This window comes from Pinus tabuliformis, chromosome 3_2, assembly GCF_031772625.1.
Source record: "Pinus tabuliformis cultivar Carrire ecotype Pingquan chromosome 3_2, CPIR1, whole genome shotgun sequence".
In the NCBI taxonomy this organism is placed as follows: Eukaryota; Viridiplantae; Streptophyta; class Pinopsida; order Pinales; family Pinaceae; genus Pinus; species Pinus tabuliformis.
The window spans coordinates 284,454,190-284,598,368 of NC_142302.1; the positions used below are offsets into that span (position 1 = coordinate 284,454,190).

The 144,179-nt window shown below is 37.2% G+C and overlaps 1 protein-coding gene across 1 annotated transcript; it reads left to right on the forward strand.

The window, feature by feature from the left end:
* Nucleotides 1–9,923: 9,923 nt before the first annotated feature.
* LOC149180731 (immune-associated nucleotide-binding protein 7-like) lies at nucleotides 9,924–84,813 on the forward strand. The gene is made up of 2 exons (XM_089416250.1): nucleotides 9,924–10,236; nucleotides 84,378–84,813. Exons 1-2 carry the CDS (start codon nucleotides 10,029–10,031, stop codon nucleotides 84,449–84,451), a joined length of 282 nt encoding a protein of 93 aa, XP_089272376.1. The 5' UTR covers nucleotides 9,924–10,028; the 3' UTR covers nucleotides 84,452–84,813.
* The last annotated feature ends 59,366 nt before the right edge of the window (nucleotides 84,814–144,179 follow it).

Below are 144,179 nucleotides of genomic sequence, written 5' to 3' on the forward strand. Positions count from 1 at the left end.
ATCTTTGTGAGATATCCAGATGCACTATCATTACCCATCTTAATGTTCTTCAGCTTCTCCTTCAGGACCATCTTCAGGTTCTCATTGGTACTCTGGTAGAAATTGGACAATGTTGTCCACATCTCATGGGCATTGCTCTTTCCTCTCACATGAGGAATGCAATGGTCTTTTATTCCATATAGAATCAGCCTCTTACCCTTATTGTTCTTTTTATTATAAGCTGTCAACTGAGTAGCATCAGTAGGCATAACAACATGGTTCTGTGTGGTATGCACCATGATATCCCAGACTTCTGCCTCCTCAAAGATACTCTGCATTCTCTCCTTCCAAACGCTATAATTTATATGCCCATCCAGCCTATCCTCCACCCTCAATCCCAATGACATCCTGCTGTCCTAAAAATGAAAAATAGCACTGCTGTAGTAAAGATAAAACTGTTGTTTATGAAAAAATCAGCTTGCTGGAATTTTCTGAGTGAAAAATCAGCAACTGTAATTTTTCCTTTTGCTGTCCCAAACTGCCCTTCAGCACTCAAGCTCTGATACCATGTAGAAATTTCTGTTTTCCCACCCTGGTTTTCAGTTTCTCCTTATTTCTCCCATATAGTTAAATGCCCTTTCCCATAACCATACATTTAACAAGCTAAAAAAAAAAAAATTTGCTTAAAACACAAATTCTGGAAATTTTACAGAATGCTGGAAATTGCAGAAATAAAAATCAACAGTAATAAACAGACATTAAAACACATTTAAACACTGATATTTTTGGTCAATGTGACCCTGGAAAAACCCCCTACAACTCTTGGGGAAAACCAGTTTGAGAGCTCTTCTTTATTTCTAAAAATTGCCTTTTACAGTGAGAAATATTCAGCAAAAAATCAGCAAGCAAATTTACAACTTATCTCCTTTCCCGTGCCTCACAGCAATCTGGAAATTATAGCAAACAGGACATCAATAAATGTTGTACGACCTCCATTTTGTGTGCAGAAAAATCAGCGAACTGCTCCTCGATTTTTGTGCAAACCACTCCTAAAAAATTGTGCCAAAATCTGCCTTTCACTGTGTGCTGAATCAACTGTACAAATCTGCTCAACTGCTGCCTTGGAATGTGTGCCAAGCTGCTGTCTCTTTCTCCTCCCTGCTCAGAAATCTCTCTTGCTCTCTTGCTCTCCTTCTCTCCTTCTCCCAATCTGCTCATGAAAGAATTGAATCGAATGTGATCTTTTCCTCCTTTTCCTCCCTTAATATAACTCCAAATGACTTTTGGGTGTCTCAAGTGACTTTTGGGTGATCTCTAAATCCAATGGCTTAAATAGATTTAGATCAATGGCTGAAATTAAATGCTCATTTAAATCTCATTTTTTATTTTTTAATTCACCCCACTTTAATAAAGACCCACTTAGTCATTTATTTCCAAAGTCACTTTTCCTTTCTAATTTTTCATTGACTTTATAAAAGTCACTTTAAAATTAGACTTAGTAACTTTATCATTTAAAGTCACTTTTAAATTAAATTTAACTTTATATAATTATAAAGTCACTTTAGGAGAAAAATTAAATTCTTTTGGACACTTTTCCCTAGGCCAAAGATCAAAGCCTAAGGGAACCACCTGTCCTCCGGTACCAAATTTCAACACTAATGAGGCTTGGAATACCCTTAAGAGGAGTTTTCATGTAATGGGGAATAATCCAGTTGAAGATAAAGAATTTGGTGAATCCCACTATGCTCAGCTAGAAGTTGATGATGTGTGAAGAATTTACAGAAAAAGCAAAGGAGCACACAGATGTTCATGAGCACCACTGTTCACAAGTAGAAGCGAATGAAAATTGGGTGATTCTAGTAACAGATTTGTTGATAACAACTTGGTGATTCTAGCAAAAAAGCTTGTTGATTGAAATTTGGTGAATCTAGCAACAGTGCTTGTTGATGACACTGAAGCTTCCATTAGAACAGTCAATGCTATGGTGAATCCAACAATTAATATTGTTGATGTAAAAATTGTTAAATAATTGTTGGCTAATGATGAATTGTTGCAGATGATGCAACACAAACATGATATCAACATGAGGTTATATGGTGAGAGAATCCCACTAGAGTCTACAAAGCAAGTGGAAGAAATCCACCTTGAAGCAGTAGAAGAAACAGAGGCAAAGAAGGAATCCCACAAAGAGAAAGAAATAGAGACAGAGATAGAGAAAGAGGTAGAGGTAGAGAAGGAAGTTGTCATTGCAGAGTAGAAGGAACAAAACCAATGCGGTTCTGCAAATACTTTTAATTATAACATTGATTTCTAGTGTGTAGGCACACAAAATGATTATGAAGAGTTAAAATTCCTTGAAGCATGACTTGCAACATAATGTCTTGAAAATGTATGCATAGAAGCTGCAGAAATGAATGTTGAAGATAACATAAATGATGAAAACATTAATGATATTTTCATGAAGTGGAGTCATGAACAAATATTTTATTATTATAAACTTATGTTGTAGCAAATTGATGAGGAAGATCACATAACAAAAGATTGCATGTGCCAGCAGTCCACATACAAATGAATTTTTGAAGAAGTCCACGACATGCTTAGACAACCTTGAACAATGGAAGACCTGCACCAAGAAATGAAGAAAGTAGCCAACTCCATATGCATAAGTAATTACAATTTCTAACACTCCTACTTAAGTACGGCCGTATGACTCAACAGAATTCAACCTTGTCTACTAAGCTTACAATAGAAATTGTCTCAATTATCACTCAACCATGAGTGTTGTCTATGTCTCAGGTAGGCTTACAATGACTCAAGACTTTCACAATTTTGCATTTTTTTTCGCTTCTTCCAAATTGTAAATCCTCGAAATTGCTTGATTCTCTGTTAAAATTTCTTGTTGTAGGCTTTATTCACTTGTTGTTGTTGCAATTTTTCTTTGACTTATTTTGAAATTGTTCTGAAAAACAATTGGATCATGTATTCTACAACTCCCTCTTCAAATATTCGTTCAACTATACAGTGTTCCCATAACATTGCATCTTCAAACTTTCTCCTTTGCTTTGCTTCTTGTGCTTTACATTCCTGAGTTTCTTTCTGCCATATTTCTTGATAGCAGAATCTTATCTCTTCAAAAACATCCATATCATTATTTTCACTTTCATCATCAGGTACTATTGCTTTTTTCCTGTAATCTGCACACTCAAGATCATTATTCGCCATTTCATTCAATTATTTTATTCTAGTTGCTATTTTAAGGCTCACATCAATTTGTTCTATTGGTTTCTGAATCCATTCTTCGATGACCTTCAAATATGCATCAAATTTATTAACAACCTTGTTTTCAACTTTTTCACCCATGCTATTTTGAACACCTGTATATTCAAAAACAATTTTAAAAACATCTTTATTACACTCTTCAGTGAGAGCTTCCTGCTCTGCATATGCATTATTTTCAATTGCATGGAGGTTGTCTTCCACTGTTATGTTGTTAGTGGATATTCTCATAAAAAAATATTGAATCATTTTATCATGTTCTTGATCCTCAACCGCTACTAGATGACATACTACTTCATGAGCAGTTCCAATTACTTCATATCTTGCTACTATAGTGGCAACTTCAACCTTCAGTGTTTCATCAAACATTGCGCTTACCATATTGCCAAAATCAATCTCTGTTTCAAAAATAAGCCACACATAACATCAACATAATGTTCATCCACACTATGGTGGGATATTTGAGCATCCATGTGCTCATTGTCAATTTCATTGACAATTTCAACTTCACAAAATCTATCAACTCCGGCTGGATTCACCAATTCACATATAACTTTGCAGTCATCATCAACATGTGTCTCATCATAGTGGGATTCACCATCATTTGCATCATCCACGTTACAGTGGATTCCTTGAGCATTTATATGCTCTTTCTCTGCTTCACACACAGAGCCTCCTGCTTCTCTCTTTATAATCTTTGTTGCATCTTCTTCATCCATATGCATGCTTGCATAATGGGTTTCAATTTTATGGTTTTGACAACCATCATCCACTTTTTAGTGGGATTTTCCAAGCTCTATTTTCCTCTCAGAGTCTCTGTCATCTACTCTCAGATCTGTGGCTGACTTATTTTCTTGCGACATAACCTATTGCTGCATGTCACTCCCACTTGCACCAAATTCTTCTTCGTCTTTTTCTAGACTTCTGAGTTCCTCGGCTTCGGCCTGAACCTCTCTAACCATGACAATGATCTTTTCCTCTTATTTTTTTATTTCCTTTCTTAATATGCTTCAATCACACTTTACAACCCATGATTGTTGTCATTCCTTTTCTTACAGTTTCTTTGCTGATTGCATGAGGTTGTCTTCCATATCACCCCCAAAAAAGAATATATTTTTCGATATGTGCCCCGTAAGGCACAATCTTCACAACAAAAGCTGTGAGTCTCCACAAAACAACATTTTTTTTTTTTACAAGCAAACGAACTTTGACAAAACCGTAAACACGACTTCCAATAAAAAACCTTTTTCCTTTTTTGTGAAAATAAAAAATTACTTTTATGTATGAACCTTATTTTTAATAATGCTCATAAAACATTCACACTTTTGAATGCACTTAAACTTAAATACATATTCCTTCTTAAACTTCAACCAAAATAAACCTTCCAAATTTTGGGCGACTGTTTCAAAATAAAAGCCTGTCAATTAAACCTTGGCTATGCCCATTTTAAAAACTTTGACTCAATCACTCAATCACTAAATTAACTGACTATCTATGTTTAGCCAACTCCACATGCTAAAGTAATTACAATTTCTAACAATGAAAAGAATGTGAATCAAAGTACCTAATCATTTTACTCATGTGAGTGTGTTCTCTCTAATACAAGATGTAATGTTTTCACCCTTATAAACCTTGGCACAGAGTTTTATTCAATATATTTTTTTTTTCAAAAGAAAAAAAAACATGACTTTCATTACCTAAAACAAAAGGAGCATACATTGTAGCTCAAATAAGAGAGTCTCTTTGTACCATGGACAAAATGCTCCATCATTTAACATATCCAACCAAAGAAAAAACAAAGGTCACAACTACCTAAACCAAGACTACACTAAAAAGACAGATTTAGGTCTTAATCACAAAACATAGACTAAATAAATTCCTTAACCTGGAAACAGATGCTTCTGTCTGCCTCATCTATGTGATAGCCAAAACTAACAACCAGAATGGAGATGTGAAGGTCCCCCTTGCCTCTAAAACATGACATTGAGGGAGAAACCAGGCACGCCATGTATAAGAGCTGAGTAACTGATAACATCCAGGTGTGCTAGCCAACCTCTTTTGGAAAGGAGTTCAGCCTCTCTGTTCTATTTCTGATAGAGCACCAGAGCCCGAATTTTAACCATCCAGTGGAAGAGTAAGGGAGCCCCAAAATTAGAGAGACCCTGCTCCCGCTCAATCATAGTTTTAGAATCCTAAACGATGTCAATGTCTTTAAGTTCCACCCATTTGGCACATTGAAGGACACACCACAAAGCAAGCATTTATTCTTTACTATTTTTTCAAGCTCCCCTGGAATAGCTAACGCAATATGATTGTCACAGCTACAGAACAATGTAAGAACCACATCTATATTCTTTTTCAGATGAAGCTCCGTCAAAGAAGCATATCGGATTTATTGATCCAATTTATTTGTAGATACAATTGATGCTTTGTTTTTTAGGCCTCCTAGGTCCAATCTCATGAAAGAGAGCCAATATCTTCAGCCTAGTTTTCATCACATGAGGAGGGGATTGGTCAACTTTTTTTCATTTTGACACCTCCAATTTCCCGAACATATGTATAAAGGGAGAGTACATTAATAAATACATGCATCAATTGAGGAGAAATCTGGGAAAAAATAAATCTTGAGGAAAATTAATACCTCATGTCAAGTAGATACAACGAATGGGCATGGTAAGAAGAGGTGTATTATTGTTCCATTTCCTACACCACATAATGAGCACATACCATGTCCCTCAAAACATTTAAGTTTAAGGGGAACCTCCCATTTCCACATTTTTGTCACCCAATAACAACCAGTGGAGAGTTTAAATCCCTAAGAGATGTAACTATAGGTCTCCTTACCAAATATTTTTCCATCCTTCTCTCTCCCACCCCAGGTAAGAAAATATTCCTCCTTAGACAGCATCATGCCTGCATTGGTCAAGTTATGCCTATAATACTACACTCTACCTCGCGGGACACCGAAAACCCTAAATCATTAGAATTCACCCATCTAGGAACAGAGAGCAAGGTGACACGCTGGTAGGTAAGCTAACTCATGAAATGTAAACCTTTGTGATTTAAAAACTGAATTATAGGCTCACATAATAAATAACAACCTTCCATACCCTTGATGGTGTCGAGACCAACAACAACTTTGTTCCCCCTAACAACCTCCTATCTAATATTGCCACAAATCCATTGCCTAGTCAATAATAGAGTTATCCATATTTGTGAGGCATTTTTATTTTCTGGAGCTCCAACTCTGATCCATTCATGAGGATTGAAGTTACTAAGTTATTTTTCTCATATGATATTCTGCCATAATCCCACTCTTTTAAAATCTCTCCAGAGATTTGTAGTCAACAAGGCTAGTTAAAGGGGTCAGTGTCTCTAATACCCCAACCCCAATCCACCTCACCCCTGGAAATAACCTCGAGGCAGACCAAATGGAATATTTTTATTTTCCTTGTACCATCCCAAGGGAAGTTTCCAATTAAAACATCAATTCTTTTGATTATTGATTAGGGTAGTTTGTACAAGTGCATCCAGTAAATTGAAAATGTCGCGTTGGACTACTTTTACCATGATGAGTCAGCCACCTATAGATAACCATTTGTGTTCTGATAGTACAAACTTCTTTTCAAACTTTTGAAGAAGCCAATCGCAGTCCTATTATTCAATCTATATACCCAATTATTTTACTCTCTCTAACAATTTTTTCTTCCTTATAAATATTGGAACACTTCTTTATTCAATCTATATATCTTCATATTGACATTCTATCCAATTAATATTGGATATTCATATATTGAGTTAATATTAATCTATTTTACTTCATATAAATCGATTGAATAAATTGAGTGGACATTTAAAAATGTTGACATTCTCTTTTTACATTACACTCTTATACTGGATTGTAAAGCATTTAATTTTTTTAATAAATATATGATTTTTTTTCTTACTATATATAATCAATCAATTTTTTTTTTATAATAAGTGAACATTCAATATTTTGTTTATAAAAAAATATAATAAGCTCTACATATACATACATATATATAGAAAAGAAAAAATCAAATACATTTAAAGTTATTTTCTATAACATTTTACACAGAATATAACATTTTACAAAGAATATAATGGAGATATTAAATTCCTTTTAAATATTGATAGACATCAAATTTTCAAAAGTAGGTTAATGCTTTTTTTTTTTCAAAAGTATGTTCATAGAAAAAGAATTATTCTAATGTTGTTTTTCAAGGATTTTTGTTTTAAACATTTTACAAAAAGTATGATTGGCATATTAAATTCTTTTTTAATATAAATAGATAGATGATTTTCAAAAAAATGTTAATTAAAAAAAAATATTTCCATGTGGTTTATAATAAAATATTTGAATGTTGTAATGTTGTTTAAGAGATTTTGGATAGATGGTCATTGGATGAGTGGTTAAGGATCTCTTGGATGTTAAGTCACTTGTTCATTCTTCCACTAATAATAATAATAGATGCACTCTCACTAATATAGAATAATAATTGAGCAAATAAGTTTTTATGGTTAAAATATTTATTTAGTCCTATATATACTTTATATAACATTCAAAAATATAATTTAAACAACCAAAAATTACACATTATAGTATATTATGCACATAAAGAAATTTTATCCCTTCGATTCAAATAAATTTATCTCAATAATAATAATTTGAATATTTATACAAATATAAGTAAAATATATTAGATATCATTTTTTTTGGGATTCAACTGCGTTAAGTAAGTCATTCATGTATGACCATTTCCATGAGAGGTAGTCGTAACTGACTAGTCATTCATGTATGACCATTTCCATGAGAGGTAGTCGTAACTGACTAATTTCTCATGATTTTTGAATAGTTCACTTAGCACTCATTGCATCGGGTGATGCTCACAGGGGTGAAGAAGTGGGATTGAAACTAGTGAAAAGTGGAGAACGAATCACATAGCATCAATCATCACTTCCGGGGCTTGCACCCGGTACCCAGGACTTCCCAGGAGGTCACCCATCCCAAAACTCCTCTGGCTCAAGCGCGCTTAATTGTGGAGTTTTTCCCACAATCAAGCCCACTTAGCTTGCTACCCCATTTGCAAAACCTTAGCAAGTATTGTGCCTCATGAACCATTCAAGTAGAGATCCCTTGACTCTTTTTGAATTTAAGTATGGGGGTTTACGCAGTGCATTATATTAGATATCATTTTTTTGGGATTCAACTGCGTTAAGTAAGTCATTCATGTATGACCATTTCCATGAGAGGTAGTCGTAACTGACTAATTTCTCATGATTTTTGAATAGTTCACTTAGCACTCATTGCATCGGGTGATGCTCACAGGGGTGAAGAAGTGGGATTGAAACTAGTGAAAAGTGGAGAACGAATCACATAGCATCAATCATCACTTCCGAGGCTTGCACCCGGTAACCAGGACTTCCCAGGAGGTCACCCATCCCAGAACTCCTCTGGCTCAAGCGCGCTTAACTGTGGAGTTTTTCCCACAATCAAGCCCACTTAGCTTGCTACCCCATTTGCAAAACCTTAGCAAGTATTGTGCCTCATGAACCATTCAAGTAGAGATCCCTTGACTCTTTTTGAATTTAAGTATGGGGGTTTACGCAGTGCATTATATTAGATATCATTTTTTTGGGATTCAACTGCGTTAAGTGGGAAACTGCGTTAAGTGGGATTGAAACTAGTGAAAAGTGGAGAACGAATCACATAGCATCACTTAACGCAGTTGAATCCCAAAAAAATGATATCTAATATAATGCACTGCGTACACCCCCATACATAAGTAAAATATTTTACATAATAGTAAAAAATAAATTATTTTCTTATTTGCAAGTAATTTTTACAATTCAATGTAAAAATATATATGATTCTTTTAGTATTTAGTAAATCAGTAATTTATCTGTAAGTAATTCCTTTAATATTTAGTAAATAAGTATTTTATTTAGTAATTTTTACAACTCAATGTAAAAAAATATGTAAACTCATAGTATATCAGAAATTTAGAGTGACTCACGGTATATCACAAATTTATGGAGTTCACAGATGATACACGTAAAAAGAAAACCTAAGATGTTTTTGTGAATCTTTTAATTGTATTTTCCCCTTAATTTTTCAACCTCAATTAATGAACTAAGGATGTCAGGTGGACATTAATATGAAGCTGACATTCAGATGAAAATGAAGTTACAATGGTTAACGAAAACAAATCTGGCTAGCTACTCAATATTTTTTAATTTCTTTAACCCGTACTTCATTCAGTTTTTGATATGTGTTTATGGCATTTGTGAATTTAACTTACAAAGTGATTCGCTACGTCGTATTCAGATAAAGAATCCGAGCAAATGGGCTCCAAAGCGATTCGCGACACCGTATTCAGTTAAAGAGTGTGGAATGTTATGAAGATATTTAGTTAAAGAATGGGAATGTTATAAAGGGCGATTCCGCTTCAGAGTGGAGTGATTGGCAACGTCGTATTTAGTTAAAGAATGGGGAATGTTATAAAGGGCGATTCGCTACAGAGTGATTCGCAACGTCGTATTCAGTTAAAGTGATTCGGCACATCATCATATTCCCTACAAAGTGATTCGCTCTCTACGACGTACTCAATCGGAGAACTTGGGAACGTTATAAAGGGCAGTTGGGCTGCAAACTGATTTGCTACCTTGTATTGAGTTAAGGGACACTGCGTTTTGACGTTCACAGTGTCATTGGTTGCTGAAGCAAATATCCAGCACCTTGAAAAGATAGAATGGAAGGAAAGGGAACACCTACCAGTGGGGTGATCAATCTGGTGTTGGTGGGGAAGACGGGCAATGGTAAAAGTGCTACTGCTAATTCCATCCTTGGGCGCAAGGCCTTTAAGTCTCTTTCCAGATCTTCCGCTGTTACAGGCACTTGTCAGTTGGAACAAGTCCAAATGAATGGCGGCAGAAAAGTGAATGTCATCGATACGCCAGGTGGCGAACTTATTTATTTATTTTCATTTTCTTGTTGTTGAATATTTGGTTTGTTATGTATACCATTTGAGTGGGTTTAATGGTTAAGAGTATTTGTTTTCTCTTAAGAGATTATAAGTTCAAAAGAAGAGAGGTAGTATATGTATGTTTTTTTAGATTTAGCAGTTAAATCACTGCCTCGAGGTAAGTCTTTTGTTTTACAAAGAAAGGGGTCTCTAAGGAGTTATTTTCTTTAATGTTACTAGTTTCTAAATTTATCACAAGATTTAAGGTTTGTTGGTGGTCCTATTTGATGCTTCCCTCTTGTGATCTCAACATGGTATTGCATTGGGTGCGAGCATCCCTTATACTTTTCACCACTAGTTAGTGTTTATTTTTACTCCATAATTTTTTCCATCCATTTTATTTTAGGTAAGCCATCCAAAAAAATCTTTTTTAGTGCATCGTTACCTTGGAAAATATTCATAAGTGCTCCTAGCATTATTCTTTCTTAGAGGACATTGTAACATTCGAAGTGCAAATTCGGGAGGTAAGAAGATGTACAACATTTAGTAACATCAACTTTGGAGATATCTTGTGCCACTCTTTATATATTTAGTTGATCAACATGTTTGAATGGATCTTTCTTTTATACCTTTACTTGACACTACCCTCAACAAATTGTGAAATGTTAGTTGGTGTCAAAGATACCACATTTAAGGTAGAATACTTCTTTACTATATGGATTGCATTTAGTATTAAAGGGGTAAACTTTGACGCAATGCCCTCTTTCCAAGGTTCAAATTAAAGAGGGGTGGTATGCATGGGAATAACTTTATTTTGCTATGGGTATTGATAAAACCGATCACATGTATTTGGTGAGCTATATTCAAGTTGGGTATCTATAATTCCACTCACCTTTTGCACATCTTATTTGTCAATCAAATTCGTTGGTTCATTTTCTATTTAGCGAGTACCATCACTTTTCCATGGTGTCGGAATTCAATTCTATATTCCATAGTTGCACTTTGTTTGCACCTATTTAACTAAACAGGTGTGCTTGAAACACCATGAAAGCACCCTATAATTGTGCATAAAGCACACCTATTGAGAAATTTTCTATGCATAGTATTGTCCTCATCAAGGTGAAATTATATTCAAGTTAGATATACACACACTCTCTCATATTTGATTAAGTGAGTTACATTTGAGTTGGGTATCTATATTTGACCCTTAATTGTAGTCCATATTAAAATTTCAAAATTCACTCTCATAATTGAGTTGGGTATTAAAACGACCACTTACTTTTGCATTTTTTCCATAGTCAACTATATTGAATTTGACATTCAAAATCCAACTAGCATTTCTATTTCATCATTTTTCTCTATGCCCCCTATTTAACTTAAGGTGGGTTGTTCAGAATGGTGTAATCCTCCCATTTTTCCAAGACAATCTAAGACTTTTCCATCAGTTAATGTGTTTAGGCATGAGTGTACATTTTATTGTAATAATAGTAGTTTTCGGTTAACACTAACCTAGTTTACTAAAACAAGTGTGTGTAATACCACTTTGAGAGGGTGTACTACCTCTTGATTAGTGTACATATACACAGTTAAAATTCATCTGTAAACAATCCTATTTGGACATTGATCATTCTTTAACCTATGAGAAACATCTCCCTCTATTCCACTTGTGATCAACACTAATGTTTTTCTTTTTGGTTACCTTTTCTATTATAAAAAAAATTCACTATCTTGTGCACTGATAGTAGGCCATCTTTTCTCTTCAACGAGTGTGCTTCCTTAATAGTATTTTCTTTCCATTAATTTGAACTTTTGTTGTTTTATGGTGGTTCCATTTGACCCCCCTCTATTATGATTTCAACAACATGATGAAAGAGCTATAATATGCAATAAATAGTCCAAACCACATCCTTAAACCATCATATAATGCCTACAAAATAGGGCACAATAAAGATTCAAGACAAATTATGTTCCTATCTACTAAGATTTCCTCTTGCCACAAGAAACCTCTCACAATAAGAGTAGGTGGAAAGAGTTTAGGAACAAAGGAAAGAGTGCCACCATGGGCTACATGAAACCCATGCAATTGTGAAGGTTATGAAGTTTATATTACAACATTTAGAATGCCACTAGTACTGATGTTGGTAGTGTATTAGGGTAAAATCTGTGTTGCATGTTTAATTTTATGAGTACCGTAAACCAAAAGTACAATATCCAAGAGCTATAAAGCTATGATTCCATTCTCTAAACTACCCTACAATAGAATGTTCTCATAGGTCATATATGTTCTATTATTCTTCATTTATTCACCATAATAGGACAACGACATGAAGTTGTGGCACATTTAAACCAAGTTGTATGCTTGGTGTTCATTGGAGATGTTTCTCTTCACATTATGGATGGAGTTGTAGGTGATCCAACACCTCTTCATAGAATAAGTTTTCATAACTTGTCAAAGAACCCTCACCTCGAATTTATTCAAATGTGTGATAGAATAGCCATATATATTCCATCATTCTGTAGGATTCATCCTATCTCAATCTTTAGTTACATGAAGATTAGAAAAAAATTAAAGTCCATTTCTTTGGGAGCTCAATTTTCACCATACTTAATCACATTCAACTTCGTCAAGATCCATATTACGTAATGAAATCATATGGACATTCTAATTATTTAGACTGATGTGTTAATATGTCTTAATCCCACCCATACATGTTGGTTGGGCCAACCACAATGTAGAATAATACTTTTGTGTATGACATATAATAAGGAATGGAGTGGAACACTCAATGTTTAGCACACACTCAGATTGGTAGGTTGGAAAGGGTGAATTTGTATAAGAAAATATTCACTTATTCATGAACTGTAAGAAAATAGTCACAAATGAGATATGTTAGTTACACAATGTGGAACACAATATTAACATGGAAACTTTATCCGATATGTACAAGGAATGAAAAGAAAGACAAGAAAGGAAATGAAGCACACACACATAGAAATATAAAAGAAAGCATAATGAGACTGTGAAACCCCAACTTCTATTAATAAATGAAATAGTAGAGTATTTTAGAACACACACTATTTAGAATGGTGGTAGCTATCCTTGAATATAGAGAGATGGTGTCTATGCACATTAGCAAAACCTTCTACAATAGGGAAACTTAATGAGATTTTAACATAAAGAAAGAAAACTAGAGGTCCAAAACTCTAACCCTAAAAGATGAAATGCCAAAAGGTTTATGAACATTGAGCTGGTTAATTGCAACATCAAATTCCCGTGAATGCAACTTTTTCATATGAAATCTATATTAGGCACACAATAGCTAATTGGAAATAAATATTTGAGGAATACAAATTTTGGACAAGGCTAGGACATGTCATGGCAACCCTTAGCCACTAAAATTTCCAAAAAAATTGTTTAGGGCCTCAAAACAACCTTAGAAGTTTGGGACCTAAAAGTCATAGACAAACTGCCAAGAATCTAAAGAACTATTGAGATACTGGAAGAGGTTGGTGTTCACCAATATCAACCTAGATCAATCCTCTAACAATACGAAGAAATGGTCTCCATTGCATTAATTTCCCTCATTAGATGGGGTAAATAATTCTAAATTTGGCTACTAGTGAGCCACTTACCTTGGTGAATAAGATTACCTACTTGCATAACCCATTTGAGTTTTATGTGTGGCCGACAAGTATTATTTACCTTGGTTTCCATGATCCGATCCATTGTAGCATATTCAATGTAGTTAGGATTGATTTCTATGGGAGGCAATTTCGTAGTTACCTCTAAGGTGTCTAACAAACATGGGAAATATGGTTGAAGAAACTCCACATTAAATTCTAGGTGCAAGCCAAGGAAAGGAGGAATACTCAATTCTAAAGAAAATTCCTTGGAAACCCTTACAATTGAGTGAGGTCATATTGAAGTGGTCTCAACTTCCTATGGGTCCTTGTGCAATGCTCTCCATGTAAATGTAACCACACCTTATCACCAACATGAAACTTGTGTGGAGCCATATGCTACTCATGTCATTGCTTGAACATAGAGAAGGATTTTATCCGATGGATTCAAATGCTTAGAGTTATACATGCACAAGATATTCACAATATCCTTATTGAACACTTTTTTTTCCATTTATTTAGTAATTAAAGGAGGTTAATTTGGTCGACTTGGTATCTACCAAAGACCGTAGGTTGGACCAAATGGTGCTAATAAGCCTTCTATCCCTATCTAAAATAATGTTCCTAGGTAGCCCAAAATGAACCCAAATATGCTCAAAAAAGATTTTAGTAATCAATTTAGCTATGATATGCTTCTTGCATGGTGAAAAAATGGGTATCTTAGGGAATAGGTCAAAAACCACAACCACACAATCATTACCATTCTCAGTGGATGGAAAAACTAGAACAGGTCGAAAACCACAAGCACGCAATCAATACCATTCTCAGTGGATGGAAAAACTAACATGTAATCATGGAGACCAACTCCTAGGGCTTATCTTGAGTCGGTATAGGAGTGTACAAGCCCTGTTTATTTATTGTTGGGTTAACAATGGCACATATAGTGCATGATATGACATATCACTAGACATATTGTTGAATTTTTGGGAAGTAGAAATAGTTTTGAAGTAATCCTACTATCTTCTCCACACCAAAGTTTCCTACCAAACGACTGTAATGTGTGTTTGAGATCAACTTGGAATCTTTCTTTAAGGAACACAAAGGTGGCCCATGTAGCACATGAGAAAATCTTGGAGATGGAAGTATCGAACCTTTTTTTCCACAATCAACATATAGTATAGGGAAATGATATCATAGTCATTATTATATAGTTGTGGCTACCTAAAGGACTCATTCCTACAATAGTTCATGCTAGAACTTGGGGCTACTTGAGGTATTTAATGACATGATTGGTGCTAAATTTCTTATATTTGATGTTGAAATGAAAATGTTGTAGACATGTGGACCATTTTTATAGTGTATATTTGGTAACTTCCCTTATCTTTACAATAATTATAGGGCCTTGTTATAAATGTGGATGATTGTATCCTTTCCTATAAGAATATAATGGTTCATTTTCTGGTATTCGTACATGATGTGTCACGTCTCCTTTTCATAGAAGGGGTATCTCTGAATAGTATCAAGGAGTTTTTCACTATGGCAGACCACTAGATGTCTTGGTTGAGAAGGGACCACACTGATAACATAGTAAGACGTATCTATCCCAATCTCAAATAGTTTTTGCATGTCTAGCAGGGCAAGGACTGGTGTATGGGAGAAGTGGTGTGTCATACTCTCAAATGCCTTATATTGTGACTCACAACAATGAAACTTTTCTTTTTCTCCACCCTTGGTCACTTTACTTGAGGGCCAAGTGATATGAGAGAACCCCAACACAAACCTTCGATGTTAGCCAGGCATAAGAGGTTATGGATATCTATTAGAGTTTTCATGGTTTTCCAATATCAAATGAATTAGGTCTTGGTTGGGTTTATGTGCACCCCATGTTCACGCACAATGTATCCAAAATATTGAATTTTGTGCATGGAAATTATCATTTTTTATATTGACATACAACTTTTGTTACCATAAGATGCTCAATACATGCTTAGAATCTACTAAAGGTGATGACATAATCCAAATATATAACCAAAAAGAGTTTGTGAATGACTGCACAATATCATCTATCAACTTATTGAACATTGTTATAGCATTATTCAAGCCAAACAGAATGGAAAACCCCTCAAGAAGGTCTTCCTTAGATTTTAATGTTGTTTTCCATACATTAAGTTGTTCAATTAGAAACTGGTGGCAGCATGAATTCAAATCAATATTACAAAAGGTATTGGCACACTTAAGTTGGTCAAGAATATCATTAAGTTTATGGATCAGGTATCTCTTCTTAACATCAATTTCTTTCATTGCTCTATAATAAATAAGAGGTTTCCATTTCCCATCCTTTTCTACACCAACATATTTGGGCTCCCGCAAGGTGAGGATCTTGGCCAAACTTGGTTGTTTCACAAGGACAAGGACAAGGTCCATTATCTAAAGGAGAATCTATATATTTTCCCCTTAGGTCATAAAAATACATCACAAAGTTCAAGTGTGGAAACATCAGACAATACCTCATGTTTTAAGGGATTAATGCCATAAGCTAAGCAACACTATCGGCTAACATGGATGTCTCATCCATGGATAAATTAACCAATGTTGTATGGTTGGGAGTTTTACATTGCCGATAGCTTCAATATCTTGATGAAACTAATTGATATCAACTTCTTTTCGCTTACATTGTCAACAATAAGATGTAGGGGGGTCCCCTTCACCCACACCTATGAATACAAGAGGTGCTCACCCTCTTCAGACTTCTATGTCTCCTTTAGTTGGATCTTTGTAGTTGTCATCATAACATTAGGTTTTAGATTAATGATCTACTTTCCTTTATGTTGCTCAAAATCAGAATCAAAATGAAAGCATATTTCCTTTTCTTTAAGACCCACCAAAAATGATTACTCAAGCAAAATTCATTAATTTTGTGTTGCGTGCGTTTGTGGAATTCACATAAATTTTTTATGTTTGTTTTAAACTTTCCATTTCCCTTATTTGTTTGTGACTTGGGATGGCTGTATTAAGGTTAGCTCTCCTTTCTTTGTCCCCTTTTATGTGATTTTTTCCCACCTTTTCCAAACTTCTTTTCTAGTTATTTTTTAGAATCAAACTCTCCCTTCTTCTTAAATTTGTTTTTTGTTGAATTTTAACAGTATGTCAATAAGCATCTCCTCGTAAGGATATGTCCAAGAATTCCATATCAGTTTGGACATACGTATGTATACTATTACGGTACCTTACAACCAGGTGCCTTTTAGAGTCTCTATTACCTAGTTTTGAGTGGAAGGTATGGAAAGTATTGGTGTGCTCTAGCACTATCTGATCTCCCTCATATTGCATTGTTTTCCACGTGGATTAGTTATCATAATTTCCTAGAACATATAATTCCTCCTTAAGGGAATCAATAAAATATTAGAACATGGTTATGGAATTTAATATTGTAGACTCATCTTCATTTTTTCTCTCACAATAACCTTCCAACAAATCTTTGCAATGGGGAAGGGATTTTAGGAGTGCAAAGGTGATATTTTCCTTGTTAGAAAAATGTTTGATAGAGTAATATCCCTCAAATATATTTCACTACTTATTCAAATCATGTGCATCTATTTAGTCTTGAAATATGGGGATATCACAATTTAATTTTAAATTAAATGGTTTCACACCTTTGAATTTCCACTAGTGTAATGAGCCTTGGATGCTATTGGAAGCCATTGAAGGAAAAGGGAAAAATTATCCATCATGTAAATATTTTGTCGTGCAAGTGCTACCTTAAGCAACAACTTGATAGGATCTATTTCTCCATCATGTCTCTTTTCTTTTGCAATGGGAGGCCACTTTGGTTGATGTGAGTAGATGTTCCTAGGTGAAACTAGCTTGAGATCCAACTCTTTATACCCTGATCATATTAGGGACATGCACTAAGAAATAACAAAGAGAAGATTTCTCTAGTACCATTGATCTAGAATGTATAAGGAAATGAAATACTTACAAATAAATATATATGGTGAAAACCCAACTTTTATCAATAAATGAAATAGTAGAGTATTGTAGAACTCAAACTAGTTGTAGCGGTATCTATCCATGTATAGAGAGACATGACGAGTATGAGCAATTGCAAAGTGATTGCAAGAGGCCGCAAGAGTGGCCTTTTAACATAAATAAATAACCCTAGTGGTAAAAAACCGTAACCCTAGAAGATGACATGCCAAAAGGTTTGTAGGCCTTGAAGTAGTTAGTTCATACATCAACTTCCAAATGGAACAAATTTTGTAAACAATATCCATTTGGGGAACACGATAACTCACTGAAAATAAATATCTAAGGAATAAAACTTTTATTCAGCGCTAGTAAATTCAATGATAGCCCTTAGCTCCTCGAATTTCCAAAAAAAAACATTTAGGGGCTCGAAAAAACCTTGGAAGTTTGGGACCAAAAAGTCACAGAAAAAATGCCAAGAAGATATGGAACATTTGAGACACTGGAAGACTTCGATGGAAACTTAGTGACCTAGATCATAACCTTTTTGGGAGAAAACCATAAAGCTTTTTTCTATAATTCTTTTGTGGGAATATACCACCCGCTACAAAAATTTGTAGGTATTAATCTACTTGAGACACGAATTGGTAAACTTCGACGATCTTGGAATATGGGATAAAATCTTAGATCACTGATGATACCAAACCAATAATATCAACAAATCTACCCTTTAAAGTGGAATATAAACAACAATAAATCTATTAATGCACAAAATATACACAACTTTTTACAATTTTATACAAGTATGTACAAAAACCCAATTTCGTTATATTAAATCAACTGAATAATACAATAGTCTAGGAGTCCCATACTAGGGATAATGGACCTAAATTATCCATAAGTACAAGACTACAAATATAAGATAATTTGATGGCCTAGCTGATCTAGTGCACCTCACGGCTTGTTTGTCGTACCCTGTAACCTACTAGTCCTTCTGCTCTCAATCTACTCACTAGTTTCTCCTTAGTCCATCAAAGAACAACACATAAAGGCTCCAGGAGGGATGTCTGCTATCACTCTTACAAGTCACTTATGCTATAATGAAAATCTCATCGAATCCACTCCTCTAGGCTGGCCAATGCCTGAGCTACAAACTGCCTCTCGTAGTGGTCACTTTAGTCCATCAAAGTTCCACATATGCCTCCAACAACTTAACCCACCTTTACCATTCAAACCCCCTTTATGACTCCCGATCAAGGGCTACTTTTGAAATCTACACACTTTCCTCCAATAGTCCAAAGATTTCCAATACCTCTGTCAAAACTCACTATAGAATTTACTCCTAGGTTAAGGCTAGTAACCTTCCAAATTTTCCCAACCACTTGGATTCCACTAGTTACCAGATCTGTCCACACTTGAACATCTTCCCTAGAAACAATTTAACATAAAACCATCATCATACATGTACTTTGAGTTGGTGCAATTGTTGTAGGTTGTCAATATTATTAAGGCTTCTTGTATCTCCACGTCAACCCTTTCTAACCCCTTCAACAATAACCTTTTCTAACTTGGCTTGCCTCATTTTCCTCGTTGCCTCCCACACTACTTGTTACTTTGTTTTATACACTAGGGAATAGGCCTTACGACCCCTCCAACAGGCCTAAGAAAGGCCCGTGGTGCCTTTGTAATGGCTATGGGGCATGCGACCTATTGAAACATGGAAGAACCACCCTCAAGCTTGCACCAAACTACCCAGAATGCACTCAGCTTGCTTCTGTTGCACCTCGGCCTTATCAAATACACATAAAAAATCTCAAAACAACCCTTATGCTTGTTGGCCCTCACCTTCTTATGTTGTAGCTACCACAAGATATGATTTCTCAATGAATTGTTGCACATGGATATATCAAATTGTTGTAGCGGCTACAACCACCCTCGAAAATTTAGGCCTGAACCCAATTTCGGAGCCTCCGTTGAGAGTTTCACTTGATGGTTGTGCACACTCGGGTTCACTCCATGAGCTTGTGTGAGTCTTCGCACCCACCTTGCTTGATCATTTCACTCAAAATTTTTGCATGTTGATGTCAATGTCATTCTTGTGACCATGTTCTCGTTGTACTCAAGGTTTTCACTTTGTGTGTACTTGTTGTGTTCGCTATGTAAAACTTCTATCGCACTCACACACGGAGTCACATGCACTGTTGTGAAAGCATCATCACAATCAACCAATGATCATTCACAAGTGTCACGCTTGTCACTTGAAATAAAGCAATAAACTAATAATAAAACACTCACACTCATAAAATAAATATTAGATATATAGAAAAACCAGACATGGTGGAAAATGCCCCAACCTTACATCATTCCTCACATTCTCATTATTAATCAATCCAATGTACAAAGAATGATAATAGTACACATAAATACGTGAGGAAGTTAGTCTCAAGATAGTATGTCTATCTTGGACACTATGGTTGAGACAATTTCTCAACTACACACTAATTTAGGAGAACTAGTTGGAGAGAATCTCTCCTCCTAACTAAACTCCCTAGTTTGAGGAACTAACTCTCATGATTTAATTTAATTAATAATTTAATTTGGATTTATAATTTTTTTTTTTAAGAGAGTAAGGTTAACATTCCCCCCCCAATGATAAATCCAAAAAGAATAAGGAACCATCTTCCAAGTTCTCAAGTTGCTCCTCAAAAATCATTTGCCTGAAAAAATTGCCAAATTTGGATGCTGAAAAAAACTCAAATCTAAAGAGAACATGAATCAACTGTATGTTTGATTCTTCTCTGAATGGCGCTTGACAACTCCATCATGTGCCAAGCTGCAAAAGGATCCAACTGTCCTTTTCTGGAAAACAGCATCCAATGTCCACTGACATAATTTGATGAACGTCCATTGTCGTATCTGCTGATGATGATCACCTATTGGCTGAAGATCTCGAAAAAAAAACTCAATGTTTCTTTTGCTATGATGAAAGTCGCTCATTGCTACTTTTGCTGTCGATCACCCACTGGTGAGTCTGTTGATGCTCACTGCTAATGGAAAAATTCCCATTGGCTGATGAAGATGCCAACTAGCTGCTTCGCCGATGTTGCTGAGACTTTCAGTCTGACAACTGCTTGTCGATTTCATTGACATTTCCCCCCCCTTTTTAGCTGAAAGAAGAGACAATCATCTGCATTTGATATCGGAACTCACCCCCTTCAGGTGTAGGAGAGTTTCACTGTTGTACTCCCCCATTCAATTGCACGAGAGTACCATCTTCATTTGAATGTTGGCTACAATATGTGTGAGTGAATTCAATTGTAAAACTTGTACAATCTTCTGGCTATGGATGACCATTCCCAGGGATCAATCCATGAATAATTTATCTTTAATCTGGTAGGTTGGTCTTGTTTGCAGCGTTTCTCTGATGAATGATTTTGCTTGCCACAATGGTGACAAGGATGAAGATCAAAACACTGATCTTCTAGATGACTGGTTCTTTGACAATGAGAACATTTTGGTTTATCTGCAACTAGAGTTTGCATGAATTTCTGTTTGTTTTCACTTTCAGTTTGTGTGCATTGATGTCTATCTGCAACTTGCAGAGAACTTGCTGAGGTGACATGTTCAAGTAATCCGGCATTGACAAACTGAATGGGCTATGAATAATCAGGGATATGTAAGTTGTCGTCATATGCATGACTTTGCAGTTGGTTACTTCTCACCTCCCAGGACTAAACACAAAATTCCATATCACCACCTTGGCTTCATCCATCCCATCACTCGCCATTTCATGAAAGCAGCCAGACTGATCCCAAACATACAACCTCTTCCATATGCATCAAGGAAGCCAAAAGCCACTCCTACAGGGCTTGTTGTATCATTAGTGGAAGAATCAGTCCTTTCCACACTTGAAGGTCTAGTAGAAGCTATTGAACACGGAGAGGAAACTCTGGTCTTCCGACAAGGGGAACGAGACACTCTGGTGATCTTGGGATTAGATTCTGATATAGGGGGTGGAGGGGAAGGTAGTGGAGGAGGTGGAGGAAGAGATTGTTGAAAATGCAACAAGATGATGGAGCTTAGTGGAAAGGAGTCACCTTCACTAGATGGGCTAACAGGGTTTTTTTGGCGCAAAGTCTATTTTTAGACTATGTCTATTTTTAGACATATGGATCATGGTCTATGAGTTGCAGGATGCTGTTTATGGATGATTGGTCATGTTGGGAAAAATAGATGGACTTCTATTTTTGGTTCAAAGCGGAGTGATCAGAGTCTATTTTTAGATTGCCAGGCTAAAAATAGAAATAGTCAAATATTATTAGCCCTTAGTAATATTTGGACTCTAAACATTATCTTATTCTCTTGGAGCACTTCAGTTTGAGCTACGGATGTGGCACATGCAGCTGAAAAAAGGAATCACGTGGTTTCTTATGTGTTAGTTGAGCTATTGCATGGAGGACTTCAGTTAGAACTCATCCATGTGAGTTCTGTGGAGTTGGATGTGGAGTTGATGGAGTTGTGTTCAGTTTGACTTAGTTGAACTAGTTGTATTTAGTCTAACTAAAGAATACACTAGTGATGAGTTGTGTGAATTGATTGTTAATTAATTCACTAATTATTAACTCATAAAGAAACTAAAGAATACATCATTTAACTCAGTGCATGTCAGTGCATGGATAGTTCAACAGAGACAGGTGTTAGAGGTAAGTGAAAGGGTGAGCTGTGACTATCAGTTGTGCATGAGATTTGTACATGCATGGGATTGATTTTGCCAATGAGGACTGCGTAGTGTGGGCCAATATCAAGGCAATTGTAGCTTGTGCTCACGTGATTTTCACTTGGCATTGTGCAGTGGAGGCAGGCAAAGCAGTAGAGGAGATTTGAACCTGTGACTTGTTTGGATCTAAGCTAGTTTTGTGTGTAACAGGTGGAGATAGTACTGAGTACTTGTGAGGAGTATTGTACTATGTATTGTTACATGTTCTCAATCAATATAATATACAGATAGTTGGGGGTTTTCAGCTGTATGCTTTCCCCGTGATATACTGTATTGATATGTGTGATTGATGCTTCAATGTGTGCATGCAATTGTTTCTAAATACTGCAAATTGATGATCAATAGTATAGGAGGTTATGTATTATGCATGCATTCTTAAAATAATGTATAATCGGGATAATATCTGTGAATAAGTGTCATATTATTCAAAATTTCTACATGGTATCGGAGTTGGCGAATTTGTAGAAAAATTTCTACATGGTATCAGAGCTGTTGATCATCAGATCTGCTATTCAGAAAGTGTTTACATCTTATTTCTTCAGGTAGAGTCTGTAATCGGGCCAGGTAGCCTCTGGATTCATCCTTCCTCTAGAAGGTGACATATTCGGTAAAAGCCCATACAGTCAATCTCTGTACGAGAAATACTTTGTTCTCACGAATTCTCAATCAGAGGCGGTTGAGTTTTGAGCTGGTGGAATGGCACTCAAGGATAAACTCAGAAACATTAAGTGTGAGAATGGAGACAATATGCCCCAGTATCTCACGAAGTTCACTCAGTGTCGGGATGAGCTGGGAAGTGTGGGAGTGACTGTTGATGATGAGGACTTGGTGAGCTTGGCTCTCCTTGGTCTTCCAAAGAGTTGGCATTCCTATCAGGACTCTGTCAATGGTTGGGAGAAATTGCCAGGATGGGAGAGACTTTGGTCGGATCTTGTGCAGGAGGACATCAGATGGAGCACCAGAGATAGTTCTTCATGCATGCATGATGAGGACAACTGTGCCTTAGCAAGTAAGGTGAAGAAGGGGAAGGTGAAGGGTTCTCTTTCCGAATCCAGTTCTTCCAATGATGGGAAGAAGGTTGACAAATCGAAAGTGTGATGCTTTCGTTGTCATGAGGTGGGCCATTATGCTGCAAATTGTCCACGGAGGAAATCCAAGAAGGGATCCAGGGAAGGATCTGAAGGTGAGGAACTTGATTCACAGTTTTAGTTGGATTTCATACTCTTCACATGCATGGTGTCATCCATGGTGGGAAGTGGTTGGTTTCTTGACAGTAGAGCTTCTTTCCACATGACCGGTGACAAAAGTTTGTTTAGTACTTTGGAGGAGAAATATCTTTAGATACTCATAGCGATGGGTAGTGATGAGAAGTATAGTGTCTCAGGTGTAGGCATGGTTATTTTTCAGAGGGAGCATGGAGCTTGCCTTACCTTGACCGATGTTAAGTATGTACCAGGACTGAAGAGAAACTTGGTGTCGATCGCCATGTTGGAAGATAGAGGCTATGGTGTAGTCTTCAGTAAGGGAAAGGTTTTCCTTAGACACATCATCACTAGACAGGTGAAGCAGATTGGTTCACAAGTCATGAACCTTTATGCTCTTGAGATTCAAGATGCATTCAAAGCCTTGAGCAGCGAGGCAACTGATGGAGACTTGGTGGTTGAGAGGGAGCGTATATTACCGCCCAACATGCAGAGCCAGAAGAAGTCTCAGACAATTGTGGAGGAGCCACGATTGGTGCAGCAGCTTCAGGAGGTTGTGGAGCAGCCACAACAAGGGAAGCTGAGAGGAGATCGAGTAGAGACATCTACTCATGCAAAGACCTCCAGTAGGGGGAAACTTCAAGCCAGGTGGGCTGAGGGATCGCATGCAGCCATACCTCCAGGTAGGAGGTGGGGTGATGTGGATTGATCGTCCCAAGGAGGAGGGGCAGGATCCTTGAGGTACCCAACCTCTTGGATGAGACCTTGCTACAGAAGCCCCGATGTGGAGTAGCAGGAACTGACTGATTGGGTAGAGACAGATGTGGATGGAGCAGCAGAGAGAGCGACAATGTAGGGAATCTCAGGCCAGCACATGGCTAGCAGGCTGCAGCAATGCGAGAGGCACAAGTGTTTTGCACAGTGCTGGGTGGCACAGAGAGGTGTGCAATGGTGCGAGATGCATGGAAATGTTGCAATAGCGTAGATGTCAGAGTGGGAGCACTTGTCAGTAGTAGGTAGAGCTTCAGCATCAGAGTATGTTCCTAGCCCAGTAGAGTGGTCAGTTGGGAGTGTTTTTTGTTCCAAGTGTTGTTGGAGCAAATGGACCGGGCAAATGTGTTGCATGAAGAACATTCTAGAGTTGCAGGATAGGGGTTGCAGATAATCCATATCTTGTTGAGAGGGAGAGTTGAAAATGCAACAAGATGATAGAGCTTAGTGGAAAGGAGTTGCCTTCACTAAGTGGGCCCGTAGGTTATTTTTGGTGCAAAGTCTATTTTTAGACTATGTCTATTTTTAGACATACAGATCATGGTCTATGAGTTGCAGGATTCTGTTTATGGATGATTGGTCATGTTGGGAAAAATAGATGGACTTCTATTTTTGGTTCATAGCGGAGTGATCAGAGTCTATTTTTAGACTGCCAGGCTAAAAATAGAAACAGTCAAATATTATTATCCCTTAGTAATATTTGGACTCTAAACATTATCTTATTCTCTTGGAGCACTTCAGTTTAAGCTACAGATGTGGCACATGGAGCTGACAGAAGGAATCACGTCATTTATTATGTGTTAGTTGAGCTATTGCATGGAGGACTTTAGTTAGAACTCATGCATGTGAGTTCTGTGGAGTTGGATGTGGAGTTGATGGAGTTGTGTTCAGTTTGACTTAGTTGAACTAGTTGTATTTAGTCTAACTAAAGAATACACTAGTGATGAGTTGTGTGAATTGATTGTTAATTAATTCACTAATTATTAACTCATAAAGCAACTAAAGAATACATCAGTTAACTCAGTGCATGTCAGTGCATGGATAGTTCAACAGAGACAGGTGTTAGAGGTAAGTGAAAGGGTGAGTTGTGACTATCAGTTGTGCATGAGATTTGCACATGCATGGGATTGAGTTATGCCAATGAGGAATGCGCAGTGTGGGCCAATATCAAGGCAATTGTAGCTTTTTCTCATGTGATTTTCACTTGGCATTGTGCAGTGGAGGCAGGCAAAGCAGCGGAGGAGATTTGAACCTGTGACTTGTTCGAATTTGAGATAGTTTTGTGTGTAACAGGTGGAGATAGTACTGAGTACTTGTGAGGAGTATTGTACTATGTATTGTTACATGTTCTCAATCAATATAATATACATATAGTTGGGGGTTTTCAGCTGTATGCTTTCCCCGTGATATACTGTGTTGATATGTGTGATTGATGCTTCAATGTGCGCATGCGATTGTTTCTAAATACTGCAAATTGATGATCAATAGTAGATGAGGTTATGTATTATGTATGCATTCCGCAAATAGTGTATAATCAGGATAATCTCCGTGAATAAGTGTCATATTATTCAAAATTTCTACAGAGATGAACCAACGGACTCAGAGCCAGAACCATCAGATTCTGAAAGAGAGGAGGAGGATGATGAAGAAGAAGAGATGGATGACCCAAATTTGGAATGGATGACTCAGGGACCATTGGCTCTCCCTGCTGTTTTTCACAAGATTCCAAAGCGAGTGGAGAGAATGAAAATCAAGTTCAACCCTGACGACATGATGAAGATAGAAGACCATTTGAACAACTTCTACTTGCAGCTGCAGACCCTAGAGGTACGACACGCTGACATAGCTTATAGATTATTTCCATGTACCTTGGACAGTCACGTAGCTGCATGGTATCACAACCTTCCACCAAACTCCATACAGAACTGGGGTGCATTCAAACACATGTTCCTTGAAAAGTTTGTTGACGACAAGACCCCAACCATGTTACTCAAAGAATTGGGAAGCATGAAGATGGAGGGGAAAGAATAGGTAAAAGACTTCAACCAAAGGTTTACACGAAGATTGAACAAATTTGTAGTGGACACCAAACCTCATGACTCCATCACTATTGATTACTACACGTTCGCACTACTGACCAGCATTGCATAGTTCATCAAGGGAGCTGTGAAACTGACACGTTTGGAACCAGTGAAGGACTCCAAATATGATGAACCAGTGAAGGACTCCAAAGATGTGAGCAGGAAGTCCCAAGCGATGACGAGCAAGGGTAGAGACAAGGAAGCACATGATATTGAAACCCTCACTGGCCTCATCAAGAACCTGACAATGGAAGTGTCCAAGCTCAAACAATGGAAAATAGATAGATCTGCAAGAAGCCATCTACCCAGATAGAGATGGGGAAGTAGCTCATAAGGCAGCAATCGGTTCGCTCAAAAAACTAGGTAGAGCTTTGTGTTCAATGTCAAACAGGGTGCAGACCCTGAGTTCTATTCATTCCATGAAGAACATCACCTCGAGAACTTTTGTTCAGAATGGAAGTGAGTCAAAACCTTGGTATACAATCATAGATTCAATGCAGAGAGAAGTATGCAGAGCAGTTGGATGACAGAGATAATGATGAGGGTATTGCACCTGCTAAAGCATCAAGTTTTGGGCATGTGGTGAACACATATTAGTGCTCACAAGAAATGTTGAAGACAAACACCGATAAGAAACCCACAAGACAAAATGACCATTATAATCTTCGGAGTAAAGGGGCTCCCCTTACACTTGGGGAAGTACAAGAAAATATGAGACTGTTGATGAGGAAGGCTAATCCACCAGTGGCTCCAAAGCCGAAAACACCAAACAAGTCTGGGAAGACAACGACAGACAAGAATACGTCCATGAGCAACAAATTGTAGAACACTCCGTTGGACAACACGAACATTAGTCCTACCCTGCACACCTCCATGAGCCTAACAGCTATGGACTACAACATTGTAGATGACATGAAGAAAAATTGAGTGAACATTAGTTTTTTCGAGTTAGCTAAGACCTAGAGTCATTGAGACATCCTGTTGCGCACATTCGGACAGACAACAATGGACATCACAACCTCTACCAACAAGGGAGCGAGAACACCTCTCAGATCACTTTCAAATGTGCTTAACGCACTCTGGATGGAAGAAGAAAACTTAGGTTTCCCTCCATTTATGTTAACATTTGAAATTTTTAACTACAATGTCCACAACGACATGGTTGATTCTAGTGCGACATCCAAAATAATGCCACTCTCCATTGCTAAAAGGATCAATGCACAATGGAGCGAGACATCCACGTGAATCATCCAACTTGATCGAACATCAGTACCAGCCATTGGTGAACTCTAAGATGTGATCATCTAACTATCTCATGACAGTTGAGTCCACCAATGCATCGACATAGTTGTTTTGGACAAAGACTGGCCCAACAAGTTGGACGAATATTTTTCTACAGATTGGTCGCACATGTGGCTTCCATACAGGGGAAAATGCAACCAAATCCGGGTGTTATCATAGAGGTATATGAAGCACAATGTCACTCCCCTTAATGGCGAGAATGAACTGTTGGCCTTCACAAAACTCATGTTTGGCATCTACCTCCTGGAAACAACATTGGGGTGTTATCTTGCACGACCAACTCCAACCCCACCAGACACATAGTTGGGCTTCCTTCTTTGCCCAACTGATGGACATGAAACATGTATAGCACATTGTAACATTATTATTGGTAGCAGCAGTACAAGTGTCAAATGGTACGTGTACAAACAAGTTGTGGACAATGTATATTGATAGATCAAAGACACATGACGACTTAGGGGTCAGGTGCATCTTGGTCGATCCAAACAATAGAAAACACATGATTTCAATTTGCTTGGAGTTTGAGTGCACAAACAACGAAGCACTCGTATTAGGCTTACAAAAATCCATTAGCCTCAACGTGGTTGCACTCAAAGTGGTAGGTGATTCGGAAACAATAGTATGATAGGTATGTAACACCATTCATTGTTTGTCAACTCATCTCAAAAGTTACCAGCTAGAGGTATGGTGACTCATCTATAACTTCCAAGCATTTAATATCATTGTTGTGCCAAGAACGTGTATTGCAGCTACCAATGCCTTGGCAAATGCAGCTGCTAGTATGTCACTACTTAGGGATAGATGTACGGTTGAAGTTTTGTATAAGCCTTCTATCTCTGAAAACATAACTGAGCTACAAGTTTTTCGTGACGGTCGACAGATACTGCACTCCATGAACAACGTTGATGTTTACAAGGACACAACAACTGATGAAAATGAGCAAAATTATACCTTGAAAACTACAGTTGATGGCAAGAAAGGCAAATCCATCCTCAAGGGTGTGGTTTCTCTCAACAAGCTCTATGACTTGTAGAACCATTTTTAAGGACCCAAAAACAACAGAACCCAGAGGTCCACCACTATGAATGAATAGAGCAACTTGGGAACCAATTACTATTTGAAGATAGTCAGTCTCGGTACAAACTACACACTGCAGCAACAACAAGCCTTTGATTGCTTGATCAAACATTACGAGGATGTGTCCATGTGGGTATCTAATGACCTAAATACATATGACCCGTGAATGATCCAACATAGGATTACAAGCAAAGGAGGAGCCAAGCCATTGTACCAAAAGCCATTGTAGCAAAAGATGGGTAAAACACATATGTTGCTTGAACCTCATATACAGAAGGAATTGACTAAATTATTGAATGTTTGGATTACTTACAAAGTTCATCACAATACTTGAACCATTCCTGGAATAAAAACAACTACCTCGTTCCATCATTAGAGCCTATGTTGCACGCAGTAACAGAAGAAGTAGTGCCCTTTTCACCTAAAGGTCTTTTGGGATACCACCAGGTTCCGATAGTGGAAACTGATAGTATTATACTGGTCAATGAGAAGCTTGGCCCACACACATACCATCTGCAATCATTTGATGGGAGGGTTACAACCTTCCTGTCAATGGCCAATATCTCAAGCATCACTTCTAGTAGGTCGGGCCGCGCCTTGTGCCATGTACATAGTCTACTTGCTACTTGTTGTTTTCATTTTGTTTGCCTTACTTACCATCTTTGTTTTTATTTGGTCTATTCTGCTTATTATTTTAGTTTACATTTGTTTTGTTTTCTTGTAACCTTACTATTTTTGTTTTCGGAAATAAGTGCTACCAACTACTACATTCTAGCTTTTGAATAGAGTATGTGGCTGAGATTTGAAGAAACTTGTGACACTGCAATACTTGGCCAATCTTGCATCTATCTTCTCTGTGATTAGTTATAACCTTCAGCCAATAAAGTCTTGATGGAAAATAAGAGCTGTCTGCAAGGGAAGTTTTGGTCCAACCATGAACCTGTGTCCACACTGGGAAGCCCCATGCCTATACTCAACCTTCTTCTCTCTTCATTCAAGCTCATCCAACTAGTAGAAACTGAGAAGGGGAAAATCTAAATGAGCAACCCTATGTTAGAGGTCTTACATGCTTCTATGAAGGAAAAACCTCTTCTGCTCTCAATAAGTCGGGATCCCTCTTCTTCCCCAAAAGTAAATAAGTTCCTATGCACAATCCTCTTCAAAAGAAAATACAAAGGTGAAAGAAGAGAAAGGCTTCCTACGTAGAGAGGTGAAGCATGCAACTCCACCGGGGTACTGACCAAGCTCACTTGTAGTTGAGCAATGTATGTTTTCCTGTGTGACTCCTTCGGGGGACTATCCAGGCCTGCTGGCAGTGGATCAACAACAAAGATGAAAAATTATACTCTGAAAATCCTCAACCCGCGAGTTAAACTACCCTTCCCAAATTCAAAACACTCCGATCAAGCTGAACTTTTGATTATGTTTGACTGAGTTGGCAAAAGGTGAACCATGTATGTCGATGGTGTAAGTGAGGAAGCTGAAGTAACCTGCACAATGATTCAATACTCCCCGAAAGACCAAAGCCCTGTGGTATCAATGAACCAAAACAGAGAAACTGGAGTTCTACTAGTGTCTCACCAAGTGTTGTAGCGGCTACAACCACCCTCCAAAATTTTGGCTTGCACCCAATTTCGAAGTCTCCCTTAAGAGTTTCACTTGATGGATGCGCACACTTGGGTTCACTTCGTGAGCTCATGTGAGTCTTCGCACCCACCTTGCTTGATAATTTCACCCAATTTTTTTGCATGTTGATGTCAATGTCATGCTTACAACCATGTTCAGGTAGTACTTAAGGTCTTCACTTCATGTGTACTTGATGTGTTCGCTATGTAAAACTTATGTCGCACTCACACATAGATTCACATGCACTGTCACAAAAGTGTTGTCATGATTGACCAATGATCAATCACAAGTGTTTCACTTGTTGCTTGCTATTGACACCTAATCAGGATTGGGTGAATAACTAAAATTGATGTAAATAAATAATAGAGAATATGAATAGTCACTGGAGATGAAATGAACAGTCTCTTCCTCATGTATATAATAAAGACCAACCTAAATGAATATCAACAAATTGTTTTTGAGGAATTATTGTCTGGTCTGACATGGTATCAAACCCAGTGCCATTTTTGGCTTCCCTCTGCTTTGTAACTCCCTATTCTGCCAATGATCTACCTTGCATACAAAACACTGCTCTTTGTCTTTTATTCATATTCATATTCACCTGCATATAAAAGCTTTGTTACTATGCTCTGCTCTAACATATAATACGTTGCTCATTTCCCATACAATATGCTGCCCATGGTAAATGTTGTGGTAGGCTACTGATGGTGTCAGTTGCCTAAAGCCTACTCCATGCACAATATATGTTTTATTCTTCCAATGAATAGTCTGCCCTCCAAACCATTCTGTTGGGTGTCAGTATACATTTTATTCTTGCAGTGAATAGTCCGCCGTCCAAACCGTTTGGTATAGTCCACCCTCCAAACTGTTCTGTTGGGTGAATATTGCTAGATGAGCACAGTTACAGTGTCTACCATTTCATAGACCTTTTCTTCCAAATTTCTCAATTGTTCCTAGCACCACATTTCAATGGCATCTATATCGTTTCTATGTTATGTCGAATCAGCGTAGTTTGTGAAATTTGTGGTGAGGAAAATGTCGAGAAATTGCCAGAGGTGCTATCAATCTCTCCAGAGAGATTACTTCTAAATCTGGTCCTCTTAGCCCTGTCTTCAACACTTTAGGGTTGTGATTTGTATCATGGGGTGAGGGTTTCGTTCTCAGTGGCCACGGTCAAGGCATGTTCTTGTGCTGAAAATTCTCTCATCCATCCTCTATTCCTCTAGTCCTCACTGGCACCATTACCCTCACTAAGACAGAAACTCCAAATGCAGCTTCACTTCATTACATGAAAATGCTAAAATGCGTTTAATCAAGCCATTATCTTTATTTAGCCAGATTTCTCATATATAAGTGTGGTGAAGATCGTGATAATAGAACATGATCAACAAACTTAACTATAACTGTGTGCGGTGAAGAGCGTGATAATATATATTTCCCGAGACGGTGCTAGTGGCGACAACAACAGTGGTGGAGGCAGGTGTATCAGTGCGATGTCAAGGTGTAAATGGTATCAAAGCATAAAGAAGAGGATTTGAGCTTTCATGCATCTGATCACTCACTTGTGAGAAAAGCATCTGTCCAAGTTTATTTTGGAAAGTTCCGATTTACATCAGAATTCAAGTTATGATAGGTGTTCTTTTGATTTTGAGCAGTTGATATTATTTATCTTCAATTGCAACCATATTCTAATGCAAAAGAAAAATGGTGATATTCTATATGGATAGAATAAAGTTTTACTCTTTGTATATTAAAACAATTTCTTACCTAATCAAGAAGGAAGAAAAAGGTTGTATTATTCTGAAGCACATTTTTTTGCCAGTAGATGTTTTTTTTTTTTTTACAGTACAAGATTTTACAATGCATTCAATCATATCCATTGTGGGAATAGTTCTCACTGGCAAGGATAACTATCCTGAGTGGTCTCGGATGATAAAACACACCCACATTTTCAATGAGTTGTGGAAAGGAGTGTGTGTTGGAGATGGAGACAAAGAGCTAGAACAACCTACCTCAGAAAAATAGTTCGCCATTTGGGAAAATAAGAACATCAAAGCCTATGCATTAATTGCAGCATCTGTAAGAGAAGAGGTGAGTTGCCATATTTCGCCATTTTCAACTACTTTCGAAGCCTTACAAAAGCTGAAAGAACTCTATGACTCACATTTTTCACTTGAAGTTGCTCAACTCATGATTAAACTCTTCACTCTTGAATTACAAAATAACGATCCTCTTGCTCTTGCATCCGAAGTAAAATCTATAATGCATGATATCAAAGCCACTAAGGTTGAATTGGATATTCCTCTTTTTGCTTTTCTCAAGGAAATTTATCCCACTTACTCCAATTATCTTGAGTCATTGCAAGCAAATGGAAATCTCAAAGATATTACCTTTGACTCTCTTGTGAAAAAATTTGTTGAAAGAGAGAAAGCTTTTGGAAAGAAGACATCCCTTGAATCTTATAAAGAGGTTGTGTGCCTTTCTCATAAAGAAAAGAATCTTGTCCAAGATTCTTCTAGAGGAAAAGGTGGTTGAAGAGGAAGAGGAAGATATTTCAGAGGCAGGGGGGCCAAACACTCTCAAGGAGAAAATTCAGATATGCACTGTATGTGCTGCAAAAGGAATGGATCACATGATGCCTCCACATGCAAGTTACCTTGGGACAAAATTGAGTAGCAAAGAAACTAATAGAAAGGTAAAACTAATGACACAAACAAAGGTAAAGCACCTGAATCCACTCATTATACTTTGCAGACGAATCAAAAATAAAGCCATTAGGGCTTGGCATAATGAGGCTCAAAATGCTTGGTCTTCCAGACTTTATTCTACAACATGTTCTATATCTCCCACAGCTGAAGAGAAACTTGTTGTCCTTGGTCCACATCCGCCAGAAAGGTCACTCCATTCATATGTTTGATGGCAAGCTTGAGGTGAGAAAAACATCTGACCACTTGTTTCCGGGTAAACTAGTGTCATTCTGATCTGCTAGTCCCACTAAGACAGGTAGCTATCTTAGAAACAAACAATTCAAAGTAACTTGTGTTTTCCTTTATGTATGATAGATAAGAGAGAAGCAAAGAGCACCAACCTTAATCTTTTGCTTGGCTCCATGCTTGTTTCCTCTCTCCTTTGATAGAGCTTGTCACTCCTTTCTCACTTGTCCCGCTATAAAGAACACCTATAGAGACAAAGCAGAAAAACACCATCAAAGCATAGAGATCTATAATACCATAAATAATGTAGAATCAAAAGTACGTTAACCATACAATTGCAGTCACAAATACAAGATTCACAAGTACACAAGTATATGGAGGAAAACTCAAATAACTTTATTGATACTAGAAGTAGAAGAGAGGATTACAACCTAGTTGTCTGATCTAGCATCATCCTCCCAACATGAAAGCCCTCTTCACCTCATGAAAAGCAAGACCACCCAAAAATACAATGTCTTCAAAGAGAAAGCAACAACACTTCCTTCCAAATTACAAAATTCTAGCCTTTGGATCTCTGGGATGAGGGATCCATTTATAGATATTTGTAGAGGGGTGATTTAGCTTCTAGGTTTTTGATTAGTGTCATTTCACTGATAGTTCTTGGTTCCACTTGGAGATTTCATGATCTCTTACTCATCCCTGGGTTAATTCAGAGAGGCAAGTGTCATATAAGAAGTTTCTAGAAGATTGTCTAGGTTTCCACTTAGAAAACTGTCTCTGCCATTTGTATACTCTCGCCCATTGCACCCTACAGAAGGCTCTTTCAGTATGCATCACACCTGGCCAATGTAACAGCCAGTATGCATCGCACCCCTAGCATGGAGCACTCTGTATGGTCCAGTTTTCACTAGTTCTGAGTGGTTTTCAGGGAGAACTTCTGGGAAATGATGTAATCAGTTGACCTTGATCTTTTAGGGTGTGAAACAACACTTTTAGGGGTTTAACAGACCTTGGTTTATTGACATATGTGATTGAGTTTGCAGTGCCCAAATATGTCTATAATAGTTGCCCCCTAAAGCGTGACGTTGTAAATCTTTTGATGTTGGGTGAAATGCTTTATCATGAGGATTCGAGGTTTTTCGAACTGGAAGGTGACCTATATAAAATACAATACAATACATTATCTTCATGTTATTTTCACTATCTAGCTGAGGCAGGAATTCCCATGCTTAGCTTTATAAATTCATTTTCATGTACATAGGATAAATAATCATCTGATGTTGCAGACTAATGATTCTTGTAGAGCCATCATCCCTTAGCTTGGATGATCATCTTTACAGCTATGGAGTACATTTGATGTCTTTATTTTCCTGAATATATCGCAGCCCGGATGGATGAAACTAGATCCAGGGTCTTCAAAATCATTCAATATTCACCCGATGTACAAGTCGATCCATGTGAAAAGATGTTCTGAAGTCGAATATGGAAATACATCGTGTGATTACCAGCCAGTGATCTAAGCTGTTAACAAGCATGAGAGGAATCACCAATAATGATAATGACCCTCAAGGTACTACAGTACAATTCACGTGGTGTGAATCTAGGATCTGATGTCAAACACCATGCAAAATCTTTTGGCTGAAGGCCATTGATGTAAACCTGTCGCCGGAACTGAGAAACTTGCCATTGAGGCATGCAAGCTTCAAAGTACTGCAAGGGTATCTACTATGTCCAGATCGTGAAGGACAGCTCTCCCTACAGCCTCTCCGGCTGGAATGGCAGCTGCTACCCTTGGGCGCATTGTTGGTCGCACTGGTCCAATATCTGCACACATATATGAGTTTGATTAGTCTTGATAACCTTTAAAAAACACAAGAACATTATAAAAGCAATAAACAGAGATATGGTCAGATATTTTTACCTATAACACCCCACTGCTCACCAGCCGGTAATGCCAAATCCGGGTCGCCTCGGAAATCCATCCCAACGTATGGATACTCTGCGAAGACCATCTCCTGACAGTCGAACCACTCAAAGAAGGCATCAGAGAATGAAATCTGCAACTGACCAGCATGTCTGGCCATGAGATTGACCCATCTCTGCATCCGTGGTTCCCTCGGTGCTTGCAATCCGAGTGAAATGTATTGTGGCTGCATTAGTGGAATCCTCTCCAAGGCGAAAGCAGTCAAAATGGAACCATAACCAAAGTTCTTGGATCTTCCATTCTTCACCTTGGAAAGCTGTTCTTTTATAACCAAAAGTACTGCATCACACCAGTTGAATACCTTTGGTTCAAGGCATTCTAGGGCATACTGCATATAAGGCCTATTGTCCAAATGAAGATCCGTGCTACCAGCCAATCTAGAAAAGGTGAATAAAATAGTCCTCAAGGACCGATCAATGGCATTTCGAATACTGATCTTACCATCCCTGCTCAGTTGAGATCCATCTCTACAAAACTGACGAATATAATCCCTCACGAATTCACCCCCACGAGCGGATCCTGATAGTGAGAGAGGGGCACCACACCTCGATAAACCAATCAAAAAGTAGATATCCTCAATTGTCAAAGGGATGGATTTGCCTCTAATCTAGAACACCTGGTTGGTTGGATCCCATGCATCGAGAAGATATTGCAACAAATTGATTTGTTGCCTCATGCTGGATATGTGGAAGAATTTGAGCAAGCCACAGTTTCGCAATGCAGTAACCATACCTGGATTGTGTAAGGAAATCATGTCCTCTTCTTCATGCTCATGTTCACACCATATAATGACCATCTTGATCTGATGAATCTCTGAAACACAAACAAGATATGAATTACAATCCTGATTTGGGAAAAAATAGGCAAAATTTCCATGAGAAAACACTACATAAACTTTCCGTCCTGCGCCGATCGCACCCTGGCTGTGTACAGGGTGAGATGCATACTGACTGGCCAATGGCCAGCTCAGTATGCATCGCACTTTTGATGGGAAAGAAGAAGATCATATCCACGCAAATCATTAGCCACTATAGTACCTACAAGCCTAGAGTAAGCTATAAGAAACCAAGCATTACAATTGAATGGAGTTTGTATATAAATTCTATTTAGTGGTCAAGAATAAGAATGGAAACACAAACAAGTTGGATGAAATGCTTTTAGGGACACCCACACTAATGATCACATCTTTGGGATCTCTTATGCACATGGAACCTTTCACCCATGATGCACATAAAGAGGCATGCATAGAGGGACATAGGATTTCTTAGTGCATTTTGGACTACATTGTAGGAGAATATGGATAAGAAGATGAAGATATTTGTCACATTCCATCCATAAATATATGTGAAAACAAAAGTATTCAACATGAATATGGTGCATCTCTTGAGGGATTACAATAAAAAACATCCAAATAATTGTGATGAAAATCTAGTGTACATACAATATAATAGTCCACACTTCTACTAGCAAGTCCCCATTTGAAACAATTTTTGGATATTTTTCACTTCACATTTGGACATTACATATGGGTAGTAAGGAGGAATGAGTGGGGATATTACAACATATTCCTTAAGGGAAGAAAAAAATGGTTGAGAATATTAGGAATATATATATATATATATATATATATATATATATATATATATATATATATATATATAAGAGACATAGAAAAACTCATAGGAAAAATGCAAATCCATGCATGACCAGCATAGAACACATAAGTCCTTTAAGGTGGGAGACAAAGTATGGTTACAATTAAATGACAAGTAGGTACATGGTCTTTGTAAGAAAATAAATTCTTTATGATATGGTACTTTTGAGATATTGCAAAAGGTGGGATATGAAATCTATAGACCCAGTATAACCCAATACATGCAAATTTATGCAATGGTGTATGTGAAGAATATCGAACTCTATGAGTCTTACATGCTATAATAGGAAGAGGAATAACTCCTAACTTCTTTAGAATATTTGGCACTAGATTCTCAGGAAAAGTTGAGAGATGATACAATTTTTTAGAAGAGGTCCGCAACTGCAAGACATACATAACATGACCTTTGGCATATTAGACTGAAAGGATAACTCTTAGGAAAGGCTAAATGGCACATCCGAGTGAAGGTGGAAGAAATTTTTTCTCACCTAATTCATTAGAATATTTTGGCAACCAAAAGCTTTGAAAAATGTGGAGGTGTGATATAGATTTGATCATTATATTATTTTTCATCGATATATATGATTTTAAAATGGAAAATGTGGAGGAATAAACTCACATGACTATTTTTACTAGTGGGTCCCCAGTTTAGAAAATTTGGGCTTCATACCTTTCAGAAGCAATTTGAGGCAATTAAATGGATTTTTTTGGGGAGAAAACTTGTTTGCATTAGCCAAAGTATATCACTATTATACACATAGGTACCTTTCCAACATCACAAGAATCATTTCAATCGGAGTTCATATGCAATTTTGACCACCGCGATTCAAGAGGATGTCATGTCAGCCTCCATCATTCATGGAAACTGGATTAAACATGTGATTATTATGGATAAGACTCTATATGAATCGATATTGTAACTCTACTTAAGATTCGACCAAGTCAACCTTAACCACTACCATATTATTGATTTGTGCTATAACAGAGCCACTCAGAGAAAATGTGATTCCATTCTATTTGATTGCAATTTTTTCCATAAATGAGAAAACTAGACGAGTGTGTATAGGGAGTGTTATCACTTAAAGGGAAAAACCCTACAGTAACCTCAAAACTTCTTTTAGGTTGAAGTTGGTCCTTCAACCTGGAGAGGGATCTCTCTGTAAAACTCAACTACACTATGGTAACTGTATTAGAAGGTTTGGTGCAATTTTGTTCAGGTGGCCATATTTAGATCTAGGAATAAATTGGTTAGGTGATCTTCAAAACCATTGGTCATGGAGTCCAACTATTAAACAAATGATATCACAAATCCAATGAGAAGGTTGTACAAAGCATGAAAGTCACAAGTCCTTTGACTGTTTGGAAGATTTGGAAGAAAGAGGACTCGAGGAAAACATAGTTTATAGATGACTAGAATAACAAATATTAATGGTTGATGATTTAAGAGAGGAGCATCAATGAAATCCAATATCATAAACTAACATTCTCATAAATTGAAGAAGACAATTATATAACAGAGAAAATACTAACAGGGAGAAGTAACACATGAATTTCCTACTAACTGCTCATTAAACATTGTGAATATATTCAAGATTTCTTAAATATATTTAGACTACAAGTGTTTCTCCAATAAAATACAACCTCGTTTCAATATTCGTAAATTGTTTATATAGTGATTTACATAATAGTTTGCAAAATAATAGTCATCACATAATTATAGAAACTGAGATATTTTAAATATCTTTTAACTTCATGTATGCAATGATAAGATTAAAAATATTTTGTCTTTCCTAGAATAACTATAGGAAAATATGCTTGTATTTTAGAAAAATAAATATTTGGTCAAATGCCTCCCTTGAAAGTAGAACAGGGCCCTAAACTATAGTTTAGCATTTCTACTAGCATAACAAGTCCCTTTGCAACAATTCATCAAAACGGCGCCTTCGTTCTTCTTCAATTCTGCTTGAAAATTTTTAGCCTTCAAATATGGAAATTGGTTCAATATTTTTGATATTCTACCTTTGAATCTAGAGTGCCTAGAGTTGTTTTCACAAAAATTGTGAACTTCCCTTTAAAACTACCAATCCCTCTTCTCCTGTGATTCATCAACTACTGACTCATATGCTTTCAATTCTTTGTATGGTGCTATCGAAAAAATTTCCACCTTATTTTTTCACCAATACTCCTTATCCCCTTTCACTTGCTATTTTTGCCTTCGTCTTGTTATATAACTAGGCCAATGACTATCAGGTTAATTCCATATCAGAAGCCCTTTATAACATAACTTAACACGAATTTGATTTTGTCTTGGCTCCTTTTGCTTTATCCCATCCCATGTTTCTTCACCGTACGACCAAGCACTATGACCTACCGCTTAGCCTTGAGGTTATAGGAATTTTATTCGCTACTGGGGGTTGTGTTTTCTTTGATAAATTCTTTAGCACCTGAGGTTCTTTAAACTGTTGCAACCATGTGTCATCCCCAATATCAGAGACCCTCTCATCGCAACTTTCCAATCAGAAGATTTACTTTGGAGCTGCGATATTCCTCAACCTCTGATATGTGACCTTTGATATGACACCATCAATCCACGTGGCACCCCGTGAGTGGTGACACTTTTCACCTACATTTTCCCCCTTAGGACCCCTCAAAACTTCAAAACTATCTGCCATGTGTCCCTCCATATCGCCATGTCATGCTGATTTTAGATGCCACGTATCTTTATTGAAACCAATCATGTGTCACCACATTTCCTGCTAGACGACAGAGAAAGGGCCCATCCACCATTGGTTTTGTGATGAAATCCTTTGTTAACCTGTTTCAGCGTTCCCCAATAGTTTAAGACTATCAACACTTTCTCGACAGTTTTAACATTATCGGCACTCTGCATATTACACCATTCTTATATCGCAATATTTTCATATTGCAACATCGAATATTGCAACATTTGCGATTCGCCGATTGCCAATCATCGATATTAATTGGAGTTTCGATCGTTGATTGCCGAATGTCGATATGCTCTGGACTTATGATTGCACATTTTTCTCAAGCTCATTAGCACATACTAACCAACATATCACATACATGGTATTACATCCAACAAATGGCTAAAATCATTTTTCATATAAACAAGATATCATATGCAATGGTATTATAATCTGAAGCGAGAAAAACATTTGTTGGCACATAAAAATAAAAATTTCTTGTACATGGTTATGAAAGTTAATATGGAGTTGATAATAATTCCATATTAATTATGAAAATTTCGAAGCATTTTTATGGTGAATAGGTTTACCATTCATTGATTCGAACATTCATATGAGTTATGCATTTAAATATTTTTTGTAATTAGGAAAATCATCATCGACAATACCAAATATATTTTCTTATGAGAAAATTCCCCTTGATATTAGATTCACTATGAAAAATATTTTGCAAACAAGAGCCAAGAATTTATTCCTAGAAATAGTGACCCACATTTGACAAACAAATTTCCTACTATACATAACCATTGTTCTCAATGTCATTGGCACAATGATATAGACACTTTAGAAGCATGGGTTGGTAAAAAAAATTGTGGAGGCATTAAATCCCTTTCGAGCATCTTTAAGGGTATGTAACCAACTATATACAAAACCAAAGTAGGAAATACATTGAAATCTAGATAACAATGAGATTATACTAAATAGGTACAAAATATCCTCAATTCTATCAATACTTCTTTCATCAACTCCAAATTTAATTTCCATTTCCAGCTCTCATTGTACCAACTAATTTCCTTTGAGTTGCACTCAAGGAAACCTTATTTCCTTGATATACCAGATATGTGTGGGCTCATATTTAATATTGAGTGTATAATATAATCATCACAGGTTTTACTACATGCTACAAAACAACTATAATAGTAATACTATCTCCCTTATAGATCCCATTTACCATTCTAGTTAATTAATTTTTGCTAGGAAATATTTTGCAGAATTTCTATACAATCCAGGTTCCCACTACCCTCATGCACCTTAACTATAGTTTCCCATTTACTTATAGGCCCATTGAAGCTAGCCACCTCACCAACTTCATGTAAAATTAAGAACTTATTTATTTTTCGTATTCCTTGTTATTCATTTCCCCTATCCTTTATTGCACTTGGCTTATTAGATTTCATCTTCTATCAGTTCACACCACCTACCTATAGGTGCTAACAACAATTGACAACTCACACTTGTTCGTAGCACAAGTATTTATTTCATGATCCAAACATATATATATATATATATATATATATATATATATATATATATATATATATATATATATATATATATATATATATATATATATATATATATATATATGATAATGAGCTTACCGGTAAATATTATTAAATTCATTATGATTATCAAGTATATTCCATATGTCACATACATGTAGAATAGTTAAAAACATTTAGTCAATCCTCATATTAATCTCTTAATCCTTCTCTAAGTAGAGTTAGCAAAGAATGGGAACTACACATAATAGCATTCAAATTGATAAATTATCCTAGATTCACCTTAACTTCATATATACCAAGAGCTTACAGATATCATATCTTTTAGCAATTTAAAAGGCATTTTCACCTCAAGAGATTTGATCCTCTCCACGCTTGGTAGATTTGGAGTTAAAATGGACTTGTTTATATAAATAAATAAGATTGTTAGTTTTCAATTCTACCATCAATACATAAAAACATTAAAAAAATATAACCAAGTTAAATGTCATTTATTCCAACTTTGAAGTCATAGAGAAGAATTCATCCCGCATGATTACCTAGCATCATAAACCTTATTTTCCACAAGTATATCCTCTATAAGTCTGTGTGAACATTACAATGAATCCATTTATTTTATATGCAACTCTTTCTAGTGGTAATACTGTCACTTCACTTAGGCTTGAATGGATTAGGGCTCAAATAAATTATATGGTTTACATGTAAAAGTAACCTCTCTCTCTCCCCCCTCACTCTATTCTCTCCCTCACTCTCTCTCCTTCTCTTTCTCAATTAGTCTATTTCTTCCTTCCTCTCTCTCCCTTTATGTTCCACTGGTTTACATCTAAAAGTAACATCTCTCTCTCTCCCCCCTTACTTTGTCTCCTTCTCTCTCTTAATTCCTCTATTTCTTCCTTCCTATCTCTCCCTTTATGTTTCACTTTTCTCCCCCGCCATCTCTCTCTCTCCCTCTATCTCTCTCCTCCTTCAACTCCATCTCTCTCCCTCCCTCTGTGTGTGGAATATCTACAAAACATTTTTAGTATTGGCGAGGATATAGGGTTTAAATATATATCAAAAGTAATTATAAAATTTTCTCTTTTATATTTAATTTAAAAAATGTTATAAAATTAAATTATTTTTGAAAGTAATTATAACCTTTTCTCTTTTAGATTTTATTTTAAAAATGTTATAAAATTAAATTATTTTGATTGTGAAATGAGTTATGGTTTTTGGGCATCTGGTATTGATAAAGCATGGTATTCGCCCATGGTATTAATCGTATTTACAAGTTAAAAATAGCCATGGTAAAGTGGGGGTGAATATCCATCATTAAAAACCTTGTTATATCATAAGTTTACTGTAATTATTATGTTTGTATGTCCTTATTAATTAAATTTAAATATGGTTTTCGCAATATGGTATTGATAATCCATGGTATTGACCCATGGTATTGTAACAAAGCTTATTTACAATTTAATAGTATCCACATTAATGTGGGTTAAATATAGTTGTTGGCAATTTGGCATTGATAATCCATGGTATTGACGCATGGTATTGTAACAAGGCCTATTTCCAATTTAATAGTAGCCACATTAAAGTGGGGGTGAACATGCATGGTTAAAAATATTTCTATATTATAAGTTTATTTTGATTATTATGTTTTTATGTGTTTATCAATTAAATTTAAACATGGTTACAAAATCATTATTTTAATTTATTTTATTTTATGCTTTCCATTTTTCATTACATTTCACATTATATTTTACATTATACATTTTTCATTTTAGCTTTAACATTACAGTTTACATTTATATATGTTTTAATTTGAATAAGAAACCAACACTTACTATTTTACTAGATATAATTTTGACAACATTTAATAAATATTATAAAACTTACTTACATTAAACACATCTCCCCTATATTGGGTTGTAGAGTGCCTCGCGACTCAAAAAAAATTTGGCCAATAGCTTCATATGTTCCTCCTATATGTAAACCATAGAGAAAGAAGAAATGAATCTGACCATATCTTGTAATGGATTGGAAGGAATTACCACTCCTCAAACTTTCAAGATAGAAGGACATATCAAGAAGATAAAGGTAATAGTATTGATTGATTCAGGTAGTACCCATAATTCTATTCATTGTAAGAGAGCCAAGGAATTGAATTTCTTTCTATATCCATCATTAGAGTGTCAAGTGATGGTTGCAAATGGAGGAACTATAAATTTCTCTAGAAAGTGCCATAATATGAAGGTAACCATGGGGTGCTTTCCATTCCAATGGGTGGTGCTCATTTTGTACTAGGAGTCCAATGGTTACAATCTTTGGGTACTATAGCTTTAAATTTTCAAGAACTTCTCTTGAAATTATTTTGGGAAGGAAAAAAAGTTGAATTAAGGTGTATCGTAGGGAAACCAGGAAAGACAATTAGCTCTAATGGCATGAAAAATCATGTAAATAAAGAAAAAATGGGGCGTAATTTCACAATTATGCTCACTAGAGGTTCAAAAATCGATATCATATATTTCTCCTGATCTACAAAAAGACTTGGGAAATCATTCCAAGGTATTTGAGACTCCCACTGGCCGCCAACCTATTCATGATCACGATCCAAGAAGTGTTCCTCCAAACATCAGGCCTTACAGATATCCCTATGCTCAAAAGAGGGAAATTGAGCGTATGGTTGCAGAAATGCTAGAGGTCGATATAATTCAACCTAGTCAAAGTTCTTTCTCTTATCTAATATTATTGGTGCATAATAATGATGGATCATGGCTAACGTGTTCATATTATAGGTAGCTCAACAGGCTTAGTATTAAAGAAAAATTTACCATTCTTGTCATTGATGGATTTTTGGATGAATTACATGGAGAAATTTACTTCACCAAGTTGGATCTTTGTTCAGGATATCATCAAATTAGAATCAAGACTAAAGACATTCTGAAAGAAAAATTTATAACTCAAAAGGATCATTATGAATTTTTGGTCATGCCTTTTGGCCTTACTAATTCACCTTCTACATTTTAAGGTTTAATGAATTCCATTTTCAAACTCTTCTTTACAAAAATTGTGTTAGTATTTTTTGATGATATACTAATCTACAACAAGTCTTCAAAGGATCATGTTCCACATGTTGACAAGGTGCTCAAACTATTGGAGGAGAAACAATTATATCGAAAAACCTCCAAATGTTTCTTCGGAGTATATGAGGTGGAATATCTAGGTTATATTGTATGTCATGAGGGTTTCAAGGTAGACCCTAACAAAATTAAAGCCATTAAGGAATGGAAAATCACCACAACCATAAAGCATCTTCAAGGATTTATTGGGTTGATAGGGTATTATCGCATGTTTGTTAATAATTATGGGAGAATAGAAACAACTCTAACAACATTATTGAATAAAGGTGCATTTTCTTAGACACCAGAAGCAACTAAGGTCTTTTAAGATCTTAAAGAGGAAATGTGCCAAGCGCCTGTCTTGGCTACGCCAAAATTCAAAAAATCCTTTATTGCAGAACGTGATTCTTGAGGAAATGGAATTTATGTTGTTTTAATGCAAGAAGGAAGACCCATTATTTTGAAATTCATTCAATCAAAGGAAAGTATTTACATAAACCTATTTATTAGAATGAAATGTTGGCAATACTACATGCACTAAAGAAATGGTGAGCTTAACTAATGGGAAGACACTTCAAGGTAAAAATAGATCATGATATTCTTAAATACTTTTTGGAAGAAATATTATCTTTAGAAGAGTCAGCAAAAATGGGTCACAAAGATAGTGGGTTATGACTTTGAAATCATCTACAAAAGAGGGAAGAAAAATGTTGTTGCAGATGCACTGTCAAGAAAGGATGAGGATGTAGAAGAATTCAATTTCACCATTTCTATTATCAAACCAGGTTGGATAACTGAAGCAAGGGATGAATGGAAGAATGACAAAGAAGTGTGCACACTCACTCAAACATTGCAGCAATATCCCAGTACATCTACTATATGTTTAACTAGAAAAATGATTTATTATGGTACAAAGATCACTTATATCTTTGTAAGAATTCCCAACTCAAACAAAATATTCTTTTGGAATTGCAAACCTCTCACTTAGGAGGGCACTCAATATTTTGAAAAACTTACCATAGGGTCAAGAAGGGATTTTTTTGGATGGCCTTAAATATGATATTCAAAATATTGTGGGAGAATGTTTGGTTTGCCAACAAAATAAAGTGGAGACAATTAAGAACTTGGGTTTTTTACAAACTTTAGCCATTTCAAGTCAACATTGGGAGGAGGTTTCAATGGATTTTATCATAGCTTTACCCAATTCCAAAGGAAAGAGTGTCATCATGGTGGTAGTTGATAAACTTATCAAGTATGCACACTTTTGTGCATTATCTCATCCATTTAAAGCTAGTAAAGTTTTTACTGCATTTATGGAAACACTTCAAATGATGCATGGAAACCCAAATATTATTGTAAGGAATAAAGATCCCATTTTCACTAGAAAGTTTTGGACGAAATTATTTTCTTTTCTTGGTACTCAATTAGCTCATAACTCATCTTATCATCCTCAATCTAACGGGAAAACTGAGATAGTGAATAAATGTTTGGAATGATATCTTTGTTTCTTTGTATCTGATAAACAAACACAATTGGTCAAGTGGTTAAATCTAGATGAATGGTGGTATAACACTTCCCTCCATACTACAACAAAAAGACAGGGGCTTCACTCAATGAACCTCCGACATAGCACGTGCATTGATGACATACTAAACAATACCCTTAATTTGACTACATATTGGAAAATATCTTTAAAAATCACATTGTTTAACCTCCTACCAATACAAACCCAATATACCTTCCCAATTTAAAAAAACCCTACTTTCACTAGATATTGTAGGTATCCATTTTTTCATTAACATTTTTTATTCCCCTTTATATTTTTCATTAACTTTCAGCTCCATTTTTTATACCTGCCAATATAAAAACCATTTACCCCGTATTATATGATCAATCTATTATGTCATTTTTTACTCAATATATATCCCCTTAATGCACGTGGTATGGTATTGCTCCCCCAGTGAAGGCCCTGTTAGTAAAAATGACCCCATTTATGGAACTTTATGTATATCATCCACCGTCCATCACATCATCTTTATGAGAAAATTGTAGGTTTCAAATAGTGGAAGATCACATCGAGCATCAATAAAAAGTTCTCCAACTCTTAAAGGATATTCTCACTTTGGCATACAATCGAATGAAACAATAGGCAAATTACCATCGCAGCGAAAGAAGTTTTGATGCAAGTGGCTAGGTATTTTTACGACTACAACCATACAAACAAATTTACCTCAAGCAACCTAAGAAGGATGATAAATTATCACCAAAGTAGTATGTTCTTACAAGGTCTTGCAAAATATTAGTATTATGGCATACAAATTGGAGCTTCCTTCATCTTCCCGAGTGCACCCAGTTTTGCATGCTTCATGCTTAAAGAACATTATAGGTGACAAGCTCCTAATTCAAAAAATATTTCCTAAACTTGATGAGGAAGGAAAAATCATATTGGAACCTAAAGCGCTCATGCAAGCAGGAACCCGAAAACTAAAAAATCAATCAATTTGAGAGTATATCATCAAATGGAAGAACTTACCCACTGAAGTTTCCACATGGGAGGATCAAAATTTTATATAGAAGCATCCAGAACTACTCAAGCAGTGAGGAAAACACTTTTTTGAAGGACAAGGGCATGTTAGGTCCCTATAATACTAGTGTAGATCTTCATAGTTATTGTTCGTGTAACCCCCTTATTGGTATTGTTGTACCCATGTAGCCCCCTTATTGTTATTATTGTGCCCCATAGAAGCCCACTATTGTTATTGTTGTGTTGTTAGGTTATTATTGTTATCTAGGATCTGACTATGTTGTGGCCCCTTAGACTCCTCTATATAGAAAGGAGGTCTTGTCATTTGTATCATACAAGAATATTTCATTTATGTAATGTAAAGGAGGTTGCCCCCTCGAAGAGGCTAATTTTTAAGTTGCTGATCTATCTTTTCATCTATTTTGTGAGCTGGTTCCATAACGCTATCTCCACATATGACCTAAGGTACACAAATATATAAATTCATTCTCAAATACATGTTTTAACTCAACCTTCCAAAGATCAAACATATTTTAAATTCTCAAACAATTCCAAATACCACTAAGAGATGAGTAGACTAATGATTATTAACCACACAACAAAATTTCTTTCAGTGTAGACTCACCCAAAGAATAAGTGCCTACATTATTTAAACATGAATCTTATGTAAAAAATTTCCCCATAATAATGCTTCATTTCTTCCAACATTAATTATAATGGGAAAATACTATTAGAGAAACCACTCTTAGACAATCAAATATTAGAGGGAAGACCTCAAGAAATCACTAGCCAAACCAATACCTACAGGTTGTAAGACGCCCTATCAGTATAAATTTTCTAATAAATGAAATAATCAGGCCTTAGAATTGAATGTCACTCACATAAGTTTAAGAACTAGACTAAATTGATGATGTTTACCAAAAATTGAGTAGAAATTATGAGTCATGTAGAAGAAGGGGGTTCTCATAACTCCACTCCCATTCATGTCAAATGTGTTCTATCTGGACAACTCTTTTTGTTGGATGAGGCAAATTACATGCATCATGATGGGTTTATCAACAAGGAAAGGGGTGTAATTAGAAGTAAGAGATTTCTATTCCTTCAAAAAGCTATAATTAGCATCCCATAAATTCTATCACTATAAAATATTATTTTTGTTCAACAAATGAGCTTATAAGCAAGGAATGTATGTGATATACGTACCCTAAAAAATCCACTTTAAAATTAGCTTTCAAACTAGATCACACCCAACAAAATTGCTCAACGAATACCACCTCACCAAATTGCACATTTTTGTTTAAGTGGTTCATATAACCATGAAAATATAATTTCCAATGATACAAAAAGGTTGGGGCACTAGAACAACGTCACATAATCCAAAATTTTCCCAAATATTTCTAAGAAGTTGTGTAATGTGTAACCTATGTTTCAAAAAGAATATTGATGAAAGGAAATTTCGAGGTATAGCCAAAATCCCTTTCCTTATAAATTCGATCCTGAGGCGTGTGGGTTATGGCCTACAAACCCCATCAGAAGTGTTATTTAGGCCTTAGCCTTAAAACGGGACCATACAACACTTTATCAGATTTTCCTTTTAAAAAATAGGACCATTCATTATATAGGAATACAAATGGGAAACACAGGATTACACAGGAACAACGTGGCCGAACACATAAGCCAGACTTCAAAAAGAATGAACCCACATTCATAATCGTTGGGTCCGCACCTTCTAGCCCTTCTATAGTGCTACTCCTCCTCTGATCTCTAATCTCCGATTGGCCTGATCTCCAATCACCGATCAATGCTTATCGCTATCAACAGACCGCAATGTTGTACATCACGATTCCACTGCCATTGTCATTTGACTTTCCAATTTGCGATCAATGATTAGATCGTGACCATCGATCCTGACTCTGGATCCGAAAGTTGACGATTAATCGCAAGATCGCAATTGTAATGTTTCAAGGGTCGGTTCTGATAACTCCAGAAGGTTTCCACCGATGCGATAAAGTGCGATCGCTCATCGCGATTAGATCTCGACCATTAGTCTTCCAGATCCAATGGATCCTATGCATCATTTCTCCAACCTCCTCTTGGACTCGATCTTTGCTGCGATTCATGGATTTATGCCTTTCTCAGGTTTCCTGCCCTACTCTGTTCTAAACACACGACACTCATATATTCATATCGTTTGATCGCCATCGATCCTATAGTGATCGATGGTCGATCAACAATCTACTAACACAGGATTCAAGCCATCAATGCATATATGCATAACAGAACTGAATAGACATAATACACAAACATGCGGAAATTCACAGAACACACACTTCTATATTATACACAACATAGTTACATTCTAAGGCATTTCAGCCTTAGGCACAAGTTCCCCTCTTGTCTACATCGAATCTATCTTTGTTACACAATTTCCATCTATTGCCCTCTATCTCATTCTGTCTGTCTCATGATCGATATATATATATATATATATATATATATATGAAAGGAAACATTGGATCGGATAACCAAAAGGATCCTATCAATTCTCTCCATGATTTCCTCTAATAAAAGCCTTAAAGCTCGCTATATGCATACATATGTCGCAGATTACATTTAATTAAGTCTCATCGAGACTTTATTCATTCCATCAATTTAGGTCTGTTTTAACAGATTTGTCCCATGTTTTGCTTCGATGGTCGACATCCTCTTCCTTGCTTCACTTCAGATTCCTTCTTTAGTTATGAGTGTTCAGATGCTCCTACATCAGACTCCCGAGGCACAAAAATTTATGGCCTCCTGGTCATATGCTTCTCCTTGTCCTTAGCAATTCTACCCAATTCTTAGTGGAACTACCTTCATGATCTTCTGTGAGCTACAACCAACCTCTGTAGTAACAGTCTTCCTCTGCTACACGATATTTCACCAAGCTTTCTCCTCTGAGCTTAGTCTTCGACATCCTTCTGGTTCTCTCTTCTACAACCAATTGAGCACACCTTGCTCTAGGTTGCTACAAGTCTTCTCACCTTCCGCTGTCATTCGTTGCACGAAAGTAAAGACCATAACTCTCCAGTCTTCAACACAACTGTACCTCTTTCTTCTTCTACTTGCCTTCTTCCTTCTTGCAGGAATTCCTCTCCCTGCTATGATACCAAATGATGAAAGGAAATTTTGGGTTAAGGCAAATCCCCTTCCATATAAATATTTCGATATGAGGCCTGTGGGTTATGGCCCACAAACCCTATCGAAAGTGTTATTTAGGCCTTAGCCTTTAAACCGGGGCGATACAACACTTTATCGAATTTTCCTTTTAAAAAATGGGACCATTCATTATATCAGAATACAAACAGGAAACACAGGATTACACAGGAACAACGTGGCCGAACACATAAGCCGGACTTCAAAAATAATGGACCCGCATTCATAAATATTGTCGGGTCTGCACCTTCTAGTGCTTCTACAATGCTGCTCCTCCTCCAATCTCTGATTGGTGATCAACACTTATCGCTATCGACAGATTGCAATGTCGTACATCATGATTCCACTGCCACTATCATTTGAATTTTCGATTTGCGATCAACAATTAGATCGTGACCGTCAATCCTAACTCTTGATCCGACGGTTGATGATTAATCGCAAGATCGAAATCACAATGTTTCAAGGGCTGGTTCCGATAACTCCGGAAGGTTTCTGTCGATGCGATAAAGTGTGATCACTCATTGCAATTAGATCTGGACCATTGATCTTCCAGATCCAACGGATCCTGTGCATCATTTCTCCAACCTCCTCTTGGACTTGATCTCTGCTACGATTGATGGATTTATGCCTTTCTTAGGTTTCCTGCCATACTCTGTTCTAAACAAACGACACTCATATATCGATATCATTTGATTGCCATTGATCCTACAGTGATCGATGGTTCATCAACAGTTTACTAACACGAGATTCAAGCCATAAACACATATATGCACAACCGAACTGAAAAGACATAATACACATACATGTTGAAATTCACTAAACACACACTTTTATATTATACACAACATAGTTACATTCTAAGGCATTTCAGCCTTAGGCACCGTTAGTGTCGGTATCTTCATCTCTCCATCAGTGATCAAAATTCTGTTTTTGCATGCATTTTAGCTGTCCCATCCGATCAGTTGCATTCCATTAGGTCATGGATCAATTGATGGTAGTGGTTCATTATCAAATTTCCCTCATGGTCTTTACCTGCTGGCCTATTTTCACAAGTTCAAGTCACTTACAAAGCATCTTTTGTCATTACATTTGCAAAAGCCATTTTTAGGGTTTTAGGTCTCATTAGGTCTAGGGTTTGCCACCATAGTCTTGTCAAAGCTCAATAATGGTCAGAAGGCACATGAGGAGGTCTAATAATGTCTCAAGATCAAAATTTCAATGATGATATACTCAATAAGTGATTTTTTAACAGAGTTTTTATTTTCTATGTATAAAAATTTCATGTAATTTTAATTTTCCTATATGTAATAAGCTCAGAGCTGCTGCCCTTGTTTCCCTTGCCATCTCCAGCCACTGCAAGCAAAAACACAAGAATCAATGGATCAGTTTGTCAAATGATTAAGAAAAGTCAATTTCAATGGAAAAATAGAGTTCAAAACCAAAAGTGACTTTAACATCAGAAAAGTGGGTTTGAGATCAGTGAAAAATTAAAGTCATTCATATTTAAAGTGAAAAAGGTCCTTTTGGTCATTTCATTGTGCAGATTTACTCTTGGAGAACAAAAATCGCAATTTGGGAGTCAAAGAGGAAAAAAACCCTATTTTCAAGGCAACTTGGCCTGGCGCTGCGCATTAGAGGTAGTGCGCTGTGCATCAGGCAGGCGTTGCGCATTAGAGGCAGAACTGCAGTGTAAATTTGAACTGGTGTTGCGCATCAGGAGGGCACTGCGCATTGGGCCCAGTGCACTGCGCATCAGGAGGGCACTGCGCATTGGGCCCAGTGCACTGCGCATCAGTCTAGTTTTCTCTAAATCATCCCAAATCGTGCCATAACCCTCAAGTTTGCTACATTTTCCCTCTACAAGTAAGTAATCATTCTCCTAAGGTTGAATTTGAGGTCATATTGGTGTTTTTCATAGATTTTGCATGTGAAAAATGAAACCCTAGTTTCTCTTCATTGTTTGCCATCCAATTGTGCAATTTTCATCCCATCTTCACAAAAACACCATCAAACTAATTTTCACTCTTTATTTATCCTAACACACTTCATTCATCTCATTTTCCCATACCCTACTCCCCTAAAGAAAATATTTCCCTCACCAAACCCTAAACCCCTCACTAAACCATAATTTCCAAAAATGATTCCCTTCACTCCCCAACCTCATTTCCCAAGAGTAAAATCTCTTCATACTCATCACCATTGTCCTCTTTCAACACCATTTTTCATCATACCTTCATCTCATCATTTTCCCTAAGACAAGCACAATGGAAAGAAATAGTGACTCAAGCTATGAGGAAGAAACACAAAGTGATAGTTCAGGAGACAGAAATGTACGGCCTAGGAGACCTCACAAGGGTGGGAAGATCATTAGAGAAGAGCCTATTAGCATTGTTGAACTTCTTGCTTGCCCTCTTGCCACCACTTGTTTTAGATACCAATCTTGCTTTGAGTTTTCTGAGCTAGTTGAGAGGGTTAAGTATCATCGTGAATTGGCTAGACAATTTGTCATAAACATGAAGGACAATATGGTACAACTTGCTGGCATCAACTTCACTCTTTCACCAGCCATTATTGTAGAAGCAACTAGGATGCCAGATCTGGGGGGAAGATGGAACAAGAGACAAAATATCAGCAAATAGAACTATGAACCCTACATTAAAGCCTGATATCATAGTCAATTGGGTACGGTGTTTCCTTTCAAGTTTTTGGAGGACCGGTATGTACCATTAATGAAACTCATCATTAAATACTTCACATGTGAGGGAAGGTTCTCAAGATTCTATGCTTATCATATCAGGTTGCTTATGCATTTTACTAGGGTTAGAATGATGAGCATACCATACTTCATTTGCAAAAACATAGAGAGGATGACTGTAATTGCAAAGAGGAAACCATACCCACAGCAGCTCAATAGCATTTATCACTTTGTTGTCATTAAAATTATTGTTATGCATCAGCTGAATCAATTGGGAGTGCCATGGGAAACCTTTATTGCCCATGAGGTTTTCAAGGGGCCTCAAATGTTTGCAGAACCTCAAGAGGAAACTGGACCTTCTGGGCAAAAAAAGAGCATGAAAGAAAAACTGAAGAGGCTCAAATTCCTATGTTTATCACTTATGAAAAGGGGACAAGAAGGTTTTTTGCAGCTTCCAAATGAGTATTATCTCCAACAGGGGTGGAAGGGGTCTCGTTCTCTTCATCGAACAATAGGAAAATGTTATCTTCACCTAGGGTGAAAGGGGCTTTGCCTTCCTCTTCAGCAGAGCAGGTACAGGATAGAGGAAAGAAACCATTGCATGATGAAGGTCCTTCTGAAGGCCAAGACAGGGATTTCATTCTGATTGAGGAAGAGGACACTGATTTGGGCTCCCAAAGCTCAAAACTCAAGGATGAGATCATCAAGGAGAAGGAAGCTAAGATCCAAAGCCTATCACTTGACCTTGAGAGGGCTAAATGGGTCATTAATTACCTTGAGCAACAGAGCAATCAATTGGAGGACAAACAAACAATCATGGAGCTGCAAACCATCAGGGAAAACCAACAAATTGCAAAAAGAAGGAAAGTCAAGCTGACTTCACTAGAGCAAGAAATAGAGGCTGACTGAGAATCATGGTTGGAAAGAGTGAATGTCCACCTTGAGAAGATTCTTGACAAGGATAATAAGGAGAAGAACATGTTGCGACACATGGCTTATCACTATTTGGCCCGAACAAAATTTGTAAGACGAGAATAAGAAGCCTAAAAGCCAAGTTAGGGAGAGCCTTAAAGGGAAAAAAGGAGCAAGAAAAACTTAGAATCTTGGCTGAAGCTTCCTTGGCTCAGCTTAGAAATTGATAAGCTTGCCTCATGCCAATTTTGAAGAAGTTTGGGGAAATTTTTGCAATTTTCAAATTTTTAATTGCAATACATAGAAATTTTCCTCTGATGCGCAGCACCACTGTCGCTCCGCATTGAGATGGTAAGGAATTTTGAGGAATGGATTACACTTTTGGATTCCTCATGAAAAAATATTGAAACCCAGAAAATTTCATGAATTTTGGAGTAGATTTAGGTCACCTAAAGGGCTAAAAACACCTAAACAATTCCATTTCTGCCACTTTTTGGACCCACATGAAGCAATGTTGGGAGAACTGATTTTTGGAGGGGTAAATTGACACCAAATTCAAAAATTCGACTTTTTCTAGAAAGTAGATAGATAGGCCTTTCCAACAAGCCATCGTGAAAGAACTTTGGGGAAGGGGAAGGCCTCCAAATTCAGCTAGGAAAAGGCTCTGTGCATGAGGCAGATGGCACTGCGCATCAGGCACAATTTGCTCAATTTTGCTCAAAACTCAAAATTTTCACCTAGTTTTTTCTCAGCTTGACTTTTTCTCTCTCATGGTCAAACTAATGATGTAAATTGATGTACTTTGATGTAAAAATGATAAAAATTTGCTCAAGGAGGTACATACATCATGTATAGGTGGTTTTGAACTCAATGAATCAATTTCCATAGTTTTAGAGGAAAGCTGTTCCCATGCCTATTTTTTAGTTCCTAGTTTAGATCTTGTTGAAACAACCCCTAGACTCATGGATTCAACCCCTAATGGCTAGCATGGGTGGTTTTCTGCCTATATCTTGTACTTTCTTAGTCATTTGTCAAGGTTTGACTCTTGTGGATGCATTAAGCACTATTGTACATCACTTCTGTAGTTTGGTAAGGAAATAAACCAGGGTTTTGCAACATTTTGTGGGATTCTTGTGGCAATGTGAATTAGAATTGTGTTCTTCTCTGTAATTTCAGTTGGTTTATGTTTATGTGTGCCATCATCTCTTTCTTTCTGCATAGCTAAATGAATCAAGTTTGAAAGGTGGAATTCATTGGTTTTTCAGTGCTCTACCTTGGGGTTTATTTTGTTTTATATGTTTTATACTATTTGAAGAGGACACATGACACTTGCATGCCCTCTCCAGCTCATCACCAGTCTTTAGACTCACCATTACACCCATTTCAAAGTGCTAAGACACTTTCCTACCTCGCCCCATAGAAACCTCTGCAAATCTGTGTTGATTTCCCAAACCCAAAGCTGCCTTCCCCATCTGATCCAGCAACCAACCCTTAAATTCAATCAAATTCCTCTGAACAAGCATACATAGCCTAAAATTAGTTTTTATATCAGTCATCTCAAGCCTTACTTGATAAATTTTCATTGAGATTGACAAGGAGAGAGCCCTCTCCCGACTTGGTAGGGCTAGCTATTAGGTTAAGCATGGTTTGATGTTACCCTAGACCTGCCTTTCTAAGCCTGAGGTAGATTTAGGCCCTAACATAGTGGCGACTCTGCTGGGGACCCAAAATTTTATTTGTTTGTTAATGTTCTTTGTCTTATAAACTACAGACGGAGCCTAAAGTTAGCTAGGTAGCCTTCGAACTGCTCTTGCTCTACAAGTTCATAAGTAGATGAATGCTGCTTTAGTCCATCTCCAGTTTAGTTTTATACATTGGACATCTGACTTGCAAATTGCCCCAGTGCATTACCTAATTCTAGACTTTTGGATGATGAGTCTAGAATTCAGTAGGCTGACAAGATTGTAATGTCCATTTTATTTTTGGGAATAATTCAACACACTGGCTTCCAGACGATACACCAAAGCCAATCCTGATCTTGATCCTCCTCCCGTGTATGAAAACCCAAATCTCATTCAAAGAATTCTCTGCCAAGAAAGTTTTGTGATTCTTGTGTTTAGATCTCATTAATGCCCTATTGTTTTTTAATATCTTGAAGATGTCCAATTTGATGAACATTTTGATCTATCATTGTTTGAAACTAAGTCTGAAAGTGCGGTTGGTGCTACTATTCTAAATCCAGAGTTTGTGCAATATCTTGAAACTGAAAGAGCAAATAGATCAATTGATTCTTACATTCTAAATATTTAAAATTCAATTGTGGCTACTAATATTCTCGAGTTCTTAGAATCTGCATCTGCTACTCCTGGTTCATCCGTTGTTGTGTTTGGTTCAGAAATTCCTACTGAACCTCCTTTTATTCCCACCATTCCCGTGTAGCCCACCATATCTGATCAGAAATATGAAGTCTCTTCTCCCCCATCAACCCCTTCAACACCTCAAACATAAAATATTTCTTCATCCCCTTCGACACCTCATACACCCATCACATCAAATGCTATTGTTGTTCCCACTCCTCCTACATCCCCAAGGCCAGTTGTAAATCCACCTCGAGCAATGGCTGCCAGATATGCACCTCTTGTTTTGCCACAAAACTTGGATGCTATGCCTGCTGATTACCAAAGTAAAATGTCATTGTTTTATTCTTCCCAAGGTGTCATAGCAAAACAGCATGTTGATAGGATGAGTGATTTCTTTGATCTCCACGAGATAGATGCAGAGAATGTGACTATGAGATTATTTGTGCAAACTTTTGGAGGCAAAGTGCGAAAGTGGTTCAGAGCATTGCCTGCTGGAACTATCAATTCATTGGCGGCTCTTCAAAGACAATTTCTAGATCGTTGGGAGGTAAAGAAAAATCCACTCCAAATCCTTTCCGAATATGAAAACATAAAGAGAAATGTTGGTGAAAGTGTCTAGAACTGCTGTGTTTGATTCAACACTGTTTATAATGCCATTCCAGCTGATATCAAGCCACCTATGGGGCTGGCTTTGATCAAATTTCCCGATGACTTTGATCCTGACATGGCATATCAATTGAGAGAGCTACATTGGAGGAAATGCAGAAAGTCGCAGTAAGTGTTTAAGAAAATCTGCTAGCTAAGAGAGCTACGACAAAGACCAAGAAGAAGTTGACCGTAAAGGAATAAGCTTCTTCCTCGGATCATTTGCTCCGTAAACTTGAGAAGATGTTTGATAGATTCGCCATTGCAAATAAGCCCAAGACATAGGTCAAAAATCCAAATTTTCATGGTCAGCAGCAACCACAGTTTAGAATCAAGCAATAGGAGAAAAGAGCACCGAAGATGAAGAGTATTCAAAAGGCCCAGCTATAAAAAAAGATGAAGATTTTATATTGGCAAATGAAACAATCCTAGAAGAGGAATCAAAGGAATATAAGAGAGGATACATGAATGCATTGACAGCGCAGCAAAGACAACACTCACTTAGGAGTAGGGATGTACTGATCAATCCAATTCAGAAGTGAAAGGAAGCAACACCACCAAAGAATGATTCTCCAAATGTGCAGAAAAAGGGAAAGCAGCCAGCAAATCCTACTTCTAGCAAAGTACAATCAGCAAATGAAAAGTCAAATCAGCCAAGTGCAACAAAGGAGAAGACTGAAAAGAAGGATGATCCAGTCAAAGAGGTAGAGAAAAATATAGCCTTTAGCTTAGAAAATGAAATTGCTAAGTTAAAAGTGTCAATAAATTTGACTGAATTAATGAAGAATAACAACTATAAAGGTCAAGTGGCAAAGATTTTGAATATAGATCCTTTGTCTGAAATGGTTAATGTGGAAGATGAACAACCCGAGCTTATCTTTGGTTAGGCATTAGAAGGCCAATCTGAGGATAGTGATGTAGCTCCTTTTTACATTAGCCTTAGATTGCATGATTATGTTTTGCACAATGTCATGTTTGATTCAGGAGCCTCTCACAACATGATGCCAAAGGCACTTATGGAAAAATTGGGTTTCGATATCACTCGCAAGTACCATGATCTTTATTCCTTTGATTTGGGTAGGGTAAGATGTATTGGTCTTATTAAAGATTTGGTTGTGACTTTGGATTATATTCCAACAAAAAATGTTCTTATGGATGTAGTTGTGGCCGACATTCCCCCTATATTTGGCATGCTTTTATCTAGGTCATGGGGTGTAAAACTCAAAGGGACATTACAATTAGATTTCTCCTATGCCACTATTCCCGTCTTTGGTCAGTGGAGGAAGTTATAGAGAGAGAAAAAGATGAAGTATATGATCACGAGCAAGGAGAAACCTATGATTCATCCAAATAATTATGTACATACTGATTTAGAATCTTTTGTTCTTTATTTGACAGTGGTTTCAATGATGTAAATAGTCAATTAGTTGAAGTTGACGATATATCAGAGATTACAGAAAATTTCAGAGTTGTAATTGATCAAGAGAGACAAAGGCTTGAAAATACCACTGAATAGTCAACATCCCACTAGCAGCAAGAAATTGATGGATAGTAACCAAAGGTAGAAGAGCGGGAGAAATTCCAGCACTTGGAGGAAGAAGCCAGTTTGTGGAGTATGGACTTTGATGGAGCAGTAGGTAAGGAAGGTGCTAGAATTGGTATTTGGATACGCAGCCCTGTTTTCCTACCAAATAAAGTCCCGAGTAATGTAAGAGTTTGTTCGTATAAGTTGGCTTTTGATTGTTCCAATAATGAAGGCGAATATGAGGCACTAATTGTAGGCTTCAAAATCCTTAAAGAGTTGAATACAAAGAGAATTTCAGTTTATGGCGACTCTGAATTAGTAATCAAGCAAGTCAAGGGTGAATACAAAGCCAAACATCCTTGAATGAGGCCTACCATAACACGGTATTAGATATTTTGAGGTTGTTTCCAGATTACACACATGTGTTCCTCATGCACAAAATGTTATTGCAGATTCCCTTGCTATAGCAGCAAGTAACTTTAATATTCCGATGAATTCAAACAATAAGTTTGAAATTCATGTGATACAACGCCCAGCTCTCCCTGATAATCTAATATATTGGCAAGTGTTTCAGGATGACAAGGAGATTGAAGAATTTCTGCAAAATGAAGGTAAATATCAAGACACTTCTATAGATGGCGAGCAAGATGATGGTGAACTAGACATGGAAGTAAATTAGATGGAAGTTTTGTAGCTGAAGGACAATGTCATCCCTAAAGGCCTTATACCTTTAGAGGAATTATTTGACCAAGATGATGTAGCCCGAAAGCCAAGTTTAATGCCGACTGAAAAGGGAGTTGAAGATGTGAATATCGGAACAACAGAAAATCAAAAGATGGTGAAGTTCTCAAAGGCATTATCTCCTCAGGTAAAGGCAAAGTACATTAGTTTATTGTCTTCATTTATTAATTTATTTGCATTGGACTATTCATATTTGAAGGGATATGATAAAATTATAATTCAGCACATCATTCCAATCAAGCCAAACCAAAATCCATTTCGGCAAAAGTTAAGAAGGATCAATCCAAAGTTGCTTCCATCAATAGAGAAAGAGGTGAACCGATTATACAAGGCTAGTATAATCATTCCAATAATATTTTCAGAATGGAATTCCAATTTGGTGCCCGTGCGGAAGAAGATAGGTGAGATTAGATTATGTATTGATTTCAAAAATCTGAATAAGGTGTCTTCGAAAGATAATTATCCGTTGCCAAAAATGGACCACATACTCCAAAGAGTGGTTGGGGCATCTCATATGTCACTGCTCAATGGGTATTCTGGCTATAACCAAATTTTGGTCCATGAGGATGATAGGGACAAAACAGCATTCACCACTCCATGGGGGACTTTCCATTATGCCAAGATGCCATTCGGTTTAAAGAATGCTGGTGCAACTTTTCAGCAGGCTATGGATATCACCTTTGCAAATGAGAAATATGTATTTTTAGTAGTTTATCTTGATGATTTGACAGTTTTTTCCAATTCAGATGAGGAGCATCTTTACCATCTGAAGATTGTTTTTCAGCGGTGTAGAAAGTATGGCATATCTCTTAATCCCAAAAAGAGCTTGTTTGCCATGGATGAAGGAAAACTTCTTGGTCACATCATATCCAGGGAGGGCATCTGCATCGATCCTGCTGCAGTGGAATCCATTTAGAAAATTGATTTTCCTCATAGTAAAAAGGAGATCCAAGCATTCAACGGTAATATGAACTTCTTACGTCATTGTGTGCCAAATCTAGCTGAATATTTGAGGGAGATTACAAACATGTTGAAAAAAGATAGTGTGGTGAAGTGGACCAAAGAAGCTATCAAGTCTTTCAATTTGGTAAAGTTGGCTCTTGCTTTAGCTCCGATCTTAATCAGTCCAGATTATTCTCAAGATTTCATTTTATTTTCATTCGCTTCAGAGCATACTATGGAAACAATCTTAATGCATAAAAGAGACCAGCTTGGGAAGCCAATTGCCTTTTTCAGTAGGACAATAAGAGATGTAGCCTTAAAATATAATATTATTGAAAAGCAAGCTCTTGCCTTGGTGAAAGCTTTGAAAGATTTTCGGGTATATATTTTGCATTCTCATATTCTTGCTTATGTCCCTAATGCAACCGTCAAAGATATTTTGGTACAGACAGATCTAGAAGGGAGACGAGGCAAATGGATCACAACTTTGTTAGAATATGACTTGGAGATAAAGCCAACAAAGCTCATCAAGGAGAAAGGTCTAGAAAAACTGATGGCGGAGTCTAATTTGCATGCCTTGGACATAAACTTGATTGCTTCTATGTCTGAAGAAGATGAAGACAGCTCACTCATTCAGGTATCTGAAATTTTTATCCATTCTTCTTGGTATTCAGATATTGTATATGTGCTCCAACACCTCTCACCATCACCGGGAATGGCTAAAAACAAAAGTAGAACTCTAAAATTAAGGGTTGCTAAATTTGTATTATGAATAATGCATTGTATTGGAAAGATCTTGGAGGTATGTTGCTGAATTGTTTGGTTGAGGAGGGAGAAAAACAAGTCATGGATGATTTTCACAAGGGAGATTGTGGAGGTCACCTATCTTGGAAGACGAAGGCAAATAAAATTTTGAGAGTAGGGTACTATTGGCCTAGCCTCTTTGCAGACGTTTATAAAACTGTTACAAGCTATCACGAATGCCAAATTTTTCAGGGAAGGAGAAAATTACAACCACTACCTCTCAAGCCAGTTGAAGTAAGTGCTCTGTTTCAGTAGTGGGGCCTAGATTTTATTGAAGAGATTCATCCTATATCTTCATCTCAGCATAAGTGGGTCTTAACAACAACGGATTATTTTACAAAATGGATTGAGGAAATCCCCACTCGGCAGGCCACAGATGCGGTAATAGTTCAGTTTCTCAAAATTAATATTTTGTCACATTTTGGTTGTCCTAATAATCTAATCACAGATAATGCAGCAACTTTCAAATCCAAAAATATGATTGATTTTTGTAACAAATATCAAATTACCTTGGGGAATTCTACTGCATACTATCCGCAAGGTAATGGATTGGCGGAATTTTCAAATAGTTCATTGGTTAACACCATCAAAAACCTACTTAAAACAAACAAAAATAACTGGCACAAGAAATTGGTTAATGCACTATGGGCGGAGAGAGTAAGTCAGAAGAAATCAATTGGCATGTCTCCATTTGAACTAGTATATGGTGTTGACATGATGTTCCCGACATCTCTCGCATTCCCGGTTGTAGAACTTTTGCAGGAAGCTGGCAGCGAGGAGGATCATTTTCAGCAAAGAATAAACCAAATGATCCATTTATAGCAGATGAGAGAGGAGGTTTTTTAGAATACCTTTAGGCTGCAAGAGAGAATCAAGAAAATCTATGATTGGAAGGCAAAGGCAGATAAGTTTCAGATTGAAGACATAGTGCTCAAGTGGGATGCTAGAAACAACGACAAAGCCAAGCACGGAAAGTTAGAGAATCTATGGAAGGGACCATATAATTGCTGCATATCGAGGTCAAAATGATTTTCTCCTCAAAGAAATGAATAGGGAAGATTGTCTAGGAGGGCCGGTCAATGGTCGGCTGCTGAAACGGTATTATCTTTGAGAAATTTTCTGCTGTCATAATTTGTCACTGTACATACCATTTTATTTCCTTTATTGGAAAGTGTGTACTACTGTCATTCATTCAGTTTGGGGCCCAAAGTGAAGGCTATAAAACTGAAGGTCTGATGTCAGTTTTTGATTACTTAGTGTGGATTGTTTGAGTCATTTTTGAGTCAATTTTCATTCTTGTAATTGAGTCAGTTTTGAGTCAAGATATTAGTTTTTTGTTTGCTGAAGTTATTGACTCCATTTAGCCCAATGGAAGAGGCACTGTCTGCTTTCCAGAGATTTGTAGTTCTTGGCACCTCCCAGGAGCTACCATCCCCATGGGAGCCAATGTTAGTTTCAGTATCTTCATCCCTCCATCAGTGAACAAAATTCTCTTTTTGCATGCATTCTAGGTGTCCCATACAATCATCTGCATTACATTAGGTCATGGATCAACTGATGGTAGTGGTTCATTATCAAATTTCCCTCATGGTCTTTACTTACTGGCTTATTTTCACAAGTTCAGGTCACTTACAAAGCATCTTTTGTCATTACATTTGAAAAAGCCATTTTTAGGGTTTTAGGTCTCATTAGGTCTAGGATTTGCCAGCATAGTCTTTTCAAAGCTCATAATGGTCAGCAAGCACATGAGGAGGTCTAATAGGGTCTCAAGATCAAAATTTCAATGATGATATACTCAATAAGTGATTTTTTAACAAAGCTTTTATTTTCTATGTATAAAAATTTCATGTAATTTTAATTTTCCTATATGTAATAAGCTTAGAGTTGCTGCCCTTGGTCACCTTGCCAGCTCCAGCCACTGCAAGCAAAAGCACAAGCATCAATGCATCAATTTGTCAAATGATTAAGAAAAGTCAATTTCAATGGAAAAACAGAGTTCAAAACCAAAAGTGACTTTAACATTATAAAATTGGTTTTGAGATGAGTGAAAAAATAAAGTCATTCATATTTAAAGTGAAGAAGGTCCTCTTGGTCATTTCATTGTGCAAATTTACTCTTGGAGAACAAAAATTGCGATTTGGGAGTCAAAGAGGCAAAAAACCTTGTTTTCAAGGCAACTTGGCTTGGCGCTATGCATTAGAGGCAGTGCGCTGCGCATTAGGTAGTGTGTTGTGCATCAGTGAAGCACTATGCATCAGAGGCAGAACTACAGTGTAAATTTGAACTGGTGTTGCGCATTAAGAGGGTGTTGCGCATTGGGCCCAGTGCACTATGCATCAGTCCAATTTGCTCTAAATCATCCCAAATCATGCCATAACCCTCAAATTTTCTACATTTTCCCTCTACAATTAAGTAATCAGTCTCCTAAGGTTGAATTTGAGGTCACATTGGTGTTTTTCATAGATTTTGCATGTGAAAAATGAAACCCTAGTTTCTCTTCATTGTTCACCATCCAATTGTGAAAATTTCATCCCATCTTCACAAAAATATCATCAAATTCATTTTCACTCTTTATTTACCCTAACACACTTCATTCATCTCATTTTCCCATACGCTACTCCCCTAAAGAAAATATTTACCTCACCAAAACCTAAACCCCTCACTAAACCCTAATTTCCCAAAACCATTCCCTTCACTCCCCAACTTCATTTCCCAAGAGTAAAATTTCTTCATACTCATCACCATTCTCCTCTTTCATCACCAATTTTCATCATACCTTCCTCTTATCATTTTCCCTAAGACAAGCACAATGGCAAGAAATAGTGACTCAAGCTATGAGGAAGAAACACAAAGTGACAATTCAGGAGACAACAATGTCAGCCTAGGAGACCTCACAAGGGTGAGAAGATCATCAAAGAGGAGCCTATTAGCATTTCTGAACTTCTTTCTTTCCCTCTTGCCACCACTTGTTTCAGATACCAATCTTTCTTTGAGTTTTGTGAGCTAGTTGAGAGGGTTAAGTATCATCATGAATTTGCTAGACAATTTGTCATCAACATGGAGGACAATATGGTACAACTTGTTGGCATCAACTTCACTATTTTTCCAGCCATTATTGCAAAAGAAACTAGGATGCGAAATGTGGGGGAAAGATGGAACAAGAGACAAAATATCAGTAAATAGAATTATGAACCCTACATTAAAGCCAGATATCATAGTCAATTGGGCAAGGTGTTCCCCTTCAAGCTTTTGGAGGACCAGTATGTGCTATTAATGAAACTCATCATTAAATACTTCACATGTGAGGGGAGGTTCTCAAGACTCTATGCTTATCATATTAGGTTGCTTATGCATTTTACTAGCGTTAGAATGATGAGCATACCATACTTCATTTGCAAAAACATAGAGAGGATGACTACAATTGAAAATAGGAAACCATACCCACAACAGCTCAATAGCATTTATCACTTTGTTGTCATTAAAATTGTTGTTATGCATCAGTTGACTCAGTTGGGAGTGCCATGGGAAACCTTTATTTCCCATGAGATTTTCAAGGGGCCTCAAATGTTTGCATAACATCAAGAGGAAATTGGACCTTCGAGGCAACAAAAAGAGCATGAAAGAAAAACTGAAGAGGCTTACATTCATGTGTTTATCACTTATGAAAAGGGGACAAGAAGACTTTTTGCAGCTTCCAAACGAGTATTATCTACACCAGGGGTGGAAGGGGTCTCGTTCTCTTCACCAGACAACAGGCAAATGTAATCTTCACCTGGGGTGAAAGGGGATTTTCCTTCTTCTTCAGCAGAGTAGGTACAAGACAGAGGAAAGAAACCAATGAATGATTAAGGGTATTCTGAAGGCCAAGACATGGATTTCATTCTGATTGAGGAAGAGGACACTGATTTGGGCTCCCAAAGCTCAAAACTCAAGGATGAGATCATCAAGGAGAAGGAAGCTGAGATCCAAAGCCTATCACTTGACCCTGAGAGGGATAAATGGGTCATTAATTACCTTGAGCAACAGAACAAGCAACTGGAGGAAAAAAAAAAAATCATGGAGCTGTAAACCATCAAGGAAAACCGGTAAATGGAAAAAAGAAGGAAAGTTAAGCTGACTTCAATAGAGCAAGAATTAGAGGCTGACCGAGAATCATGGTTGGAAAGAGTGAATGTCCACCTTGAGAAGCTTCTTGACAAGGCTAATAAGGAGAAGAACATGTTGCGACACATGGCTTATCACTATTTGGCCCGGAACAAAATTTGTAAGACGAGAATAAGAAGCCTAAAAGCCAAGCTAGGGAGAGCCTTAAAGGGAAAAAAGGAGCAAGACAAACTTAGAATCTTAGCTGAAGCTTCCTTGGATAAGCTTAGCAATTGATAAGCTTTCCTCATGCCAATTTTGAAGAAGTTTGGGGAACTTTTTTCCATTATCAAATTTTTAATTGCAATACACAGAAATTTTCCTTTGATGTGCAGCGCCACTGGCGTTGCGCATTGAGCTGGTAAGGAATTTTGAGGAATGGCTTAGATGTTTGCATTCCTCATGAAATAATATGAAAACCCAGAAAATTTCATGAATTTTGGAGGAGATTTAAGTCACCTAAAGGGCAAAAAAACACCTCAAAAATGCCCTTTCTGCCACTTTTTGGACCCACAAGAAGTAGTGTTTGGAGAACTGATTTTTGGAGGGGCAAATGGACACCAAATTCAAAACTTCCCCTTTTCCTAGAAAGTAGATAGATATACCTTTCCAACAAGCCATTTTGGAGCAAATTTGGTGAAGGGTAAGGCTTCCAAATTCATCTGGGAAAAGGCACTGCGCATCAGGAAGATGGCACTATGCATCAGGCACAATTTGCTCAATTATGCTCAAAACTCAAAATTTTCGCCTAGTTTTTTCTCAGTTTGACTTTTTCTCTCTCATGGTGAAACTCATGATGTAAATTGATGTAATTTGATGTAAAAATGATAAAAATTGACTCAAGGAGGTAGATACATTAAGTATAGGTGGTTTTGAACTGAATGAATCAATTTCCATAGTTTTAAAGGCAAGTTGTTCCAATGCCTATTTTTCAGTTGCTAGTTTATATCTTGTTGAAACAGCTCCTAGACTCATGGATTCGACCCCTAATGGCTAGCATGGGTGGCTTGTTGCCTATATCTTGTACTTTCTTAGTCATTTGTCAAGGTTGGACTCTTGTGGATGCATTGAGCACTATTGTACATCACTTTTGTAGTTTGGCAAGGAAATAAACCAGGGTTTTGCAACATTTTGTGGGATTCTTGTGGTAGTGAGAATTACCATTGTGTTCTTCTCTGTAATTTCAGTAGATTTATGTTTATGTGTGCCATCATCTCTTTCTTTTTGCATAACTAAATGAATCAAGTTTGAAAGGTGGAATCCATTTTTTTTTCAGTGCTCTATCTTGGGGTTTATTTAGTTCTATATGTTTTCTACTATTTGAAGAGGACTCATGACACTTGCATTTCCTCTCCAGCTCCTCAATAGTCTTTAGACTCACCATTACATCCATTTCAAAGTGCTAAGACACGTGCCAACATCGCCCACAAAAACCTCTACAAATCTGTGTTGATTTCCCAGACCCAAAGCTGCCTTCCCGATCTGATCCAGCAACCAACCATTAAATTCAATCAAATTCCTCTGAACAAGCATACCTAGCCTAAAATTAGTTTTTATATCAGTTATCTCAAGCCTTCCTTGATAAAGTTTCATTGAGATTGGCAAGGAGAGAGCCCTCTCCTGACCTGGTAGGGCTAGCTACTAGGTTAAGCGTGGTTTGATGTTACCCTGGACCTGGCTTTGTCAGCCTAAGGTAGATTTAGGCCCTAACAAGCACAAGTTCCCATATTGACTACATCAAATCTATCTCTATTACACAATTTCTATATATTTCCCTCAATCTCACTATGTCTGTCTCACGATATATATATATATATATATATATATATATATATATAAGGAAACATTGGATCGGATCATTGGAAGGATCCGATCAGTTATCTCCATGATTTCCTCTAACAAAAGCCCTAAAGCTCGCTATATGCATACATATGTGGTATATTACATTTAATTAAGTGTCCTTCAGACTTTATTCATTCCATCAATTTAGGTCCGTTTTAACAAATTTGTCCCTTGTTTTGTTCTGATGGTCCACGTCCTGTTCCTTGCTTCGCTTTGGATTCCTTCTTTAATTATGAGTGTTCGGATGCTCCTGCATCAAATATCCATGTGGTAGAGCCCTATAAGTATTTCCACATTGATTTAGCTACAAAATTACTCCCCTAACTTTCCACATCAATAAAACCAAGACTACCTTTATCCTTAATAAAATTAGGCATCCCATGTCATCAATGACAATATCTCAACTCCAACATGTTTAACCCACGAATATGACTATAATATTAGATTTGTCACATTGTGAAGGTGATCTCTATTAGGTAACCAATAATATAGTTAATATATATGGGAGTCCTAGAGTAACTCACTTACACTAATCAAATTTCAAACAAATGGGAAGCATTTATTATGCTAGTAGAGGCACTTGCATTGCAAAAGTTGCAAACACCAATCTAACATGGAAACTAGAGAAAGGTCCATACCAAAAGAAATTATAAGATATATTAATATAACTTCTAGATGTACAAAATTACAAGTTTGGGGAATCCAACATTGACTATCACAAAACCCACCAACAAATAACTAGTTTTGTGATCATTAGAAATTTCCCAAAAGGCGTCACCAGAAAAATAAAATAAAAAAATATGTAGAACTATCCACCATAATCCTAATCAACATAAGAAAAAGTAATTTAATCATCTAAAAAATGGTTGTCCACCATTTTTGGACATCAAGAGAAAGAAAAAAATCCCTTTTTGTTCCCACATGTGAGTAGCTTCCGACAACTTGCCTAAGGAATCTTATACCAACACATAAGTATACGATAATAAATGATACCCTTATTGAATAGATAGATGAAAGATAATATGGGGATACATTGATATATTCATTAACACAAAGGTTGAGGCATATGGAATGATTCAAAATAGATCATTATAGATTTGTTCATCTATTTATGTACTTTCTAGGTGGAAAAGCTGGAGGAATTAGTTTGTAGGGCCTAATTTATGGGTATATACCATTTTCGAGATTGGGATTTGTAATCCTCCATTACTAGTTTGAGGCATCAAATGGAATGTTTTCAGGCCAAAAGTTTGTGAGCATATCTTAAAACATCTTAATTTTACTATACACATTACAAACTTTCCAATGGTGTGATAGTAAACTCAACTAAAATACTAATACCGTAGTTACATCTCCCATAAGTTAACCTACCTTATCAATAACCATGTCACCAACTTGATGCTACATCAAACCAATTTATCACACATGTGGGATTCATTTGATTTGATTCTTAAGGAGGCTTACCATCTAAGTTTGGATGTGTAAGTCTTTAAGTCATATTTTTATGTAAAAGATAACTTAATAAATACCTAAATGGTGAGGTAAAATCTAATTAAATTTGACTCTCTAAAAATGACACATTGTAAGAAGGTAATAAGAAGAGAGGGAAGGTTGGGAAGGATTGGTCATAAAATTTTCCTCATTGCATGCAATGGTTTTCCTTGATCAAATCCTTCTTCTCCAACTATCTCTCTCTCTCTTGTCATATCTTTTTTATGTATTCCATTATTTAATTTTTAATAATTTTCTTGTTATTAGTTTCATGGCATATTTATGTGTTTTCTCTCATCCTATGTTGGAATTCAATCCTTCTAGATATTTGTTACAAGATCTGCATGATTGGTATCAAAGTAGATTACCCACTCCATTGGAACTAGGGTTTGAATAATATTTTTCTTATAAAGCTTTGCAGCGATATCCAACCTTGTTTTGTAACATTTGGAGTCAATTTTCTAGACCATACATTATAAGTTTCACCATCAAATGATAATAATTATAGGGTTATCTATACTTAGATATTCATTCAACACTATAGGTGTTATCACTCAAGAAAAAATTTCTAAATTGTTCACATCAGTTCGGTTGTTTGCCAAAGGGTTGGTGTCAATTTTGGGTCTAGTCTTTTCATCTGGTTTTAGAGTCTAAATAGTTTGAATAGGAGTCTTGTTAAGAGTATTGTTGGTATGTATAAAGGGTCAATTCTCTGTCTTAGTCTATCATTGGTCTCACATCTCACATGGATATCATATGTCCAAACTCGTTTTCTTGAGCAGAGGTTGTCTAGGTGATTTCGTAGCGCCTGTGATCATTTTAAAGTGGTTTCGCAGCACATAAATCCCTTTATCAGTTTCGCAGCGCAACATGTTTTAGATGATTTCGTAGCGCATAATTCATATTTTGCACTGGCTGCGCTACGAAATTGGGGATTTGTTCGAATCCATAGCCATTCTTTCACAGCTGTCATATCCATCAAAATCCATAAACAGTTGTCAGCCTATACACTTCGTCTATCATATCCGACCGCTTATCCTCATCATTAGGTCATTAGGTGTCTTGGTACTGGTACATGTTTGCAGTTGTATTTTACTCTGCGGTTTTGGTCGTTCAATCAGGCTTTTCAAAATAGTATCAGAGCAATCGGGGAAATGTTCTTCTAGGTTTTGCTTCTATTCTTTGAATTTGGGGCAGTCTGAAACTATTCCTTGTAAACAATCTTGAGCTCAGTTTTTAGGGATATTCTCATTGTACTGGATATTCTGTTTTCTGAGATTTTACGCCCAGTTGAAAGACGGTTGATGCCCAAAGAAAGAAAGGCAAAGCAAGTTTGCGTAAACTTGATGAACAACCTGAATGGTTTAAAAGAGGCACACGAGGCATATGCTGGAAGCATTAGAAAAGAAGTTGGTTTGGATAGTTTAGCATCTTGGTCTGGTGGTAAGAGGGTAAAGTGGGGATTGAAAGATGAAATTCGTATTGCTTCTGTTGTACAAGATGGTATAAATCGTGGTGCACATGGTGTGACATCTTTAAAAGATACAATGTCTTTTTCCAAGCATCAAGCGTTTTGGACTGAAGTGACTAGAAAATTTAAAGAGGAGATTGGGCACTATCTATCAACAGATAAGCTGTTTCAAAAGTTTAGGAGCATGAAGTACAGGTACTTGAGTATTAAGCAGAGTGATATCCAAGAATTCAACAAGCATGATAAGGACCTTTTCAATCTACTTGAACAGGTTTTTGGCAATGGTAGCTGTGTCACTTCTGATTCAGATATTAAAAGACAAGACAAATCTGGTGCTCCTTTTTCAGGCAATGAAATTGAAGATAAGGTATACAAACAGAGTAGAGTCGAAGACTGTGTTTTTGAAATTACACAGCAGTTTCGTAGCGCGCTACGAAACTGCTGTAGCTGCATGTTACAATTGAGTTGATCAATTATGATTGACAAAGCAACAAATCTTTTTGAAAGGTTTTGTCATCACACAGGTACATGGGAAAGGCTTACAGCACATCAAGGACGTGGCAGTCTGCTCCATTTTGGGTAATTAAAGGATAAAGGACGTGCTTCTTTGGATTCGAACATTTTGAGGCAAACCAAGGACCGACAAACAGGGGCAGTTTCCTATGTTTCAGGGTAATGGAAAAGATGTGTCATTGAAGATCAAACATGAAGCATTAAAGGTCCATCACAGCCACCACCAGAAGGGAACCAGATGTCAGAGAATGAAAATGATTGTAGACCAAGGCTATTATAGAGTTAGAGTCATAGTTGATTTAGATGTCTAAAAACTCCAGTCAACACTTTGTTGTATTTATTAGTTAGTTAAAGGGTTAATAGGTGTCATTAGAAGTAGTTTTTGAATTCCCTTCATGCTGGAGGAGGAATCTCGATCAGTTAGAATAAGAGCTCTATATATAGCTGAAACAACAATGTAATCAGGGTTGGAAAATGTTAGAGAAAAAGACTACTTTTGTAAATGCTATGCAGGGATTGATATATACAGAAGCAGTTGGACTTTTCTGAAGCTGAGATTCTTAGTGTACTTCAGTGAGCTTCATCTTTTATCTTTGAAATGCTTTACTTCCATAGTCTTAATGCTTATTACTCAGGATTCATGAAGGATTTTTTATGTTCAGAATATGTGATGTTGTCCTTTCCTTAATTCTTACAGTGGTATGGATGTATAATCACTCAGAATTCACTGAATGTGCTCTGACTTCCTGTATACATTTATAAACTGTGTGGTCCCATATGAGTTTATGTTCTGAATGTTTAAATGCTGAATGCCCTGACTTCCTTTAGGTATTAAACTATGATCTATCACTTTAAATTCTTTCCATTTGAATACCTTGATGTATCATTACTCAGAACTCATGCCCACATGGTCTGACTCCTATGAACTTCAAGTTATTGAGACTTTCTTGAATGTGTCACTCTTTCATTGAAGTATACACAAGCCTCAGTTTTATAAGAAGAGCTATTTGTTATCCTTATCTCTGTCACTGACTCCATAGCCCAATGGTAGCAAGTCTCCATCTTCCAATCTACAAACATATAAAATCACAAACCATAGAGTTAGCCATCTATCCATATCTTTAATCAATATCATTAACCCTTTGAGAGAGCCCTCTCGGGCTAAGGAGGCTAAGCCTTAGCTAAAAGATTGGTTTGAAATAGTTACACTGAGATAGTCTGATCAGCAGCCTATCAGGGTCCTATTTTGGTGATAACATTTTGGTGCGTCTGCCGGGAGTCTGAAGATTATTCATTCCCGAAATCAAGAGACTGAACTTCTGAAGGTAGCAGGAGCTCAGAAATCTTTTTGAGGCTGCAAATCTACCTTGGCGACTCCATTGTTGAAGAATTCGAAATTCATAGATTCATGGTGATTCCACTGGAGTTATGAAGGACCCAGATGCTACCATTCTTATTTCAAGGTATGCATGCATAAATTTTTCAGGAATTCATGGTTTCCCAAATCATTTTCCCAAGGATGCATATTTTCTAAGGAATGGTCCAAAATTCAATGGAGAAGATTTGAGTTTAACTTTGAAGCATATATCAGATTTTTGTGATTTTACAGAGCTTCTTAGAGTTAAACATGAGGATGTTTGCATTATGTTGTTCTATGATTCATTTCAAGGGAAATGTAAACAATGGATTGAAAGCTTTCCTACCAAATCCATTAAGTCATTTGAAGACTTTTGGCTTATGTTTTTGGAGGAATGGATGGATAGATCAGATGCGGTGGCAAACTCTCCTTCAATTCAAGGTTTCAAACAATCGAATAATGATCATAGTAATGGAGAAACAAATGAAAATTTTTCTTTGTCCTTGTCTTCTTATCTAAAATCATTTGACTACAAGGCAGAGGATAAGATGAAATTTTTGGATGAATTTGCCAAAGACATTGAGAAAGATATTGAACGTTTACAAGGTCAAATTCAATCATATAGTCTTCGTGGTTGTGATCATTCTTTTCAAAATATTTTTATGGCAGCACATAAGGAGAGAGTGTTGCTTCCTTTCTCTTTCATGATTGAGGATGAGTACACTGTTGTTGAAGATCAGTTTGCACAACCAGAAAGTTACAAGAATCATCAAGCTGATCATGTATTCTGGGATCCCATAGCAAAATATATGGAAGAGTTTTATTCTCCAGTGTTTCAGTTTTTCTATGAAGATCAGAGGCAATTTCAGTGGCAGTGGTCATCACAATATCATAGTGGCTCTGAACTCCGATGCAGTCAAAGAAATCAAACATCAGATAAGATAAATGATTGGCTACATTGGAAATTTCACATTGATTGAGCTGAAAGAAGTTTGAAATTGATAGGGAAGGTAGGTAGGAAATTGCAAATAAGCTCAAGGTGGACTGAGCCTTTTTCAATAGATATAGATTTCTTTCTCCTACAGTGATCATCAATTTTAAGCCCGTGTTGAAGGCCCAAGATGCTGGAAAGGGATGTTTGTCAAGCAAATTTCCGTTTGTAATAAAAAAGATAAAGCACTGGACCTACGAGTTCTTAGTGTACTACAGGAGCACACTATCCTAAGTGGAGCCACTGTTATCACTCAAGAAAAAAATTTTAAATTGTTCACATCAGTTCGGTTGTTTGCCAAAGGGTTGGTGTCAATTTTGGGTCTAGTCTTTTCATCTGGTTTTAGAGTCTAAATAGTTTGAATAAGAGTATTGTTGGTATGTATAAAGGGTCAATTCTCTGTCTTAGTCTATCATTGGTCTCACATCTCACATGGATATCATATGTCCAAACTCGTTTTCTTGAGCAGAGGTTGTCTAGGTGATTTCGTAGCGCCTGTGATCATTTTAAAGTGGTTTCGCAGCACATAAATCCCTTTATCAGTTTCGCAGCGCAACATGTTTTAGATGATTTCGTAGCGCATAATTCATATTTTGCACTGGCTGCGCTACGAAATTGGGGATTTGTTCGAATCCATAGCCATTCTTTCACAGTTGTCATATCCATCAAAATCCATAAACAATTGTCAGCCTATACACTTCGTCTATCATATCCGACCACTTATCCTCATCATTAGGTCGTTAGGTGTCTTGGTACTGGTACATGTTTGCAGTTGTATTTTACTCTGCGGTTTTGGTCGTTCAATCAGGCTTTTCAAAATAGTATCAGAGCAATCGGGGAAATGTTCTTCTAGGTTTTGCTTCTATTCTTTGAATTTGGGGCAGTCTGAAACTATTCCTTGTAAACAATCTTGAGCTCAGTTTTTAGGGATATTCTCATTGTACTGGATATTCTGTTTTCTGAGATTTTACGCCCAGCTGAAAGACGGTTGATGCCCAAAGAAAGAAAGGCAAAGCAAGTTTGCATAAACTTGATGAACAACCTGAATGGTTTAAAAGAGGCACACGAGGCATATGCTAGAAGCATCAGAAAAGAAGTTGGTTTGGATAGTTTAGCATCTGGGTCTGGTGGTAAGAGGTTGAAATGGGTATTGAAAGATGAAATTTGTATTGCTTCTGCTGTACAAGATGGTATAAATCGTGGTGCACATGGTGTGACATCTTTAAAAGATGCAATGTCTTTTTCCAAGCATCAAGCGTTTTGGACTGAAGTGACTAAAAAATTTAAAGAGGAGATTGGGCACTATCTATCAACAGATAAGCTATTTCAAAAGTTTAGGAGCATGAAGTACAGGTACTTGAGTATTAAGCAGAGTGATATCCAAGAATTCAACAAGCATGATAAGGACCTTTTCAATCTACTTGAACAGGTTTTTGGCAATGGTAGCTATGTCACTTCTGATTCAGATATTAAAAGACAAGACAAATCTGGTGCTCCTTTTTCAGGCAATGAAATTGAAGATAAGGTATACAAACAGAGTAGAGTCGAAGACTGTGTTTTTGAAATTACACAGCAGTTTCGTAGCGCGCTACGAAACTGCTGTAGCTGCATGTTACAATTGAGTTGATCAATTATGATTGACAAAGCAGCAACTCTTTTTGAAAGGCTTTGTCATCACACAGGTACATGGGAAAGGCTTACAGCACATCAAGGACGTGGCAGTCTGCTCCATTTTGGGTAATTAAAGGATAAAGGACGTGCTTCTTTGGATTCGAACATTTTGAGGCAAACCAAGGACCGACAAACAGGGGCAGTTTCCTATGTTTCAGGGTAATGGAAAAGATTTGTCATTGAAGATCAAACATGAAGCATTAAAGGTCCACCACAGCCACCGCCAGAAGGGAACCAGATGTCAGAGAATGAAAATGATTGTAGACCAAGGCTGTTATAGAGTTAGAGTCATAGTTGATTTAGATGTCTAAAAACTCCAGTCAACACTTTGTTGTATTTATTAGTTAGTTAAAGGGTTAATAGGTGTCATTAGAAGTAGTTTTCGAATTCCCTTCATGCTGGAGGAGGAATCTCGATCAGTTAGAATAAGAGCTCTATATATAGCTGAAACAACAATGTAATCAGGGTTGGAAAATGTTAGAGAAAAAGCTACTTTTGTAAATGCTATGCAGGGATTGATATATACAGAAGTAGTTGGACTTTTCTGAAGCTGAGATTCTTAGTGTACTTCAGTGAGCTTCATCTTTTATATTTGAAATGCTTTACTTCCATAGTCTTAATGCTTATTACTCAGGATTCATGAAGGATTTTTTATGTTCAGAATATGTGATGTTGTCCTTTCCTTAATTCTTACAGTGGTATGGATGTATAATCACTCAGAATTCATTGAATGTGCTCTGACTTCCTGTATACATTTATAAACTGTGTGGTCCCATATGAGTTTATGTTCTGAATGTTTAAATGCTGAATGCCCTGACTTCCTTTAGGTATTAAACTATGATCTATCACTTTAAATTCTTTCCTTTTGAATACCTTGATGTATCATTACTCAGAATTCATGCCCACATGCTCTGACTCCTATGAACTTCAAGTTATTGAGACTTTCTTGAATGTGTCACTCTTTCATTGAAGTATACACAAGCCTCAGTTTTATAAGAAGAGCTATTTGTTATCCTTATCTCTGTCACTGACTCCATAGCCCAATGGTAGCAAGTCTCCATCTTCCAATCTACAAACATATAAAATCACAAGCCATAGAGTTAGCCATCTATCCATATCTTTAATCAATATCATTAACCCTTTGAGAGAGCCCTCTCAGGCTAAGGAGGCTAAGCCTTAGCTAAAATATTGGTTTGAAATAGTTACACTGAGATAGTCTGATCAGCAGCCTATCAGGGTCCTATTTTGGTGATAACAATAGGAACACCTTTACATTGATTCACTACATGCATTGGTTTGGAACAAAAAGATTCCATGACCTCTATAATAAACCATGTTTCTTACAAACCACTGGCATCCTTTTTGGCCCTCTACACTTTGTGTTCTCACACTCGCAATTATTACAAATATATACAACCATGCCATAACTTAAAAAAATATCTATGCTACATCTAGAAGCTTTGGTTACCTCATTCCAACCATTTCTTAGATATCCAATAGTGGCATGGATTCCTGGAAGCACAATATTGAATGGAAAGTAGTGGAGAAATATTTAGCAAACTTCATGTAGCTTCCAAAACCTCCACAGAGAATTTCAGAGGGTGCATGATAAGTCATTTTAAATTATTTCCCATTAGCCCAAATGGGTTTTTTACAAACTTTTATTTCAATTTCTCATTCAGATATATCCATGATTGAAGTTATACATGTTTGTAAAGTAGTGTGTCTACTTGAACATTTTGTTTAAAGAATGATTTTATCACACCAAATATCTTCAATACCTCAATTGGGTCTTCAATAGAAGTTGATTTCATCACTTGTAACAAAAGTTATCAACAAAGTTGGAGTGAGAAGTCTGTTGCCAAAAATTCAATGAAAAAAATGAAGGTTATGGATAATCCACAAACTCATGGTTATGGGTAGACCATATAAAACCCTTCTCCAAGCTTTCCATTTCCAACTTGGCTATGGGTCATCCAACAACCCACGATTATGGGTTATCCACATAAAACCACTCTTTGCATTGGCATGTGTCACCTTGTAATCGTGATGGTTATGGGTAATCTAGCAACCAATGGTTATGGGTGAACCACATAAACCATTCTCTTCATTTGCTCGTAACAATTGTAATCATTATTTTACATTAAACAAAATGGGGTTACTTCCTTTTTAACATGGATAAATTATGAGGACAATTATTTTATAAAGGAGGGGGGGGGATCAAACCAAAAGTTAGGGAACTTCATAAATATGTAACTCACAATGTGAAAACCTACTTAAGGTTGACTCCATCAACAAGACACCTTATAAGAAGGCAATATGAAGAAAGTGAAGGTCAGGAAGGAGAGGTCCCAGACTTATCCTCATTGCATGTAATGGTTTTTCTTAATGATATCCTTCTCACCCAACTCTCTCTCTCTCTCTCTTTCTCTCTCTCTCTCTCTCTCTCTCTCTCTCTCTCTCTCTCTCTCTCTCTCCTTTCATACTTTTGTGATGTATTTAGTTCTTTCATTTATATCAATGTAATTACGATTGGTTTCATGGTAGATATGTATTTTTTCTCTCCTCCTCTCCTCACATTTAGGCCTTCTAATTCATTTCCCCCAATATTTTTATCACAATTGCATGTCAATATTCAAAAATATTCTAAAGGATCCAAAACACCGACAATAATCAAATGTTCAGGGATGCAAAAAATCATAAACTTTACCATAGATGACTATTAATATATCTTAAATAAGTGGCTACTAGTGATATAAGGGGTTCCTTTCATTTAGTATTGTGATTATTCCATAATTTGGTAGAGCATATATCAATGGGATGTTGAAGAATAATAGACGAGGTAGAATATTTTCTAGTAGTCATTCTATCCAAAGTGTCGATGGAAACTCAATAGTGATTGCCCCTTTCTTTGTACTTACATTTCGTAATTAAGAATAATAGAGTATGGCACGGGCCTCACCTTCTATATATGGTTTCTCTCATATTAGGTTTTCCATGTCACATATTGTGTTCATTCGTTTCTATGGTATTCTCATTTTCTTATTTCTCTCTTTTTAGATTTAATGATTTCCATAATTTTTAGCACTACACTTTTAGGGATAAATATGAGATTTGAAATAATATATTTCATACTAAAATATTTTCATAATATTTTAACATTTTTGTAGTGGAATATACATGGCACTTTACATATTAGATTGGTATTAGAGCACACATTTTGGGGGGTTTTGTGGGATTTTGTTGCATCCAATAATTGGCTTCAGAGGAAAAATCTCAAAACCCTAGCCATAATAGATTGCATTAATTGCAACAACCCTCGAAATGAGGCATCTGAGAGATTTTTTAATTTCGATGAAAAAGTTGGTAGATCTGTCAAAATAGGGACTTAGCCATGTATGCACTAGTGAGCAAGTCTATACCTTTTATAGAGGTTAATGGCTCTAACTTAAAATTTGGATTGGATAAGAAAATGTGAGATAATGAAGACCCTGAAAATCGACTAAGAAAGGAGCGCAATAAAGAGTAACAATGTTCTAGTTCCATCACTTCTTCTCACTATTTATTTAAAATGGAAGCGAAAGTGAACATCAAGTCCTCTCAAGGTGAGATTGATGTTACCAAGTTGAACCATTAGGTGAAAGTGTTAAAAATTTATCTTATTGTCCATAACATAAAATACGTGTAAAATATTTTATTTTCCTAAATCAAACTAGAGGGCTATGCCCTAACATTATGGGAAAGAAACATAGAGATACTTAGGCTAGAGAATGATCCACTAGTAACTAAATTGTATGTGTTTAAAACCCTTATCAAGTCTCATTTGGACCTTATTAGTTATGTAGAGGACCTCTAGATTCATTGGTATCACTTTAGGAAAAGGGAAGGAAATAGTGTGGAAGCGTGAGCCACTAGGTGAAAAATTAGTGATTATGTTGGGTATATCTCCGAAGTGCCTATATGCACTCCTAAAGTATTCAAGGGTATACATATCCATTCATAGAATAAAGTGATGCTATGTGAACCTAGGAAGGTTGATGAGGTTAATGTGCAAACATAGGACATAGAGAATATGGTTAAAAAAAGGAAAACTAAGTGGTTCCAAATAGAAAGGCCATAAGTATGCTTCCATTGATGGAAAGAAGAAGTGGAAAGCAATTGAAAATAATAAAATAGACAATACATAAATACAAGGATGAAAACAATGATTCGAACCATTTTAAGATTGATTATAACATTAGAGTTAAGTATTGCAAGCTATATGCAGAAATAAATCCTTTGGATTTTAAGGAGGCAAATAATAACAGCTTTCTAACCATGGACTTAGGAAAATTAGTGGAGAGTAGCCCATATGTGGATGAAAATATTGTCAAAATATAGTGTATAAGGAGGTGAACTTGAGTATCCTTCATCATAAGGAAGAGTATGATATGACTTAACTCTTCCATCTTACAATATAGGTCCAGAAGAAAAAGGTGCATGATCTATTTGGTTACAATTCATGCATAAACCCCATACAAGAAAATAAATTCAAAAATAATGGATTGGAATTTCATGATCACCCTATCCCATATCCATTAGGATGGGTAAATAAGGATGTACACATCAAGGCCTCTAAACAATGATTTTTTTTGTTTGTTATAAGTGAAAAATATATTGATGAAGTGGAGATATATTTAGTACTACTTTATGTCTATGGTGTAGTGTTTTGGTTCTCCTAAATTTATATGAGGGTTGAAATCTTGACAAGGAGAGAAAAAAATGATCACTTATACCAAGATGGAATAATTTCGTCATTAATACACATAAAGGTATGCCAAACGTATTTTGCGTGAGGGTTAGCCAAGTGAAGAGATTGATCATTTCTTGTAGCATGTTTGTGATTTATTTCTTAAGAGAGAAAAAGGTTGCTAAAAAATCAATAAAAGTAAAGGAATCTCTGCTGATATGTTATAAATAGGAGTTAATTAGAATAGTTGTTATGGGCACACAAAGAAGTGGTTCAGAAGAATTAAGGGTTACCACCTAAGAGTGATGTGGAGCATGAAACACATTTTCTACCTAACTCCCTAGTGCCAAATATTGGGTTTACAAAAAATCCATCATAGAAGTAGATGAACTGTAGAATTAGTACTACCAATTCCTACAATACAAGCTAATTTGACCAAACACCTCATCTTGTGTGCCATCTATCATCATAGTACCCAAGAAGCATGGAACTTAGGAAATGTGTATCAACTACATAATTTTGAGCAAGGCCACTCTCAAGATTCGGTGACTTCCACCAAGGATTGACATATTTGTTAAATCCATTGTGACCTACCAAATACTTCACCAAGTTAGATCTAAAATAAAGGTACCAATAGGTATGAGTTAAAGAACAAACCTTGAATAATACCTTCAAGACAAGGAAATTCCTATATGAATGGATAATAATGTCTTTTATTTTATGTAATTCACTAATACATTCACACATTTGATGAATTATGGATTATGTCTATTTCTAGATCCATTCCGATAGTGTATGCAGATGATATATTGGTCTATAGATCTACATAGGATGAGAAGATCTCACATCTCATGTAGGTATTAGAGAATTTGAAAAATCATAAATTGCTAGCTAACCCTAAGAAATGTGAGTTTGGTTAGCAAACATTTGTGTATTTTAAATATATGATTGTTGTGAAGGAATTCAAGATTGATATCGTGATGATGGAGGTAATTGCCACATAGTTAGTTCTTACAAATGCCATTGAGGTTAGGAAATTTATTGCCACAATATAGTACCTACAAAATTTTATAGCACCCATTCTAGCTATAGTTATGCTACTTCATGCCATTGTAGATAGTAGTAAGAGCTTTTAGTAGGAAATAATTAGTAGAGAGCTTCCAATGAGGTGAAATTGAGGATCCATCCAACACTAGTTCTTGCACTACTTAATTTTTAGAAGCCTTTCAAAATGAAGAATGATATAGGTTGATATGTTATGGTAATGATACTTTTGCAAGGACACAAGTAAATATGATATCATTTTGAAATGTTTCATGGTGCAGTCCTAAACTACACCATGTATGATAATGAACTCTACAACCTAGTTCAAGTTGTTAAGAAGTGAAAGCATTATCTAATGGAAAAGGGAACCATTATTCACATTTATCACTAGCCACTATAGTATTTCATGCCCAAAGCAAGATTCAACAAACCAACCACTAAAAGTGGAAGTGGTTTATGTACAAATTTCATCCTCTGATGAAATATAAGAAGAGAAATGTTGACATGTTTGCAAACATGCTTTCAAGGCCACCCATATACAAGATTATAGATTTGGGAATTCATATGCACTCGCATCCTTTTATTGATGATGTATACATGTAAAACATGGGAAATTTCAAATATGGAAAATTATCTTGAAGTTTAAAAACATTGGCGAATCTCACTAGTCCCTAATATGAAAACTATAAAATGTTTATTGATATATTTGTAAAATTATTAAAATTTATAATGATTTTATATATAGTCTCTATATAATGTTGGTGATTTTTAAGGTAAAATTACTTTATATCATAAAACTTGGGCAAACTATTTTTATAAAAAATGGAAACTAATCAATTGTTTTTATTGAAAAATCATTCAAAATTAGCCCACCTACGAATATTAGCCCCTAAAATTTTCCATGATGGAAATAGAGATTATAAAGAAGTGTTTAAATAGAAATAGGGATAAATATAAATAAACAAAGGTGATGGTAAGGATGAATTTCATTTCTATAATGGGTTGCTCTACAAGCTAAACAAACATGTGTTCCTATAGGTGAAAAAATGTAGCTTATTGGAGAGGCTAACACATCCAAGGATGTAGGATTTTTTGTTGTTGAAAAGATAGTTTCCAACTCATATAGGTATGTGTATTTGCCTATGATGCAACAAGATGTATCTCAATTTATTATCGGATGCATATTATGTTATACTTAAAAGTCTAACAATAAAAATCAAGGTTGATGCAATCCCTTGTAAAATGTAAGATGCACATTCTTATACCTCATTAAAGTCCCATTAAAGGGAAAAAGGAAACAAAATGGTGCTTAAAAAGCTCTAGTTGCACTTTGGGACAGCAAGGACCATCTCAAATAGGGAGACCATATTTCTAAATGACTTTTGGACTATTCTTTGGAAGAAGTTGGACACCAATTTGAAGAAATCTACAACTTTCCATATGCAAATTTATGGAAAAGCATAATTAATAAATAAAAAATTGGGACATATTTTGATGGGTTAAGATAAAACACATTAAAATATGTAGGATGAAAATTTGTGTATGTTCAACACTCTTATAATAGAGAAATCCACAAATTACTACTAAATCCCATTTTGAAACTTGTTTTCGGTATTTTTCACCATTTCCCTTGGATGTTGTATATATAAAACAAGGACAAGTGGTGAAATACATCACATAAGAAGCATTTGAACTAAAATAAATTATTGAAATGATTATGGAAATCCGTTTGCGTGCATAACAAACGTTGAAGAAGTCACCAAAAACATATCAGGCCCAACATGATTAACACAAATTTGAAAAAAATTCAAGGTGGGAGGTAGAATTTGGTTGCATATGAACAAGTAAAAGGCTAAAAGGTATTGTCAATAACATTAAGGATCTATAGTTCAGTTCTTTTGAAGTATTGGAGAAGGTAGGTAATAATGCTTATAGAATTAATCTACCCTTATTTATGCTAATTTACTCAAAAGTAACAATGGAAATTCTAAAACTCTATGAACCTTTCTAAATGACTTCTGGACTATGCCTTGGAAGAAGTCGGACACCAATTCGAAGAAATCTACAACTTTCCATATGCAAATTTATGGAAAAGCATAATTAATAAATAATACATTGGTACATATTTTGATGGGTTAAGATAAAACACATTAAAAGATATAGGATGAAAAATTGTTTATGTTTAACACTCGTATAATAGAGCAATCAAAAAATAACTGCAAAATCCCATTTTGAAAATTGTTTTTGGTAATTTTCACCATTTCCCTTGGATGTTGCATATATAAAAGAAGGACAAGTGGTGAAATGCATCACAGGACAAGCATTTGAATTAAAAGAAATTATTGAAAAGATTGTGGAAATCCATTTTCATGCATAACAGACATTGAGGAAGTCACCGAAAACATGTCAGGCGCAACATGATTAACACAAATTTTAGAAACATTCAAGGTGGGAGGTAGAATTTGGTTGCATATGAACAAATAAAAGGCTGAAAGGTATTGTCAAGAACATTAAGGATCTATGATTCAGTTCTTTTCAGGTATTGGAGAAGGTAGGTAATAATGCATAGAGAATTAATTTACCCCTATTTATATGAATTTACTCAAAAGTAACAATGGAAACATTAAAACTCTATGAACCTGTGATGTTGAATCAAGAAACTAAAGAGTAGGTCCCACTTACCATAGAGAACTGAGCACTAGAAATTTACACAGAGTTGGCAAAAGATACAATTTTGCAAAAGAAGTTGATAACGCCAAACAAGGAAAAAATGAATTTTGGTAAGTTAGGTTGAAACAACATCTTCTAAAGAAGGCCAACTGGTACTACGGGGAGAAGATAGACAGAAATTTTTCTTCACCTCATTCAACAAAATATTTTGGGAATAAAACCTCCCTAATTGGGGAGATATGGTCCAAAATGGGCCATTATATTATATTTCCTTTATCTTGGCACTTTTTGGGTGGAAATTTAATAGGAATTATGTTATATAACCCATTTAGGCGTAGGCCTTGAATTTGGTAATTTTGGGTTTGGAACCTTTCAGGGTCATTTTGAGTCATCAAATAACACTTTCGAGGGTCAAAACATTGTGAGCTTATCTTGCAATTATTTTGGGGTTCAAAACTTTATGAGCATAGCTTGTGGTTCTTCAATGTTGTTCCACGTGTCAAAATATTTTTGGTGGCACGAAAATGACCTCATTCAGAGTTAGTATGTGGAAGTTATTCCCCTCATAATTTGACCTACCTTGTTGAGCACTAGGGTACCAAGTGGAAGCAATGTCAACCCTAATTACTTACACATGTAGGGCTAGTCACACATGGACTTTCAAGAAGATTTAAGATGGTCCAAAAAGCTAACATTAGTTGAGGGTTGATGCATGCAAAATACTTAACGTTTTTTCCAAAAAAATATTCACCAATTTCCATTTTTTCTAAAAATTATTCCCTCACATTTTATAGTATAATATTATCTTACTTTTAAAATGACCTAAATTTTATATAGACTAATATAAAATCATTAGAAATATAAATATTTTTACAAAAATATTACCAAACATTTTACAATTTGCATATTATGGATTAGTAAGATTCTCCAAAATTTCTAAACTTTAAAATAAACTTCGACACTTAAAATTTTAGTTAATGTCCCTAAAAACTTAATAGTAAGTACCTCTTTCTTTATACTTACATTTTATAATGTTTTTTATTACCATGTGAAGTTCCTTTTACGAGTGTTTTTGTTTAGGAGGCGTTTGCGTTTCTATGAGTGTTTTGTTTAGGAGGCGTTTGCGTTTAGTGTTAGGATTTCCTGCACGATTTGATGCAGTAGTGTGGAGGTTGGACTATGGGTGTGTTGCGTTAATGAATAAAATATCGTAGAATTGGCAATAGACTAAGTTAAGAAGCCTTCAAGTATAGGTCTCTTCGACCCTAATATCAAACTAGATTTTCTAATGTTTGTTTCTTGCACCTTACATTCACCCGAGATATTTTGATTGGGGACTCTTCATATTTTACGTCTTCGTGTAATTACGATAACTTCTGCCCAGGAATAAAGATTGGTTTAGATTTTGCATAAATGGCAAGTTAGATTAAACTGTATCCGTAAAATTTGTATTAAGGTCGTTTCCTGAAATTGCGTATAACTCTGCCTTATACTGCGTTTGATCAGGTATAACTAGAAAAATGTTTGAAGACCAGTTGGCAGCCGAAAAGATTGCACGTGAACGGATTGAGAAAGAATGAGTGAGCTTAATCAGAAATTGCAGAACACGCACGCCTCCTCCTCAAATCATTTATGTGCCGCAACCGGCTCCTCCTCCTCCTCCTCGTTTCCCTCCTAAAATTTGTGTCATCCTCCTCCTCCTCCTAAAATTTGTGTGATTATGTAAGGTGAATAACTTTGTTTCTAGAACATACAACTATGGTCCAAAGGATTTCGACGTCTTGTAGGTACCTATTTTCAGTGGATTAAAATGATGATTTTAAAATCATTATTTTTAAAGCCAATCCTTTCTCCTTTGAGATTGGAATCTCATTATGCATCGGGCTTGAATTTTATAATTATGTTGAACCTTACGACTATCACTATACCACAATTTTATTTCACATATACTTTTATGTTAGTGTATTAAATTTTGTAATTAATGTCTATGACTTCATATTAACTTCTTTTAATTTAATGGTGAATTGTATTTTGAAATTATAGATTATTTGCAGAGTCCAAGATATATCATGGAATTTTCAAAATATTATCGTTGTTTTGATTTCAAAAATTTATAAAACAGTTATCGATATTAGATGATCATTTATTTTATTTTATTTTCGATATATGAATTTTGAGTATTCTTTTTTAAATTTGCTAATTATTATTTTGCTCGATTAATTTCTTATATGAAATAATCAAATTTATTTAATTTTTTTTAACATAAGAATATGTGATAAGTAGTGGACTTCCATGATCAAAAGTAATAGATGATTTGTAAAATATTTTTTTTTGATATCAAAATATGTAAAATATTTTGGTGATTGAATTGGTTCTAACCTCTATATCCAAGATCAAGATTTTGCACTTTTTAATTTGCTTCTAACTCAAATTAATTATATAAAATAAAATAAACACATATAATACATACTTGAAACATTACATAGAATCTTAAATAGAAATTACACCCATGGAGCATTATGGCATTTATTACGTTTGAATTTCATAATTACTTAGAATAAACTTAAACATCTATATAAGTTGTTACCCAACAACTATCCAAAATGAGAAATTTCAATATTATCCAAAAGTTTTTGTAATGTATTCTAAACGTTATTACTAGATGTTTTTTTTCTCTATTAGCCTTATTCGTTTCTTTACACATATGGTATAACTTACAAAGTTCTAAAAATAAATTCCATGACTTAGTATTTTTTTGAACAAACTAATGTGCCTTTTTCAACTATAATAATTATAAGCGATGGAAAATATTTTGATAAATTTCATACTTACAACATGTGTTATCTAACATATTTTAAAAAATTAGTAAACACTCCTCGTGGTCATTTTCTTGGAACATGTCCTTGAAATCTCACAACACTAAAAATTCTTCAATCCTAAGATCTTCATCTCTAATCTTAACAAAAAATGCAACAAATTGAAAATGTTTTTTGAAGTGTTTTTGGAAGCATTGCTTCAATGGAATAAATGCAATCTACCATATAATCCTAGGAGTGCCTTAAATAGTTTTCATGTTTCCTTCATCGCTGTTGCAACCAAAACATTCATTATAACGATGGTGCCACATCCATTTCATTACCACAAATTCTGTAATGTAATTATGAACATATAATGTTCAGTTGCCAACATTGATGTTATGATGTCAAACTCTATTATATGATGTAATGTTTATATTTACTAATAAAAATCATAGAGCTAAAGAAATGGAACGACCAATAGATTATGATGTCTTCAGGACCATGAAAACTTGACTTAAGAGGAAAAATATACCTTGGGTGAAGATTTCCATTTGATTTGATGGTCAATCTTTCCAAGAAATTGAAATGTTGGGAAGATGAAGGGTCAAGCTATGATTATAAAATTAAGTGGGAGGAGCAATCAAGGTGTTCTTCCTCTTGGTTCTTAAGCTTCCAGTTTCTCTTGTTTCTATTAAACCCATACATCTCACTCTCTCACTTAAAAAATTTCAATTGGAAAAAGGAATTGTGACAGAGAACTAATTGTTGTATAGTTGATAAATCACCTTGTGATGCTTGTTGGATAGCTAATAAACCACCATGTTGTGCTTCTTGTATAGCCAATAAACCACCTTGTGTTTCTTTCTATATAGATTGTAAACCATCCTCTGCTGCTTGTTGTATAGTTGATAAACCACTCTATGGTGCTTGGTGTATCGATGATAAACCACCCAGTGGTGTTTTTTGTATAGCTAATAAACCATCCTGTGGTGCTTTATGTAGAGTCGAGAAAACACCATGTGGTGGTTGTTGTATAGCCGATAAACCACCTTGTGGTGCTTGTTGCATAGTTGATAAAACACATTATGGTGTTTGTTGTATAGTTGATAAATCACATTATGGTTCTTTCTCTACAATAGATAAACAACCTTGGTGCTTTCTATTAGATGTAAATTAAGAATGGCCAATGGGTTCCATATTTTGATTATTTAACCAAGCCTTTGGTGTGAAATCATCAAGTTTAGTTATTTTTCAAGGCATCAAAAGTTGACTCAGGGGTGGCCAAGCATAGTTGACCCTATGCTGCGGTGGAACGTGGGTCACCCTACCTCAACTTCTAATTTTTTTGGGTACAATACATGCATATTTATTTCTTGCATAGATGGTTTAGTGACATGCATTATTATTTAATTTCTCTCTCTAGAAAAATTATATGTACATGCATTTAGCCTTTCGCAAATTTATCATGGAAGTAGCTATTATATTGTTTTGTTTTAGCTTTATATATATATATATATATATATATATATATATATATATATATATATATATATATATATATATATATATATATATATATATATATATATATATATATATATATATATATCTATATATATTAAATATTGTAACAACATAGGTTCACAAAGATATGCTTATTAAAATCTTCTTTAATCACGTCTTGTTGGCATTTCTGTTATATCTTTTCTTCTAGGAGGTTCTAGAAGATGAAACTTGAACCATAGTGAGGGGAAATCTCATTGATCGTCTAGTCCAATTTTCAGATTTGGCTCTCAAAGTTTCACAAAATATGACCAGAGGAAGTTGGACTTCCTAAATTCTTATTTAAAAAGGTCATATTGGATTTTTTCCTATCAAAATTTCTTATTGGAGGTTGTACAAGAAAAAACTTAGACCATTGTAAAGGGAAATCCTATTGATCATCTAGTACAACTTTTAAATCTTGGGTCACGACGTTTTAGGAAATATTATTAGAGGAAGTTTTTCTTCCTAAATTCTTATTTAAACATGTTATGTTGGCATTTATTCTATAACATTTCTTCCATGGGGGTCCAGAAGATGAAACTTTGACTATAGTGAGGGGAAATCGCTCTCGTAATCTAAACCAAGTTCTAAATATTGGTCCATGATATAGGAGATATGATTGGAGGAAGTTGATATTCTTGGATGCTCTTGAAATAATGAATCAAACAAGTCATGTTCACATTGATGCTATACATTTTCTTATTGGAGGTTCCAGAAGTTGGAACTTGTACCATAGTAAGAAAAAATCCCATAAATCCTCTAGTTTAATTTTAAGAACTTGGAATGCTATAATTTAGTATATATGCCCTGAGGAAGTTGCTATATTAGTGTGCATGGAAAGTGTTTGGAAAAATGCCTGAATGGTCTAATGATCCATTACATACAAACTATTTAATGAAATTCCCCAATGTCAATGTTGATTTTTGGATGGGGATAATATTGTTTCATGTTAACATTGTAGATAATCTATGCATATTTGCATGCAAATCATTTGAAGAAATTTGTTAAGAGGGGTTTTATTAAAATTTGTAGACAAACTATTTGGTAAAATACCTCAAAAGAAAGAAATAAATAGTTACATGATTGAGTGGTATATTTTAGTTGGTATGTTATAAGTGGAAAATCAAAACAATGTTTTTTATTTGATTTAATGCAAAGTGTTTGCAAAATGTCTAAAAAAAAGGACTACTTAATTGGTTGTATACACAGAATTAGAAGAAAGTTTTACATGTAAAGTGTTTGATGACATGTATGAGTGATGAAAATCAAGTCTTGCAAGTGTAGTCAAAATTTTATTGATTAATTTGGTTTGACCTTTGTTTGCAACATTTACTTGCTGAAATTCTAAGTGTAAGGGCTTGAGAGTCTGGTATGGAATTGCATCATTTCAGTGAAAATTCTTTCTAAGGGAATAAATCCTCACAGAATATAGGATTTTTTTAATTGGAAAATATGATGTTCCCCTATATTTTTTTTTAATTGAGAGGTATTGATATCTAAATGACTATCCTCAGGTCCCTCGTCTATGCCTTGTATAGAGAACTCCCCCATAATCTCGATGAATCTTTATATTTCTTGGTCATCCTTAAAAATGTTTAACACTTTTAGGGATGGAAGGTCAATACAAGACCTCAATCTCGTATTGCAATTTTGATTTAGTAGGCGGGATAAAGGTCCCCGCAGGTATGGAAAAAGCATCAGCTAATTGTTTTTTTAATCAAGGGATAACGGTAAAATTTATGGCCGAGAAAAATTTATCGATTAAATCCCACACCTAATTCCAATAAGCTCTTAATCGAGGATGTTTTGTTTGACAATTATTCGTTACTTACTTAACCACTAATTTAGAGTCATCGAATATGGGTAAGTTTTGGAAATTAAACTTTCGAGTCGTCTCAAGTACGAGGACCAGAGCTTCATACTGTAAAACATTGTTTGTGGTTTTAAAATGCTACTTGAAAGGGAAGGTTGCATTTTGCTGATTTAGAGGAATTAAAATGATTCCCACTCTAAATTTAACTTTATATGATGCAATTTCAAAGAACAAGTTCCAGATAGAATTAGTATATGTGCGTATTTTCGGTATGCATTCTTTCATGTGCATCAAATCTTTCTCTTCATCAGATAAGGTTAAGACAAAATTTCCTAGGTTATCATCATAAGCATAAAAATATGCAACAATTGTACCATTATAAGTGAGTTGGGATTCTCTATATAGGCATCGAGTACCACCTCCAAAAATAGGAATAATAGCATAGGATAGATCTAGTTATAGAAATCCACCTAATTTATCTCTCCAACTTCTCAACAGATGCATATCGTAGTTCGGTGGGACATCTACCATTACCACATCTATGAGTATGTTTTTTATTGGCACCTGGGCTAGTACTAGCACTACGTATTTAATCACCACTACACATTTTACTCTCTAAGAATCAAAAGAATACAAATCCTTATATTCTTGGGAAATGTCCAATCCTAATTTATCCATGATTTCTTTGGGTAGGAAATTATGTTAGGCCCTAGAATCCAACATATAGTTATGAAGGGTCCAATCATGTATTTTTAAACTAACATAAAATGGTAGGATTGAATTGTCTTCTTTCTCTAGATGTGGTCTAATGGTAATATTTTGTGTGTCATCTTGTATATTGATCATATCAATGATTTCTAATTGATGAACAAGGGTAGTGGTACTTTGAAAAAATCTATTAATTTCTCGCTTGTGAGTGGGCACTTTCATAATTTGAGTTAAAATCATATTGATTTTAATTTAGTTAGCTCATTTCGGAAACTGAAATTAGGGACATTTCGAGGGTTTGTGTCATGGAGATTATATTCCTTTGTTCTATCATGAAATTTATCATATGGAGGAAGATGTTTGTTCAGTCTCTCATCTTGGACTACATGATCTTTCCTAGGTCTCAAATTATAGTTATTCTAAAAATGAGATTCCAAATGTTCTTTGAAGCCTTCAAGCTCTAGTGTCTAGAAACTATGTTCAATATTATGGGTACGTTCTGAGACAAAATTAGCTTGTGGTTTGACACAGATAATCAGAGGGTGTTCCTCCTCTTCGAGGTTCATTTGTTGACTAGGAATTTCATAATCATAATCTCTTAAAAGATTAGCATTATTTCTCAATGGAGGTTGGATGGGGGGTTTGTCTACCCATTATCCCCTTAGAAAAATATGAGGATTATAAGGGTGAAAGTAGGGAGGTTGGTTTCTTATGGGAAAATTAAGGTTTCTATTAGGAAAATTTTGGACATTAGGTGTAACACCCTCCTCCAACATTTACCCAAGTTAACGAGTCCGTTGGGATAAACATGTGAGAGAGGCTACTCTGATGTGATTCAAATCTCCATGTACAGTTAAGGAAGTAGAACTAACCAAACCAAACCAAACTGACCTCCCACATATACTACAGAACATTCAAGAGCCAACCAACACTTCCAGGTGACCAACCCTTGAGGAAAATTGTCATATTACTGATATGGACACTCAATTTCCCCCATGACAAGCCACACATGTGACTGAGGCATTCTAGTTGCAGTATTTACAATGATCAACCGGTTGAGAAGCAAACAAACATGAAAAACATAACAACATAAAAACCATAACAACATGACACCCATATTTCTTATTGGAGTTTTATAACATAGCTCATGGAAGTATTTACATCCATATACATATGTACATATACCAAAACATCACACCAAATCATATACCAAAAACATTCACTCAACCGGTGAATATAGAAGCATACATAGCTCGCATCTGATTTTCCATCTCCCATGTAGCTTCATCGAGCCCAAAGTGCTTCCACTGCACTTTAAACTACTCAATTTCTCGGTTCCGAAGAATGATCATCTTTTTCTAGAAAGTACAATGTGGTGTTGGAAATAATACTGAGAAGGGGGGGGGTGAATCAGTATTAGCAATTTAACAATTTTTCATTTCCGTAAACAAATTGATATACGCTACTTCTGTTAATTAAACATCTGTATATACGCAATGATGTTTAGAGAAAACCGCATATATCTTGCAGAATTCTAATTTAGTTAACTAATCTTAATTTGTGTATCAGAACCATAAAATAGTAATCAAGTCGAGTAAACAGTACAGGCAATCACACACATGAACACAAGATATAAGGTGGAAACCCAATGTGGGTGAAAACCACCTATTGCAATTCATCTCTATCTTCTTTTAATAAGAAACTTCTTTTCACAATATTTCTGTACTGGTGCAGTCTTATATCAATATGTAGGCTTCGACCTGCAGAAGGCTACAACCTTCTTTCATTATCTAGCTTCTCCTGGAAGGGAGCTACAACCCCCTTATCTCTTGTACCAGCTGATTTACTAGTACGTAGGTGTTGACCTACAGAAGGTTACAACCTTCTCTTTTCTTCCAGGGACCACGTTTCACAAATTTTCAGACTGCATCCATTAATAACATCAATCAAACATCAAATATATCTCCATCAACCAATCTCCTTTGCACCAACCAAAAAATTGAATCAAACAATCAATTCTCTGAATGTTGTAACCAGAAGTAATAGTACAAGAACCCAACTAGAACCCAGAACACTGCAACAGTAAACAGAAGTAGCTAAAACATATTTTATGAGATGTATATTACTTCAATATGTATAACCTGCGTGCATATGCTGTTATATTAAGGCAAACCTACATATACGCCTTTTTGAATTACCGAACCAGCGTGTATACGTGCCTTTTCTATGTTGAACCTGCGTACAGATCTATAAAAGATAATTTACCCTTTTCAAATATTAAGACATCAGTTATACCCAGATCATCAGTTTTATAGATCAAGTCATGTGCCAAATATAACAGATCAAAATCACACAAAGATACTTCTTTTCAAGCCTTAAGATCTTGACCCATCAATATAACTTATCCTTCTTCTAGCGCTTAGGTTCCTCCTTGATTCAGATCCAACTATGCACCATAACCCAATGACCAGTATTCTAGATCTTGCTCTTCATTAGATATTCAATCCTTGAATGTCTTTGCCTAATGGTCTCCTTCCCTTTTATAGTATTAGGCCTTACTGAACACCATGGTCCAAAACCACTTAGAACCAATACCTGGGTCCAAATACCTGGGCTCAACACTTCGGACGAGATACCATGGTCCAAAACAATAGGTTCAAATACCAAGGACCAAAAACCAAGTTTTCCAAATTGTACGCACTTTTTTGTGCATGAAAGTGCGTGTATACGCATATGTGCCTTTTCGTCTGTGAATCTATGTGTATGCGTGGCTTGGTCAACGAGAACCTGCATATACCTCCTTTTCCTTTATTCTAAGAGCCCATGAGCCTGAATTGTCATCTGAGTGATTTTCCGAGTGAGTTGCCATCAAGGACAATACCTGTGCCATCAAGCCTGTGTCATAATGTCAACAATCTCCCCCTTTGGACTTGATGGCAACCCCAAGTCACTCTCCCCCTTTGTCATCAAGGGCAAAGGGTTATGCTCCCCCTGAGTACATGCTGAAATCTCTGCTCTGCTGAAGTGTGCTCCCCCTGACTGTAAGCAAGGTTTGCAAAAAGATGTTCTACAAGAAGAACATGACTCTATAAATCATAAATGACCTTCCTATCACCAAAGACTCATACATACATCCATCTCCCAACCAAGTGGGGATATACCAAGATTGACTCATCCACCCAACCAAGTGGGGATACACCAAAAGTTTATACATGATAAGACAAGAACATTACATCATCCATCCCAGGCATAGTGGGGAAACAAGATAGGTCATTACATGACCTTGATAATAAAAGAAATACATGACATAGAGACCAAATATCTAATACAAGACTATGATAGTCATCAGCATCATCTGTCAATCACCATCAAGACCATCAACCATGATCTCCCTCTAGACCTGTTCCACTTGAATCAAAAACAACTATAAAGTTGTACCAAGATCTTCTAAGATAATGCCAACAATGCATTATTAGAAGTATATGCTTCCCCTGGACCCGTGCTAGATGGTCTCTGTTAGACCCATATCAGACTCTTTTCATCTTGAGTCTGGCCCACTATTTTTCTTTAAACCAACATATACGTCACTCTATCCATAGAAATAAGCGTATGTATGCGGATGCTCTTCATGAGACTCGCATACAACCATTTTTCTCTGACATAGATAAGTGTCAACAGCAAGACGATGCATCAACTACTCCCAGCATATGCCTGAGGTATTCAAATGTCTCCTTGGGCAGTGGTTTGGTGAATATATCAGCAACTTGTTCCTTGGAGGGAACATACTCCAATTTGACCTTTTGTTCAAGCATTTGTTCCTGGAGAAAATGATACTTGATAGGTATGTTTTTGGTCTTTGAATGCATGACCATATTCTTTGAAATAATGATTGCACTTGTATTATCACATAAAATGGAGATAGGTGGAGTACAAGTGGTTTGAATGTCTTGCAATGTTTGCATCATCCAAAGGATTGTGTCCAGCAAGATGCAACAGCCACATATTCGGCTTCAGCTGTAGATAATGCTATTGAAATTTGTTTCTTGCTAAACCAAGATACTAATCTGGAGCCCATAAAGAATGCACCACCACTGGTGCTTTTTCTGTCATCCATGCTTCCTGCACAATCTGCATCTGTATATGCATGAAGTGTGAGATCTGTATCTCTAGGATACCATAAGCCATAGTTTTCTATTCCTTGAAGATATTTGAAAATCCTTTTAACTGCCTGAAGGTGTGCTTCTTTTGGATTTGCCTGGAATCTTCCAACTATTCCTACTACATGCATGATATCTAGTCAGGTACCTGTTAGATAGAGCAGACTACCAATCATGGATCTATAGGTTGGTTGATGTATTGTTGCTGATTCATCATTTGCACTAAGGCTTCATCCTGTTACCATAAGGGGTACATACTGGTTTCGAATCTTCCATGCCATATTTCTTCAAGATCTGCTTGAGGTACTTGGTTTGTGGTAGAAAGATACCATCTTTGTTTCGTTGGACTTTTAAACCAAGAAAATATGTGAGCTCACCAAGTAGGGACATTTCAAATTCTTTCTGCATCACCAAAGCAAAGTTTTGACTCATGGCTTCTTCATTGCTACCAAAGATGATATCATCAACATACACAACAAGTATTAGCAATTTATCGTTGTCAATTTTTATATATAAATTGATATCTGCTGATCCTTTTGAAAAACATTGTTGATGGAGGTATTTGTCCAGATGATATTACCAAGCCCTTGGAGCTTGTTTAAGACCATAGAGAGCCTTTCTGAGTCTACATACAAGTTTTGGATCATTTGCGAGGATGAATCCATCTGGTTGCTCAATATACACTTCTTCTTCTAAGTCTCCATTTAGAAAGGCAGATTTCACATCCATTTGATATACTTTGAACTTTTGAAAGCTAGAAAGAGCAAGGAACATTCTTATGGCTTCAAGTCTAGCAACAGGTGCAAAAGTTTCTTCAAAGTCTATACCTTCTTGTTCAGCGTACCCTTTACAAACAAGTTTGGCCTTGTTTCTAATAACATCTCCATTTTCATTCAACTTGTTTTTGAATATCCATTTGGTCCCTATGACATTCTTATCATTAGGTCTAGGAACTAATTCCCAATTGTTATTCTTTTCAATATGCTCAAGTTCCTCATTCATGGCCTTGAACTAGCATTCATCTTTGCATGTTTCACTTATATTTTGTGGTTCAATGGAGGAGAGCAATGCTAGATAGCTTGAAGCTTCTTTAATAGTTCTTCTTGTTTGTACACCTTCCTCTTTCTGCCCCAAAATTTGAGTCTCTAGATGGTTCTTTTGGACATACCGGGATGGAGTCTTTTCTTCTACCCTTATCTATTCTTCTGGTGCCTCATAAGTTTCTTCTTCAACATTAGTCTGATTTGATTTTGAAGGATAGTCCTCATCATCTTCAAAATCTTCAGTTTTTATCTACTTTGTATTGTTGCCTGCTTCATCAACCACCACATCAATACTTTCAACAATTTTTCCAAGTCTTTTATTATAACACTTATATCCTTTACTTTGGGAAGAGTAACTGAGGAGAATGTCTTCATCTTCTCTAGGTTCAAACTTGCCAAGCTTTTCATAAGTCCTTTTGATGTAACATTTGCTTCCAAAAACTTTGAAGTACTTTACAGTAGGAGTCTTACCATACAAAAGTTCATGAGGAGTTGAGTGTTGTTTACTCGGACGTTTGTTTTGTTGAGAATAGTAACGACAACAAATGTAGCTTCACCCCAGAAGGTTGCAGGAGTTCTAGACTCATCACGCATAGCACAAGCCATTTGTTGAACCATTCTGTTCATCCTTTCCACCACACCATTTTGTTGAGGAGTCCTTGTAGCAGAGAATTCCCTTCTTATTCCATGTTCTTCACAAAATTTGAAAAATTCATCAGAGGTAAATTCCCCTCCTCGATCAGACCCGAGGCATTTGATTTTGCGATTTGATTCATTTTCAACCAATGCTTTGAAAGCTTTGAACTTTTCTAAAGCTTTATCTTTATGCTTCAAAAGTCCTATCCAACAAATCCTGGAAAAGTCATTAATGAACAATATAAAGTATTCTTCTCCACGAGGTTACTTTTTCCTTGATGGACCACATAAATCAGTATGGACAAGTTCAAGTGGCTTACTAGCTAATCCTTCCTTCTCAGGGAAATGTGTTCTCGTTTTCTTACCAAACTGACATGATTTGCATATTGTATTGTTTGGAATTCTAATGTCAGGAAGATCATGAACAACCTGATATTTGCATGGTTTCCTTATCTGAGGGAAGCTTAGATGCCCCAATCTTCTGTGCCATAACCAATGTTCATCATTTTTTCTTAGATAGCATTGTTGTTGTCATCCCTTTAGTATGTATAGATTATTTGGAGTTCTTATGCCTTTGATCACTGTTTCTCCTATATCAAGCTCATGAACAATACATCCATTTGATCGAAATACTACCTCATTTCCTTGATCACACATTTGACTAACACTCAATAGATTATGCTTTAAGCCATCAACATACATAACATTTCCAGCTTTGACCTTTTCTTTCAAAAGAACAGAGCCTTTACCTTTTATGAGTCTAGGGGTGTCATTTCCAAATCAGAACTTCCTTTCCTCTTCTAAGGCACTATATGGCTGAAGTTTTCCTTTATCACATGTCATATGTTTCGAGCATCCACTGTCAATGTACCACTAATTTTCTTGTCCTTCCACATATAAGGCTATACCACATGTTACACTAAAATTTGTCACCATGACTATTTGCAGTCAGTATGGCTCCATCAATAACCATACTGTCCTCCTTGGCAAGTCTTATACCTCTGCTCCTCATGTCAAACTCCAAAAAAGAGAGAAAGCCTTTAAAAGTCAATATAACTCTGGTTACGCAGTTTCTCTTACTCTTACCTGCGTGTACGCACCTCAAGTACATAATACCTGCGTACTTGTACCCTCTGTCTGTAAAGGGGTGGGTGTGTACTCCTGTAAAGGTCAAAAGGCGCAAGTTTTACTTCAAAAAAGTTACTGTGGTCGAATCTAGAGCATTCTAGAAGATGGTTTGATGTGGATTGAGCGCCTCCAGATGGTTCATGCATCCCAATGAAAGAGAAACTTATCCCATCAAGAGAGGAGCTATCCCATTGAAAGAGGGGCTTATCCCATTGATGGTGGACCTGTTTAACTTCCTCCAAAGCATTATAAATACAGGCATTGGGCCAGAGGCAAAGGAGGTTGAAAGCTAAACATTCCTAAGGGTAGATGCTGCTGAAATTAGGACTCCCTTATAGAGCTTGAGAGGAGAGATTCCAATCCTTTCTTAGCTTCATTTGGAAGTGGGTGAGCTGATCAAAGTAGAGGAGAACTCTTGCTGGACCCTGGGAGGGACCTGCACAACACCAAGGCACTGGTTGTAAGGTTTCTTTTGTTTCCAATTAATACAATTAAGTTCATTTTTCTCAACAAGTTGTTATATATAATTTGTTTCATAAACTCCTTGGTCTTTATGATGAATATGTTTTATTATATGAGTTATTCAGGTGCTATGTAATCGTTTTTTTGTTAGTGAATGCAGGCTTCAAGGAGAAGGAGCTCATCTGGATCGAAGAGGCTTGGCTGCTACAAACAGCGTTGGACTAAAGGTATGCCTTAAACACCTGGTTGCTTTTATTTTAAATGCATATTTAGGGAAAGATAGTGCTTGATTGTTTTGTTTGTCACTAGAAAGCCTTAGCTTCTAGGGAGGTCGGTTTTGTCCGCAAAATTGACTCTTTCTGCATGACAAAATGGCGACTCCGCTGGGGAATCCATGGATTTGATTGATTTCTCTTTTGATTGATACTTTGATTTGAGAAACGTTGATTTCTTTCTAGTTTTTGACTGATTGACTGTGAATTTGAGTGGAATAGCTTAGGATTGAGTTAGTTTTTTATTTTTCTTGTTTTTGAGAGCAGTACGCACCCTCTGCGTTAAGCACAATGCGTACCTGTACGCACTTCTGCTTTGTACACAGAGCGTGGCCGCACCTGTGCAAACTGGCTTCCTGCGTACCCTATCAAAAGTTTAGAAAATTTCCATTTTTTCCTTTTTACCTTTTAGATTTTGTTTATAGTTTGTTTATTGCTGCCCAGATCCACTGGTTACCTGTCAGAAGTTTTCATCTAAGATTGTTTCATTAGCATCAAGGGTTTTAGTGAAGTTCATAGAAGTTCTAGCCCTAGGTTTGATTTTTGTATTGGTCTTGTAGTGCCTCTGGCTTTAGAAGTTGTAAAAACCTTGGATATCCCTGGTCTTTTCAGTCTTCTTAGGAGTCTGACCTTTCGTAAAATCCACCTTTGTGAGAAACCTACCGTTGTGTTTTCTCTTTGCGGAATTTCGAGAAGGCTTGTTGGTAAAACTGTGAATTTCATTCTTAAGAAAAAGAACAAAAGATTTTTATTTTTGTTTTTGACTGATTTATGATCTGCATGAATTAGTCCTTGGTTGAATTGTAACCGAGTAAAACATCCTGGAATTATATTTTGTAGGCTTTCACCTCATTAGATTTCTTTTTAGGTAAATTTCTCTTAGATTTTCATAGATCTTAAAATTGTTTTTTGTTAAGTAGTTTTACATGCTTTGTTAAAATAAAAAAATGGTTTGGAATTGATTTGCATTAGTTTTTCTTGATAAAATTAGTGCATTAGAGAATTTGTTATATTTTCTCTTAGTGATCAATTTCTTGCATTGTTGGAAGTGAATGGAAACTCTCTCCTTACTTTAGTTAGGATTCATCGAATTGAAAAGATTACATTATCATATTCAATTGCATTCAGTTGAGTCGAGTCATAACACCATTGGTTTCGTATCCATTTACCCATTTGAGTAATAAAAGCCTTAATAACACAGCGCTTAATTAAAATTCATCTAGTAACTTTTACATTTCTAGGGCTCTGATACACCAACATAGCTTAGGCTAGTGTCTTGGAGTAGGAGAGTAATTAACTCTCCAAGGCAGTATAACAAACAAGTAGCTGTATCTTGCGGTAGGAAGAAATCCAATTGTTGCATTTATACTCTGGGAAAGCTCCTCTTAAAGGAGAAGCACGAGATCATATCTGAACCAGTGTGGGAATCAATCCTTCCTCATTGGGAACGATAGAAGATATTCACGTATTAAAAACGGTAAACCTCGGATTAACCATTGTCGAGGAGCCTGGGGTCACTTGTTGGTAAACCTTGGATTATGTCAAGGAGCCTTCAAGGGGATTGAGCTTGCTACTCTGCCCTTGCGTGCGTATCGGATCGTAGACTGTTCCCCCAAGGTATACTTGTTTCAGTTGGTAACCTTAGTGGCCATATTCTTTAGGATTCTTCCTAAGGTGACGGTGGAGGGAAGATCCCACTGTACCTGGAGCAGACGTCGGCTAGACTCACTTGGATTTTCTGGGGGGTTCACTTCACTCGAGATGGTTAAAGTGGAGGAACTTGTGCCAGTCTATTCATTAAGTAGGTTGCCGGGGTAACTGTTCCACTCGCCACTTCTGTACTGAATTCTGCGATGTTGGATTTCATCACCAACTAGTGTTTTCGGTCCGGAAGGTTACTGTTTGTGTGTGGTTTGACTCCTAGATTTGATAGCGCATGTTAATTTGTTTGTTTTTACGTTTAGAGACCATAGGTGTGAATTGTGAATTTTAATTGTTAGGTGTGAATTGTGAATTGTTAATTTTAGTTTTAAATTGTTAATAAAATTCACTGAAGTTGAATAATGGCAAATGTTCCGGAATTTATCAACCTAGGAACCCCTCCTAATGAGAATCCTAGTACTTTTCCTTACTTTGGAAATGTTGGTCCTCCTTACATGGCTACTTTGCCATTACCTGGATTTACAATAGGTTTACCGATATGGTTATTTTCAACTTCGTTGGCCCCAAATACTCCAATTGTTCCACCTCAACCGAATGCTTCACCTCAACAGAGTTCACCATCTCAACATCACCAACCTTCTGTTGACCCTTTACCTTCTTCGCCTAATTTTTCTTCCTCCATTTCTTCCCCTTCACTTGGTAAAAGCCTTGACGCTAGTAACCAGGTGTCTAAAAATAATAAGAAAGGGAAGAAGAAAAAGAAGAAGAAGAAGCAAGATAAGAAGGAAGTCAACCAACCGAGCATGGCTGTAAGTGTTAGTTGTGTTGAGGAAAACTCCGACATGCATCGTAAACCCAAATACCCTTGCAGGCTTTGTAAGGGTGACCACTTCCTTGTCAATTGTCCTGGTATTCCAAAGGTCTTGGAAGTATGGTCAGAAAAATCTCATCAATTTTCTATTGATCCATCAACCAGTGATAGTTAGGTTCTTGGGAAAAAGGGTAAAGTTAGGTTTCCTTGTAAGTTATGTAAAGGGAATCATCAAACTCACATTTTCCCTCACATGGATGAAGCCTCAAAATTGTTGGAAAACCTTATTGTTCCACAGCAAGAATTTCCAACTGGTTACCGTAAACTTTCTCCCAACCTACCGTCAACTGACGGAGTGATTGATCAAATTTCAAGTACGGTCAATCACACTCTTCCATTGGAGAGTGAAACTCATGTCACTCAGGTTGATGATCCATTAGTTGATCAAGTGGTCGATTCAATTTCACATTCGGTCGATCCCACTTTCCCTTTAGAGAGTGAATTTCATACCACTCATGTTCTTCTTGTTACATCAGATTCTTCTATGCCGGGGGGCATTTCACCTATTTCTACATAACCCCCTCCAAGTACTGAGGTCTTTTCCTTTGATTGGAATAGACTGACAGAACCTCGTCTTCCTTCCTCCATCCCTTTCCAAATCATTGTCAAGGCTGGTGGTAGGGACATACATCGTACTCAGGTAGATGAAGGTGCTTCTGTTAGTATTTTATCCTCAACTGTTTGGAAAGCTTTGGGTTCCCCTCAGCTTGCGCCTATTACACAGAATCTGAAAGCTTTTAACAGAACCAGTAGTGAACCTTTAGGGATCCTTCCTAAGTTTTCTATTACCTTGGAAGGTAAAACTGTCTGTATTGATCTTATGGTAGTTCGAGGTCCCTTGGATTTCAATTTACTCCTTGGAAGAGACTATGTTTATGCAATGAAAGCTGTCGTATCGACACTCTTTCGCGTGATGTCTTTCCCTCACAATGGCAATATTGTGACTGTAGACCAGCTTTCGTTCCCTAGTCTTGTTTCAATTACCAACAATATGACACCCCTAAATATTCCTGATTCTAAAGTGGTATCTACCCTGCCACGGGTTAATTATGTGGCAACTGGTCCCATGTTTTCAGTTACCGATGTAAGTGAGCCTCTCACTGTTTGCTCATCTTCCTTTGATTTAGATCCGGTAATTGACATGGAAAACTCTATGGGATTACTTGAACACGATGTTCTTATCCCTTTTGAGTCCCTTGACATGTGTTCCTTCCAGAGAAGTATTCTTCCTTCTGATGAAGACCTCTTGGAAGCCATGATCAAGGTGTGTCCATTGACATGTCTTTCTTCCAGTTGGAAGCCATGATCAATGTTACGAGGAAAGTTCCTTTTACTGAGTCAACCTCGTTAAAAAATGAATCAGGTATGAGGACAGTTCTTTTCTTGTGTCAACCTCATTAAAAAATGAAACAACTCCCTTTTCAAGTTAAATATTTAAAGTAAACCTTCATTCCATCCACCTGGTTGAATGCAATGAAGCCTGGGGGGCATGTACCTCGCTTTGCATCATTATCCTGGGGGCATGCAAACTTCTTGAGCATAGTTCATTGTCTTGTGTCAAGCTCGTTAAAAAATGAAATAAGGAGTCTTGGGCATAGTTCCTTGTCTTGTGTCAAGCTCGTTAAAAAATGAAACAAGGAGTCTTGAGCATAGTTCCTTGTCTTGTGTCAAGCTCGTTAAAAAATGAAACAAGGGTAGGTTAAGTAGGTAGATTGTAGAGAGTAGTCATGAGCATAGTTCCTTGTCTTGTGTCAAGCTCATTAAAAAATGAATCAAGGATTTTAGAGCATAGTTCCTTGTCTTGTGTCAAGCTCATTAAAAAATGAATCAAGGTTTTTAGAGTATAGTTCCTTATTAGGTAGATTCTAGAAAGTAGTTATGAGCATAGTTCCTTATCTTGTGTCAAGCTCATTTAAAAAATGAAACAAGGGTTTTGAGGATAGTTCTTTTCTTGTGTCAACCTCACTAAAAAAGGAAACAACTCCCACGAGTCCTTCCAAGATTTTGAAAGTAAACCTTCATTTCATCCACCTGGTTGAATGCAATGAATCTTGGGGGGCATGTACCTTGATTTGCGTCATTATGCTGGGGGCATGCGAACTTATAACAAGCATGGTTTTTCATTTCAAGCTTGCGTAAACATGAAACTGAATCCGAGCATAGTTCTTTTTCGGTGTCAAGCTCATTAAAAAATGAAACAAATCCTCCTCTAATTGAGTCGAGAGTTTGACAAGATCTCATAAATGTTAAGTTGTATATTTAGGTTAGTTATTTCAGTTTTTTGCATAATTTTCTTACAGTTTTAGGTCAAGTCTTTCAAATGATCTCGTACATGAACCTTCATTCCATCCAGCTTGTACTTAGTTGAATGAAATGAAGCTGGGGGGCATGCGCTCTAGCAGTTACGCTTAGGGGGCATCAAGCACAATTTTCTCTCTGTTTCAAGCTTGTGTAAAAATGAAACTACTCTGAAGCATATTTTTTCTCTGTTTCAAGCTTTTGTAAAAATGAAACCTATCTCGAGTCAATTTCAGTTATTTTCAAGACTCGTTAAACTCATGAAAATCCTGAGATTATTTTGCTATCTTTCATTCTCGTAAAACAAATGAAAATGCCGAGTTCTTTCCGTCTTTTCCTGCTCGTAAATTAAATTGAAAGTCGGACATATGAGTACAATTTTATCATTTTTTCGAACTCATTAAAACTTACGAAAAAGTGAAAACCATGAGTACATTTTTATCATTTTTTCGAACTGTTAAAACTTACGAAAAAGTGAAACCTTAGAGTCACTTTTAAGCTCTTTTCTGACTCCTAAAATATGAAAAGATTGCCGAGTTTTCTCTTTTTAAACTCGTTAAAACGGAACTAAAAAGACGGTCCTCTTACAGCCCTTTTCTGACCGTAAAAACATGAAAAGATTGTCGGATTTTTGTCGTTTCAAATTCGATATTGGAAATAAAACGACGTGTCCTTGATCGCTTTCTACTTTTTAGATCAGAGACACTAATCATGAAAGTACTCCTTGGTCGTAAAGATCAAGCGGTTCTCTCAAGTATTATTTTATACTTTTTCGGGCTTGGGAGACACAAATTTACGAAAAAGGTCAACCCTGGAGTCTTCTTAAGTTTTTCAGACTCTCTAAAATTGAAAAACGCCGAGTTTCTCCTATACTGGACTCGTTAAAATTTCACAGTAAAGGACCTGTTCGATTACAAACAGGAATGGACCACTCCTTCTTAGGGTTCGAATCTAAACTAAGTTGGACTCATCCGAAGGATGAGCTTATAATCAAGCAAATGTTATCCTCAAGCTTGTAAAAAAATAAAGAGGTACTTGCCAGAAATGGTGGGGGAAAAGAGAGAAAAATGAGCCTATTTGTTATCCTCTGTCTCAGAAAAACCTTATCACCACTCTTGAACACGACACATTTTCATTCACCTGGGTTGGGAAATCCTTTACCTAACAGTTGATCAAACCACATTGAAAATCTTCAGTCGGTTTCTGGGTATTAACTTTGGGTCAATTGTCACCAAGCCATCTGTTGTGTCGTTATGTGTTCAAGAGGTCACTATAAATAAACCATTCATCTGCAAAATACCTGTCATCCATCTTAACCATCCCTGAGTCAGTCCTTACAGCTACATTTCTTCAACTTGATTTATGATTTCGTGTTGTGGGCTTGCCTGCAACAGGTCGCTTTCTATCGACATCAACACATTATCTAGAAAGATGATCTAGAAATCGTCAGTACCTTGAGATCTGCATGCCTCAATGGCAGGTTTCTCGCCTTTGACGACAGTTTACATCATTGACTTTCGATCGAAGGATTCCGTGACATGTTCGACATCAACACATTCACTCACATCTCATGGATTGTACTGGGTACTTTAAGAGCCATTGACATCACTGGTGGTTTCTCTCACACTTGTTAACAGTTTACATCATTGACTGGTAATCAAGTGGTTTCTACCATGTTCGACATCACTCATTTATTCGCATGGATAGAATCGTACTATTTCGGGAAGCAGAAATGAAGACCCTAGATCTAGTTTCTGCCATCCAGGCTACAAGGAGTTTTGTATTCATTATACAGTAGACTAATCATAAACAGATGGCTGCGTCAATACTATATCTACATGTGTCTATGATTATGATGTATTGCGAAATCATTCCTATATCAGAGCAGTAGTTAGTTTGTTAGTTAAAGTTTTTGATCTGAGTATGGGAATGCCTACCTCAGCGATGATATGATCTCATATATGTATTTTGTGTTGAATATTTGCAGGTTCCTACTGGGCTCTCCACAAGATAATCCTCGAAATGATAAAGTGCTTCACCCTTCCTAGATGATATGAAACCCTAATCTACTACAGACTTCGCACTTTAGGGGGCAATCTGTTACACTAAAATTTGTCACCATGACTATTTGCAGTCAGTATGACTCCATCAATAACCATACTGTCCTCCTTGGCAAGTCTTATACCTCTGCTCCTCATGTCAAACTCCAAAAAAGAGAGAAAGCCTTTAAAAGTCAATATAACTCTGGTTACGCAGTTTCTCTTACTCTTACCTGCGTGTACGCACCTCAAGTACATAATACCTGCGTACTTGTACGCTCTGTCTGTAAAGGGGTGGGTGCGTACTTCTGTAAAGGTCAAAAGGCGCAAGTTTTACTTCAAAAAAGTTACTTGTGGTCGAATCTAGAGCATTCTAGAAGATGGTTTGATGTGGATTGAGCGCCTCCAGATGGTTCATTCATCCCAATGAAAGAGGAACTTATCCCATCAAGAGAGGAGCTATCCCATTGAAAGAGGGGCTTATCCCATTGATGGTGGACCTGTTTAACTTCCTCCAAAGCATTATAAATACAGGCATTGGGCCAGAGGCAAAGGAGGTTGAAAGCTGAACATTCCTAAGGGTAGATGCTGCTGAAATTAGGACTCCCTTATAGAGCTTGAGAGGAGAGATTCCAATCCTCTCTTAGCTTCATTTGGAAGTGGGTGAGCTGATCAAAGTAGAGGAGAACTCTTGCTGGACCCTGGGAGGGACCTGCACAACACCAAGGCACTGGTTGTAAGGTTTCTTTTGTTTCCAATTAATACAATTAAGTTCATTTTTCTCAACAAGTTGTTACATATAATTTGTTTCATAAACTCCTTGGTCTTTATGATGAATATGTTTTATTATATGAGTTATTCAGGTGCTATGTAATCGTTTGCTTGTTAGTGAATGCAGGCTTCAAGGAGAAGGAGCTCATATGGATCGAAGAGGCTTGGCTGCTACAAACAGCATTGGACTAAAGGTATGCCTTAAACACCTGGTTGCTTTTATTTTAAATGCATATTTAGGGAAAGATAGTGCTTGATTGTTTTGTTTGTCACTAGAAAGCCTTAGCTTCTAGGGAGGTTGGTTTTTTCCACAAAATTGACTCTTTCCGCATGACACCACATCTTTCTGGTTGTGGTTCTTTCTTTCTCCATGTTTTCGGACCCAATGAAGCTTGCTCCTTCTGAGATGTTTGCCAAAACTTACTCCTACATTTAGAATCTTCATGACCGAAGTTGTTACAAATAGAGAATTTATTTCATTTTCAAGAGCAGAAAAGTTATTGTAGGTTCTCTTCATGATCCTAGTCACACTCCTTCGATTTCGTTCCTCTCTAGTCATGATGGTCTTGTAGGCAACACATTGAGCAACTTTGTGTCCAAAGTTATGACATGAGAAACATTGGCCATTAAATAAATTCTTGCGATTATCAAATCTAATGACCAGGTGATTGTAGTTTCTATTGACATTCATTCTTCTGGAAAACTGAGAATGATTTACCCGCGGTTGGTTGTAGCTTTTTTTCATCCTTGAAGTAGATTGACCCCGATTTACCTGGTGATCCAGTTTATGCCTTTATTGACGATTGTCAACCTGTTCACTTCTCCTTGCTACATCAAGATAATTTTTGGAGGTGGATGGCTTCTGTGCTTGAGATGCTTCTTCAGTATATCCAAGACCTGTCTTGATTAGAGAAGAACGCTGCACTTTGATAATCTCACCTAAAGTTTCAGATCCTTTAACAAATCTAAGATTAAGAGATTTTGTTTTCTCAATATCTTTTCTAAGCCCCACAATTTCACATTCTAACTTTTCATTGTGTTTTTTTCTTTCAGCAAGTTGGAATGTCAGAGTATCTATAATCATACTCTTTTCTTCTAAACAAATTTTAAGTTTAGAAATTTCTTCATAGAGACCATCTTCATCTATAGCATCCAAGAAATCATCATCTTCAAAAGCCATCAAAAGTCTATAATCATTACCATGTTCATCTTCATCACTATTTGAAAATCCATCGCTGTCTTCATGTGTATAATATCTCTTCTTACTTATGTTCTGTTTTATGTTCCATTTAACTGGTTCCTTACCTTTATCAAGCTTATCTTTATGAGGACATTTGGCTGCATTGTGACCAACTCTTCCACAAGCAAAGCATTTGAAAGGTAGCTTACCTATGAATCTTCTAGAACCCCGTTGAAGGTTCTTGACAAAGTTTGATTCTTCCACTCCTTCTGACGTACGTCCTGACTCATTGTATTCTCCTTTTCCTAAAGCTTTGAATGCATCTTCTCTCATGTCTAATGGACCCCCTTTTCTCACTTCGAAAGCAGTTAGAATTCCATGCAACTGTGACATGGTAATACTCTGAAGATTTTGTTTTTCTTTTATGGTAGAAACTTTTGATTCAAACATAGAAGACAAAGATCCTAGAACCTTTTCAACTAAAGTAACTTCTTTTATCTCTTCACCCAAGTTTTTCATGCAATTAACAATCTCATCTATACGTAAGAAATAGTTAGCCACACTTGAGTTTCATATTGAATTATGAGAGATTGTAGTTTTACATGTTTTACCTGATCGTCTCCTTCATAACTTAGAATGATCTTGTCCCATATTTCTTTGGCAGTTTTAAGCTGCATAACCTTGACGAATTCTTATTGAGATAGACTCCCCAATAGAGTATTGACAGCCTTTGCATTTGTTTCATACTGCTTTTTACCAGCTGTATCTGTAGGAGTTGCTGAAAGAAATGTGTATCCTCTTTCCACGATATCCCAAACTTCTGTGCCAAGAGACTGAAGATAGGTTGTGGTTCTTACCTTCTAATAGACGAAGTTGCTCCCATCAAATATTGGTGGCCTAACGGATGCCTCTTTTTCGTAGTTGCTCATGATGATAGATCTTCCTTCAAGCGATCAAGCTTCTTCTGAAGGACTTGCTCTGGTACCAATTGTTGGAAATAATACTGAGAGGGGGGGGGGGTGAATCAGTGTTAGCAATTTAACATTTTTTCATTTCCATAAACAAATTGATATACACTACTTCTATTAATTAAACCTGCATATATACGCAACTGTGTTTAGAGAAAACCGCATATATCTTGCAGACTTCTAATTTAGTTAGTTGATCTTAATCTGTGTATTAGAACCATGGAAGAGTAATCAAGTCCAGTAAAAAGTATAGGCAATCACACACATGAACAAAAGATATAAGGTGGAAACCCAATGTGGGTGAAAACCACCTGCTACAATTCGTCTCTATCTTCTTTTAATAAGAAACTTCTTTTTACAATATTTTTGTACTGGTGCAGTCTTATACCAGTACGCAGGCTTCTACTTGCAGAAGGCTACAACCTTCTCTCATTCTCCAGCTTCTCTTGGAAGGGAGATACAACCCCCTTAGCTCTTGTACTAGTTGATGTACTAGTACGTAGGTGCTGACCTACAGAAGGCTACAACCTTCTCTTTTCTTCCAGGGAACATGTTTCATAATTTTTCAAACTGGATCCATCAATAACATCAATCAAACATCAAATATATTTGCATCAACCAATCTCCTTTGCACCAACCAAAAAACTGAATCAAACAATCGCTTCTCTATATGCTGTAACTAGAATACAGTAACAGTACCAAAACCCAACCAGAACCCAAAACACTACTACAGTAAACAGAAGTAGCTAAAACATATTTTATGAGAAGTACGCTACTTCAATATGTAGAACCTGTGTGCATACGCTGTTATATTAAGGAAAACCTGCGTATACACCATTTTGAATTACGGAACCAGCGTGTATACGTGCCTTTTCTATGCTCAACATGCGTACAAATCTAAAAAATAAAATTTACCCTTTTCTACTATTTAGATATTAATTATACCCAGATCATCAGTTTTATAGATCAAGTCATGCGCCAAATATAACAGATCAAAATCACACAAAGATACTTCTCTTCAAGCCTTAAGATCTTGACCCATCAATAGAACTTATCCTTCTTCTAGCACTTAGGTTCCTCCTTGATTCAAATCCAGCTATGCACCATAACCCAATAACTAGTATTCTAGATCTTGCTCTTCATTAGATATTCAATCCTAGAGTGCCTTTGCCTAATGATCTCCTTCCCCTTTTAAAGTGTTAGGCCTTACTCAATACCATGTTCCAAAACCACTTAGAACCAATACCTGGTTCCAAATACCTGGGTTCAACACTTCGGACAAGATACCATGGTCCAAAACCATAGGTCCAAATACCAAGGACCAAAAACTAAGTTTTCCAAACTGTACATGCTTTTCTGTGCATGAAAGTGTGTGTATATGCATACGCAGCTTTTGGTCTATGAATCCGCGTGTATGCACAGCTTGGTCAATGGGAACCTGCATATACCTCATTTTCCTTTATTCTAAGAGCCTGTGAGCTTGAATTGTCATCTGAGTGATTTGTCGAGTGAGTTGCCATCAAGGACAATACCTATGCCATCGAGCCTACGTCATAATGCCAACATGTGGTTATGGTTGTAATTCTCCTTCTTGCTCCACCTTCAATGCATACCATTTAGTAACATGATAAACATCTTTAACATACTTATTAAGAAATGACACATGCAAACACATGATGGACTTTCATTGTCAAAGGAAGTGCAAGTCGATAGGATACTGGTCTAATCCGTTCAAGAATCTTGAAACAGATCATATTTTTCTACAAAGTACAATGTGGTTATGAGGGAAAATTTTAAGAACCCCCCCTAAATTTATAAATATAATAAATGGGCGAATCTCCATGGTATATAGGAAAAATGGAAGGAGATTTTATCAATAATATAATATGTATATATAATTTTTTGGCGAATCTCTCACCAGGCATGGCGAATATTTTACTCAATTATAAAATCTTGTAAGATCTTGGCAAGTCTTTCACTAAATAATAAAACTTTGTATGGATCTAAGATGATAGAATTTCCCCTTTAAATAGTCTATGCTCACATGAATACCATGGTATTACCATGGGTCAATACCATGGGTTATCATAAACCTAGAGCTTAAAAATTACTATTAGTAATTTATAAAAATTAATAAAATTAATAGTTGATTTTTATTTTATTTTTTATTTTAACCAAGCTAAAATGTTTAACCTACATTAAATTACAACATCCATTTTTACTCTTGACCAAGCCCCAAGAGGATCAAATATTTTTCACTCTATGCTAGTTTGCATATCACGATATTTGATACCTCATCAATTTTTATTCTTGACCAAGCCCCAAGAGGATCAAATATTTTTCACTCTATGCTAGTTTGCATATCACGATATTTGATACCTCTCGGGGTTAGTAGATCCAGAGTAAAGATGGATCTATGTTGGTTTAATTCCCCCATTTAAATAGGCTACATTCCAGGTGAATACTATGGGTCAATACCATGTGCCATTTTGGTGAATACCATGGGTCAATACCATGTGCCATTTTGGTGAATACCATGGGTCAATACCATGTGCCATTTTTATTTTTATTAATTCTAATATTAGGGTTAATAACGGTTTTTTGCATGGTATTAATAACAATTTAGTCCATGGTATTTGTCCCATAGTATTTTGCCCATAGGTTTCACCTAAATATAACCCATTTTTTGAGTGTTATAAATATAAGGTGACTTATGGAGTAAATATAAAAAAATGTTTTATTTGTTTACCATACCTCTCGTTTATTTATATTTTTATTAATTTACCATACCTCTGTTACAAATATGGTATTTGGCCCATAGGATTCACTTAAATAAAACCTCTTTCTTGAGCCTTCATAAATAGAACGGAGGGTTATGGACTAAATATAAAAAAGGGTTTTATTTATTTACCATACGTCTAGTTTATTTATATTTTTATTTATTTACCATACCTTTTGAGTAAGTATAAAAAGACGTTTTAGTTATTTACCATACCTCCACTTTACTTATATTTTTATTTGTTTACACGTGACTTATGGAGTAAATATAAAAAATGTTTTAATTATTTACCATACCTCTCATTTATTTATATTTTTATTTATTTACCATACCTCTTTTATAAATATGGTATTTGGCCCATAGGATTCACTTAAATAAAACCTATTCTTGAAAATGGGCGAATGGATTCACTTAAATAAAACCTATTCTTGAAAATGGGCGAATGGAAGGTTGTAACTCCTAATTTCAAGGGCTAAATTTACCTTTTTTACCCTCTTCCTTAAAATAAGGTGGGCTATTTGAGGTGATTTGTAAAAATGTACTATGATACAAAATATTCGCCCACTAAAAATTTAAAACCCCTTAATTTCGCCAAAGGGCGAACATTCGCCCCTAAAATTATCCTTGTGGTTGTAATTCTCCTTCTTGCTCCACCTTAAATACATACCAGTTAATAACATGATAAACATCTTTAACATACTTATTAAGAAATGACACATGCAAAATGTCATGGACTTTCACTATCCAAGGAAGTGCAAGTCAATAGGCTATTGGTCCAATCCATTCAAGAATCTTGAAAGGTCCACAAAATCATGGTGTCATTCTGGCACATCATCCAATCCTCAAGGAGCTCTTCATGGGCTTGATGTGTAAGTACACATGTTCCCCACCCTGAAACTCCTTAGAAATACTATTTTGATCTGCATAAATTTTCTACCTATCCTCTGTTGCGTTAAGATTCTTCAAGATTACTTGCATTTCTTGTCCCATATTTTGCAACATATCCAGTCATATCAACACCATGTTCACTGTAGCACTCCAATTGATGGGAGTATTACAACTCTGCCCATAGAGCACCTCGAATGAACTCATCCTAAGTGACTCCTGATAACCATTTTTGTAAGAAAACTCAAGCAATGGAAGGTACTTCTTCCATCCCTTCTAATGATGCATCACATACATCCTCAACATGTCCTCCAATATCATGTTGACCCTCTCTATTTGTCTATGTGGATGATAAGTTGTGTTGAAGGCCAAATCTGTCCCTAAGCCTACAAATAAATATTTCCAAAACCTAGAAGTGAAACTTAGCATCCCTATATGGCACAATATTCTTTGGAATACCATGTAACCTTACCACATATCTAATGAATACCTGTAGCACATCACTAGTTGAATACGTATATTTTACCAGAATGAAGTGTGCTACCTTTGTCAACCTGTCCACCCAACCATGATGAAATCATGTTGTTTATATGTCCTTGGAAAACATGTAATGGAATCTCTAGAAATGACCTCCCACTTCTACTCTAGAATCAAAATCGGCTATAATAATCCATCTAAATGGTTACACTCTATTTTAACCTGCTGATGGTCCAAACATCTAGCTACAAACTCTTCCATGTCCTTCTTTAGATTCGGCCAAGGATAAAACTTCTTCACTGCTATCAATGTCTTCTGGTATCATGGGAGCCCTAAATATGATTTTGCATGAACTCTCGCAAGATAGTCTTCTTGAGCTCATTGTTGTCTGGCAGATATATCTTGTCCCTAAATCTTATCAAACCATCTATTGTAAGGTGATAGTCCTACATCCTTCTCACCTGCACCCTATTGTAACCTTGCCTAAGCTCCATGTACCTTCTATCATGTTGTCCTACTTGTAAGATATTATCTTGTAAGTCTCTCCCATAAGAACTCATAGCCACTCTATGATTCACTTGTATCCTCCTACTAAGAGGATCTGCAACCCTGTTCTCTTTACCCTTGTTGTACCTGATCTCATATTCGAACTCACTAATCATGGCCAATCATATAGCTTGCTTATAGTTTAGATTCGGTTGGTCAAATAAATACCTCAATACACTGTGATCACTCATCAATACAAACCTCTTGCCAAGAAGATAATGCCTGCACATCTTCAATGCGAGGATGACCATTTCCAACTCAAGATCATGTGTCAGATAATTTTGTTTATTCTCATTCAGTTTTTGTGACTCATAGCATACTACCTATCCTTCATGCATAAGGTATCTTCCAAGTCCTCTCTTAGAAGCATATGTGCACACCACAAACTCTTTTTTTGAATCTGCAATCTTTAACACTGGAGCATTCATCAACAACTACTTTAATTATTCAAAACTAGATGCACATTCCTCTGTTCATTCAAATTTCGTACCTTTCCAATCCGAGAGAAGTTCTTGATGAACATCTTATAATAACTTTCTATCCCCATAAATGATCTTACATCATCCACATTTCTAGGATTCCCCCACTCCATGATAGCCCATATATTTTCTAGATTCACTCTTATACCTTCCTTGGAAACAACATGTCCGAAGTAATGTACCTTTGTCTGAAAAAAACTACATTTACTGAGCATAGCATACAACTCATTCTTGCCCAACAATCTTAATAATTATTCTAAGTGTTCAACATGTTCTTCCTCATCCTTAGAATATATCAAGATGTCATCAATGAATACAATTAAAAACATATCCACATAAGGGCACAACGCACTATTCTTCTAGCACATAAAGGTAGTTAGAGAATTAGTCAAACCAAATGGAACTAAAACAAACTCATAATGCCCATACCTAGTTAGGAAAGTTGTCTTGTACATATAATCTTCTTTAATTCGTACATGATGGTATCCTGGTCTTAAATGAATCTACAAGAATATTGCTACTTCCTTCAACTGATCAAACAAGTCATCAATTCTCGACAACGAATATTTGTTCTTGATGGTTACCTTATTCAACTGCTTGTAATCAATCCATAGCTTGAAAGTACCATCCTTATTCTTTACAAACAACACTGGTACACCCTATGGTGATACCCTTGGCCTAATGTATCTCTTGTCAAGCATTTCCTTCAATTACAACTTCAATTCTACTAACTTTGGAGTGTTCCTCCTGTATGGTGCCTTCATTGTTGGTTTTGGCCCTAGTACCAACTAAATAGAAAAATCCACTTTACTGTGAGGTTGTAACTTTGAAACATCAACAGGAAACACATCCTAAAATTGCTGTAATATTAGGTACTTGTTTAATACCTCAACATTGTCATCCTCCTTACCTTTATCGCTAGAAATAACCACTACAAATAACATACACCCTTTTGTACGATTTCACTTTTCCTACATATCTTTCACCATTCTAATTGATGTTGCCTTCTTCATACCTTGCAATATCCTTTGTTCTCTATTTCAATCTAAACACTCGATAGATTTGTCATAAAAATTCACCTTGGTCCTATGAAGATATATCCAATCCGTACCCAAAATCATACTATATGATCCCAATGGTAATAAATTCAAATGCACTGATGTAGGCATGCCATTCAGCTCAAATGGAAAAGCTCTTACCCAATGATGAACTCTCTTCTTTGTACCTATATTCAACTGAACTAACCAAGGTTTTGCATGCACTTCTTTATTCAAACGACACTTATCCACCAAGTCAAGGTTAACATAACTATAATTAGATATATGATCAATCAAAATAGAAACAAATTGATCAAAGAGGTTAATGTTTGTCTCGGTAATAGATTCCTGGTGTTTTTCTTGCCTATTATCCAATGTTGCACATATATGAGGAATTCTTTGTCTAACATCTCCAACTTTCTGTGCCTCGTGTGAACTTTAGATCTGATACCTACCATGCTGATAGTGCAGACACTCTCTCTTGAGATGCTTCTCACCACATATCCAACACCACAATGGTCCCATACCATCACCCCTATTCTTCTACCGTCCAGGCTATGACCCATGTCCCTTTCTAACTATGTTGAACTTCTTGGAAGGTGCAACATTTTCCTTCTCACCTACATCATGGCGTCTTGTTCTTTTCAGCTTCCATTTACCTTTAGCTTTGTCTTTTCCTTTCCAACCATGTTGCAATTTTATCTTACACTTTGACTACTCATAACAATGTTTCAATTTCGCAATAACTTCCTCAAGTGAATAAGGCTCATTATACTCAATACAATCTCTAAATGTTAATAGTAATCCATTGAAAAACCTCAAAAATTTAGACTTTTCATCCTAAAGATATGGTACATACCTCAATAACTCCACGAACTTGGTTATATACTACTCATATGTCATCGATCCCATATTTAGATCATATAATTCCTTAGCCTTGTTATCATAGTACCTCTCTGAAAAGTATTTCTTCCTGAAGAGTCTCTTTAAATTCATGCCAACTCAAGTATTTTTTCCTAATGTCTCTAACCCATTTCTCATCTTCCCACCATATGTTTGCTTTCCCTTTGAGGCTGAAGATAGCTATTCTGGACTTCATATTCTCTATGTACTAATGCAACTCAAAGAATTTATTCATCCCAAGTAACCATGCCTCTCCGTCGTCTGGCTTCTTCAAATCCCCATCAAAGCTAGGTGGTGTCTCTTTCTTTAACTCATTTGTAAAATATCCCATGTCACTCCTCCAGTAAGGATGATAACAATGACTATCATAATGCTTGTCATAAGTAGAACTAGAATAAAACTTGTGTCCATCGCTTCTCCTATTAAGAGTTGATCTAGGTGGATATTGGTGGCCACTTGCCAAGTCCACCTAGACCCCCACCATTATTTCTCTTGGAATTTTCAGTTTCCTTAATTGTAGCACAACTTACTATTTTTAGCAAGTTTTCGGGTCCTAAACTTCCGGAGCCATTTTGAGGCCCTAAACGACGTTTTTTGGGAAATCTGGGGGCAACATGGGTCCATGGACCGATGTTTCCCTACCCAAAGTTGTAGTGCTTGGATAGATCTTTCTAACAAGCTATTGTACCCATCAAATGGAGATTGTATGCCAGAGTTACGACCCCAGGAAGCTGATGTACCAATTTACCCAAACGGGGCCCACAGTTTGGCATTTCATCTTCTAGGGTTAGGTTTTGGAATGTTAAGGGTTTTCCATTGTTTCTCAACAATAAATAGGCCTTCAAGCCTCATTGTAACATAGTTTAGAGGCATGTAGCCACCACACTTCTCTTCTCAGAGATAAGCTACCATCGCCCTAGCTGGTTTACTTCCATTACTGTTTGTAAGCATATTTTAGTATTTTACATTAATGAAATGAAGTATTATTTCCGCTGCATATATGTGTTTATGGTTATCTCTGTAATTTGTTGCATTCCTATTTAAGTCCGGATCAGTGGTATCAGGGCGGTCTGCTTTTTCTCTGTTCTTCTTTGCATGTCCCCAACGAGGTCAGGATATAAGGAGTTAGGGCTTGAACTGGTCAAACCTTTGCAAGACTAGCCTCACAAATCTCGACGGTTGCCCATGGTGGATGAGAAGAAAGACGAGGGGGTAGGAGATCCTATCAAAATCTTGCTCAAAGAAGCCCTCGAGCAACAACGGAACGTGATGATGGAAAACTTTGCCTAGATCCTTCAGCGGCTACGCAGAAGTGACACATCGGCTTCCAGCAGCTACTCTGGAAACGCCACGCCCTTTAAGGTACAAGTTAATTTTGAAATCCCCATATTTGAGGGTCAGATAGACGCAGATGCCATAGATAAATGGTTAAACCTGCTAGAGGGTTATTTTTCTGTTCATGAATTTTCGAGTCGGGAAAAGATTGTTTTCACTCTTCTCAAAGCAGCCCCCCACATCAAGGACTAGTGGGAAACCTACTGCGAGTAAAAGGATGAAAATACCGGCTCACTATTTTCAGCCATACCCACCTGGAATTCATTCCAGGATGCCATCAAGGAGCAGTACTATCCTGTCGGAAGCTATGAGGATGAATACATAAAGTGGACCATGCTGCGACAGGGAAGGGACCAAGACATGTTGGAGTTCACCAATCTTTTCCATACCATTCATACAAAGTTGGGTATCAAGGATTGGGAACAACTTTTGATACTCAAATACCGCAGCTGCCTACACAAGTACATCCAGGAAGAAATAGAATTCCTAAACATCTCCTCACTCGGCACAACATACTGATACGCCGTCAATGTCGAGCAGAAGTTTAGACAAAAGAAGCGAGACTTTGGATCTGTGAATCTGAAGCAAGGGAAAGGTGCCCCTAAACCATAGAACAAAGGACAAAGCCAAGGCAGGGCAGCCCAAGACAACGCCCCAAAGCTGCAAGAAAAGAACAACGCCGTGAAGCCGAAAAAGGACACGAGAAAATGGTTTGAGTTCCATAAGAGCTCCACTCACAACACAAGTGAGTGTCGGGCAAAGCAGTCACTGGTGGCTGAGTTAAAGGTTTCAGAATCAGATGCATGTTCTGACTTTGAGTCAGAACCCAACAAGGGGAATGAAAAAGGGAAGCAGTTCATTGATGCGGATCCAAACGCCACTGTTGCTACTGCCAAGATCCAGAAAAATGAACCTGAAGATCTAGAGGAGGAGGAGCGTCTCTTCCACTACTAGATGTGGGTAAAGGGCTCCCAACTACAATTCATTGTCAATAGTGGGAACCAAAAAAACCTCATTTCGGCAGAGGTCGTAAAGTAGTTGGGCTTACCGACCATAGCACATCCACAACCATACACCATCGAGTGGCTTCACCAAGGATGAGATCTTCGCGTGAGCCAGTAGTGTCGCCTTCCATACAACATCAAGCCCTTCACGAATGAGGTATTGTGTGACATTTCTCCCATTGAAGTTTGTGATGTATTATTAGGACAACCATACTTGTTGAAGTGACATGGTGTGTATGAATCAAGGCCCCGTGTTGTTATTATTACATTGGGAAATAAGTTGTAGAGGATACTAGAGGTAGCACCGCCTACCGCCATCTCTTTGATTACTGCAAAACAATGCAGTAAGCTCATTTCCAAAACTGGGAAATTTGTTTTCCTAATGATACGCCCTCAAGGAAAGAAGAAGATGGTGGCCACAGCCTCCAGACAAAGCCCCTCCACACGACAACTACAAATGGACAAGATCTTGGAGGAGTACGAGGACATCTTCACCTCCCCCGCACAGGTTCCTCTACACTGTCAGGTCAAGCACTCCATCGATCTGAGCCTAGGTGCGCCACTACCCAATGTACCAATTTATCGGTGCTCCGTTCTGGAGAATGATGAAATCAAGAGGCAGATTTAGGAGTTGTTGTGGAAAGGTCACATTTGTCTGAGTTCATCACCTTGTGGGAGCCCGATCGTGTTGGTACAGAAGAAGGATGGGACTTGGAGACTCTGTATTAACTATCGAGCACTGAACAAGATCACTGTCTGTAATAGGTACCTGATCTCGCGGATTGATGACCTCCTGGACCAACTAAAGGGGGAAAAATATTTCAGCAAGATTGATCTGAAGTTAGGATATCACCATGTACCAATCGAACCCTATGATGTGTGGAAGACTACCTTCAAAGCCAAGGAGGGCCTTTTCGAATGGTTGGTTATGCCTTTCAGATTGACGAATGCTCCTGCAACCTTCATGAGGCTAATGGATGACATCTTGTGGCCATTCGCCAACTCATTTGTAGTGGTATACTTGGATGAAATTCTGATCTTCAGCTAGAGTTGGGAAGAGCACCTCCACCACATCCGACAGGTTCTCCAAACACTACAGCAACACAAACTATGTGCTAATTTGGAGAAATTCACTTTTGGCATGACCTAGGTTCAGTATCTAGGATACATTATTGATGAACAAGGGGTGCATGTGGATCCAGCCAAGATCCAAGTCATTCGGGATTGGCCATCTCCAACCACTCTAACAGAGCTCCACAACTTTCTAGGTCTTGCCAAATTCTACCGTAGGTTCATGTTGGGGTTTTCTCATATCACTTGGCCCTTGAGTCAAGTCACCAAGGGAGGAGCGAAAGAAAAATTCTTTTGGTCTGAATCTCAACAGAAGGCATTCATAGAGTTGAAAGATCGCCTCTACATGGCACCAGTGCTCGCATTACCAAGTTTACAACAACCATTTGAGGTCGAGACAGATGCCTCCGACTATGCTATTGGGGCAGTCCTTACTCAACACAGGCATCTAGTGGCATATCACAGTGAAACACTTTCAGACACAGTGTAGAAGTATCCCACTTATGATAAAGAGATGTATTCCATTGTGCAAGCCAGTCGACAATGGAAGCATTACATTTTGGGGAAGGAAACGGTGATCCACACAGACCACCGACCCCTGCAGTTCATACAGACCCAAGGGAAATTGCAGAATGATCGCGATCAGAAGTGGTCTACATACCTGCAATAGTTCCATTTGAATATCAAGTATAAGAAGGGTAGCACCAATAATGTTGCAAATTGCCTCAATCGACCACTGATCATGGCGTTAACCACCGTGCTCAACTCTTGTGGGCATGAGACTTCTGATTGGCCACTTCTCTACAAAAGTGACCTAGAATTTGGCCACACATACCAGACACTCTTGGTGGGTCAGCATGTTCCAGCTTTTCACCTCTAGGATGCCCTATTATGCCACCTGGGTCACCTTTGTGTTCCTTCAAGCAAGCGTGCCAAGATGATTTGGGAAGCAGACTATAGTCGGGCTGTTGGGCATTTTGGGGTCGAGAAAACAGTGGCAGTACTGCAAAAGTATTTCTATTGGCCTAATCTTCGACAGGATGTCAGGAAGTACATCAGATTATGTACTACCTATGCCATTGCCAAACCGACCATCAAGAAGTAAGGCCTCTATACCCCGCTACCTACCCCTAGTCGACCTTGGGAATCCATCTCCATGGATTACATGTTAGGCCTTCCTTCCACTAAGCATGGAAATGACTGTGCTTTTGTGGTCATTTATAGGTTCTCGAAGATGGCCATTATGGCGGCCTGCAAGAAGAATATCATAGCAGAGGCCACTGCTAAACTCTTCTTTGAATGAGTGTGGGTGCACTTTGGGATCCCACAATCTATCATCTTAGATCGGGACAGTTGGCTCCTTAGTACATTTTGGTCCAGTCTCTAGTCAATGCTAGACACCAAACTCACTAAGTGCATAGCCTTCCATCCTCAAACTGATGGCCAGACAGAGGTTGTCAATAGGATGATTGTACACATTCTGGGCATGTACAACTCAAAGCATCCACGCAGATGGGACGAGAGCCTCCCCTATGTTCAGCACAACTCGACTAGCCACAACCCCTTTCGGATGGGCTTGGGATTCTATCCACTATGCCCCATTGATGTGGCCATGCCACTTGCAGCTACTCACATAGATTCGGCTCATGTCTAGTCCGAAACAGACAAGGCAACCAGCTTCATTGAGCACATCCAACATATCCACCTGTAGGTCCATGAAATTCTGGATAAATCAAATGCCAAGTACAAGTAGCGACATGATCAAGATCGGGTGACACACAAGTTTCAGGTGGGCGACAAAGTCTGGTTGCATTTGCAAAAGGAACGCCTTATTGGAGCCTATCGGAAACTGAGACCAATCCGCTATGGTCCGTACACCATTACTAAGGTTGTGGGAGACAATGCATTTGAGCTCAGCATGCCTCCATTCCTTTGCCTACACCCAGTGTTCAATGTGGACCGCCTTCGGCCATACCTTCCACCATTGCTAGACACATCCGACATTGTAGAACAGCTCACACCCACAAAATTAAATCCAGATTGCATGGAACAAGCTGTAACTGATCAAATCATGGACACACATATCAAGAACACTTGCCAATAGAATATCCAACTGTATAGAGTTGTCAAAGTAGGCCAACTCCTTCACCAGGGAAAGTGGCTCACCAGGGACCAAGTTCAGCAAAAGTTTCCTCATCTCATGGAGGAACTCAACGCAATGGGGACCATTGCTTCCTAATGGGGGAGGAATGATCCAGGTGGATATTGGTGGCCAACTGCCAAGTACACCTGGACCCCCACCACTGTTTCTCCTAGCATTTTCAGTTTCCTTAATTGTAGCACAACTTACTATTTTTAGCAGTTTTTCGAGTCCTGAACTTCCGGAGCCGTTTTGAGGCCCTAAACAACATTTTTTGGGAAATCTGGGGGCAACATGGGTCCATGGACTAATGTTTCCCTTCCCAAAGTGGTAGTTCTTGGATAGATCTTTCTAACGAGCTATTGTACGCATCAAACGAAGATCATATGCCAAAGTTACGACCCCAGGAAGTTGATGTACCAATTTACCCAAACGGAGCCCACAGTTTGGTGTTTCATCTTCTAGGGTTAGGTTTTGGAATGTTAAGGGTTTTCCATTGTTTCTCAACAATAAATAGGCTTTTGAGCCTCATTGTAACATAGTTCAGAGGCATGTAGCCACCACACATCTCTTCTCAGAGATAAGCTACCATCGCCCTAGTTGGTTTACTTCCATTACTGTTTGTAAGCATATTTTAGTATTTTACATTAATGAAATCAAGTATTATTTCCGTTGCATATATGTGTTTATGGTTATCTTTGTAATTTGTTGCGTTCCTATTTAAGTCCGGATCAAGAGTATCCAAGAGCCTACCATATCTGATCATGTCATCTCTATCTGACCAGTTGCCCCCATCATATCTACTGCCATATGCCCCATTATCCCTATCATCATTCCCATGGCTGATCCGAGGTGGTCCCTAACTCTACAATTATGACAGACTCTGAAGGATTAGTGCATTAACTTCTACTACTTTCTCTTGTGTCTGCATGATTCTATCATTATCCAACTTGCAACTTCTTGTTTCCACCTTCAAGCTTCTCAATCTATTTACTAAGTAAGAAGAATTATCGCCACTAGGCTACTCATCTTACCCACGGGGAGAATTTTGTGAAATGTAGTCTACCATCTTGCTAGTCATCTTTGATCTCTTTCCTACAAGTATACCATGTCAGCTAAACCAAAACATAACATACTCAACATACATCATTATAGTTGAAGGAAGGGTATCTCATCTGCAAGATCAACTAGATTAGCATGATACATGTATAATCATAATCATAACAACATATACACATCATTTCAACCATTATGTAGTTATTAATTCATGACCATACCAACCACATACCATTACCTCATGCACGACAACTATCACCATGTCAATGCATGCATAACAACATACGAACATTAACATGCATAACCAATGCATAACTGACATATACTCATGACAACCACATTCAATAATAATACCATCAGCTTTCACAATGGCGACACAACGGCAACCATGACCTCCACCATGAATACACAACAAGCACATAGACCAAAATCATAAAGAACACATATGCAACTGACATGTTTGCATGACCAACACATTGCCCATCCCATTGAAGGGGTGAACCATGCTCTGATACCACTTTGTAACACCCTCCTCCCACATTACCGAAGTTAACCAGTCCACTGGGGTAAACATTTGATGAGCGGGTACTATGATGTGATTCAAATCCCCATGTATAGTTAAGTAAGTGGAACTGACAAAACCAAACCAACCTGACCTTCCACACTTGCTATAGAACCTTTTGGAGCCGACCAACCCTTCCACGTGATCAACCATTGAGGAAACTTGTTATTTTATTTACCTCGACCCTTAGATGCTCCTCTGACAAGCCATGCATGTCATTTAGGCCTTCCAGTCACTTGCACAGTAAGGCATGCCAACAAATGTGAAATTTTCTAAGCGGTTTTAAGCCAGTGACCCTAGATCCTAAACCCGGTTTTCAGGGCTAGGTCTCTGGCCAATGTCCAGAACTCCATGAAACCTTTAGAAATTATAAATAACAATCGAACAAAGATAATAATGCAACCACTAGTACAATTACTTGATCTTACCTATACTATCCATGACACGCATTCTGTCAAACATGTCACAAATAAGTAATATATAGGTCATAATAACATATCTGGGTGTATGGGTCTCATAATTATCTGGGATTCATAAATAAGCATTGTTTCCATATCACAATTGTTGCAATATCATCTATTAGGTCAAAGATTAATTGTACATTCATTTCCTAATCAAAAAATGATGAGAGCCATACATCAAGCCTATCATAAAACATACTCATAACCAACATATAGCCAACAAAAATGACAAGGATTTAATAGCCATAAAAATCTCATAGGAACCAATATATTTACAAATGAAATACCAAGGATAATAACTCTTACTAACATATATAGAATGGAACCAGGTCTGGGACTTTCATGTACCACCTGACCATAGATTGGGCTGAACCAAAACTTTCTTTCAGCCAATAACCCCCATGTCATATTCTAAGCATGAGTGTAGGACTAAAAACAAAACCAATAGGGCTTCCTTCAGATTTTCTGCAATCCCCACTGAATCACTAGGCCCCAACCCTCATCAATACAACTAGGCTTTACCGCAATCCACACTGATCACTAGGCCCTAAAAAATCATGGATGCTTCTGAATCTCTCTACCTAAACTGTGAGTAATTTGTTCATCTCAACCTCTCAAATTTATTATGTATCCCACCATTGCCATCAAGGAATTCCTAGGCCAGTGAGGTCTCCACCCTATGAGATTTACTGCGTATCCCTCCATCACTGCTCAACATATTCCTAGGCCCAATCAAGGGTACTCCCCTCTGAGATTTACTGTGTATCTTGCCATTCATAAGTCAATTATTCCTAGGCTCAATCAAGGGTATTCACCTCTAAACTATATCTTGTATCTCATCATTCACTAGTCGAGGTTCCTAGGCTCAATTGAGGTGTTCACAACCAAGCTCTACTGTGTATCCCACCCCAGGATTCTTAGGCCTTTTGAATAACCTAAGACCACCCCACTTAGCTTCGAATCAATCTAGCAATATAACTCAACCAAATACAAGAGAACCCACCACACCATGGCTATCTGGAAATGGAAAGGAAATGTTGAAGAACACTATCACACCTAGAAAAAGCCATGCCAATGATATTGTTGGTGCATAAACAAATTGAGTACGCATTCACTGAGGACTAATTAGTCCTCCCACTCTAGGTGTCACTACTCACCTCTAGCACACCAGAGGGGGTAACGATGGAATCTAAAATATTTAATTTTCAATTGGAAAATAGAATTAGGAAAGATGAAGATAATAAGTCATTGTAATAAATGATGGCTTTAACAAAATAGAGGAACGCAACTTAATGGATTTGAATTTTGAGATCCTAATCCTAGCAATCAGAAAGGGTAACTGTAAATTTGGATTGAAGTAACAATAATGGTCATTAAGAAAGGGAAAGAAAGAAAGGATAAAATAAGAAGATACAAGCATGGATATTGTTCACCAAGTTTAAACCATAACATGTGCATCAATTACAAGCATATTCATTATTTTTCTTTACTTTGTAAACAAAAACAATTAATAGTTAATATCGCGACTGGAAGTGCCAACAAAAAAGAAAAATTTCTTGATTTTGGAGAACAATGAAGACAAATTAATAAATTGCATTTAGCAAAATAAAGAACAAAACAAACAACTTTGCAATCACAATGGAGACAAGAATTATGTAAAATGAAAGTTCGACCTTTAGCTAACCATATCTCATGGCTGATCATTTAGTGTTTACGATGATAGTATAAATATCAGAACATGAAAACCAAACAATATAATATCTAAATGAGGGAAAGCCTCAGATTTAGTTCTTTGTGATTGTAAATTAAAATAACAAGAAAAAGAAACATGATATCACCATAATATAATTTCATATTTGAAAGTAAAAACTGTGTAACATGTACAATCATGTTTTGTATAAAAAGAAGTTCTCGCTTCTGCCAACAACCCCTCGTAATGGGAAATAGGGACTTTTATAATAGTATTGAAAATATAACTATTTTTGTAACAATGTTTACATAAAAAACTGACATTTGAATTGAATAAACTTAAATAAAATAAAATGAAACATTGGGAATAAAATAATTAAACATTTTGGCGTCATCGTGACTTTAAAGCTTTCACTCTCTTAGTGAGTCCCATAGGAAAGAGTGTGTGTCCCCCCCTCATCCTCACAGTTGGCGCATGTGTTGTAATCAAGGGGATTTTATCCCAATCCTCAGGTTGGTCCATAACAAACTGCATATACTAAATGGGCTTAGCAGAATGTGAGGTAGTAGTGAGTTGTGTTTGAATCTATTCTTTAATTTAGCAGCTTGTCCCATTCAACAGTAGGTTACCAAGGCACGCTTTTGTATTTTGTACTACCAAACATGACCTTATCAGTTACCTAGTAGTGGGCAAGTTTTACATAATTTTGTTTATCCTAGCTAAAATAGTAAAGTCTCGGCAAAGAGAATTGACAATTCTAGAAGGGTTGATTGTCTCATCTCCTAGCATGTTCAAACCACCTAAATCCTGTTGTGTTAATTTCAGTTGATCAGAGAAAGTATGGCAGGATATCGCCCAATTTTATTTATTCTAGAATGAAGGCATGCCAAATCTTCCTAGGTGGTTCCACTCGGTTCTGAAATGATCTATGTCCTTGATGACTTTATCAAATTCATCTTGCATAACCTAGAAATAAATCCTGTTTTCATTTAACATATAGAGAGAATAGATGTATTTATCCCTACTAGGTATTTCCATTTGCTCTAAGGAAGCATATTCTAAGGTTATGAACACATCTATAATGGCATCAAGGTGCTACTATCTTTTATCTAGAGCTTCATTTGTATATTTTGCCTCCAGTTTATACCTTTGTATTAGAGCTTTCTCGGAATCCCCCAAAATCTTCACGTATTCCTCGACCATTGTGATCTTCTACCAATTTTCTCTCCATAACTCATATTTGGCCCATGCAAGTATAGTCTTTCTCGTCACAGTGACGGGAAGCACTTATTGCAAATATTTGACCTCGTTATGTTTGTCTTTTAGAGCAGCTTGATTTTATGATTCTCCATTTCGACATTCGTTCGCCTTACTGTGTCTTTGACCCTACGATTCACCTGTGCCTTTTCTTCTGTGAGTGTTCATAGATCCATCTCTAATTCAATGATCTTGACATGCAGTAAATTAGGATCGTCTGACTCAATAGTCAGGGCTAAACTAAGGGCTTTGTCAATTTCCACCTTATACTTTGTCAAGAGCTCCAAATATCGCTATTATTTTTCATGAGATTCTATCTTGAGTGTCTCTAGCTGTTTGAAAGCATCTTGTCACTCGCCTTCCTTAATCCACAAGGAAACCTCCATTTCTCAGAGATTGGTTTCGATCTCATCCCTCCTCCCGAAAGCTTGTATCAGGAAATCAAGATCGAGGTCAGGTATTTTAAGGATCTCCTATAGTTCTTTGATCTCCTTATCCCTTTCCTCTAGTAATTTCTTTAGACGAGCAGTATCTTGGGGCTATCTAGATTATCACATGATGATATCTTCCAATTCTATGATATGGTTGGTTTTGGTATGCAGGCCTATCCAAGCTATATGTAACTGTTTGGAGACCTTTTCGAGCATAGCCTGCATTTTCTTGTTTCTTGTTGAGGAGTCTAGCAATCTCTGCACCACTATTTCACCTACCTCTCTATGTAAATTTATCATCTCAGTTTCTAATACCTTTCCCACGTTTATAGTTAGGGTGGCAGTCTTGGCTCTAAGAATTTGTTGGTTCTCCCCTATCTCGGCTCAAACTAATATTAGATTCAAGAAGTTTTCCTCAAAATTAGTAGTAAGATAAAATAGGGACCGCTTACATGTAAGACTTCTCTAATTTTTGAGGTATCTATGGATGGAGATTGCTTTGGAACTACGTTCAATAGTCTCCAGAAGATATCACTTCCCTCTCCTTCATGAGTGAGTGTTGGATGTCCAAGGCCTATGCCCCCGATGTTATAGCTCCAAATCTCACTCTTATGGTTTGTGATGCTGTACTCATGGCCTAGGGCAACCCCTCCTTCCAGACATGGTCCTAAAATTTAAAAAACAGTGTTTTATCCCTTATACGTGACATTTCCCTGAGTTAAACGCATGTATACGTGGGTCTGTGTATAGCCAACCCGCGTGTATGTATTAAAACACTTAAAAAAATATAAAATTCCTTCTTTTCGGGAAGAGATCGCGGGTTTTACCTGCTGATCACCTGTTAGTGCCCGTGGCCCAACTGTTCCCAACCAACTCCTAACTAAAAAACTACTTTGGAGATGGTATAAAAAGACCTCAAAGGGAAGGCCTAAGGGAGAGAGGAGAGAGAAAGGTTATTATGCTGAGATTTTCCCCTTGACCAGGTCTGAAGTCCCTTGTGCCTTCTGCACTTTCCCCATTTTGTATAGGAAACCTTTGTTTCCTTGTGTGTTGATGTTCATCCACCATTTATGACATCATGGAGAGAGTCATGGAAGGAGTTTTGTTAGAGGCTTGAGGCTGGAACGGATCCAGAAGGAAGCTTTGCTTGGAGCCTGCTGAAGGTGACTTAGGTGAACATATTCCTTTTTATGTACTTTATTTGTCTATAATAAAAGAAACACATGTCTTGGTTCCCGAATTGAATCTTCTTTATGTTAATGATATTCATGTTTTGAACTCCTATGTAAATGGTTGTTTGGATTTCATAACTAACTACCTTTCTTTATAACATAAAGATGGTTTCTTTATAAGTTTTTGTCCATGTACTTTTGCATTCTTTGAATTGTTTGTTTTGCAGGACAAAAGTGAAGAAGGGAACTCCAAGAAGGGTTTGGACCCTAAAGGCCTTCTCAAACGTAGGACCGAAGGTATGTACCCTTATCATAGAATTATCTTATAATAGCATAATGGCTGTATGAATGCATGTTTCTTTGAATAGACAACTTTTAGTCTGCTAGGGTTTCACCCAAAAAGCCCTAGGGGAGTAATTCCTCTACCAGAATTGGCGACTCCGCTGGGGACAACCAGGAAGGGGAAAAATCGTCAAATGTTTTCATGATGGGTTCTAACGTCCATGTGGCTACTCGATCACGTGATTATGGTGAAGCCGAAACTTCCAAGGACAAGACTGTTCCTGGAAGTACTGACCTTCATATTGAGCGACCCCCAGTTGAGACTATACCACAGATACCGAAAGGTTCCGCTAAATGCGCGACGATTAATCCTAATGCTAGGGCCGCCCAGAATTACTCCATTGTGGAGGATCTGGCTCAGAGTCCGTGCGCCATGTCCGCTTTAGAGGTTCTCCAGTTGTGTCCGGCTCAGATAAGTGCTTTACTCTCCGCGATTGGAGCAGTCGATCCAGCTAACTCTTTAGTGCTCACTTTTGACATGTTAAATGTCAAAAAGCGACTCCCTCATCATATGGATTTTCAAATAAAGTCTACATACCGGAAAATCATTATTTTTCACACCGTAGTAGATGAAGGAGCTTCCACATGCGTTATGTCGATGTCATGCTGGAAGGCTATTGGATCACCTTCGGCTGTTCCTTCACCCACCGTCTTGACTGCATTTGACGGTCATTCTCACAAGCCGCATAGGATTATCCCGGCCTTTCCTATATGTGTTGGGGGAAAGGTCGTCAATATTGAAGTAGAGGTCATAGATGCTAACCTAGACTATAATCTCCTATTAGGAAGGAACTGGGTATACGAGATGGATGCCATTGTTTCGACTCTGTTTCGTGTTATTTGCTTTCCTCATGAGGGGAAAATCGTTAAGGTTGATTAATTGGACTATTGTCCAGTTGATCCTCAAGCAAGCTCTGACTCTACTGTCCCTTTAGTGGATAACCCTCGCCCACCGACTGAGAATATAGGAGTAGGGATGTATTCCTCATTGATGGGTACATTTGATCTTCCCTCTCCTTTCGCTAAAATTAATGCTATTTCATCATCTAAGGAGTCTCCTCGAGAAGAGTTCTTCCGAACTCATTATTTTTCAGACCCTTGGACCTTGCCTTCACCTACGACCACATTAGTTGAAGGACAAGTAAATGGAATGGCATTCCCTATATCTGTAGCTGAGCTTAGATATCAGTCTATCGTAGACTCTGCAGACAACCATTCTACTCCTTTTTCCGAAGAGGAGTTAGATGGTCATGTGGCCCTGGCTTGGAGCCTTGATTCTACCTCTGCCTTGGACTGCTTAGATTCGGTTCTGCCTTCTAAAGAAGCAATCCCCGAAGTAATGATGGGTATAGATCGACCTTGGGAAGACTTACACCATCGTTCATACTTTCTTCCTCCATTGCAGGAAGTAGAATCTAGATTCTCCGAGCTCTTCACTAGTGATGTTTGTACGGTGTCGAACCCTTTGGCTCCAACACACGTTCGTGCCGAAGGTAATATGTTGGTAATTTCAAAAACGATACCTATAAACATCTCTAGGGACCCTAACGTCATCGAAAATATCTTCATCGGAATTGAGTGTTCCCCTGAAGAAATTCAAATTTACACCGACCTATTCAAGGAATATCGTGATGTATTTGCTTGGTCTTATGAGGAAATGACTGGCATTGATCCTTCTATAGTTCAACATGAGATCAAGACGTATGAAAACGCGAAACCAGTCCGTCAAAGGCTTCGGCTGGTTAACCCTAGGAAAGCAGCAGCTATCAAAGCTGAGGTTGAGAAGCTGCTAAGGGCGGGTTTTATATACCCTGTTCCTCTTACTGACTGGGTTTCTAATCCAGTCCCTGTGGACAAAAAGCAAGGAACAATCCGAGTATGCATTGATTTTAGGGACCTAAACAAGGCTTGTTCGAAAGATAATTACCCCACGCCATTCATTGATCAGATTATCGACGAGTGTGCGGGTAATGAAATTTTTTCCTTCATGGATGGTTTTTCGGGTTATAATCAAATTTCTATCCGTCCTGAAGATCAACATAAGATAGCTTTTATATGTCCCTGGGGTACCTTTGCATATAAAAAGATGCCTTTTGGTCTTAAAAATGTTGGAGCCACTTTTCAGCGGGCCATGTCATACGCTTTCCACGACATCAAACATGTCATCGAGGCATACTTGGATGATCTCGCTGCTCGCTCTCGAAAGAGGACTGATCATCCTAGTCATCTTCGATTGGTTTTTGAACGTTGTCGTTTTTATAAAATCCGGTTGAATCCCAACAAGTGCATTTTCGCGCTTACATCCGGTCGGTTGTTAGGGTTCATAGTGTCCAATGAAGGGATTTGGGTTGATCCCTTCAAGGTTGAGGCAATAGTTCAGTTGCCTCCCCCGTCCTCAATTCGTCAACTTCAAAGTCTTCAAGGGAAGGCTAATTTCTTACGACGGTTTATAGCAAACTATGCCGAGATTACTAAAGGGTTCATGCGTTTGCTACGGAAAGGAGTTCCATTTGTATGGGACGACTTTGCACAGCGGTCGTTTGATGCTTTGAAAAATGCATTAGTCTCTGCCCCGCTTTTGAGTCCACTGGATTATGGTAGAGACTTCCTTTTATATCTCGCCGCAGCAGAATCAACCATTGGTATGGTTCTAGTTCAGGAAGATGATGCTCTCACCGAGCACGTGATTTATTATTTGAGCCGAGGCTTAATAGGTCCTAAACTCCGCTATTCTCCGGTTGAGAAGTTGGCCTTGGCAGCTGTCCACGTTGTCCAGAGGCTCCGTCATTACATCCTGCTACGCAAAACTTTTGTCTTAGCGGCAGTCAATCCATTTCAATTTGTCCTCAGTAGGTGAGTGATTGGGGGCAAATATAATAGATGGATGGTCATTTTGCAAGAATTCGATCTCGAGTTCTTGTCTACCAAATCTAAGCAATCCATGGTTTTCGCGGAGCTAATTTCTGAGCTTCCTTATGGAGAGGATACTATTTATGAGGAAAGTTTTCCCGACGAATATTTATTCCTCATCTCTTCACTCGACCTTTGGTATGGAGATAACATTGTTTATCTCCAGACTTCGAAGTTTCCCTCTACTTTCTCCAAGGATGAACGTCGCAAGTTACGTCACCTGGCTAAAAACTATGTTATCATTGGTGACACATTATACCGTCAAGGGGTTGATTCAATCCTTCGGCGCTGTTTAACCTTAGAGGAAGCAGAGTCTGTGCTTAATGATTGCCATAGTGGAGCTTGTGGCAGTCATCTATCAGGGCTTGCTACAGCCCAGCGCATCTTACGTGCCGGCTATTTTTGGCCTTCACTCTTTAAAGACTGTGTGGAAGCGGTCAAACGCTGTCACCCGTGTCAAATTTTTACTCGTAAGATGCGCGCGCATCCAGCTCCCCTTTTTCCCGTTGTCACCGTCGGTCCCTTTACTAAGTGGGGTATTGATTTTACAACTTGTAATCCGCCTTCAGCGGCGAATCACAAGTACATTATCGTGGCTGTAGACTACTTTACGAAGTGGGCCGAGGCCATGCCTACTTATAAGAATGACAGTGACACGGCAGCTTTGTTTCTTTTCAATCAGGTTATCTCAGGATTCGGTATTCCAAGAGAGATTTTCACTGACCATGGCAGTCATTTCCAGAATCAACTAATGTCCGAATTGGCTCTTAAATTAGGTTTATGGCAAGAGCATTCGTCCCCTTATTATCCTCAGGCCAATGGACAGGTCGAGGCGGTCAATAAAGCTCTTAAGACGATACTCCAATGGACAATCGATAAAAATCGATCCAATTGGCACATTATGTTGTATTCGGCTCTTTGGGCATACAGAACCTCCATCAAAACGGCTACTGGTTTTACTCCTTTTCAGTTGGTTTATGGGATGGAATCTATCTTTTCGGTCGAATGTGAAATTCCATCTCTGAAGTTGGCTGTTGAGCTTCTTCCTGAGACTTCGAGTCTCGAGGAGCGCCTAGTTCACTTGGAACATCTCGATGAGCAGCGTCGAGATGCCGCCACGATGAATGAGGCCCATAAGAAAAGGGTTAAAATGCAGTATGATAAGTCTATCCATCCTCGAGTCTTTTCTGAAGGTGATCTTGTCCTGGTCTACGACCAAGATAAGGACGCCTTGGGGGCAGGCAAATTTAAGCCTATGTGGTACGGTCCTTTCATTATTAAACGAGTTTTAGAAAAAGGATCGTATGAGTTAATTGATATCGAGGGAAACAAGCTAGCGAAGCCTCGAAATGGGCTCTATCTAAAGACGTACTTTTCTTAGTTTTGGCCAGGCAATGGCTTCTTTGTATTTTATGTATATTTGTACATATATCATCAAGAGTTCTTTGATATCAACACTTTTTGGTCTGCTTTGGCAGGTGTTGATGGATGATTTGGTTTATTTTGGGTTTGCCGATGGTGCTAGTCAGCACACTCGGAATCTTGCTTCCGCAGCTTGGGTACTCTATTATCCAACTGGTCAATTGATGGCATCAAGAGGCGTGTGCATTGGTCCTGCTTCAAACAATATGGCCGAGTATACTGCTGTTATTAATTTATTATCCGAGGCAATCTCTCATGGGATCGACTCGTTGGTAGTATATCTTGATTCTCAATTGATAGTGTCTCAATTAAATAACATTTATCGGGTACGGGATCCATCTTTATATCGCCAGTATTTAAGGGTGAGGTTGTTGCAAAGATCATTTACTTATATTAATTATTTGCATATTCCAAGATCTCATAATTGGTTAGCTGATTCTATCGCTAATCAAGCATTAGACTGGCATATTAATCATTCATCACAATAAAATCAAGCATCAAAAAGTCAAACTGTATATATATATATATATATATATATATATATATATATATATATCGTAAAGCGTCTCGAGTGTACATATGTGTGTCCAAAAAATATACAAAATTGGGACTCAAATGCCCATAATCATGTCCGACATATTTAATGCCTCGGCTCAGGATGAGCGTCTAAATATGTCACTATAGCATTGGCCACGCGCCGAAACATGCGAACCCAGTCACGTGGCATGCCAACCACATGACGCTGCATATCCTCAAGAAGGTCCTCTATGATGGCCATCGGTACTCGGCAGCTCAGTCTTGCCAAGTGTCGCTGGACGTTGTTTAGAGTCTGTTCTGTATCAGCAGCCGCCTCTTCGGCTCCTCGACCACGCCGTCCATGCCGCGGAAATCCATCTGGTCGCACTGGCCCAATGTCTGGAACATGATCATCATATCAGTCATTTGAATCTCATCAAAAAATATTTTTCAAAATTCATCATTATATTTGAAAAATCCAGAAAATCATAAAATCAAAAAATCTTACCGATCTCGCCCCATGCTGCATTTGGTGGTAACGCTAAATCAGGATCTCCTCGGAAATCCAGTCCAGCATAGGGGTAGTCATCCATAGCGATGATCTACTGATCCCACCAGGTGAAGAAGTCATCATCGAAGGCAGTCCTTGGGACCTCCCCACCCCCCAGACGTTTCATCAGATCAGCCCACCGGCCCATGCGTGGATCACGTGGGGTGCTGATGGAAACTGCTACCCTGGGGCGGAGTGCGGGAACCTTCTTGAAAAAGAAAGTACACAAGATGCTTCCATAGCCAAAGTTTTTAGTCTGACCCCTCCTGATAGAAGTGAGCTAGCTCTTCATGTTGGCTAGAAGAGGAGTACACCAGTCGAACACAGTAGTGAGACAGTCAACTGCCACGCTCATGTTTTGCCATGATGCCTGATGCAGAGAGGATGATCCGTTCACCCGAGCCATGGTGAACAGGATTATCCTAAGTGACAAACTCGCTACATGTGTGACAGAAATCTGGCTCCCAACCTTCTGGGGATGTCCAGGGTAGTATATCTGTACATAGTCCTCTATCGAGAGGGCACTCTGTGACCTGCCCCGGGACTGTACTACCTCTCCCCTTCGGGAAAGGCCCGTGATAAAATAGATGTCCTCCACTTCTACCCTGAGCGGCATCTGATCGATCATAAAAGCTTCCTCATCGACATCCCAATAATCAATGAGCATCTCAAGCAATTGCGTGTTCGCTTTCATATTTGGTAATTTGAAAAATTTAAGCAAACCGCATCCCCGGAGTGCATCTAATGCTTCTGGACTATTCATAACTTCATTGTCTACCGCTGCATGTTCTCTTTCACGCCACGTGATAGGCATCCTGAGAAAAAATTGAGTTTAAACCGTTAGTTTTTGTTTAAAATGATTCGCGGCATATACGCGGGTCCCTTTGCACACAGTCGCGTGTAGGGCTCGCGTATACGCGGGTTCAATATTACCAACCCGCATATACGCCGCGAGCGAATTTTTGACAAAAGTTCAACGGTGAAACCTCAATCATAAATCTTAAAACCTGTCACAATCAATTGCAAGCTAAGTATAAGGGTTACCTGGAGGTATTCGACGAATTTGAATGGTTGAATCTGGCTGTGGGAAGTTTGCTCCTTTGCTCCAAATCTTTTGCTCTCAAACTCAAATGGTAAAAATGGTGAGTCCAAAATGCTTTTTATAAGTTTTAAAAATGCAAAATTTTTCCAAAATTTTATTTTGTTTGGCCTCATGGGACTTTTAACTTGGGAGCTTGGAATGTCGAGATTGGTTTGTTTTTCAGGACATTTTGGACGTTTTTCGGCAGTTCGAGACGGTTCCATGACTGCTGACCCGTCATGGCAGGTATCGTGTTCTCACTGGCATATAGGTTAGGGACACCATTTTTCCGTTGCATTATGCATACTAGCCTCCATTTGACTGATACATCTGCCATAGGGTCGATCCCATCATGTTATGGTTCGCAAGCCATCTTCACTCGCCAATTATTTAAATCATGACATGATGGTAGAGCCATCCTTTACATGGGCATCCTAGTTAGCACCTCACTGAAATTTGTTGCCCATGCTACTCCGATTTCAGTAGGCTCGGGAGTCCTCTATAGTCCCGCCATGACTTATGCGTTGAAGACTCATACCTCTTAGCTTCTCCGCTTTGTTCTGGCTTTTTACCCCAGAGGCTCCTTTGTGTTGAGTTGTACTACTGCATTGCATGTTGACCACTTGCACCTTTTGGCCTAGAGCTGGCTTCACTTGGACTCGTGTTTAAGCCAACTTTTGATCATGACGTCTGCAAAATCAACCTTGCATACCTTTGACTTCTGCAGCTTGACACACCTTGACCCGTGGAAGGAACATACCTTTGAGTGTCACTGACCAGTTTTCACCTCCCTGCATTGAGCATAGGAACGTTCCTTTCCCGGGAACTAGATCATTTGTTTCACCGACAATCGTTCTTTCCACTGTACCATAACATTCTTTTATTCTTTTTCTGGCTTAACAGAAAAAGACAAAAAAATTAAATATTCCAAAAAGAGGGGGAACGGGACATTATTTCCATTTATTGTTGGCAGTTAGAGTCAGTCCTGTCGCCCTTGAACAAAGCACTCAAAACAAAGTCTCCTCCGCATGGGTGGGATTTAGTTTGACTTAGGTATGCCATAACCTTGTTGTTGAGTCAGTTCTCCCCCGATTGGTTATCTCTTCCAATCATATGGAGGGTTCGTTCATGCCTCCTACATGACGAACTTATACAGAATCATCATATGCTGCCATATAGTCACATTGAGTCGTGCTTTTGTTCAAGGGAAGTTAGCCTGAGTCGGCCTCTCTGCGATGTCTCTTGACTCATTTTTCAGTCGGCCATCCCTGGTTTTCAGTGTCATGTCTATCATCACATCAGTTATATTGGTCCTTTACTCGTGCCGGTTTGAGAAGGTCCCGATTGACTTCTTGCTGGCGGGTCTTATCCTTATCGACGACGACATCTTGCTCTGAGGACAGGCCTAGAGCCTCACCATGGCCCTATTTTCATTATTGATATGTCACCTTGTGCTCAGCATCGATCAGTATCATGGGTCTTTGACTGAGTGGTTTCCCTTGTGTTCGACATCAACTTACATTATCACACATTGGGATTCATGCAGTACCGTGGTTTCCATTTGACCCTATTGGTGGATACCTCGCCTCTGTGTCAGCTTTCATTATTGGTTGGTTCAGAGGGTTTCTGCCGTGCGCTAGCCACATCTTTTGTACGTCGGAAACGTACTTCGGTTGGGTTACTACATTTTTTTCGTCCGATTCCTTCCACATTATTGGCCTACGGGTTACACTCGCGCTAGATTGATGGAGGATGCCTTAATGCCTTCCTTCTAGTGGATCTTTCCCTATCGACTCCGACTCATTGCTCTGGGGCAAAGATCTAGAGTCCATTTGGCAGTACCTTGGGGTTTGCAGTCATTAGTGGCAGATCCTTCGCTATCGACAGTGGGAAACCATCATTGTCTCCTGATCGATAGATTCTTACAGGTGTTCGACTCCAGCTCATCTATTCACACTTGTTAGATTGTACTGGGTACCTTGACACTCATTATCATTATCGGTGAGTAGTCTCGCATTTGTTAACGGTATAAATCAATGACTGGTAATCAAACGATTTCTCACATGGTCGACTTCAGATCATTTATTCCCATGGTGTAGAAATGTACCACGGCGGTCGGTGAAGACCTCAGGTTGTATCAGCATTCATTGGTTCACTTGACAGTTGCTCCTGTTGTTGCTAGTTGATACCACTCCACCTTATATGTTGCAGTCAGTCATGGCAACATTCTATATGCTGGCACCTGAGTTTGCAGTGTAGTACCATCCTATTCCATCATGTTCAGTTGGTACCTTTTGGGATCAATCTTTGATATCAGTGATCCGTTGCATCTTTCAGCATCATTGACAGTCTTATATGTGATATTCAGACATGTACTTGTTCATTATGATCAGATGATCCATTATGTATCTTTCAGTCATTTATACTTATATACTTAGTGGGTCCGCTTGTACTTGATATGCGGACATGCTTTACTTTTTCTGAGCATGGGTATGCCCGCCTCAGACAGTGTTTCTTTCTGATCTCCTTTGGTGGCTTGGCAGGCTGAATTCTGGTGAAGTCCTCCTCGGTTTTTGACAGACTTCCTTTCCATGTACTCACATAATACATTTCGGCCATCATGTACCCCTTCTGACCTCATATATTAGGGGGCATCTGTTATAGCTCCAAATCTCACTCTTATGGTTTGTGATGCTGTACTCATGGCCTAGGGCAACCCCTCCTTCCAGACCTGGTCCTAAAATTTAAAAAACAATGTTTTATCCCTTATACGCGACATTGCCTTCAGTTAAACGCGTGTATACGCGGGTCTGTGTATAGCCAACCCGCGTGTATGTATTAAAACACTTAAAAAAATATAAAATTCCTTCTTTTCGGGCGGAGATCGCGGGTTTTACCTGCTGATCACCTGTTAGTGCCCGTGGCCCAACTGTTCCCAACCAACTCCTAACTAAAAAACTACTTTGGAGATGGTATAAAAAGACCTCAAAGGGAAGGCCTAAGGGAGAGAGGAGAGAGAAAGGTTATTATGCTGAGATTTTCCCCTTGACCAGGTCTGAAGTCCCTTGTGCCTTCTGCACTTTCCCCATTTTGTACAGGAAACCTTTGTTTCCTTGTGTGTTGATGTTCATCCACCATTTATGACATCATGGAGAGAGTCATGGAAGGAGTTTTGTTAGAGGCTTGAGGCTGGAACGGATCCGGAAGGAAGATTTGCTTGGAGCCTGCTGAAGGTGACTCAGGTGAACATATTCCTTTTTATGTACTTTATTTGTCTATAATAAAAGAAACACATGTCTTGGTTCCCGAATTGAATCTTCTTTATGTTAATGATATTCATGTTTTGAACTCTTGTGTAAATGGTTGTTTGGATTTCATAACTAACTACCTTTCTTTATAACATAAAGATGGTTTCTTTATAAGTTTTTGTCCATGTACTGCTTTCTTTGAATTGTTTGTTTTGCAGGACAAAAGTGAAGAAGGGAACTCCAAGAACGGTTTGGACCCTAAAGGCCTTCTCAAACGTAGGACCGAAGGTACGTACCCTTATCATAGAATTTACTTATAATAGCATAATGGCTGTATGAATGCATGTTTCTTTGAATAGACAACTTTCAGTCTGCTAGGGTTTCACCCAAAAAGCCCTAGGGGAGTAATTCCTCTACCACTCGAGTCTTTTCGTTTGAAATTCTTTAAAGTCTACCCGATTCTTGCATCCAACTTCTCGACCTGTTGGTCAAACACAATGGCATCTACATCACTTTCCTTGGGCTTCACCTGTTGAATCATATAAAGTTGAGTCATGCCTTTGGATTTTCATTTGATGGAAGAAACAATAGAACATGACATCGCGGGTTTGATTTCTTTGCCACCTCTTTGAATTTGGGATTGAATAGAATTAATTTGTGCAACTATCTCTGTCGTCCCTATAGATGATGTTAGCTACAAATTTTCCTCAGCTAGTATTGGTAAGTTTTCCATATTTTCCAACTCAGGCCTTCTTTCGTGAATGTAAGATGATAACCTATCTTGCTTCTTAAGTCATAAAATAACACCCAAGGGGTCAGAGTGCCAACAGTCATCCTCCATGAATCCAAAAGAAGAGATCTCCCTTTCCAAAGTATTAATTGCATTTTGATTCTTAGCAATTAAAGGAGAAATAACATAAGGATAATTAACCAGTGCTCCTTTCCTTTTGGAAACAAAATGAAATTCATTAATAGCAATTTTTTGCCTCCAAACTTCATAAGCAAACAATAAAGGAGAAAAATACTTAGGTAATAGACAAGGTGGCTTATCAAATGCATACAGGTATAAAACTATATAATCAGGAAATACAAACTAGCTCCTGATACATTTCTGTTCAGTCAATCTTAGAATTTTGGTATTCTCTTCAGAAATTATACACACATTTGTTTCCGTTATTTTAGCCTTAAGGGGGTAAGAAAAAAGATAAATATATTGAGAATAAGATAAAAGGAGGTGCTTAGGGTAGATTGCATTTTTCCAATATAATACCTCATTCTCTTCACTATCCATGTCAGTGGTGCTCAGAAGAAGTTTAAGACTCATGAAATATGCAGGGTAATTGTAAAGGACCAAATGTACAATGTAAGAATATTGGAGGCAGGAACGAAAAGGAAGGGTGGTAGATAAGTGTATTGGAAGGGTGCGAGCTAAGTATTTCAGAAAATGTATGGTTTTCTAGTTAGGATGAAGGGTGATAAGATGAATGGCCAAAAATACTGACTCGCCCAACTAGGAATCATCAACAAGACCAAAAATGACAGAAATGAGGGAAGTCAAGGTTTGGTAGAAAGGTTTAAACAACTGAGTAGAAATGGGAAAGAGTAATTTCAACTTAGGGTTAGGGGATTCGAATAGGGTCTTAAGGAACTGGAGCTTGTCCTCTTCAGCCCAAGTGATAAATTCCCTATTTAATACTTTTTCCGTTATGTCCGTACATTGGGCTGGGATTCCCAACATCTTAGCCAATATCCCTTCGTCTACCCTAAGAAACAATGCGTGACTACTTTTAAAGTAAATCGCTTGTTAATGTGATTCAAAATGCTCGATCAATAGCATAATTGAGTCAGGGTCGAAATGGGCTAGAGGGAGAGCTGCATGCAAAATCTTGGTTTTGAGCATGCATGGGTCGTTAGTCATCATGGCGGTTGAAGGGGTAAGGGTCTAGTTCAGCGTCAAGATATCGGTTAGCCATACCTTACCGTCTTGAACCCCAACCAAATCATTCAGGAGGGCTTCCTTGTTCGGTGCCTCAACCATAGATGTTAGTAGGGTCAAATTGTAGTTTTAAAAACAAGTAAATAGAAGGAATGACTTATCAGCCAGTAATGGTGATTGCGTCGACCAAAGTGTTGCCATGCAATTTCAAAATGACCATGGTTGTGCTTCATGAGAGAGCATGCAGAAAGCTAAACCAATGAGGAGAAATGACAAAAAGATGGCGACCATGAGGTTTAAGGGTAAATTAGTAACATAATTAATGTGGCGGGTAAGTTCCCTATTCTTATTGGTTGAGCCACCAACTTTAGAAGGCAAGTCCCACTCATCGCATGGGAGCTGATTGTTAAGTAGCACGCAGTTTCAAGTGTGATGACCATTGATTTGGAGGTGATCAACGACTATCACATCCTCATTTCTACATGGTAACGTAAACTAGCGGGCATGTGTGAGTGCAATAGGCCCAAAAAGTCGTCGGATCAAAAGGCATCGAACGGTGGAGGATGATCCGGTTAAACAACCACGTTTAATGAATGTATTATTCATGCTACGAGGAAGCCTATGAGATGTTATATCAAGTCTTTGCGAATGATCGATCATGAAATTGAGAAAGTGTTAAAAATGTTGGGGATTTTTGGGAAGGGAAATAATGCACTAGTTGGGATGTGATGGGAAATCGCTAGTCATTGATATTCAATTAATCAAGATTCACCTTGTATACTTGATCACTCTTTCCAAAGGGTCTCTTACCCTCATATTTAAATTCTACAGAGAGGAATACTTAGAAATATTTAACTAGGGGGTGAGATTCTATCCCAACATTGTCTCCATCTAGGGATGGCTTCTTGATGCAAGGAGCAAGGAATGTGGGCTAGGTACCTTTTCTGGTTGGGTTGTGGAGTCGCAACTAATCGACAACATAGGCTCTCGACAAGGGAGTTCCATATAGATACGATACAAGGGTATTTTTGATGTGATTGATTAAAGGGGAAAATTAATGAAGAATCGACGAGATTTAATTAAAGGATATAATCACCACCATAGGGAAAAACAAAATTATTCCCTAGACCATCTGCAACAAATAGCTAGCTGTAATGGCATGTTTGAAAAGTAGTAACAAGGGTCATTGGGAAACTCTTCAGGACAAACTGGATAGGGTTATGCACTTTCTAACAATGTTGGAGGCACATATGGAATGAATTTGAGGTCAACTATCACTGCTACAAAGAATTTATCAAGGAATGGAAAGTATCTGGTCACGGGAGACAACTGGAAGTGTTCATATTGTAGGATCTTCCAACCCAATTAAGGAAAGAATTCAGGTTTCTGATAGCTAGTTCTAATAAGGTAATCAACTCTATTTTGACTAGATGCCCACTAGAAGTATCATTGTGTACAACTTTTAAGTATTGCAGAGCACGAAGGATTTGTGGCTATGTTTGTGGACTAAGTATTACTCATATTTATATAATTAACCTTATGAAATGTAGCAGTCTCAATTTTATTAAAATGAAATGGTTAATTCTCAATTTTAATTTCTTAAAATACGTCGGATGGAAAGGAAGCTTGAGATGCAACCTTATATTATCGTTTCAATTTCTTTTCAATGTGCTCGGACATAAATAATTATTTAATCTATTTTAAGGTATATTTATTTTTCCCTTATATATGTGTATGCTGAATGAAAAATGATTTTGTTATAGGTAGCCCCAGAGCCCTTTGAAAACCAACTTTTACATGTTAGGTGATGAAACACAAAATCTGAAGAGATAAAAGGGGATATGAAACGCGAATTTTGTCTGCCTGAGATTTGATAAAAGTTTATGTAACATGATTTCCTGTGAGGTCACTGTCATATTGTAAAGATATAGATATCGAGATGAGGAAAAAATTAAGACACAATATTTTAGGACACCCATGTATGGACGTTAGTATTGAAATTCACTCTGCTACCAGCAAGTGTCTATAGCCCCGACAGAGTCATTCTTTCCCTCACTAGTAAGACTTACCTTTGCTTCTTATTTGTCCAAACTGTTAAGGTCTATCATATTTTCAACTGATTTATTTCATAGATTTCCATTTGTACGAGACAGTGGGAATAACCACATTGGATATTTCCAATGCCATTGATGTCGCTCCGCTACTAGCGAGCATCTATAGCCGCAGTGGAGTCATCAACATACCCTGCTTTAACCAAAATGTAGAGAATGGGTAGGTTGCACTTTGAATCCCTCTATGCCACTGACCTTGCTCTGCTGCCAGTGAGCGTCTATAGACCCAACGAAGTTATCAGTATACCCCATCTTAAGAAGGTAGCCTAAATATTAGTGAGAATAGAATGTGACAATTTTTTTTTCGTATAGGAGGAAAATATTTTTATTTATCGACTTGTGTTATTGATGTTTCCAACATAAAAGGGTCTCAAAGGACTTACAAATATGCATACGCATAAGGTGATCTCTGGGGCATGAGGCAAGGGATCAACTGGGATCCAGATTAATTTTTTTGTGTAAAAATTACATAGCCTTAAAGTTGGCTGTGTTTAAGAACCACCTAGGTAACCGTGAACAGATCAACAACAAAAAATTCAACACTTAATTACTTCTAAATGGGAAAAATAAAACTCAGATGATTTTAAAAATTTCTCTTAGTATTTTTCAAATTTTATAAGGTTTACAGTTTCATTCCTACATCTCAACTATTATTAGTTAAGAATTATCTGATTATAACTATTTCATTTCCTAGTTATTTCTCATTATTGTATTTAATTTGGTTTATATACGCATTATATCATAATATATATGTCATGTATTACTAATTCTTTCTTGTAGTTATTATTACTATTATTTTTTATTTTTATTTCGTATATATATATATATATATATATATATATATATCCATTTATTTATTTATTTTATTTTTTTTAAAGGAAAAGCTTTACTAGGTAATGTAATGTTTGAGGAATTGATCGTTGATGGAGAATGAGTTTTCCCCCTCAACTCTATCGATAACAAATTGTCCTATCCATAGGTTATCAAACTTCCCTTGTTTCCTGGGCTCTTCATTCCTCTTGTCCCATTTTAGAACCCAGTCGTGACGGCAAAAAAAATTGTTCTTAGCCTATTTGTCAAAATATTGTTTGACTCTATACTAGTGTTGATTTATTCATTCAAAGACTAGATCTCTCTCTCTCTCTTGCTGCCGCTAGATCATTTGATTAATTTGTCACTAGAAGTCATTTGCTTCCTCATTAATCATTTATAGTATTTTCATAACTTTATTACCTAGGTACAAGGGGAAGACATCATCTAGCTAGTAAACAAGCTAAAAAGGAGAAGTACCAACGGAATTTTTGGTGTGGATCCTATCAGCCCAGACTACATATTTAATTCCCACATGCAAGTTGCAATTTTTTTTAATGCAAGGACTTCCTCAAAATTTTAATGATATTCTTATTGGTGGATTCAGTGAGCCCATTCCCCTTAGGGTACTAAACTATCGAGTGCCCCAATTTAACTTTGTAGTTATTGAAAAAATTATGAAATGCGGCTAAACAAAAGGGCTTAGCATTTTCAGCTATAATTTTCTGGGGGCAGCCAAAACGAGAGAAGATATTCTCAGTTAAAAAGTCCATTACAGCCTTATCATCAATCTTTCTTAATGATGCAACTTCCACCCACTTTGTAAAATAATCGGTTGTAGTGATGATCCAATGGTGCTGAGCATTAGAAGGGGAGTGGAATTCCAAAAGGAAGTCTAGACCCGATTACTGGAAAGGCGCCTCATTTATGATAGGCTTAAGGGGCAGTGCCGCAAGGTTTTGCTTCCCTACAAAAATCTACCATTGGTGGCAATACCTTACTTTTCCATTTACATCACAAAAAATGGTGGCCAAATAAAGGTCACTTCTTAAAATTTTATGGGTCATAGCCTGCCAAGCATAGTGGCCACTGCACACCCTGTAGTGATGTTGAGCAATTATATAATCGACCTAAGACGAGAGAACGTAGTTTAACAGGATACCTAATGGATCTTTTGAGTATAAACTGCCATCTATAATATAATAACTAATAGATTTTAATTTAAGAGAAAACTTCACAGCTTTTCTCAAGGAATTAGGCAACTGCATAGTCTGAAGGTAACTAATAATATCCTTGTACAACTTTTCTTAGGATGAATGGTAGTAGGATGTGGTTGAGGTAGCAGCAACCGTGACTTCTTATCTTGTTGACCTTCCCTTTCTGCAACCGAACTCTTAAGAGCATTAAAATTGATGCGGAGTGCATCAAAGTTTTCCTCCATTAGTAACTTAGATAACCTATGTAATTTGATGATTTTAATAGGTTTTAATTCTAGATCTTGTTATTGGGTTTTCGCAATCCATTTTTCCCTTTGCCCATCAGTGTCATGTTGTAAGAGTATATCTTTTATAGCAAGGTGAGGGAGATATACTATCGATTCAGCTAGCATAATGTATTCTTTGAATTCCTTAAGGGTTTTTACAAGGGCGTAAGATTTATTTTCTATAATATTATATTTCAACTCAGCATTTTGGAGGGACGTACACAAAAAGGCAACAGGTTATAGCCAAAGCATCAGCTAATTTATTTTGTTCGCGGGGACCGTAGTTGATTAATTGCTAAGAAAAAATTAGCGACTAACTCCCAAACCTGATTCCTATATGCATGCAAACGAGGGTGTTTAGTCTGACATTTGTTTTTCACCTGTTTAATTACTAGTTAGGAGTCACAAAATATAGATAAATTCTTGATGTTAAGTTTGTGCATAGTTTCTAATCTGAGGAGAATAGCTTCATACTTGGCAATATTATTGGTTGATTCAAATTTTAGTTTAAAAGAAAAAGAAGCATTTTTCTTAGAAGGTGGTATTAGGCTTAGCCATTGAAGGCTGAGGATTGATTTCCTTATGAGGTAGTGGCCCCTTCTTAGGACTAAGATTATATTTATGCTAAAATTGAGCCTCCAACTATTTTGTAAATCATCGAATATGGGGATCCTAGAATTCTGGTTCTAGGTACTCAGGAGAATCGAGGGATGCAATGTCAAAGGAATTAATAGAATCTAGATTGGGGCATTCTCCTTCTTTCATGTTCATTAGCTGGCTTATTATGTCATCATCATATTATTCAATAAGATTAGCGTTATTTCTTCATGGGGGCCGAATTGGGGGCCCATGAGGCTTTTGTCCTCGCTACAACATTTGTTGTGGATGAGGATGGTTAAAAGGAGCATGGTTGCACTAGGGAAAATTTGGATTATGATTCCACGGATTGGAATGGAAATTGGGTTGAACCAAAGGATTTGTAGGTGGAGGGGGAATAGGTTTGTTCCCACTTGTAAGCCTTGAATCTTATTGTTAAGGGATTTAATAAGTTTCCACATTTCATCAAGCTTTTTTTCTTGTGAAGAGGAAGAGGCAGAAAGATGCTGGGAGGCATCCATACCATTTTTCTTACCTTCAGAGTTAGTATCCAGGGACAAAATTTTTCCCATAGCAATGAGATTTCCCTCACAAGCGCAAGATTCAACTTATGCATCAACTAATGTCGCAATCTCTCTTCCTGCTAGAGCATATGACAGGTTGTCG

Excerpts from the sequence above, each read along its gene's own strand:
- LOC149180731 (XM_089416250.1), top strand. The coding sequence starts at position 10,029 with ATGGAAGGAAAGGGAACACCTACCAGTGGGGTGATCAATCTGGTGTTG. Across the intron at positions 10,237-84,377 it reads GAATGTCATCGATACGCCAG|GTATAACTAGAAAAATGTTT; the intron begins GTGGCGAACTTA and ends GCGTTTGATCAG.